Here is a 144,179-nt window from a genome sequence, read left to right as displayed (position 1 = left end):
TGTGTGTGTGTGTGTGTGTGTGTGTGTGTGTGTGTGTGTGTGTGTGTGTGTGTGTGTGTGTGTGTGTGTGTGTGTGTGTGTGTGTGTGTGTGTGTGTGTGTGTGTGTTTAGCCATCGTGATTTATGTGAAGTAAAGCGAAAAAGAAAAGGTAGGCATACTCATTCACCCACATGCATGATACTGGCCTACTGTTGACTGATGTCATGTATACAGTATATAGTGTGGGTATATATCATCAAAAATGTAGCCCTACAACCCCTGACATAATCGGAATGCATAATATATGTCAGGTATATATCATCTAGAATGTGTATTAGAGATTGTTCTCCAAGCGTTGAAACAAAAACAGCCTATCTGTATTGCGGCCAAGCATTTCAGCACCATGGACAGCGGTTTTTCAAACGAGCTTCAACCAATACACTGCTGAATTCTTAGGCTATGCATGATAGCCTAGGCCTAAAGATAAGTCTACTCTCACGTTTATGTTTGTTACAGAAAGAAATATATTATTATCATTGTATACGTTTATATTGATGTGGTGTATGTGTGTGTGTGTTCACTCTCGTTTGCTAGCGCGGGGACACATTCGGTAAGGGAAACTAGACTGAACCACGGAGATTTGATTATCAAACAAAGCAGCTAATTTATCTGAAAAATCGTTGATGGAGTCTGCGGTGACTGAGGGTGGGATATATTCCTTGAGACGTGCCTCAGTTACCTCAGGAATAGCAAATGTGAAATTAGTGAGAATGTGTGTATGAACGTGGAAGGCCAATTAGCGCGCGAGAGAGAGAGAGAGGGAATGGAAGGGAAGGGGGCGAGCAAATCAGCTGTTTCCTCGCGCCATGGCGCATCTGCCGGTGGAGCCGCGAGGACACTGGCACCTGCTGTCGTTTATCTCTCTCGCTCTCTATCTCCCTCCTCCCCTCTCTCCCCTCATCTACTGCTCTCTCTCTCTCTCTCTCTCTCTCTCTCTCTCTCTCTCTCTCTCTCTCTCTCTCTCTCTCTCTCTCTCTCTCTCTCTTCCTCTCATTCCCTCTCTATCCACTTCAAAATAAATAAAGTTGAAGATATGACAGGTGAATAACATACATTTCTTACGGGCTGCCACGAAAATTAAAAAGTGTTAATTTGACTATTAACCACCATCTGTTTTTTTACATGTGGATTATTCACTAAAATGCTTTTTACAAAATAAAATACATAATGATAGCCTAACATTTGAATACAAATGTAAGCTACATTATATCTTTATAACGTCATAGTCCAGTCCATCTAATTAAACTGCAGACCATGGCTTTCTGTTCTTACTTCCTCTGTTAATATCAAGGATGCCTTTCATCTGCGCGTTTGTAATCCACGCTTCTCTAAGTGACCTCTTTCTTCTCCTCTTCCCCTGCCTCCCTCCCTCCACCTCGGCTGGGCAGTGAGAGCTAGCCGCCTGGCTGGGTGGCTGCTGGGCTGGTTGAAGCCCGATCGATTCTCCCAGCAAGAGGTTATCTATACGCGGTATTTTAATGTCAGGGAGTCAGCTAAATTGATAGTGATAAATATTTGCCGGAAGATTAGGTGAGGGGAGTGTGTCGGTGGTGCTCTATCTCAGACCTGTAACCTCGGCAGAGCCGTCTCTCTCTGTGGCGGATTAGCCCCATCCATCCAGTGTCACTGCCTGTCTTGTTGAGAAAATCAGTGAGTAAACACGGCTGACAGAGAGGGGGGGCGCCGCTGATTACTCATACAAATAGACTGCAAACTCCACCCGGACGCACCTGCCTTCCTGCCCCTTCTGAGATGCGTTTTTTCTCCCTCTTTCCCCTTCCTCTCTCCGCTCCTCCTTTTTTTCCAGTGTTGACAGCGCCCGCTGTCTCCAAGGGTCCCCCCTGTCCTGCTGTTACCACTTTGTCCGCCATCAATCACTCCGCCATTGTGTCCTAGATGTTATATAGAGTCACTTAATATCTCTTCCTTCATCTCTATTCACTCCCAGAATGATTCTCCACAAGGGCCAGCGATACGGTCTGGACTGGGCGGGGAGGAATAGAGTCTGCAGCAGACACCCCAAAAAACAGAGAGAGAGAGAGACTCAGAAACAGTCGTTTCAGATATTTGACAAGACGTACATGTATATGCACTTTATTGCGACGTTATTGCGACGTAAAGGCATATCGGTGTTTTGAATAAACAGGGAGAATATAACCCATGCCTTGACTTTATGCTTTGATATAAGATATCCTATAGCAAGTGATTAGCAGAGACATGTGATGTTGGTAATAAACATTAAGGAGATTATTACAATCATTACAGATCAAATTATTCCTATATTAGTATCAAAGTGGATTTATAATTGCTATACCAAACAACGCGAGACGAGTCAAAGGTGAGCCGCGGTGACAAATAGGCCGTTATATTTGAATAGATCTGGAACATTTCGAACAAATAATAAATTGACCTTCTAATGAAAAGAGTCATTTCTTAACCTACGCAACCACTTCAATCATTATGAATGAATTTCAGTTTATTAGAACTTAGTAATTTTTTAATTAGAAATTACTTACCGACTATGGTTGTGAATTAAATACCTCATGCACGTGCATGAATTTAAATGTCCATATGCTGTGAAAGGATAATTAATACTCCTACTGTTTGATAAGTTTTGAGTTCTTAATTAGGCGGCTACTATACATTTGGCCTAGTATGCCTTGACTCAGTCGAATCCAAACTCCTGTTTATTTGGTTATACAGGCCTGCCTACATGTCAAACTTTAGTATTAATATCAAACTCCTGTTTATTTGGTTATACAGGCCTACACGTCAAACTTTAGGATTAATATCACATTAGGCTATACTTTGATTGTTGTTGTTGTTTTTTTCCAATAACTTACCTATTTCAAAAAATGGATATGGAATATGTCCCACGGTAAATGTTGTCCTTTATTAACAGTCTACCCTCTGAGCCTCTTTTTAGTAACCTCTGCGTAAAAATGGAGACATCACCTCTCCAATCCTATTTATGAAGGTTCTCTGACAAATAGGCCTCCGCGCTATGCTTGGGTGGCACCTTCATTCCGCCCTGGGCTTGTTTACATAGAACCAGGACCATTCCACTGGATTAAACAAATCACTACCCGAGGGGGACATCCATAACCCGCTAACGGGTCACCAGCCAGACAGTTATAAATGCTGGTGTCTGCTGCTGGTTAGGTGGGATAGATGTCCGTGTCCAAAGATGACCTTCCCGGGCGCACAACACCGGTCCTTTCAGGTAAAGAGAGAGGGGGGTGACATGATAGAGGGATGTATGTTCTGTTGCCTCTTGTTTCTTCGTTCAGTATCAGGTCTGCTTTTATTTTGAACAAAGAGCCAAATATGTAGAAAAACGCAGTTTCAAAGTTAAATCCACGCAGCCCAAGTTAGAGGAGAAACTATTTAGTTATAAAAGGAAATGTGGGCCATCATCTTTAATCGGCTTTCACGATAGTTAGATGGGAGGTTTTATCACACCAAAAATCATAGCAGGGATAGGCTAATTTTCCGCAAATAGAGAGGCGGAGGAAAGAGATCAGGAAAATATTGTATGGAATCTTGAACCGATTTATTTCATCATTCCGCATTAGAGACTTATGAATTGTTCAAAATTGATAACAAGCACTCAATTCACTTCGTTATGTAGGCTAAGTTAAATTAGACTTCGATAATAAAACACCGCAGTGTCATTCAGTGGCTCCTTGAATAAAATGTAATTTGGGGGAGAATTTGTTGTATCTGTCACAAATATCCCCAATTAGCTTCAGTAATTATTTGATAGTTTCTGCAATTAAGGCTTAAACGGGTGAATTTGGAACTGTGCGGGACCGTAATTGGCCTAAATGTGATATTTTGCATATTTGCATAATGAGGAAAGTGGTAGAAAATTGTGTTCATTCATTTGTGAAAAATCCTATGAATTTTATGAATTTGAAAGGTCTGTTCCCGTAGCCTGTGACTTTGGCTAAATGATCCCTGAGGAGTCAACTGGAAAGTAGGCGCAGGCACGTCGCCAAGTGTGGAGGAGAAGAAGGAGAGGGGGAAGAGAAGAGAGGAGAAGTGCAAAGAGTGGAACATGACATTTTCAACTCGGGATCAAGAGGGAAATGCACGCTTACCGTGCAGCTATGTTATACGGCGGACCTTTTCTCCCGTCAAGCCAAGGCTGTCTTGTCAGGTGGAACTTTCCAAATAGTAGGGCCTATTGATTTTAGGTTTCATGATTTTATTTATATTTTAGATACGCGGACTCATGCAATTCTCTGCGTTGGAATGCACGTTTTTGGGGTTCATGTATCAATACATGTTTATAGTGTGATATAAAAATAAACTAGTCAATATGAACATTCTAACATGCTCTCTCGCAGCGCAAAGGACTGTTATTTTGTATCACCCCAAAAAACTCGTGGATCTCTTTCGATTGAATGTTGTGTTTTTAGTCCTGGCTACATTTCTGGAGGGTTAATGTGCCAGAAGGCAGGTAGGCTATAGACCGTTATACGGTTATAAGGTGCAGAGCAGACACACTGCCACTTACAATGCAGTTAAAGTTGTTTCAAAATCCCATACCGTCACCTCTTCAATGCCATGGTCTAAATGGTCTTTAGGAACCTCAATTAGCTATGAACATAGTGCGATGAATGACACTGTAGTGAATGAGGCCATAGGAGGCGAAGTGAGGTGTGGGTAATTGGTAATAAAGAATCTAATGTCAGTAATTTGCAAAATCACTGTATTTTTCGTTCAACTAAATCCTAAATTACAGTGCTATTAACCTTGCCTGCAAATACTCTCCCACTCTATGCAAGAATGACTGATACTTGTAGCAATGCACACATTCTTTACCTCTAACTGTGGGATTTTGAACTTAGAGGGAGTATTTGTATCTCATGTTTAGTTGACAACAAGCAAATTAGAGCAAACTTACACTGAGTTTAGAGCACCCTGCTATTTTTGTAGACTATTTTAAAGGGAGAGCTGTAAGGAAAACATGTATTATTCAAATACTACATTGCCTCATCTTTCAGCAAGAGCCCAAACACCTGATATACGCCGGGATATACAAACATACCAATTAGGCTGCATGTTTTGATATGTGATAAGGCCTAACAAATCGTACAAATAGATGTATATATTATCTTTATCATTTAATGACATATCAGGACACCTGTTTATTCTGGATTGTGAAGTGTGTCCATGCACACACAACATAGCAGAAGTGTTGAGATCAAACAGTCATATATATATACAGTATTCAGTGATGGGGAGTACTGAACTACATGTAGTTCAACTTGTAATTGAACTACATTTTGCAGTAGCTTGGTGGTATGTAGAGGTGTAGCTACATTACGGGTTTAGTAAAAATACAATAAAATATGGGTGAAGTAGGCAAAAATGTCCTTTCTTGTTCGGCATCAGACCTGCCGAATTCTCACTTGAAACATCGTTTTTGTTTTTATTAATAGGCTAAATTACACATTCTGTTAACATCAGACTCCAGAGGGATTTGTTCTTGCATTTTGTAGTCTATGACATTTCAGATTTAGATACACTATGATCATTTATCACGTAGTAGTTTGGATGTAGTGAACTACTTTTTCAAAGTAACTTTAGTTAAGTGAACTATATTTTTCTTAAGAGTAGCTTTAAATGTAGCTTAACTTCTTCCAGTGTGAAGTAATTGGTAGCTTGGTAAACTATATTTTCAGAGTAGCTTCCACAACACTGACAGTATTATATATCCAGAAAGCACTCCAGATGTACACTCACATGGCAATGTAACATGTTTGTTTTAGTCAAATTGTGGGAGGTATCTTATTTTGCATAATCGGCAGAAACTCAAGAATACAGCTTTTGATTGAATGTGTCGGTTATGTGGCAAAACAAAGCATTGTTTGATCGTTCCATTATATTACAAAAGCTCTCCAGTCTCATAATTCCGTTTATAATTAGTATTTAGTTGTGTTTTTGTTTTGAAGATGGTCCACATGAATCAGAATTGGACATGTTATTAAAACAGTGTCTGTTGTTGATGTGATGGGACTACCACCAGGGGAGAAGCAGCCAAACACACACTACTGGCTTAATGTAAAGAGTTAGAGAGGGACTAGATTGCAGTAACACACACACACACTTCCATCTCTCTTTCCTATACAGGCCCTCTACCACTCCCCAGCAGCCCATAAAGCCGGTAGATGATAATGATGCTGCCATGGACAGTAATGATCCAGCCATTTCATGGGGTATTACTCTATAATGATGATAGCCCTGCACATTTGCATCCCGTCCTGCCTGCTTCCTTTGGCTGCTGGGAAGGGAAGCACCTCTGTCTTACCTGGCAGCCTGGGGGATTTATAGTGCTGAGGACATGAAAACTCTGTCCTGGAGTAATACAAGTACAGTCAACCACCTACATTTATTACAGCACTCTCAAACCCAAAACGCAAACAGAGCAGCCGTGTGTGTGTCTGCATGAAGACAAAGCAGAGAGGAGTTGAAAGGATAGATGTCGATGAAGACATACACAGAAACTCACCAATGACAGGCCATAAGAGATGACTGGGGGGTGGGTCTGGGTGGTGGGTAAGTAAAAGGGAGGGGTGAGGGAGGAAGAAGGAGGGAGGGATAGAGGAAGGGGGGGGGGGGGGGTTGTTGTAAAAATGTACCTCCACAAAGACACAAAAACACTACGCAGCAATAAATGTGTTCTGTGCCAGATACATTTTCTCTACAAACAAAAACACACACCACAACACAAAGACAACACACACCACAACACAAAGACAACACACACAATCACAAGCAACAAGAACACAGAAAAGCATGAACCCTGTGCGTATTTTACTCTGGGAGTTAATGGGAATGAAATACCTTGGTGGATGAGTGCAGATGTGTTTGATACAAATAGTCATTTTCCTATTTGCTGCCTCATTGAGCATGATGAATGATGGGAGTCAGGGAGGCGGCGTGATAGATGGCAGCACCTTGGCTCCATTGCATGGCCTATTGATTCTCCTTCTTTATTACTCCTACAACCCAGCTGGCTGCTCTGCCCTCCCTGTCTCCCTCCCTCCCTCCCTACACTCCCTCTCTACACCCTGTCTCCCTCTTTACACTCCCTGTATCCCTCCCTCCCTACGCTCCCTCTCTACACCCTGTCTCCCTCTCTACACTCCCTGTCTCCCTCCCTACACTCCCCCTCTACATTCCCTCTCTCCCTCTCTCCCTACACTCCCTGACTCCCTCTACCCCTACACTCCCTGTCTCCCTCTCTCCCTACACTCCCTGTCTCCCTCCCTCCTTACACTCCCTCCCTACACTCCCTGTCTCACTGACTCCCTCTACCCCTACACTCCCTGTCTCCCTCCCTCCCTACACTCCCTCCCTACACTCCCTGTCTCACTCTCTACACTCCCTGGCTCCCTCCCTTCCTACACTCCGTGTCTCCCTACACTCCCTCTCTACACTCCCTCTCTCCATACACTCCCTGTCTCCCTCTCTCCCTACACTCCTTGTCTTTATGTCTACACTCCCTGTCACCCTCTCTCCCTACACTCCCTGTCTCCCTCTCTCCCTACACTCTCTGTCTTCCTCTCTACACTCTCTGTCTTGCTCTCTATACTCCCTGTCTCCCTCTCTCCCTACACTCCCTGACTCCCTCTACCCCTACACTCATTGTCTCCCCCTCTCCCTCCCACCCTACACTCACTGTCTCCCCCTCTCCCTCCCACCCTACACTCCCTCTCTCCCTACACTCACTGTCTCCCTCTCTCCCTCCCCCTATACCGCCTCTCTCTCTTTCTCCCTACACTCACTTTCTCCCTCTCTCCCTACACTCCCTGGCTCCCTCCCTACACTACCTGGCTCCCTCCCTCCATATACTCCCTCTCTCCCTCCCTCCCTACACTCCCTGTCTCCCTCCACTCCCTGTCTCCCTCCCTACACTCCCTGGCTCCCTCTCTGTCTACACTTCCTCTCTCCCTACACACTCCCTCTCTGTCTATACTTCCTCTCCCCCTCTCCCTCCCTACACTCCCTGGCTCGCTCTCTCCCACCCTCTACTCCCTCCCTCCCTGTTACCCTCCACTCCCTCCTCTCTCCCTCTCCACTCCCTCACTTTTCTCTTTTCCAGTGGGAAGGAGGAGAAAAAAAGGGGGGGGGGGGGTCATCCTCCTGCTTCAGGTCCCTCATACAGGAAGAGGTGTGTGTGTGTGTGGAAATTCATTTTCTGATTAGCACACAGGCTCAGGCCCAGCCAGCCAGCCAGCCAGCCAGCCGGTCTCTAATAGGGTTGTGTCTATTAGAAGCCTGGTTAGTTAGTTAAAGGAGCCTCTCAGAGTGCCAGGACAGAGACAGGAAGTGACGGTGCTAGGGACAGGATATGGTGCAGTAGAAGGAACACAGAAGAGACATCACAGTGATTAGATTTTGTAGTTAACACTGTTTTAGAGCAACGTCAGATGACAAGATAAATACTTATTTTTCAAGACAACAAAAATATGGGGATTTAATATACATATTTGACATCATGACTGCAACAGTTGCCTACTTTCTAAAAATACAAATCCCCACGAGAGGCAAGCAAATGAGAGTCAAACAACTGTCCAGCAAGTCTAGTTTTCATCCCAAAACAGACACAGTTGTCTCTGTCATAAGGCTATTCTGCAATGTGTGTGATTGACAGGGCTGTGTGCAGTGGTCCGTGTCCGTCCACTTGTCTCGCTCCAGATCTGAGACACACACATACTTGGCCAGGACAGAGTGACATGTTGTCATCTCTGGCCCAGTGGGGTTTTTATACATACAGAAGAGTTGTCACTGTTCTGTCTGAGTGTGACCAATGACTGTATAGACTGAGTCAAAGTATGAGTCAACGAAGGATTTCAGAGGTCATGTCATAAATAGACATAAACATCTAGACGTACACTAAGACTCTCAGGCCTCGACTACTTAAGTTTGTAAGAAATAAAAAAAATGTCACAATTAATTAATAATGAACAAATCATATTAATGGTAGTCATTATTCCAAAACCTTCTGTGAATTAGTCCTATTCAGGAATGACTACATTTTGAGTCCTTTTACATACCCGCTCTTTCCCTACCCGGCTTGGGGTCAAACAATGAAAATCCAATTCCTGAGCTGAAAAACAATACTCATTGAAAATAATGGGCAATCTCTGCAGCTGATGAATTGCATTTCGGTTCATTTCCTAAATGGGCTGAGTTGAAATAGAAGTGATCCAACCTGTAATATGCATACACACATTACCCTGAGAGGTAAGGCCCCTGCTGATACACACATTACCCTGAGAGGTAAAGCCCCTGCTGATACACACACACATGTATGCATACACGCACACACACACACCTCCATCTCCCGGCCCGTGTGTGTGTGTGTGTGTGTGTGCACTAGCTGCTCAGCAGACTAAATTACAGATGTTTCAGTGGATTGGAGTAACGGGACATAATGAAGCAACGCTGCGCTCCGAGAGGTAATTACCCAGAAGCACCCTCTCCCTGCACCCGCCTGCCAGCCCCAACGAGGTGAGCGAGAGAAGATGAATAGCCCAAGTACAAAACCACTGACCCCTCAAAAGTTTCATTTACCATCTCCCCTCCCCCCCTGCCTCCCCCTGCCTCCCCCCTGTCTCCCCCGGTCCTCCCCCTGTCTCCCCCCTGCCTCCCCCTGCCTCCCCCCTGTCTCCCCCGGTCTTCCCCCTGGTTCTGGGCTGGTTTGGAAGAGGTAATCATCTAGGGACTGTTTTGGTGGCTTGATGAATGATGTGTGTGGTTTTGGCGCTCGTACACACACACAGCTATTTATCTGCTGCTGGTCCGAATGCAGCCAAGCAGCTCCGGGAGGTGTGGAGCATGCTGGGACTTATTGAGTCACCAGGACCAGCAGAGCGGAGAGACAGACCAGGGAGGAGTGGAGATGGGGAGGGGAAGGAGAGAGGAGAGGGAGGGATGGATGGAGGACAAACTGGTGGTCCATGGAGGAGAGGACAGGGGGAGAGGAGAGGGAGGGATGGATGGAGGACAAACTGGTGGTCCATGGAGGAGGAGGAGAGGAGAGAGGAGAGGGAGGGATGGATGGAGGACAAACTGGTGGTCCATGGAGGAGGAGGAGAGGAGAGAGGAGAGAGGAGAGGGAGGGATGGAGGACAAACTGGTGGTCCATGGAGGAGGAGGAGAGGAGAGAGGAGAGGGAGGGATGGATGGAGGACAAACTGGTGGTCCATGGAGGAGAGGACAGGGGGAGAGGAGAGAGGAGAGGGATGGATGGAGGACAAACTGGTGGTCCATGGAGGAGAGAACAGGGGGAGAGGAGAGGGAGGGATGGAGGACAAACTGGTGGTCCATGGAGGAGAGGAGAGGAGAGAGGAGAGGGAGGGATGGATGGAGGACAAACTGGTGGTCCATGGAGGAGAGGACAGGGGGAGAGGAGAGAGGAGAGGGAGGGATGGATGGATGGAGGACAAACTGGTGGTCCATGGAGGAGGAGGAGAGGAGAGAGGAGAGGGAAGGATGGATGGAGGACAAACTGGTGGTCCATTGAGGAGAGGACAGGGGGAGAGGAGAGGGAGGGATGGATGGAGGACAAACTGGTGGTCCATGGAGGAGGAGGAGAGGAGAGAGGAGAGGGAGGGATGGATGGAGGACAAACTGGTGGTCCATGGAGGAGGAGGAGAGGAGAGAGGAGAGAGGAGAGGGAGGGATGGAGGACAAACTGGTGGTCCATGGAGGAGGAGGAGAGGAGAGAGGAGAGAGGGATGGAGGACAAACTGGTGGTCCATGGAGGAGGAGGAGAGGAGAGAGGAGAGGGAGGGATGGATGGAGGACAAACTGGTGGTCCATGGAGGAGGAGGAGAGGAGAGAGGAGAGGGAGGGATGGATGGAGGACAAACTGGTGGTCCATGGAGGAGAGGACAGGGGGAGAGGAGAGAGGAGAGGGAGGGATGGATGGAGGACAAACTGGTGGTCCATGGAGGAGAGGACAGGGGGAGAGGAGAGAGGAGAGGGATGGATGGAGGACAAACTGGTGGTCCATGGAGGAGAGGAGAGGAGAGAGGAGAGGGAGGGATGGAGGACAAACTGGTGGTCCATGGAGGAGGAGGAGAGGAGAGAGGAGAGAGGAGAGGGAGGGATGGATGGAGGACAAACTGGTGGTCCATGGAGGAGGAGGAGAGGAGAGAGGAGAGGGAGGGATGGATGGAGGACAAACTGGTGGTCCATGGAGGAGAGGACAGGGGGAGAGGAGAGAGGAGAGGGAGGGATGGATGGAGGACAAACTGGTGGTCCATGGAGGAGAGGACAGGGGGAGAGGAGAGAGGAGAGGGATGGATGGAGGACAAACTGGTGGTCCATGGAGGAGAGGAGAGGAGAGAGGAGAGGGAGGGATGGAGGACAAACTGGTGGTCCATGGAGGAGAGGACAGGGGGAGAGGAGAGAGGAGAGGGATGGATGGATGGAGGACAAACTGGTGGTCAATGGAGGAGGAGGAGAGGAGAGAGGAGAGAGGAGAGGGATGGATGGATGGAGGACAAACTGGTGGTCCATGGAGGAGGAGAGAGGAGAGGGATGGATGGATGGAGGACAAACTGGTGGTCCATGGAGGAGAGGACAGGGGGAGAGGTGAGAGGAGAGGGAGGGATGGATGGAGGACAAACTGGTGGTCCATGGAGGAGGAGGAGAGGAGAGAGGAGAGAGGAGAGGGAGGAATGGATGGAGGACAAACTGGTGGTCCATGGAGGAGAGGACAGGGAGGAGGAGGAGAGGGGAGAGGGATGGATGGATGGAGGACAAACTGGTGGTCCATGGAGGAGGAGGAGAGGAGAGAGGAGAGGGAGGGATGGATGGAGGACAAACTGGTGGTCCATGGAGGAGGAGGAGAGGAGAGAGGAGAGGGATGGATGGATGGAGGACAAACTGGTGGTCCATGGAGGAGAGGACAGGGGGAGAGGAGAGGGAGGGATGGACGGAGGACAAACTGGTGGTCCATGGAGGAGGAGGAGAGGGGAGAGGAGAGGGAGGGATGGATGGAGGACAAACTGGTGGTCCATGGAGGAGGAGGAGAGGAGAGAGGAGAGGGAGGGATGGATGGAGGACAAACTGGTAGTCCATGGAGGAGAGGACAGGGGGAGAGGAGAGGGAGGGATGGATGGAGGACAAACTGGTGGTCAATGGAGGAGGAGAGGAGAGAGGAGAGAGGAGAGGGAGGGATGGAGGACAAACTGGTGGTCCATGGAGGAGGAGGAGAGGAGAGAGGAGAGGGAGGGATGGATGGAGGACAAACTGGTGGTCCATGGAGGAGAGGACAGGGGGAGAGGAGAGAGGAGAGGGATGGAGGACAAACTGGTGGTCCATGGAGGAGAGGACAGGGGGAGAGGAGAGGGAGGGATGGAGGACAAACTGGTGGTCCATGGAGGAGAGGAGAGGAGAGAGGAGAGAGGAGAGGGAGGGATGGATGGAGGACAAACTGGTGGTCCATGGAGGAGAGGACAGGGGGAGAGGAGAGAGGAGAGGGAGGGATGGATGGATGGAGGACAAACTGGTGGTCCATGGAGGAGGAGGAGAGGAGAGAGGAGAGGGAAGGATGGATGGAGGACAAACTGGTGGTCCATGGAGGAGAGGAGAGGGGGAGAGGAGAGAGGGTGACGGAGGGATGGATGGAGGACAAATTGGTGGTCCATGGAGGAGGAGGAGAGGGGAGAGGAGAGGGAGGGATGGATGGAGGACAAACTGGTGGTCCATGGAGGAGAGGACAGGGGGAGAGGAGAGGGAGGGATGGATGGAGGACAAACTGGTGGTCCATGGAGGAGGAGGAGAGGAGAGAGGAGAGGGAGGGATGGATGGAGGACAAACTGGTGGTCCATGGAGGAGAGGACAGGGGGAGAGGAGAGAGGAGAGGGAGGGATGGATGGAGGACAAACTGGTGGTCCATGGAGGAGGAGGAAAGGAGAGATGAGAGGGAGGGATGGATGGAGGACAAACTGGTGGTCCATGGAGGAGGAGGAGAGGAGAGAGGAGAGAGGAGAGGGAGGAATGGATGGAGGACAAACTGGTGGTCCATGGAGGAGAGGACAGGGAGGAGGAGGAGAGGGGAGAGGGATGGATGGAGGACAAACTGGTGGTCCATGGAGGAGAGGACAGGGGGAGAGGAGAGAGGAAAGGGAGGGATGGATGGAGGACAAACTGGTGGTCCATGGAGGAGAGGACAGGGGGAGAGGAGAGAGGAGAGGGAGGGATGGATGGACGACAAACTGGTGGTCCATGGAGGAGGAGGAGAGGAGAGAGGAGAGGGAGGGATGGATGGAGGACAAACTGGTGGTCCATGGAGGAGGAGGAGAGGAGAGAGGAGAGGGAGGGATGGATGGAGGACAAACTGGTGGCCCATGGAGGAGAGGACAGGGGGAGAGGAGAGAGGAGAGGGAGGGATGGATGGAGGACAAACTGGTTGTCCATGGAGGAGAGGACAGGGGGAGAGAGGAGAGGAGAGGGAGGGATGGATGGAGGACAAACTGGTGGTCCATGGAGGAGAGGACAGGGGGAGAGGAGAGAGGAGAGGGAGGGATGGATGGAGGACAAACTGGTTGTCCATGGAGGAGAGGACAGGGGGAGAGAGGAGAGGAGAGGGAGGGATGGATGGAGGACAAACTGGTGGTCCATGAAGGAGGAGGAGAGGAGAGAGGAGAGGGAGGGATGGATGGAGGACAAACTGGTGGTCCATGGAGGAGAGGAGAGGAGAGAGGAGAGGGAGGGATGGATGGAGGACAAACTGGTGGTCAATGGAGGAGGAGGAGAGGAGAGAGGAGAGAGGAGAGGGAGGGATGGATGGAGGACAAACTGGTGGTCCATGGAGGAGAGGACAGGGGGAGAGGAGAGAGGAGAGGGATGGATGGATGGAGGACAAACTGGTGGTCAATGGAGGAGGAGGAGAGGAGAGAGGAGAGAGGAGAGGGAGGGATGGATGGAGGACAAACTGGTGGTCCATGGAGGAGAGGACAGGGGGAGAGGAGAGAGGAGAGGGATGGATGGATGGAGGACAAACTGGTGGTCAATGGAGGAGGAGGAGAGGAGAGAGGAGAGAGGAGAGGGATGGATGGATGGAGGACAAACTGGTGGTCCATGGAGGAGGAGAGAGGAGAGGGATGGATGGATGGAGGACAAACTGGTGGTCCATGGAGGAGAGGACAGGGGGAGAGGAGAGAGGAGAGGGAGGGATGGATGGAGGACAAACTGGTGGTCCATGGAGGAGAGGACAGGGGGAGAGGAGAGGGAGAGATGGATGGAGGAAAAACTGGTGGTCCATGGAGGAAGAGGAGAGGAGAGAGGAGAGGGAGGGATGGATGGAGGACAAACTGGTGGTCCATTGAGGAGGAGGAGAGGAGAGAGGAGAGGGAGGGATGGATGGAGGACAAACTGGTGGTCCATGGAGGAGGAAGAGAGGAGAGAGGAGAGAGGAGAGGGAGGGATGGAGGACAAACTGGTGGTCCATGGAGGAGGAGGAGAGGGGAGAGGAGAGGGAGGGATGGAGGACAAACTGGTGGTCCATGGAGGAGGAGGAGAGGAGAGAGGAGAGGGAGGGATGGAGGACAAACTGGTGGTCCATGGAGGAGAGGAGAGGAGAGAGGAGAGGGAGGGATGGAGGACAAACTGGTGGTCCATGGAGGAGGAGGAGAGGAGAGAGGAGAGAGGAGAGGGAGGGATGGATGGAGGACAAACTGGTGGTCCATGGAGGAGAGGACAGGGGGAGAGGAGAGAGGAGAGGGATGGATGGATGGAGGACAAACTGGTGGTCCATGGAGGAGAGGACAGGGGGAGAGGAGAGATGAGAGGGATGGATGGATGGAGGACAAACTGGTGGTCCATGGAGGAGGAGGAGAGGAGAGAGGAGAGGGAGGGATGGATGGAGGACAAACTGGTGGTCCATGGAGGAGAGGACAGCGGGAGAGGAGAGGGAGGGATGGATGGAGGACAAACTGGTGGTCAATGGAGGAGGAGGAGAGGAGAGAGGAGAGGGAGGGATGGAGGACAAACTGGTGGTCCATGGAGGAGGAGGAGAGGAGAGAGGAGAGGGAGGGATGGATGGAGGACAAACTGGTGGTCCATGGAGGAGGAGGAGAGGAGAGAGGAGAGGGAGGGATGGATGGAGGACAAACTGGTGGTCCATGGAGGAGGAGGAGAGGAGAGAGGAGAGGGATGGATGGATGGAGGACAAACTGGTGGTCCATGGAGGAGGAGGAGAGGGGAGAGGAGAGGGAGGGATGGATGGAGGACAAACTGGTGGTCAATGGAGGAGGAGGAGAGGAGAGAGGAGAGAGGAGAGGGAGGGATGGATGGAGGACAAACTGGTGGTCAATGGAGGAGAGGACAGGGGGAGAGGAGAGGGAGGGATGGATGGAGGACAAACTGGTGGTCCATGGAGGAGAGGACAGGGGGAGAGGAGAGGGAGGGATGGATGGAGGACAAACTGGTGGTCCATGGAGGAGGAGGAGAGGAGAGAGGAGAGGGAGGGATGGAGGACAAACTGGTGGTCCATGGAGGAGGAGGAGAGGAGAGAGGAGAGGGAGGGATGGATGGAGGACAAACTGGTGGTCCATGGAGGAGGAGGAGAGGAGAGAGGAGAGAGGAGAGGGAGGGATGGAGGACAAACTGGTGGTCCATGGAGGAGGAGGAGAGGAGAGAGGAGAGAGGAGAGGGAGGGATGGAGGACAAACTGGTGGTACATGGAGGAGGGGGAGAGGAGAGAGGAGAGAGGAGAGGGAGGGATGGATGGAGGCCAAACTGGTGGTCCATGGAGGAGAGGACAGGGGGAGAGGAGAGAGGAGATGGAGGGATGGATGGAGGACAAACTGGTGGTCCATGGAGGAGGAGGAGAGGAGAGAGGAGAAGGAGGGATGGATGGAGGACAGACTGGTGGTCCATGGAGGAGAGGACAGGGGGAGAGGAGAGAGGAGAGGGAGGGATGGATGGAGGACAAACTGGTGGTCCATGGAGGAGAGGACAGGGGGAGAGGAGAGAGGAGAGGGAGGGATGGATGGAGGACAAACTGGTGGTCCATGGAGGAGGAGGAGAGGGGAGAGGAGAGGGAGGGATGGATGGAGGACAAACTGGTGGTCCATGGAGGAGGAGGAGAGGAGAGAGGAGAGGGAGGGATGGATGGAGGACAAACTGGTGGTCCATGGAGGAGAGGACAGGGGGAGAGGAGAGAGGAGAGGGAGGGATGGATGGAGGACAAACTGGTGGTCCATGGAGGAGAGGACAGGGGGAGAGGAGAGAGGAGAGGGAGGGATGGATGGAGGACAAACTGGTTGTCCATGGAGGAGGAAGAGAGGAGAGAGGAGAGGGAGGGATGGATGGAGGACAAACTGGTGGTCCATGGAGGAGGAGGAGAGGAGAGAGGAGAGGGAGGGATGGATGGAGGACAAACTGGTGGTCCATTGAGGAGAGGACAGGGGGAGAGGAGAGAGGAGAGGGAGGGATGGATGGAGGACAAACTGGTTGTCCATGGAGGAGAGGACAGGGGGAGAGAGGAGAGGAGAGGGAGGGATGGATGGAGGACAAACTGGTGGTCCATGAAGGAGGAGGAGAGGAGAGAGGAGAGGGAGGGATGGATGGAGGACAAACTGGTGGTCCATGGAGGAGAGGAGAGGAGAGAGGAGAGGGAGGGATGGAGGACAAACTGGTGGTCCATGGAGGAGGAGGAGAGGAGAGAGGAGAGAGGAGAGGGAGGGATGGATGGAGGACAAACTGGTGGTCCATGGAGGAGAGGACAGGGGGAGAGGAGAGAGGAGAGGGATGGATGGATGGAGGACAAACTGGTGGTCAATGGAGGAGGAGGAGAGGAGAGAGGAGAGAGGAGAGGGATGGATGGATGGAGGACAAACTGGTGGTCCATGGAGGAGGAGAGAGGAGAGGGATGGATGGATGGAGGACAAACTGGTGGTCCATGGAGGAGAGGACAGGGGGAGAGGAGAGAGGAGAGGGAGGGATGGATGGAGGACAAACTGGTGGTCCATGGAGGAGAGGACAGGGGGAGAGGAGAGGGAGGGATGGATGGAGGAAAAACTGGTGGTCCATGGAGGAAGAGGAGAGGAGAGAGGAGAGGGAGGGATGGATGGAGGACAAACTGGTGGTCCATGGAGGAGGAGGAGAGGAGAGAGGAGAGGGAGGGATGGATGGAGGACAAACTGGTGGTCCATGGAGGAGGAAGAGAGGAGAGAGGAGAGAGGAGAGGGAGGGATGGAGGACAAACTGGTGGTCCATGGAGGAGGAGGAGAGGGGAGAGGAGAGGGAGGGATGGAGGACAAACTGGTGGTCCATGGAGGAGGAGGAGAGGAGAGAGGAGAGGGAGGGATGGAGGACAAACTGGTGGTCCATGGAGGAGGAGGAGAGGAGAGAGGAGAGAGGAGAGGGAGGGATGGATGGAGGACAAACTGGTGGTCCATGGAGGAGAGGACAGGGGGAGAGGAGAGGGATGGATGGAGGACAAACTGGTGGTCCATGGAGGAGGAGGAGAGGAGAGAGGAGAGGGAGGGATGGAGGACAAACTGGTGGTCCATGGAGGAGGAGAGAGGAGAGAGGAGAGGGAGGGATGGATGGAGGACAAACTGGTGGTCCATGGAGGAGAGGACAGGGGGAGAGGAGAGAGGGTGACGGAGGGATGGATGGAGGACAAACTGGTGGTCCATGGAGGAGAGGACAGGGGGAGAGGAGAGAGGAGAGGGAGGGATGGATGGAGGACAAACTGGTGGTCCATGGAGGAGAGGACAGGGGGAGAGGAGAGAGGAGAGGGAGGGATGGATGGAGGACAAACTGGTGGTCCATGGAGGAGGAGGAGAGGAGAGAGGAGAAGGAGGGATGGATGGAGGACAGACTGGTGGTCCATGGAGGAGAGGACAGGGGGAGAGGAGAGAGGAGAGGGAGGGATGGATGGAGGACAAACTGGTGGTCCATGGAGGAGAGGACAGGGGGAGAGGAGAGAGGAGAGGGAGGGATGGATGGAGGACAAACTGGTGGTCCATGGAGGAGGAGGAGAGGGGAGAGGAGAGGGAGGGATGGATGGAGGACAAACTGGTGGTCCATGGAGGAGGAGGAGAGGAGAGAGGAGAGGGAGGGATGGATGGAGGACAAACTGGTGGTCCATGGAGGAGAGGACAGGGGGAGAGGAGAGAGGAGAGGGAGGGATGGATGGACGACAAACTGGTGGTCCATGGAGGAGGAGGAGAGGAGAGAGGAGAGGGAGGGATGGATGGAGGACAAACTGGTGGTCCATGGAGGAGGAGGAGAGGAGAGAGGAGAGGGAGGGATGGATGGAGGACAAACTGGTGGTCCAGTGAGGAGAGGACAGGGGGAGAGGAGAGAGGAGAGGGAGGGATGGATGGAGGACAAACTGGTTGTCCATGGAGGAGAGGACAGGGGGAGAGAGGAGAGGAGAGGGAGGGATGGATGGAGGACAAACTGGTGGTCCATGAAGGAGGAGGAGAGGAGAGAGGAGAGGGAGGGATGGATGGAGGACAAACTGGTGGTCCATGAAGGAGGAGGAGAGGAGAGAGGAGAGGGAGGGATGGATGGAGGACAAACTGGTGGTCCATGGAGGAGAGGAGAGGAGAGAGGAGAGGGAGGGATGGAGGACAAACTGGTTGTCCATGGAGGAGAGGACAGGGGGAGAGAGGAGAGGAGAGGGAGGGATGGATGGAGGACAAACTGGTGGTCCATGAAGGAGGAGGAGAGGAGAGAGGAGAGGGAGGGATGGATGGAGGACAAACTGGTGGTCCATGGAGGAGAGGAGAGGAGAGAGGTGAGGGAGGGATGGAGGACAAACTGGTGGTCCATGGAGGAGGAGGAGAGGAGAGAGGAGAGAGGAGAGGGAGGGATGGATGGAGGACAAACTGGTGGTCCATGGAGGAGAGGACAGGGGGAGAGGAGAGAGGAGAGGGATGGATGGATGGAGGACAAACTGGTGGTCAATGGAGGAGGAGGAGAGGAGAGAGGAGAGAGGAGAGGGATGGATGGATGGAGGACAAACTGGTGGTCCATGGAGGAGGAGAGAGGAGAGGGATGGATGGATGGAGGACAAACTGGTGGTCCATGGAGGAGAGGACAGGGGGAGAGGAGAGAGGAGAGGGAGGGATGGATGGAGGACAAACTGGTGGTCCATGGAGGAGAGGACAGGGGGAGAGGAGAGGGAGGGATGGATGGAGGAAAAACTGGTGGTCCATGGAGGAAGAGGAGAGGAGAGAGGAGAGGGAGGGATGGATGGAGGACAAACTGGTGGTCCATGGAGGAGGAGGAGAGGAGAGAGGAGAGGGAGGGATGGATGGAGGACAAACTGGTGGTCCATGGAGGAGGAAGAGAGGAGAGAGGAGAGAGGAGAGGGAGGGATGGAGGACAAACTGGTGGTCCATGGAGGAGGAGGAGAGGGGAGAGGAGAGGGAGGGATGGAGGACAAACTGGTGGTCCATGGAGGAGGAGGAGAGGAGAGAGGAGAGGGAGGGATGGAGGACAAACTGGTGGTCCATGGAGGAGGAGGAGAGGAGAGAGGAGAGAGGAGAGGGAGGGATGGATGGAGGACAAACTGGTGGTCCATGGAGGAGAGGACAGGGGGAGAGGAGAGGGATGGATGGAGGACAAACTGGTGGTCCATGGAGGAGGAGGAGAGGAGAGAGGAGAGGGAGGGATGGAGGACAAACTGGTGGTCCATGGAGGAGGAGAGAGGAGAGAGGAGAGGGAGGGATGGATGGAGGACAAACTGGTGGTCCATGGAGGAGAGGACAGGGGGAGAGGAGAGAGGGTGACGGAGGGATGGATGGAGGACAAACTGGTGGTCCATGGAGGAGAGGACAGGGGGAGAGGAGAGAGGAGAGGGAGGGATGGATGGAGGACAAACTGGTGGTCCATGGAGGAGAGGACAGGGGGAGAGGAGAGAGGGTGACGGAGGGATGGATGGAGGACAGAGTGGTTGGCCACTGAACGTAGGAGCCGATCAATTCTCTCCCCCACTCTATCAGTCATGTCCTCTCACTCTGTCCGTTTCTGCTGATGACACACTTTCTCTGGCCAGCCACTCATTTCCAGGCTAGGAGGGAGGGGAGGGGAAGGTGTGTGTGTGCGTCTGCTCTTGAGTGCATGCATGTGCATGCCTTTATGCATGTGTTAGTGTGTGTGTGCGTGTTGTCCAAGGAGACTGCATGCCTTGTCGTTGGTTCTGTCAAAGTCTCCCCTCCCAGAAGAGATTGGGCCAGGAGCTGAGATCAGCCCAGATCCCAGTTAAGGCCCCCACAGGTAAGAAGGCCTATCCAGCCTCTCTCCTCTTCTCTCCCAGGCGTGCCAGCCAAGGTGGCAGCAGCCTCCAGGTTTCAGGACTCTGTCAATGCATAATGCATTAGAGGCCTCTCCTCTCTGCTGTCTGACAGGCCCTCTGCCTCCCTGCTCACTCCAACAGCCTACACACTAATCAAAGACGACACATCCGAATGTCCAGACACACACACACAGAAATGTACTAATCAAAAAGTGTATTTCCTAGAGGCCGACTCCCAGGAGAAATCCAGCTGGAAGAAATTGGAATAATTTATTAGCTTACAAGTTTTCGTTGACAGTTAGCCCGGGGCTATTTATCTCAGTAATAGAGAACGGCTCCAATGTGGCAAAATTGACCAAATCAAACAGCTTTGATCAGAAAATGAATCTGGCAAGGCTGTCTGTCTTCAGGCATCCCCCGAGGCCCGGAGAGGAACAAACAAAAGTGAAATAGGGAAGAAGGAGAGAGAGTGAGAGAGAGATTTAACAAGTGGACGGAGAAAGAGAGTGAGAGAGAGATTTAACAAGTGGACGGAGAAAGAGAGTGAATGATAAGTTCACATTGGAAGTGAAATCTCTTAGTATGACTTATTAAATCCACAAAGGGTTTGGTAATATTTAAAATGGAGGACAATGCTGAGGAATTGATGTGACAACATCAAACTAACTGGCAGAGTTTACACTCGCTCTCTCTTCATTGAGTTTGATTTGACAGAAATTGTCCTGCTTTTTCACATTACCACAAGTGGATAACTAATACATTTTGTCATCTGCAAAAACAGTTGTGAAATAGAATAACCAAAAATAACCGTCTAACTGAAAATGCAACAGAAAGGGTTTTACACATAACTCTCTGTAGAGCTCTGTCACAGCTGGTGTGGTGGAGGAAACGCTGTGATGGTGTTTTTCTGTCACATCCATTCTCATCTCATTCAATTAACACTCCAAATACAGTATGTTGAGACTATAGAGATGGAAAGAGAACTAATGATTGTATCCGTGCCATTATGGTGTACGTGACAGCATGGGCAGCGCCATTGAGGCTATCTCCATTTTGAAGTAGTACATTTTCTTCTTCTCGATTAGCTAATTTCTCCTGATGACCCGATTGGACATGAATCCAACAGGGTCACCAGGAGGGATCTGCCAATGAAGTTGGAGTTCCACCCAGTTGACTACATTAAAATGGTGGAAGCCCTCAATGGCGCTGCCCATGCTAAAACAGCATTTTGGCCACTAGAGGCCTCTATCATTCTCTATGGTTGAGACAGGAAAAGTGACATGATTACTAACTTACAGCTGCAGTTTACAAAAATAAATCTGGGTTGCTGGCTACTTGGCTAGATAATAATACATATAATTTATAAGCCACTTTTCCAGTTTGATTGATTTCCACTATCCAGTTTGATTGAACAGGCCCTTCAGTTCCACCACATATAACTTTTGATGGCAACCTGGGATTTTGTGCATTCACCATATGAGAATATAGTCTGACTTCTGTTCTGGAGATTTTTACGTTTCTTTTGGGATGTGAACCATGACACTGATCACATAGATATAACTGCCATGACAAGGCCTCACTTCTCTTTTCTTCTTTTTGTCTCCATGCCTCCTCTCTTTCAGCGACACAGAATCTGTTTATTCCTAGACTGACGGAGGGATCTGCAGGGTCGTCAGGCTGACACTGAGAGGGACGTAAACACGCCACAGCCATCTCAATTAACAAGCAGGACTCTGATCCACACTTCACATACACACGTCACACACATCATACATGTGATCTGCTTGTGTTAAAGGCATGTCAATCACACCGACTCATCTCAACATCTCCTACTGACACTTTTAGCAAGACACACACAAGTTTTTCTGTAATTTGTAAACCGATGATAGCCCGTCTTCACATTCTAAATAAACCCTCTCCTCTATTGACACAATGGGCGGGTTGCAGGAAAACTGTAATGAGAGCATTGACAGAGTAGATCTCCCTACCTGCACTGTAGACTGGCATTGGAGTTAACCTGTCCTCCCTCCTCTCCTCCACCCTTTTTCTCTCCATCTCATCCTCTTCCTCCCCCTTCCCTCCCCTCCCCTCCCTCCTCTCAACCTCTTCCCTCCTCTCCTTCCCCCTCCTCGTCTTCCTCCTCCCTCCACCCCATCTAATGAGTTTTTACCTGGCACAGCCTGCTGTAAACTCCATTTGGACCTGAGCCTACAATTACCTCCTCCGAGTCTCCAAAGTAACTGCGGCCGGCCTAATTAGTATGCATTATCAATTAAAAAATGTAATAGCTGGCAGATTGATTAGATCCTCTGTAGTGGAGGGGGCAGAAACTGTAGCGAAACACACAGTGCAAAATCATCTCTGGTCTCCCACACTATTTCACTCTTTCACTTAGAGACACACAGAGAAACACACAAAGGTAGAGGCAGGCTTGCACACACACTTACTCACGTGAGTGTATACACACACACACACACGCACAAATACCCACATGCATGCATTAAAAAACTATATTTACTTATATATACGCTTATGGTTCACACATACGCACACTTTTTTAAAACACATTCATTTGCACTTCATGCATATATATTCCAATATCTGAAAGGAGCAGGCTTGATAATATACTTTACAGAATAAAGGCCAATGGACAGGCAGTAAAATACATACACACTGGCTTAAGAGGCCTCATGTAGGTCTATTCAAGTCTGCACATTCAGGAAATATAGGCACTGCACAATTTCTGTAATTCAGAGGACTATTAATTGACTACAATTATTATTTAACAAACAAATAGGAAAATATTAAGTGGAAGGAGTAACTAGTATTGTGTGTATTGTGTATGCAAAGGTTTAATCAAATAATGAGTTGTGTTGTTATAGCTTGCTGCACAAATCCTGCAAAAATAGAACCCTGTTTCCTGGAAAGTAAGTGGAGCCATGGGAAGCGTTAGGCAAAGGAAACCAATTTGTCAGGGAAATGAATATCGCAGTTAAAGCAAGCATTCATTTTCTGGACATTGACGGCGCCATTAAATTGTGCTGTCTGACATAAAAGTCGCTGAATAGATAGGAATGTCTAAACTTTTCCCTCTCCTTCTCCCCATTTATCTTTTTCTAGACCTACTGGTTTTTTAAATAAATTGTTTACAAGGTAATCTGATTTTGCACACCCATCAATTACTGTTTATTCAAAATCTGTAATTTTGTGTTGTGGACAAATATTATATGTCCATGTTCAACTGTTCCATGAATTGGTCATTATTTAAAGGCTCAGCTCACATTAAATGTTTCTCCATGTTCAGTATGCATTACCAAAGGCTTGGCATGTAGATCGAGTTGCTATATCTGATAATGAGCAAATAAAAGAGTTATAGAATCAAGAAAATATAGTAGTTCCAGGTTGGAGGCCAAGTCCTGTTAACATCAGCACAACTAATACAAGTAAAATAATTCAGCCAAATGACTGAGCATAAGTCACATTACTGCAGACAAACCATGGATTTATTTTCAAAACATTAAAATAAGATGATTTATGACTACACATGAACAGATTTGAGTGAGCAACTTTGTCCGAATGCTTCTTCTTCCTTGAGCGCTGTCCAAGGTGCTGAAAATTAAGCCGCCCCCATTTTCCACGTGCTCAATGAATTCATGCACGATATTCAAACGTTTTCATCTATCTTAAATGATTGAATTAAGAATAGTTGCTAATTTACATAAATATCAATAACGACACATTACGTGAATTACCCCCCCTATTGGCCACAAACTTTGTACGCCTGAAAATATACTTTATTTTCATTAGGAAGCATGAAATGCGATCATTATTGCATTCATTAAGGCCACTATAAACAATTACCCAGGTTCGCCTTTCCTTATCATGTAATGGGTCATTGTGGTAATGGAAGAAACTTCACAGTATCATTTTTACACATGTCCACTAATGCAGAGGCCATTTTAGCGGAGTTGGGTTAGGCAGAGATGCAACAAATAGAATAAAAATCTGCCTTTTGGTGGGGCCTGTATCATTTATGTATAGCCAGGCCTATGGTGTATTTCTCTGGTATTTTCCTCACGCCAGCCGGTTCGGGCAGATCCATTACCTGGGTAGAGAAGCGACAAACGCCAGTTGTCCGGATAGTTCATAGCGCGGTAATACAGAGACAGGAATGGGCAGCAGATTCGGGGAAGCAGCGGAATTGAGGAGTCACATACAATGAGCGTCACACGGCAAGGGGACAGTGGCCGAGGGGAAGAGTGGCCCCCGCCACGTGCTCTTTGGTGACTGTCATCACGGTAACAACATTCTGAGGTGAGGGGACAGAGGTGGAGAGAGAGAGGAGAGAAAGTGTAGGCCAGGGGATCTATCTTAACAGCAATGACAAATCTGTAGTAGAGGTTTAGGAGTGTGTTTGTGCTGAGTGTGTTATATTACACCGAAGGAAACTGCACTTCTCTGCGGATTGCACAGTTTCACTGAAAAAGCGGGAAAAGCGGTGTGCATTAGTGCTGACCCATGATATTGGACTAACAGTATTTTGTTTGTAGGCATAGGCCTACATTTGGATGCATTATTTCAGGGCTCTATAGTCATTCCCCAATGATAACGTTCTATACCATTTTACTTTCCCCTTCATACCACTGGCCTGTGTGTGTTTGGGACTGATTTCACAAGATTGAAATTATGCAACCACTTCTTAGAAATAAATGTTAGTATGAATTAATAAATTACGTTAATAAATTACAATCTAAATGAATGGATTAATAAATAAACATCTAGATGAATAGCCTTTTTCTGAGAAATATGGCGGCAGAGAAGAGTGTGGAGGTAATTCAAAGCATCTGAACCTAATGCAGTATTCTGCCTTCTGTGGTGTTTTTCTAAAAACGGAACGCTGCTGGCCATTTGAAAGTTCAGTAAACCTAAAGTCAATATGACATTAACCTTCAACACGTATAGTCACAGTTTCTTACAAATGTAAGTATGATTAGTACTGCATTTTAAGTTTCAAGACAAGCCATCTGCTCCAAGGCAGAGTAGGCCCAGGCATAAAAGTGCATACACAACAGAACAGTTCGGCTCAGCTCACACACAGCTTGCTTCAACAGAACAGAGCATATGTCCCCGCAGTCGACGGTTACGTTGCCTATGAGCCTGCTTCAGCGTCAGTTTTCACTGGTGTGTATTTCGTTGTCCACGAGCTTAATTTTGATTTATCGTCCGTCCATAAATTAGAAAATATGTTTTAGAATTCCATCCTGCGGAAAAGCGGCGCGTGATGTCAGGGGATTGGGTGATATTTAAGATGTCAGAAAAACGTATTGGATTAGCGCGCTTTGTTCCCCGGCAACAGCAGGTGTTTAATCACGGTTGATGGCTGAGGCTAAATGCGTTAGGACAGCACAGGCCCAAAACTGGAGCTGCGTTCCACGGATCGCGATAAATCATATGGCCGAATGTTGCTGCTTACCTCGCCACCCCCCATCAACACCCCCATGCCTCCCTTCTCATCACACCGTGCATGGCAAGCGTCTTGGAACAACAGTAACCTATTTCAGAAGCGCGTTTATGATGTGATGTCGATGTGAAAATACCAATCCATTGAGAACCACGCACAGCCCAAAAGTCTATCCTATAATTCACACGGTGTTGCTTGCATTCACTAACCCTTTGTCCGCTCTGTTTAAATAAAGTGATACCAACAATGTACTATTAACATTGCAACCATTATCGAGGCCTGGGGTGATGACAACGGTGGAACAATTGTGGTGAATATAAGGCCTAATCTATTTTTTCGGCTAATCATGATTTATGTAACATAAATATATCTGGATAACTCGATTCAACTCACGAAATGTGGACTGAGGCACTCAAGCTCATTGTGTGAATGAACTAGTTTAGATTTGACACTTTAGCTCAGGCAGGAGTCTCAGCCTGCTCTGCTCCATCAGCGTGCTAGAAGTTTCTCATATATAGCCAGGCTCTCTCCCCATGCACCATCATCGTTATCATTATCACCTTCTAAAAAGTGATTACTTTGCCAATACACGCTTTCCCGTTTCACACTGATGTGTATTTACCCGGGTAGGTAGAAATGGATGAGACTTGGAGAGCTAGGCTGAGGGAGAGAAAGGGGAAAAGTGAGAGAGAGTGTGTGTGTGTGTGGGGGGGGGGGGGGGGGGGGGGCGTTTAGGAGAGCAAACATTTTCAAGGTCACCCGGTGAACTGGAACGAGCGTGAGGAGATGCATGGCGAAAATAGCGAGTTTTGACACGAGCGCGCGGTTTGATTAAAAGGCAAAGTAATGAGTTTAAACACACGCCACGAGCATGCCGCCAGAGTCCGTCGGATTTTTTCGCAAATTACTTAACGGTGCAGTGATGGAAATAAGATTGTACTGTTTGGTAATGGAAAAGAAAGCCCATATTCTTTTTCTGACATACACAAAATAAATTACACAAGCTAATAGTCATGGCGTACGTTTTTTCCCCTCTCCTCCCTGAATCCTTCTGGGGAATTCGAACGCTCCTTGCGGGTTCATTTTACATTGTTATCTCGGAACAATATTGGCTAAAATGAGGAAAACATCAAACACCTAATGTAACATTAACTGTTGTGACTGCTGAGAAAATAGCTGGTGTGGTTTTGCACAAAAAGCAAGTCAACCGTGGAAATAGGAGGCAGGAGCCTCGTTACAGAGCGCCTTTAAATATGCCTAATAGTGGAACCAGAACGCTGGGAACCTTCGTGAGTAGAACCCTCCGAGCAGAACAAAGGGGATTGCAAAACAAACTGCAGGATGATTTAATGCTGTGTGCGTGGGGGAAAAAAATCCGGACCACATTAGCCAGCAGAGAAACGTGCTAATCATGCATACCTGCAAGTGGGAACTCTGCCAAGCACGACCAAGCAAGAGCTCATGTCCATATAGCTTGCAAAATACACTATGGAAATGTATCCAGGTTTCTGATGTGTATGCTATGAAAAATAGGCTACCTGATAGACCAAAAGTCACTGAATAAGGCATCCAGGTTTACAAGCTGCAGAAGACAGACCAATGTCACTGGATATAAGCAGGTTTCCAATGATATGCCTATGCATATGAATATATACTGAACAAAAATATAGGCCCAACACCCAACAATTTTACTGAGTTATAGTTCATATAAGGAAATCATTCAATTGAAATAAATGTAACATGACTGGGCAGGGAGGCAGCCATGGATGGACCTGGGAGGGCATAGGCCCACCCATTTGGGAGCCAGGCCCACATACAGGGGAGCCAGGCCCAGCCAATCAAAAATATATTTTTGCTGGAAAAAGTCTTTATTACAGATATAAATACTCAGTTTCATCAGCTGTCCGGGTGGCTGGTCTCAGACGATCCCGCAGGTGAAGAAGCCGGATGTGGAGGTCCTGGGCTGGTGTGGTTGCAGGTGGTCTGAGGTTGTGAGGCCGGTTGGACTTACTGCAAAATTATCTTAAACGATATGGGGGGGGGGGGGGGGGGGGGGGCGCTTATGTTAGAAAAATTAACATTTAATTCTCTAGCAATAGCTCTGGTGGACATTTCTGCAGTTAGCATGACAATTGCACATGCCCTCAAAACTTGAGGCATCTGTGACATTGTGTTGTGTGAGAAAACTGCACATTTTAGAGTGGCCTTATTGTCCCCAGTACAAGGTGCACCTGTATAATGATCATGCTGTTTAATCAGCTTCTTGATATGACTGTCAGGTGGATGGATTAACTTGGCAAAGGAGAAATGTTTACTGACAGGGATGTAAACAAATTTGTGCACAAAATAATATTACAGGTGTCGGCTATTCTTTGTTTGACATCCGACCTCAAGTAAAACAAGAACAACCATTCAGTCCCCTCCTATCTACAGTATCTATCGTTTCTTATACTCCTCTCTTTTCTGTCTATCCTGGAACTACCTCTTCATTGAGGCTCTTAATTCGCCTCTAATTCTGCGTGTCACAACCGTGTTCCCCCCGCTGTCCCGCCAGCAACCCCCTGTCTCCCCGTTTTCAACCCTCTCTCTCTCCCGAGCTACTCAGCCCAATGACACAAGGCAAATTGCGTTTAATAAATTAGCTTAATGGATCCGGCGATCGGTTAGCGGCAGCGATGTTTCCTCTGGTTAAGCAAAACATTTATATCCTCCACATTCCCCCTTCTCTCTCTGTGAGAAGTGGAAACCGTGGAACCGGGCTTCCGGAGATGCACGTGCGAGCAATGAGGCCCAAAATAAAACCCTTCTTTGGGTGGTGCACGTTTTCACTTCACTGTTGGTTTGCAGGGATAGGCTTGCCCTTGTTCGATGCGTAACTGGCCGTCCATGGCAGTTACAGCATGATGATGGTAATCAGGCCTATAAAGCGTAATTGATTAAAGTTGGTTTGGATAAATGTTTTAATGCTGCTGTGCCAAAATAGTTCAGATTCATGCGTTTGGGAGCACAATTATTTTCATGGCGTGTGCCATTAGACTACATCTTCATCATCATCTGAGGAAGTTGTCACCTTTAAAAATCACACCCTCTTTAGCGAGATCATCCAACCCAGTTTAAATGGTGTGGTGCGCCTATGCTGTGGGTTAAATGTCAATGACGATATGACCCCCTCCTCCCCTCCTTTACGGCCTCTGCATGTGTGGTTGCGCAAAACAATCTCATCGGACATTATTGATGTTACAGATGTTATAGTAATCAAATTATCGGCGTGTGAAGGGCCTCATCGTCACTGTGTCGCCTGATGAATTACAGTAAAGGTCACAGACTGCTGCGACTTTATAGGAGCGATCTCCGGTTCACACAGCAACGCTCAGGCGAGCTCCTCCAGGGCCTCGCGCCGCTGACACGTTTCCGTTCAGGTTAACGGGTTTCTCACCCGAGGGGCAGAGGCAGGCAGGGTGCCCTAAATGGCTGTTGTATGGTCTGAACTTCAGAGATCTTCAACGTCAACTTTAATAAAGTTACACTGGATAACTCTGTTTCAATTATTCGCGGATGTAGCCTCCCTTTTTACAATTCTAAAGGTTTTAACTAGTATGGCTGAATGGAGTACAATGGGGAGCCAACTACCTGTAGCGGTGTAGGCCTCTACATGGGCTTATCCCAGAGGTCAGTAATGTGTCACATAAAACAGTCGCTATCCACTGACTTGTGGTGCTGAACATCATACAAGAGCCCCGATTTTGTCGCTGCCAGTGGTTCTGAAATGGTACCGAAAAGTTTTCGAAAAGTTTTAAAGGAAAACAACGCATTGCCTTTATTGATGATTCAATACACACAAATCTATGCAGTCGTTTCGGTTGGTTCGAGCTCTGAAGCGAACAATATTCTGAGCTGATTATCCAATTACGCTACTTTTAATAATTTGTTTAGATTGTTGAATTTAATTAAAGAACCTGTCATAACAGTGGCGGATCAGAGTTTGATCTGAAAGGACTTTTCCACATTAAGTGCTGTTTTTATCACCGTCTTTTAAAATAAATGTTTATGGAAAAAGTCGCTGTAATCATCTGAGCATCCAACTGCTTTTGATAGTCTCCTGACACCTGACATAGCCTCTAGGGAGGGATGTGTGGGACTTTCCGTAGAAGGCAGCCATTCATAGAATAGGCAACACATGGGTCTGTCTGTCTGTATATATACAAATCCTATTCTCAAAATCTAAATGTGGCGTCATCAAATAAGTGACCATTCAGATATGAATTCGTCGTTTTATCAAAAAGGCAACATTTGGTAGAATATCAGGTCACTGTTGAGGTGCACCAGTCCTCGAGTTGTGACACTGCTGTGGTTATTGTGTCGGGGGGAGGGAGGAGAGATGCAGGGAGGGAGGAGAGAAGCAGGGTGGGACGGAGACGGAGGCTTTGCCGCTGTCACTCTCGGCCACATTAATTCACACGCAATTAGATGTCAGAACGCGCAGGGCTTCTCTGTTTGATGATCGCCTTGGGCTGCGCGAGCCACTAATCAGGAGAGTAAACTCCGCTATATTTCAATTTGGGAGAGCGCTCTTCCGCTAAGGGGGGCCCTGGCACTGCGATAAATAAAACGCCCATTTACTCCACCGCCTCGTGGAGTCATCCAAACTGCACGCAGCGCCTCGCCATCACCAAGCCCCCTAATCATAGCCTACATTTAGGGAACCCACATAAATCACACAATTGGAAACGACATGATTAGGGATGCCGTATAACTACAGCCGATACACTGCCTGGCTGTTTCCGCTTTTCCTAGTCGTCGATTGGAAATAATATGAAATAATTTTCAATCAAAAACTAAATGACATTGACGATTAGTAACACATTTTCAAATAGAAGGCTAAAGCCTACTGTTTATTTTATAGTTGTCCATTTAGGCCTTGGAGTGATTTTGTCACAGGTCTAGTCTAGAATAGGAGAGCGTGAAGAGTGACAAGTTTACAACTATTAGGCGAGTAATCCCCGGTATTTAGACACATCTGTCTTTCACCACACGACACAGTCTCTACCGAAGTGCCTCGAACTCCTTTCAAATGTTAACCAGCCTGTTCCTGAGCTCGTTAAAGTATTAATTGTATAAATATAGTCCATTTTTATAAGCCCTATGGCTTCGCCGCCGCCCTTCCAATAGGTTACTTCTAACTCTCTAAACGGAGTGGATTTGAGTGAAGTACAGCACATAATCTCTATTCAAATATTTCCATATGACAACTGCTTACCGACCACTCCAATTAAAGGCCAGTCACTTTCTATTTGAGCCGTTCCATGGAGAGCCAGGCGGGTACGTGGAGAGAACAATACAACCCTTTAAAAAGCGTTTTATTTCTCAAAACTGCAGATCGACTGGACTGGCCCAAGAGCCGCCTCTGAGAACCTCTAAACCGCAGGCCAGGGACCTCAAGGGGATTAAGGGGTGGACATGGAGGTTTGGAGGGGTATCAAAACTGTCATTTTCTCTCTCTCTCCAAACAAAGTGGCAGTCTGTGCGGTGCTTGCATGCTCATCATCATGAAAATGAGATGCGCATTTAAATCTGAGAGCGCGAGCGAGTCCACCGCCTGTGGCCACTGCAGGAGTATACCTGCCCGCCCCACAAGGCCCGTGGGTTAATTAATTGGGCCTGAATGCGAACAAGCGCGAGGAGAAGCAGCCAGCAGCAGCGAGGGTTTGATACTCTACATCTGTGGTTTTTAGAAGAAACATTCAGTCCCCCTCCACACACCCCATCTACGCGCATGAGGGAGGATTTTAAATAGGAAATTAGCATTCAGATGAGAGCGCATGCATGGAGCGATGCACTCGGACGGGAGGCCTCTGAAAAGAGAGGGAGCAGGGATGAGGTATATTAATGACTCCACGCGCACTCCCGTGACATAATCTCCAAACGCCGTGCTAAAATGGGAGTTCTCCATCGACACGCTATTGGCATAGTCCCCCGCTGGATCGGTTCTAAATTCACACACACAAATAGACAATTTGTCAAACATTCTGATCTAGCGAGGTTGGTGTGTGGTTGTGCCTGGAATGGGATTTACACGGTTTGAGCTGGTTGTTCCCAATATAAATTACAGTAGGCTAATTGTTTGTTCTCAATACAAATTCTAGTAATCTCCTCACCATTCAGAGTCACTGACTCCAAATGTCAAATGCTCTGTCATATTGACCAACATTTATCTTTACACAATTAATATTGAATGGAAAAAATATGTATCCCTCATTTCTTGTCTTGTTGGACTTGGGCCTATATAATGATAAATTCACTCTATAAGACAACCAAAATTTGGTGAAACATGTTAAAACATTTAATGCAAACATGTGAAGCGTCCATGGATTGAGGAGACCTCACTGCTTTGCTGCTGCCAACCATGTTATGTACAGTCTTCTCAGTTCACAAAAATAAAATACACTGATTTAACATGGGCCCTAAAACAACACATTTCATTTGTGGAAACGTTTTTCATTTAAAAACAGACCATTTCCTTTTTCATTTGGTGCAAATGACAAAGTATTATTTACGTTTTGTATCCACTTTGCATCTTTTCATGCTTTTAGACAAACACATGTATCTCAGCTCAGAACCTTTTCAACCCTAATGGTCTGTCAATGAGACCCCTAATTTAAAAAGCTACGTGGCGGATCAACTCAAATAGATATTGCCTGGCTGTGTGTTCTCCTTTTCTCCACTATGACTTTTACAGTCGCGGCTGGAGAGGGAGGAAGAGGCAAATGCAAAGTGCTTGTATAGGCCAGGACGGGTACCAGCCCTGAGCACTCCACTCCGCTATGCTTTATTGTGTAGGCCCTGTGAAATACAGGTCTTCATTAGGGGCCTGCCTGGAGAGGAGGGCTGCCAGGGGCTTTGTGAGTGTGAATCATAGAGGTTTATGCGTCTTTTGTGTGGCTAATACTCCACTATTTCAGACTGAGTCTGTTTTAGTGCAAGCATTTATGGGCCCAAATTGCTACTGAATAGGACAGTCAAGCACTTTAACGCCACTCACCTTCCTCTCACCCCTTTTAACTTATTACCTTACATTAACACATTTTAACCTGTCAGGGGCCTCATGCCTAGCTCCTCACTACTTTCAAATAAATGATGATCACGGTAAATAAAGTGCTTGTGTAGGTGGGGCGCAAAATGTGTTTACCTCGGCTTGAATCAACACACTAAATCTTTTTATCCCCTCATCCTCGTTAATGAAGCCAATCTCCGTTTGGACTGCGTTGATCACTCTTTAATGCACTCCGCTGGTTTTTACAGCGCAATCAAACGCTAATTAAGAACTGGGGAGGGTGGAGTGGGTGGTTTCTTACAGAGAGCTATCATAAAGGCATTCTGTTTCCATTGTGCGTTCACTTGGAGAGCACAGAAGAGAGGAGAGGCAAAATGCACCTGGCTGCATGCCGCTCCTCAAATGACTTGGTTTGCTAACACTTTACATGAAAGTATACTTTATAAAGGGTTTATAAATCGATTATAAAATATAGAAAAAAGGTTTTGAAAACGTTGTAGTGGAAAGTTTTACTGCAAAAAAGTTCAAATGCAAGTACTTGGCAAATACACTTAAAGTAAATGTATATCTCATGAGACTGGGTTACTCTATCACTATGGACATTTCTATTAGTGTGTGCGCTCACAGGTACAAATGCACACATTCCACCCCCCATCTCAACAGAACATTTTCTTCCCCTACTTCAGTCTGCACACAGCAGATAGATACACATGTGAAGCCAGAAAAAAGTAAAGTGAAAAATCTAATGTACTGAAAGCCTGAATGTGTGCGTCATCCTAACGAAGACCTGATTGAACATTTCTGAGTGGGAAGATGTAGTTCATTAGTCTCCATGCTTCAGAGCAGCATTTAAAAGAAACTTCAGCGCAGAAAAAAATCTAATTACAATAAAGGAGAGTCACACAATAGCTGTGAAGCATCAATTTAAGCCTAATCACCACAATCACCATCCCCAGGGGTCCCCTGGTGACAGACAGAGATGGGTTTGGGGGAGAAGATTGTATTTGGGGTGGATATGACACTTTCCACTTCCCTCCAAAACATAGTATTCATCAAACCCTATTCTGTTCCACTTTATCTCACGAAATAATAAAATCAACGTTTAAGTATTATGGTTTGTAAATTGTCTCTGCATTGACTGAACATGTGAGTTTTTGTTTGCAAGTATTTATTTTGATTTGTTATCATATTGGAGGGTATTCAATGTGGAGAGACAATGTACTGCAAATACATTACTGTAATACATGTTTGAATGTACAGGTAAAATAAGTGGTGAGAGAGATAAGGAAAAACCTTGAAGTTGCTGAGGAATTAAGAGCAGGAGGTCTGACTGTGGAAGGAGTTTGGAATAGAGGCCCTGACTGTGAGGAAGGAGTCTGGATTAAAGGCCCTGACTGTGAGGAAGGAGTCTGGATTAAAGGCCCTGACTGTGAGGAAGGAGTCTGGATTAAATGCCCTGACTGTGAGGAAGGAGTCTGGATTAAAGGCCCTGACTGTGAGGAAGGAGTCTGGATTAAAGGCCCCGACTATGAGGAAGGAGTCTGGATTAAAGGCCCCGACTGTGAGGAAGGAGTCTGGATTAAAGGCCCCGACTGTGAGGAAGGAGTCTGGATTAAAGGCCCCGACTGTGAGGAAGGAGTCTGGATTAAAGGCCCTGACTGTGAGGAAGGAGTCTGGATTAAAGGCCCTGACTGTGAGGAAGGAGTTTGGATTAAAGACCCTGACTGTGAGGAAGGAGTCTGGATTAAAGGTCCTGACTGTGAGGAAGGAGTCTGGATTAAAGGTCCTGACTGTCTACAGTTCCTGTTAGTGTACGGATGAAGACCTAAAAGGTCGAAACGTCACCTTTCAGTTCAGGTATAGGCTTCATCTTTTTCTGATAATATAGCCCTATATTATACCGTATATTACTGATATTCAAAGGTGTGTTAGAGAGTGCAAGCTCGCTAGGGAAGGTGTCTTTGAAATGTAATGTGTGTGTATATGTCTGCACATCTGTGCACAGGGAGACACTGTGGTTAATGAGAAGTGCCTTATCTGCTCAGGTCAGACAGCAGTTTCCTTTAGTGTCTGTCTGGGACCCTCTCTATCCCTCCTTCTATCCCCCTTTCTACCCCATCCCTCCCTTTGGCAATAAGACAGGCGTGTCCTTAACTGGGACCTTCTTTTTCCCTCCCTCATGTCCCTCTCTCCTCTTCTCAGACAGACACCATGAAAAGTCCATATTAACAGGCCCATCATGTCGCCCTGAGAGAGCGAGCACGAAATCAAGCTGTCACCACAGAGGGGAGAGGGAGAGAAGGGGAGGAGGGAGAGAGGCAGGCCCCTCACCCCCAGCCCATTATAGTAGGTGCCAACCTGGGAGATGGATCACACATGCAGGGAGAGTAGACTAGTGGGTGTGTGTGTGTGCTTCTTAGTTTGTCTACATCAGCCTTTCTACAGTTTCTTATCCAGTCTAACATTCAGTCAAAGACATTGAATACAAGACCAAGAAGGCCCAGTTCAGTTGTTCTTCGTATTGTTTCCATTCACACAACTTAGCCGCTGCCTACATCAAATTAGGAAGATGACTGAACTTTGAGATAGATGTGGAGCTGTTGCCGTGGTGATGTGATGATCACATCAAGGAGGAGCAAAACAACCACCAACGTCTGGTATAATAAGCACTGTAATGTTTCTGTTCCTTTAATCAGTCAGATCAGGTAGCTAGTCAGATGAAAACCTTATCAACATAACTATCTAAGATATGTCTGCTATCATGCTTCAATTTTGCCAATCACCAAAAATAAACTTTTGTTTTATTGAGAGGAAAATAAATCAAATGAATATGAAATAATTAAGAACATTAAATTGCTACTTAGACTGCCTGTCTGTGTCCTGCTTGTGTTCTGTATTACAACGTCATTATAGTTACAACAGACAAAGACGTTTGTCCAACATGTTGATGATGTCGTTAACAGTAACTTTGACGTGCGACCCCATTTGGCAAAAAAATAAAATCACAACACCACCATGTAACAAAACATTATGTAATCAACGGCCAATGTTTACTTCTTTAATTGGAGCTATTACAAAATCAGCCTGACAGTACTTTTGACAGTATTCAATCTGATGGAAGTATGGTTGGAAGTAACTGAAATGCATCAGAAAGGTATTAGGATGTTCAGAAGATCATCAGGCAATCATTTTGTCTGTGTTGAGTAAAATCATTGATGATGTTCTTTTCCCCCTCTGATTTAGTGGCTGGTCTTGTCCACTCTGTTCTAATGAGTCTTGAACAGCTTGTGGTCATTGTAGAGGGAAACAGAAGACACATGTGTTCCTGAGAGTCTTATCTTCTCAGTGATGGGGTCATAATATGTTGTAGCTTAATAAACCATTCAAAAGATAGAGCCATATTTGTAGGAAGAAAACAGAAACCACTCTGTTTATTAGAACGGCATCTAGTGTCTACAATGAAATAAGTGTTTCATTTCAGAGTTTCACTCGCGGACCGTTGTACAACATGTTGATCGTCATGTCCTTTAAAGTAACAGCAGACTAAGAGGTTTGTACAACATACCTTTCACAATAAAGTAGCACATGCACAGAAGGTATGGTTGTTTAGCTATTGGGGAGAGGCATCCAGAGAATCAGGTCACTCAGCCACTCAGAATATTTAAATGAACATGCTATTGGTACCACCTTTGTTTGTTGTTATCGAATGATAATTGTCCGCTCTCACGTATTTCCTGATTTGTGTTGTAATGGAAAATGCCAATCTTGAGTAAAGTCTGATTTAGCATCAGGCCAGGACGTCTGTGTTGAGTAAAGTCTGATTTAGCATCAGGCCAGGACGTCTGTGTTGAGTAAAGTCTGATTTAGCATCAGACTAGGACGTCTGTGTTGAGCAAAGTCTGATTTAGCATCAGGCCAGGACGTCTGTGTTGAGTAAAGTCTGATTTAGCATCAGACTAGGACGTCTGTGTTGAGTAAAGTCTGATTTAGCAGCAGACCATTCCTTCTCTAAATGTGACATAAAAACATCAAGCCGGGAGTGTAAAAGCTCCAGATTTGTGTGTGTGGGTCAGACGGAGCTGTAAGTTACAGCTGCAGTAGGCCTTAACGGCTTGTGTCATAATGGCAGATAAAGCCGTTTCTATACACTGCCAGTTGCAGCTCTCGCTGTGTGTGTCTGAGAGAGGAAAATGGCAGAAAAAGTGGGTGTGAAAAAATATTTTGCGGTCTGTTGTAGTGATTGTCTATGGGCTGTCGGTGTGTGTGTGTGTGTGTGTGTGTGTGTGTGTGTGTGTGTGTGTGTGTGTGTGATGAACAGCTGGCAGGGGGAATAAGTGCGTAGGGAGAGGTGATGGATGATCTAACAGGTGTTCTCTATAGCCCTCAGAGACACCTCGCTTATGAGCTGGAAAACACAGCCAGACAAACCACAACACAAACACTGCACCCAACACACAAACACACTATACTCTAACACAGCCAGACACAAAACACAGCACCCTAACCCAACCCAACATTGCATCCTAGCCCAACACACACATAGCCAACGCACCGAAACCCAAGACCCAGTTAGTCACACTGCACCACAACCCTACCCACAAACACACTGGAAAACAACCCGGCACACTAACCAAACACACAAAGCACCACAATCAAGGGAGACTCATTCAAAACAACAGTCAACAACCATAGTTCACGTTACAGTTTTAATATATTCAGTTATTTTCACCAAAAGTGATACAGACCTCATTGAATGATGAACACATTTTTGGTTACCTGGTCTGGGGAGACACAGAGTCTCCGGTCTGGGGAGACACAGAGTCTCCGGTCTGGGGAGACACAGAGTCTCCGGTCTGGGGAGACACAGAGTCTCAGGTCTGGGGAGACACAGAGTCTCAGGTCTGGGGAGACACAGAGTCTCAGGTCTAGGGAGAAACAAGAGTCCTGTTGAAATGAACATTGATGCTAATTTCTGACAATAGACTGTCACAGTGTAAAAAAATATGATGAGGTGTGTGTATGAGTGTGTACCGTATGAGAGGATGTTTAAGCATGAGAGAAACCATATCAATCTCTTTGCCTGCATGTAAGTGTGTATTTGCGTGACAGAGAATGAAAGAGAGGAAGAAGAATTGAGATTGGGAGACAGAAATAAATGTTGTGTATGTGTGAGTGTATGTGTGTTTTTGCATGCATGTGTATGAGATCTCTCCAAGGTAGCTGTGCATTTCTCCCTGTGTTGGAGGACTAGGGCTAGGGGGCGCTGTAGACTCTAGGCCTGGGCCAGGGCCAGTTTAAGGTCTCGGAGCAGCATGGAGCCCATGACACTCTTTTCTGTGTTGATGGTGATCAGGGCTGTAGACGACTCCCTCAGCTCCACCGTCACCAGCACCACAGCTCCACTACTGGCCGCCTTACCAGCAAACCTACAGGGAACAGGAGATACAAGACTGGGTTACAGCACTAACAGGATACTGGGTTACAGGACTGACTGGATACAAGATACAGGGTTACAGGACTGACTGGATACAAGATGCAGGGTTACAGGACTGACTGGATACAAGATACAGGGTTACAGGACTGACTGGATACAAGATACAGGGTTACAGGACTGACTGGATACAAGATACAGGGTTACAGGACTGACTGGATACAAGATACAGGGTTACAGGACTGACTGGATACAAGATACAGGGTTACAGGACTGACTGGATACAAGATACAGGGTTACAGGACTGACTGAATACAAGATACAGGGTTACAGGACTGACTGGATACAAGATACAGGACTGACTGGATACAAGATACAGGGTTACAGGACTGACTGGATACAAGATACAGGGTTACAGGACTGACTGGATACAAGATACAGGACTGACTGGATACAAGATACAGGGTTACAGGACTGACTGGATACAAGATACAGGGTTACAGGACCTACTGGATACAAGATACAGGGTTACAGGACTGACTGGATACAGGGTTACAGGACTGACTGGATACAAGATACAGGGTTACAGGACTGACTGGATACAAGATACAGGGTTACAGGACTGACTGGATACAAGATACAGGGTTACAGGACTGACTGGATACAAGATACAGGGTTACAGGACTGACTGGATACAAGATACAGGACTGACTGGATACAAGATACAGGGTTACAGGACTGACTGAATACAAGATACAGGGTTACAGGACTGACTGGATACAAGATACAGGGTTACAGGACTGACTGGATACAAGATACAGGGTTACAAGACTGACTGGATACAAGATACAGGGTTACAGGACTGACTGGATACAAGATACAGGGTTACAGGACTGACTGGATACAAGATACAGGGTTACAGGACTGACTGGATACAAGATACAGGGTTACAGGACTGACTGGATACAAGATACAGGGTTACAGGACTGACTGGATACAAGATACAGGGTTACAGGACTGACTGGATACAAGATACAGGGTTACAGGACTGACTGGATACAAGATACAGGGTTACAGGACTGACTGGATACAAGATACAGGGTTACAGGACTGACTGGATACAAGATACAGGACTGACTGGATACAAGATACAGGGTTACAGGACTGACTGGATACAAGATACAGGGTTACAGGACTGACTGGATACAAGATACAGGACTGACTGGATACAAGATACAGGGTTACAGGACTGACTGGATACAAGATACAGGGTTACAGGACTGACTGGATACAAGATACAGGGTTACAGGACTGACTGGATATACAGTGGCAAGAAAAATTATGTGAACCCTTTGGAAATACCTGGATTTCTGCATAAAATGGTCATAAAATTTGATCTGATCTTCATCTAGGTCACAACAATACACAAACACAGTCTGCTTAAACTAATAACACACAAACAATTATACGTTTTCATGTCTTTATTGAACACAGTGTAAACATTCACAGTGCAGGGTGGAAAAAGTATGTGAACCCTTGGATTTAATAACTGGTTGACCCTCCTTTGGCAGCAATAACCTCAACCAAACGTTTTCTGTAGTTGTGGATCAAACCTGCACAACAGTCAGGAGGAATTTTGGACCATTCCTCTCTATAAAACTGTTTCAGCAATATTCTTGGGATGTCTGGTGTGAACTGCTCTTGAGGTCATGCCACAGCATCTAAAATCGGGTTGAGGTCAGGACTCTGACTGGGCCACTTCAGAAGGCGTATTTTCTTCTGTTGAAGCCATTCTGTTGTTGATTTACTTCAGCCTAACATTCTCCTGCAAAATGTCTTGATAAACTTGGGAATTCATTTTTCCGTCGATGATCGCAAGCTGTCCAGGCCGAGGCAGCTTTGATGTTGGTGTGTTGTGCATTTTTTATCCACACAGTGTTGTGTGTTCCTTCTAAACAACTCAGCTGTAGTTGAATCTATCCACAGAATATTTTGGCAGTAGCGCTGAAGAACATCCAGGTGCACTTTTGCAAACTTCAGACATGCAGCAATGTTTTTTTTTGGATAGCAGTGGCTTCTTCCGTGGTGTCCTCCCATGAACACCCATCTTGTTATTTTTTTTTACGTATCGTAGACTCGTCAACAGAGATGTTAGCATGTTCCAGAGATTTCCGTCTTTAGCTGACACTATAGAATTCTTCTTAACCTCACTGAGCATTCTGCACTGTGCTCTTGCATTCATCTTTGCAGAATGGCCACTTCTAAGGAGAGTAGCAACAGAGCTGAACTTTCTCCATTTATAGACATTTTGTCTTACCGTGGACTGATGAACATCAAGGCTTTTAGAGATACTTTTGTAAGTCAACAATTCTTATTCTTAGGTTCTGGGATCTCTTTTGTTTGAGGCATGGTTCACATCAGGCAATGCTTCTCGTGAATAGCAAACTCAAATTTTGTGAGTGTTTTTTATAGGGCTACGCAGCTGTAACCAACATCTCTAATCTCGTCTCATTGATTGGACTCCAGGTTGGCTGACTCCAATTAGCTTTTGGAGAAGTCATTAGCCAAGGGGTTCACATACTTTTTCCAACCTACACTGTGAATGTGTAAATTATGTATTCAATATAGACAAGAAAAACACAATTTTTTATTTTATTAGTTTAAGCACACTATGTTTGTCTATTGTTATGACTTAGATGAAGATCGGATCAAATTCGATGAGTTGTGAACAACTGTAGCATTTTGGCGTTATAATAAGGTTGGTAGCAACATGGAAATCGTTGTGGAAATCTGTTGCTGCTCAAGTCCACTACAAAATCCACAATGCAATGCTCTTTCTAGCTACACACAATAATACCAAAGACAATATCAGCATGTAACGGAGCTAAACTCCTCTCACTGTCAACTGCATTTATTTTCAGCAAACTTAACATACGTAAATATTTGTATGAGCATAACAATATTCAACAACTGAGACATAAACTGATCAAGTTCCACAGACATGTGACTAACAGAAACTGAATAAATGTGTCCCTCAACAAAGGGGGGGGGGCAAAAACAAAAGTAACAGTCAGTAGTCAGTATCTGGTGTGGCCACCAACTGCATTAAGTACTGCAGTGCATCTCCTCCTCATGGACTGCACCATATTAGCCAGTTCTTGCTGTGAGATGTTACCCCACTCTTCCACCAAGGAACCAGCAAGTTCCCAGACATTTCTGGGGGGAATGACCCTAACCCTTACCCTCCGATCCAACAGGTCCCAGATGTGCTCAATGGGATTGAGATCTGGGCTCTTCGCTGGCCATGGCAGAACACTGACATTCCTGTCTTGCAGGAAATCACGCATAGGACGAGCAGTATGGCTGGTGGAATTGTCATGCTGGAGGGTAATGTCAGTATGAGCCTGCAGGAAGGGTATCACATGAGGGAGGAGGATGTCTTCCCTGTAATGCACAGCGTTGCGATTGCCTACAATGACAACAAGCTCAGTCCGATGATCCTGTGACACACCGCCCAAAACCATGACGGACCCTCCACCTCAATCCCGCTCCAGAGTACAGGCCTCGGTGTAACGCTCATTCCTTTGACGATAAACACGAATCCGTCCATCACCCCTGGTGAAACAAAACCGCGACTCGTCAGTGAAGAGCACCTTTTGCCAGTCCTGTCTGGTCCAACGACGGTGGGTTTGTGCTCATAGGCGACGTTGTTGCCGGTGATGTCTGGTGAGGACCTGACTTACAACAGGCCTACAAGCCCTCAGTCCAGACTCTCTCAGCCTATTGCGGACAGTCTGAGCACTGATGGAGGGATTGTGAATTCCTGGTGTAACTCGGGCAGTTGTTGTTGCCATCTTGTACCTGTCCCGCAGGTGTGATGTTCAGATGTACCGATCTTGTGCAGGTGTTGTTACACGTGGTCTGCCACTGCGCGGACGATCAGCTGTCCGTCCTGTCTCCCTGTAGCGCCGTCTTAGGCGTCTCACAGTACGGACATTGCAATTTATTGCCCTGGCCACATCTGCAGTCCTCATGCCTACTTGCAGCATGCCTAAGGCACATTCACATAGATGAGCAGGGCATCTTTCTTTTGGTGTTTTTCGGAGTCAGTAGAAAGGCCTCTTTAGTGTCCTATGTTTTCATAACTGTGACCTTAATTGCCTACAGTCTGTAAGCTGTTAGTCTCTTAATGACCGTTCAACAGGTGCATGTTCATTAATTGTTTATAGTTCATTGAACAAGCATGAGAAACAGTGTTTAAACCCTTTACAATGAAGATCTGTGAAGTTATTTGGATTATTACGAATTATCTTTGAAAGACATTGTCCTGAAAAAGGGACTTTTTGTTGTTGTTGCTGAGTTTAGTTAGCTGTAAAATTGCCTAAACAAACTGTACTATCAATTTCGGAGTCTACAATCTCACCATGTTGGGACAGCAGGTAGCCTAGTGGTTAGAGCATTGGGCCAGTAACTGAAAGGTTGCTAGATTGAATCCCCGAGCTGACAAGGTAAAAATCGGCCGTTCTGCCCCTGAACAAGGCAGTTGCCCATGCTACGTCAATGGGCCGCGCGGTGCATTCTGGGCAATTCTGGGACAAGGAGCGCTCTCCTTCAAGGAGTGAATGTGAGTCTATTGGGTGCTAGCTAAAAAACCCAACATTAGCATGAATTTAATCAACAAGAAGTACAACATTATAAATATTTTAGTAGTATCGTATAGCTTTGGAATTGTGACATAATGTACTTTAGAGGAAAATAGACACATTTCTCGACATATACACTGACTTTGAGAAGGGATTGCGTGGCGATTAGCTTAGCAATCACGTGACACAGCATGACAACGTGAACGCGATTGGTCGAAAGTCTGCTGGGTGGGGTGTTATATGTTCCTTATTTCACTGGATTCCCATCTCATTTCTATAATATCTCTGGCAACTGCACCATGCAATGCACCCTGGACTAAAGTGGAAGACAAACAGGAAAAATGTCCTAGACCATCCGTTAAGTTAGACATTTCTCGAGGTAGGAATATCGCAAAATTATGATCAATGGCTCATTCGAGAGAAGACATCCTTCCAAGTTATGACATCAGCCAGTATTGAAATCTGACATGAGACGTTTTTGCGATCTAAATGTCGTATTCCTATTAACTTCCAGTGTAGTGAGAGAGACTATCACGGTGCTACGTCATATTGGCCGGATTTCTGCCTGCGTGAACGGCAATAATTCAGATACACATGAAAACTGAAATTACCCGGGGAATCGAGAGAACATCACTCAGAGATGCACAAGAACAATATAACTTTAAAAATGGATGAACCTTTCCTTTAACACACACCAAGCAGGCCCTCATAAATCCTCCATTAATACAATTCCCAAACACTACAAATCATGTAATTACCCAGCATTAGTGAGGGGGTGTCAGAGAGAGGGAGAGACAGAGAGATAGCCAGTCTATTATCCAGCTGACTAAAAAGCCATTAAGGAGGAGACACACTCCTTTTGTCAATCAAACATTCACCCCCTTTCCCCAGAGAGAGCAATAGTGTGTGTGTGGGGGGACCCTCCCTCCCCCAGGAGAATTCTCAGCAGCCCGGTTTCCTAGGATACCAGCCCCACAGACAGGGGGACTAAAATGGGGCACACATGGTGCCCATTGAGGGTGCTAACAAGAGCCAGGCAGCGGGCCTGACCCGGGGTGACCCAACCCCTCTTTAGGGTGACAGGCCTGTGCTGGGCCCCCTTCTCCCTCTTCCCTGTCCCCTCTGGTGCCCCACGTGGCTGACAGGCTGACACCACCCAGCCATCTGCCTCCGTTTAGCACTACATCCCTGGGACAAAGGCCCCCCGTGGACCCCTGGTTAGGCCTGACAAATACCCCACAAAGACCCGCTCTTAGAACTGACAAGCAGCCCTCCCTCAGGCCTGACAATAACTCAGTGAAGAGGAGAGGAGCCCCCCACAGCAGATAGAGAAGGATCAGAGCATGTTAGGAACAGGCCTGCAGACAGGACCAGGGGCCACTGGGCTGGCTATGTCTCTGTCTCTGGGTATAGCTAAACACCACGACCACCATCCACCAACTAACACCCTATGGGATAGGGAGGAGGACACAGCTTATGGGATAGGGAGGAGGACACACATATGTGCACACACACACACAACAGTGTGTCTGGCTGTGCCTCTGGGGAGCAGCTAAATTACCATCAACAGAGGAGAGGGAGTTTATCAGGCAGCTCTCAGTCCTCTCAGACTTAATTAAAATATTAGCCACTTCAACAGGACACACTCCACTGAAAACACCACTAATCCCTCTCTCCTTCATTCTACCCTTCCACTCTCATTCTACCCCTCCACTCTTTCATTCTACCCCTCCACTCTTTCATTCTACCCCTCCACTCTTTCATTCTACCCCTCCACTCTTTCATTCTACCCCTCCACTCTTTCATTCTACCCCTCCACTCTTTCCTTTTATTTTCTCGTTTAGCAATTGTGTAGGCCTAAATGTCATTTTTCAAATATACCAATCTAACGACGCCAAACTAAAAGCGCCGGCTACCAAAAACAGAGCTTTAGATATGTTTTAAAAAACTGCACAAACAATCATTTTAAAAGCCCTACCCAGCCACTGTGTCCTGTGCTATAACCTCTTTCCACGTAAGCTGCCTGAGGTGTGTGGTCACTGTGGCTTAAGGATTTTAGGGATGGGGGGGTATCTCTCGCTCTCTCTTCAGGCCAGAAAACAGTATGTTTGATTTGTCAGTGGTTGGTGTGCTTTAAGTGTCTCTCTGTGGGTGTTACTTCGTGTACAGGTCTGTCTGGTTGGTGCATGGTGAAACATTGTATCCTATAGTTCTGAGCTGTAGGCATCTGGACAGGATTCTCCCTGGTTCTGATTTCACACCGAGGACTAGAGACGACACACTGAGGTGACCCCCCCCCCCCCACACACACACATCATGAAAAAAAACTAAACGTAACGGAGCACAGTGAAGTCCCGAGGAGCATCCATTTACAAACCAGACGTGAGCGCAACTACACACACACACAGTAGGGGTGATAGTGGTCCTAACCAGGTCATTGGTATGCCCATGCTCTCCCCAGGCAGGCGTGAGAGGGGCTAAACACTGGATTAATTGCAGCGTATGAAAAGAAAAGCAAACGATAACCCCCGGACTTAGAGAGGAGGGATTGGCATCGATCGGCAGACTGCTGCTAAGCATCACTCTCCAATTATGTGTGATTCTCCTCAGTGGAAAGAGCCTCTCCCTGATGCCATCTGCCTCCAGTACACCTCCAACACCCCGCCATGCAAACACTAAGTGGGCTTCACCTTTACATTCAACCTCAGGCTGGGTCAGGAAGAACAAGGATCAGTCTGCCACCCACCACAACCGACTGGCTGTACGAGAGACGTTACTGGATTGGATTTATGTAGAGCTTTTCCAGCATTTTACATTATATGAATACTCAACCAAAAATTCCCCCAAAACATTCAAGCAAACATTTGAAGTAAACATATGACTGGTCAGACATATAGCGGCTGCCTGGTAGACAACACTAACAGGCCCTGGCTGGTTAAAGCCATTAATGCAGCAGCATGCACCCAGCAACCCCACACTGAGCTGAGCTGAACTGGCCTTCACTGGCCATGTGGACAGATGAGTGTCCAAGACCAAGTGTCCTTCAGCAGGTTGGTCAGATCAGACCAGCTACAGCCAGATGGGTACTGCTATTAACCCCTATTAGAGAGCAGTACATTTCCCAGAACACCGCCATACGGACACTGAGTGACCACACTGCAGCCCATATGGACACTGATGACCACTAGAGAGAGGGAGATAGAGGTGTGTGTGTTGACCACTACACAACAGGGGAGATGAAGGGATAAAGAACACTTCACAAGGACAGTATACAGATGTGTTAACTAATGCTGAGTTGGGGATGGGGAAGAGAGAAGACTCACACTCAAACACAGACATTGTTAGCAGTGTTATTGGATATGTTCATAACCATTGCTACTACTGTTATTATTTGGTGGCACATTCAACAATAAAGCTCACAAACCCTCTAAAAACCGAATAATAAAAAATAAATAAAAGCGCTTTGGGCTGCAATTTGTTTGTATTATAGGTGATAATCAAATAATGATTTTTACGAGTAATAAAATTATGGGATAAAATACTGAACATCCTCGTTAATTTAAGACTAATAGGACAAAAAGTACATTTGTATTTAACTCCATTTCAGTCATCACCAAATGGAAATAAAATTGGATATATAAATATGTTATATTGAAGCAAAGTAAACATACAGCTTAAAATTCCCAAGGTGCACTTTTAAAAATGAAGGTCTCTAACCAACCAATGCATACAAATACGATCACATTTGCTTTCAAACGGAGTGAAAAATAGAGCAGATTTATTCTATTCCCCCTGTTTAGACACAAACAAGAACAGCTTTTTCTACATTTGCTTTTCTGCTTGATTTATTGCCAGCCTCCTTTCCATCAATCTATTGGGCTGTGTTGAGGTGGTTAGGTTTTCCTCCGTTAGTAAGGGCAGCTTGTAGAGTAGCAGTGCTGCACCCTGCTGGTGATGAACAGGACTGCATGGCTGAGAGGGAGAAGAGATGCACTATACACCCATGTACACACGCGCACAAACCAAAGATAACCCGATATGCAGCTAGCATTCTTCCTTAAATTATTCTAATAGCCACAATATCAAATGTAATATAGTATTGTGGCTAATACCACCACACAATATAAACGTGATACCATGTAAGATCATCACTTCAAGGCTGAACCCTGACCTCCAGGGAGAGCGCCTCATTTGTGTGCTGGTGCCCAGGCAGGAGAGGCCTGTCCCTAGGGAGGAGGAGAGGGGGTCCTAGTGGAGTTCACCTCCATCACAGTAACATTAATGCAGTGTGACCTCCACAATGAGCTCTCAGTGTGTGTCTCCCCTCACATCGATCCTTCCTGTGTGCATTTGTGTCAACACTGGTCTATGTGTGTGTGTGTGTGTGTGTGTGTGTGTGTGTGTGTGTGTGTGTGTATGTGTGTGAGAGAAAGAGTGTGCACTAGTTGTGCAGCATCAATATAACCCACCTATGAGATACCTCTTCGGTAATTTCAGATCTGAAGAAAACCGTGGACGGCTCCACCTAACGCAACTTCCAGTACACCTATCTGACTCCTTTAGATGTGCAGAAGGGGAGGCTGCTAGCCCAGGGGTCGTCTTTGGACCAGGTCCATGTCATCATTGCGAGACCAGAGGAGAGCGTGTCGTCATTAAAGGACAGTGAGGAGAGTGTAGCTTCCTCCCCAGCCGTCAGCCAGCCAGGCAGCAGAGAGAGATTGATAGCCCAGAGTCATTTGTCCTATTGGTTATTCTAAATGAAGTATGGGCTTATTGGAGGCAGGCCTCTCCCACCGGCTAACATTGATTTCCACTCACTCTCCTCCACTCCTCCTAGCTCCCTGTAACCTTGTGCTAGTGTCTCATTCCTCCTCTTTCTTTTTCCTTCTCTCCATCTCTCCCTTTCTCCCCCTTGGTTTTTCTATCCCCTTCTGTTTATCCCCCGTCCTCCCTCTCTCCCCCTAAGATCCCTTATTTTCAGACAGTTGGATAGACAGGGAGGGAGGTAGAGACAAAGTAAAAGAAGGACAAAGTGGGAGACAGATGGAAAGATAGGAGAGACAGAAAGAGGGACAAAGAGGAAGTGAAAGAGAGACAGGTGAGGAAACAGAGAGAGAGAGAGCAGGAGAGAGATAGATGGAGGGGTAATTATCCGTCAGGTGTGTGTGTGTGCGTGACGGAGAAGGAAGCTCATTAGCACACCCTGTGTACACCAATTACACAGCAAGACTTCACACACACCGTTCTCTAGGCATTCCCCTGGCAGATCCGTCTCAGGCAGGGACACACACAGATAGTCAAACACATACGTGCAAAGCAGAGCCGAAAACACACACACACACGAGTTTGTTTTACTATCGTTGTGGGGACCAAACAATTAATTCCCATTCAAAATGCCAATCGCTAACCTTAAATAGCCACACAAAAAACAAAAACACACACCTGTGGACGTTGTCTTGACTGGATGGAACCACTCCCAGGTTGGCCACGGTTGCCACTGGTCTGCTGATTGGTTGGCTGGTCATGTTCTCTGCTGCCATGGTGATGATTGCCGAGCTCTCGTTCATGCCCAGAAGTTTACCTGATTGGGTGAGGAACAGTTTAGTGAAATGAGGCACTCACATCACATCTAGAGGTTGCTTTGCAGGTGCGCGGCAGAATACTATTCATTGACTGCACTCAATACCCAGTGACACACAGCCAGCACACTCTCCTCATTCTGACAGATGACAGGAAATGAAAATAGTGCTTGAGAGCTTGACTGTGCGGAAGATGAAGAAAGAAAGTGCACCTAACATGCCAGAAATAGTTTTTAATGAGGACTGGAGTGAATGGCATAGGGAGGGATGGAGGCAGGTTAGAGTGAGTGGGGTGTGTGTGTGCGGGGGGGGACACTACTCCATTCAGGTCAAAATAACAAATCTGTTTAAAGGCCACCTAAAGAGAAGGAAAGTTGTTCAGTTGAAAGAATCTTCTTTAAATCTAGCCTTTGTCTCCTCTTCTCCCTGATTGATGTGAGGAGTAGAGATCAGAATACAAATCTAGTGAATGAAGATTCATTAATGAATTAACCAGACGAGGAAGGCATTAGTAGACACTTAGAGAAGAGTGGTGGCCTACATACCACATTCTCTCAACAGCTCTCCTTGGTGTGTGTATGTGAGAGTGTGTGTTTACAAGTTATTTCAGCCACTCTTGGAGGACCATTGAAGTTGAATGGAAAATGTATCTTTATTATGACGCATTTCTGCATTAAAGCCTCCATAAAAAGCAGGCCTGTATTATTGGCATCACTTATGAAGCCATTAACAACAAACTGCCTTTGTTGCTGCTTTGACTGGTCTGACTACAGCACACGGCTCAGTAGCACTTTTTTTTAACAGTGACTTATCCTAAACACCATGAAATACAGAGTGATTGGTCATGTTGATGATAATGTAGCTAATGTTTAGTCTGACTGTGTAAGATAATGATTATGATATTTTTTGTAGTTAACACTGTATGAAATCTCACCTTGCTCCTTGCGGAAGTCCAGTTCGGTCATGGTGATGGGCAGGAGGAGTTCCCCTATGGCAGGCTGGATGGACACACTGAAATGGTCCTCCTTCGTACTAATGGACAAACAGGACAACAGTGAGTGTTGAAGGGCCACAACTATGTTACTGTGTTATGTTTCTGTCTGTGTGTTTTATAGTACTGTAGTGTTTTGCAATATACCTAATAACAAAATCAAGCTACCGGTAATGCTAAAAAAATTGAAATTAGGGATGTATGTGAAATTTTCTCTGTTCTGATTGCCATACAAAACAAACTGGGTGATTGGCATTTTGGCACGGATTGATTTGCTCTGTACCCCAAAAAATTCTGATCAGCCTATTGATCAGCGAACGGTGCAGAGCAGAAAGGTGGTGGCATAGACTGCTGTTCTTTTCTGCTCTGGGAAGTCAGAGCAGAGTTCATTAATGAGGGGGATAATTGTTATCTCTGAAACAGGATCAATGGCGGGTGATGCCTCATCTGGGAGTCAGGTCAGAAAGGAGAGGAGGAAGAGGAGGGGTAGAGAAGAGATAACAGACCGGAAAGGGGGAGTTTTCTTCTACAGCTAGAAGAAAAGCAAGTTAGGGATAGGAGGAGGAGGAAGAAGAAGAGGAGGGAGAAGAGGAAGAGAGCCATAGCTGTTTCCGCCTCACTGTGTATAAAGACAGGGTATCTTACCACAGCTGGAAGTTGGCTGCTTGTGTTGAGTCGTTGAAGTCGATGCCCATGAAAACAGTCACTGAGGCCTCTGGCTCCAGACACTCTGAGAACAGAGAAGAGGAGGATGAGAGGAAGAGAGGAGTGAGTGAAAATGGCAGAGGGGGAGGGAGAGGGCAGAAGAAGAAAGGGAAGAGAGGAGAGGAAGAAAGGAGTGAGTGACCAGAACAGATAGCGAGGGAGTGGTCAAAGGAAGAAGAGAGAGATGGAAGAGGGAAGACAGGAGAGGAAGAGAGTGACAAGGGAGGGGGCAGAATGAGAGAGAGGAGGGCATTAGAGTGGAACAGACAGACAGGCATGCAGAAAGACACTACTTGTGTTTTCTACTTCACAAAGCCAGGCCACTGCGTGTGAGAAATCCATCTTTCAATCTCATCCTCCGCAACAATGAGACCAAAAAAGAATAGCCTATTTCCAAAACAACAGGTTTGTCAAAGAGAACATCAGGGTCTGAAGAGAGAGTGAAGGAGAGGAAAAGAGAGAGACAAAGGGAGGGAGGAGATGGCTATGTATAAAGTAGGACAAGAGATAGGGATGAGAGAGACGAGGAGGGAAGAGGGAGAGAAGGAGAAAGACATGGCGCAGAGAGATCTGTGAGGTAGAGAAAGTGAGAAGGATGAGGGAGAAAGAGGAGACAGATGGACAGAGTCATCCTCTATGCTCTCCTGAGCAGCCCTGTGTTTCTCTGTGGAGTGGAGGTGTTTTAGCGTGGAACTCCGTTTCACCCAGAGGAGAGGACCCTGGACACCAGAGGACAGACACTGAAAACAGAGACATCAAACACTCCTGCCTCAACACTCCTCTTCTCAACACTCCTCTTCTCAACACTCCTCTTCTCAACACTCCTGCCTCAAAGGTGCTTTATGTCACCCCTCTTTCTCTCTTCCCTTCCCCATCTCTAACTTCTTCCCTCGTTCATCTCACTCTTTTCTCCTCCTCATCCCCCTCTAAATGTTAGTTTTGAGATGAAGGTGGACTTTACTACAGTAGATGAATACATGTAGATACAGGTGTGGAAGCACCAGATATGTTGAAACACATTGTGAGCCATGCTACTGTAGGAACAGTGCTCCGTATCATTTATTTTTAAGACATTGAGATAGAGTTAGGTATTTCTTCCGCATTCACTTTCTTCTGCTCAATTTGAAAACCGACTCCACACACACACACACACGCTCCAAACTCAATCGATCCCAATTACCCAGTGTTTGGCAGCCTGAGTTCCTTCAATGCCCAATCAATCCACAGCCAATTGAAGCTTTTAACGTGCTTGAGCGCACACCACTTTTCTATTTTCATCTCTTATTTTGCTTTTCTTTGATGTCTGCAGGGAGAGTTGGCCCAGAGGTGTGTGTGTGTTATGAATGGAGATATTCTCTAATCAATATGGCCTCCCAGGGATTATGTGGATTAATACGCACACTCTCAGCTATAGAAGATTATAATAGAAAACAAGGTCTTTATGGTTTCCTATCATATAGGCTTATAGTCCTCCATAGTATAATGACCTACTAATACAGGGTCTGGAGTGACCAGCAGAGAACTTATTTTAAAATGTCACGGAACATAAGAGGCCTCATATAGAATTGTAAGAACGAGAGGTCATACCTGTATGTGCAAATGAATTTGTTTTACATTAAAATCATTAGGTCCTGGATGGCAGCGTAATGCAGGGTAGTTAAGGCCTTTCCCTCGAGATGACATAATACGTAACCTGGATGATGTTTCTCGCTCTCTCGGGAGAGGCTATAGGAGGACGGGCTCATTGTAATGGCGGGAACGGAATTAATGGAAGGAGTCAAACATGTGGTTTTCATATGTGTGATACCGCTCCATATATTCCATTCCAGCCATTACAATGAGCTTGTCCTATATACACAGTGTACAAAACATTAAAAACACAGTTGTCGTAATATTGAGTTACATCTACACTGATTGAAGTGGATTTGTGACATCAGTAAGGAATCATAGCTTTCATCTGGTCAGTCTCATTGAAAGAGCTGATGTTCTTAATGTTTTGTACACTCAGTGTTCACCCTCGATTTATTCCACATTTTGTGGGATTAAGATGGATATAAGTCATTTTTTGAATCAACGATCTACACAAAATGTCATGGCAAAGTCGAAGAAAAATTCTAACATTTGTAAAAGAATATCATGAAAAATAAAACACGTTGATTAGATGAATATTCAACACCGAGTCAATCAATAAATGTTAGAGTCACCGTTGGCAGCGATAACAACTGTAAGTCAAGAGCGTCGCCCGTGGATTGCCCGTGGATTGTGCAACATTTTCTCATTATTATTTTCAAAATTCTTCAAGCTCAGTCAAATCGGTTGATGATGACAACCATCTCAGAGATTTCAGATAAAAAATGTAACCCGGCCAGTCAGGACCATTCACTGTCTTCTTGGTAAGCAAGTAGTTTTTTTTTTGTTTTTGTTTTTAATTTTACCCCTTTTTCTCCCCAATTTCGTAGTATCCAATTGTTGTAGTAGCTACTATCTTGTCTCATCGCTACAACTCCCGTACGGGCTCGGGAGAGACGAAGGTTGAAAGTCATGCGTCCTCCGATACACAACCAACCAAGCCGCTGCTTCTTTAACACAGCGCACATCCAACCCGGAAGCCAGCCGCACCAATGCGCCGGAGGAAACACTGTGCACCTGGCCACCTTGGCTAGCGTACACTGCGCCCAGCCCGCCACAGGAGTCGCTTATGCGCGATGAGACAAGGACACCCTTACCGACCAAGCCCTCCCTAACCCGGGCGACGCTAGGCCAATTGTGCGTCGCCCCACGGACGCTGCAGTACAGCGCCCTTAACCACTGCGCCACCCGGGAGGCCCCTTCTCCAATGTAGTTTTGGCATTGTTTTTTAGGTTGTTGTCCTGCTGAAAGGTTCCTGGTGGAAAGCAGGCTTTCCTCTAAGATGCCTGTGCTTAGCTCCATTCCGAAAATGTTTTATCCTGAAAACTCCTGAGTCCTTAACGATTGATTACAAACATACCCATAACATAACGCAGCCACCACTATGCTTAAAAATGTAGAGAATGGTACTCAGTAATGTGTCGTATTGGATTTCCTCCAAACACAACACTTTGTATTCAGGACTAAAAGTGAATTGCTTTGCCACATTTTTTGCAGTATTACTTTAGTGACTTGTTGCAAACAGGATACATGTTTTGGAATATTTTTATTCTGTACAGGCTTCCTTGTTTTCACTCTGTCATTTAGGTTAGTATTGTGGATTAACTTCAATGTTGTGGATGCATCCTCAGTTTTCTCCTATCACAGCCTTTAAACGCTGTAACTGTTTTAAAGTCACCATTGGCCTCTTGGTGAAATCCCTGAACGGTTTCCTTCTTCTCCAGCAACTGACTCAGGAAAGACACCTGTATCTTTGTAGTGACTGGGTGTATTAATACACCATCCAAAGTGTAATTATTAACTTCACATGCTCAAAGGGGATTTTCCATGTCTGTTTTTATTATTTTTTACCAATCTACCAATAGGTGCCCTTCTTTGCGAGGCATTGGAAAACCTCCCTGGTCCTGGTGGTTGAATCTGTGTTTAAAAATTCACCGCTCGACTGAGGACCTTACAGATAATTGTATGTGTGGGGTACAGAGATGAGGTAGTCATAAAACAAATGGATGATAAAAAACTATTATTGCACACAGAGTGAGTCCATGCAACTTATTCTGTGACTTGTTAAGCAAATGTTTACTTGTGAACTTATATCAGCTTCTTGATATGCCACACCTGTCAGGTGGATGGATTATCTTGGCAAAGGAGAAATGCTCACTAACAGGGATGTAAACACATTTGTACACAATTTTAGAAAAATAAATTTTTGTGCGTATGGAACATTTCGGGGAATTTTATTTCAGCTCATGAAACCAACACTTTACACGTTGCGTTTATATTTTTGTTCAGTGCATATACACTACATGGCCAAAAGTATGTGCTCGTCGAACATCCCAAAATCATGGGCAATAATATGGAGTTAGTCCACCTTTGCTCCTCTGACAGCCTACACTCTTCTGGGAAGGCTTTCCACTATATGTTGGAACATTGGTGCAGGGACTTGCATCCATTCATCCATAAGAGCATTAGTGAGGTCAGGCACTGATGTTGTGTGATTAGGCCTGGCTCACAGTCGGCGTTCCAGTTCATCCCAAACAAATGTGTTCGATGCATTTGAGGTCAGGGCTCTGTGCAGGCCAGTCAAGTTCTTCCACACCAATCTCAACATTTCTGTATGGACCTCGCTTTGTGCACGGGGTCATTGTCATGCTGAAAACAGAAAGGGCCTTCCCCAAATTGTTCCCACAAAGTTGGAAGCACAGAATCGTCTAGAATGTCATTGTATGCTGTAGATTTAAGATTTCCCTTCACTGGAACTAAGGGTTCGAGCCAGAACCATGAAAAACAGTCCCAGACCATTAATCCTCCTTCACCAAACTTTACAGTTGGCACACAATTTTTACGCACTACGCGGTTCAACACTCGGCGGTCCCGTTCTATAAGCTTGTGTGGCCACCAACGCTGAGCTGCTGTTGCTCCTAGACGTTTCCACTTCACAATAACAGCACTTACAGTTGCCCGGGGCAGCTCTAGCAGGGAAGAAATTTGACGAACTGACTTGTTGGAAAGGTGGCATCCTATGACGGGGCCTATAGTATTGAAGCAGTGTATTATGTCATCTAACTCACCTATAGTATTGAAGCAGTGTATTATGTCATCTAACTCACCTATAGTATTGAAGCAGTGTATTATGTCATCTAACTCACCTATAGTATTGAAGCAGTGTATTATGTCATCTAACTCACCTATAGTATTGAAGCAGTGTATTATGTCATCTAACTCAGCTATAGTATTGAAGCAGTGTATTATGTCATCTAACTCACCTATAGTATTGAAGCAGTATATTATGTCATCTAACTCACCTATAGTATTGAAGCAGTGTATTATGTTATCTAACTCACCTATAGTATTGAAGCAGTGTATTATGTTATCTAACTCACCTATAGTATTGAAGCAGTGTATTATGTTATCTAACTCGCCTATAGTATTGAAGCAGTGTATTATGTCATCTAACTCACCTATAGTATTGAAGCAGTGTATTATGTTATCTAACTCACCTATAGTATTGAAGCAGTGTATTGTGTTATCTAACTCACCTATAGTATTGAAGCAGTGTATTATGTCATCTAACTCACCTATAGTATTGAAGCAGTGTATTATGCCATCTAACTCACCTATAGTATTGAAGCAGTGTATTATGTCATCTAACTCACCTATAGTATTGAAGCAGTGTATTATGTCATCTAACTCACCTATAGTATTGAAGCAGTGTATTATGTTATCTAACTCACCTATAGTATTAAAGCAGTGTATTATGTTATCTAACTCACCTATAGTATTGAAGCAGTGTATTATGTTATCTAACTCACCTATAGTATTGAAGCAGTGTATTATGCCATCTAACTCACCTATAGTATTGAAGCAGTGTATTATGTCATCTAACTCACCTATAGTATTGAAGCAGTGTATTATGTCATCTAACTCACCTATAGTATTGAAGCAGTGTATTATGTTATCTAACTCACCTATAGTATTGAAGCAGTGTATTATGCCATCTAACTCACCTATAGTATTGAAGCAGTGTATTATGTCATCTAACTCACCTATAGTATTGAAGCAGTGTATTATGTCATCTAACTCACTTATAGTATTGAAGCAGTGTATTATGTCATCTAACTCACCTATAGTATTGAAGCAGTGTATTATGTTATCTAACTCACCTATAGTATTGAAGCAGTGCATGTTGAGTCCTGTGGGGCTCCTGTCTCCAATGTGGATCTGTTCCAGAGGGTGGTCTGTGGTGTTGGTCAGGCTGATCTGGACTGAGACCATGGTGGGCTGGTAGAGACAGGGCTGTCTGGGGAACTGGTACTGGGCTGACAGACCTTTACCTGTCATACGGTGCAGCAGGCCATGGCTCTTCTCTGGGACAAACGCTGGACCGCTCACCTGGAGAGGAAAGGCGAGAGAGAGGGGACAGAGCTGAGTAAACAGGGACACACACAGAGTGGACCAATGAGAATATGAGAAGGTCTGAAGAACAGAATGTTGGTTGATAACATTGACAAATATGGTCTTTGTATGTTGTTTTGGTGACGTAGGTCCAGCTCTCTTCATTAAATATCTACTTAACATAGGCTACTCCACTTACGACTGCAGAATAACTGAGGTTTTGTTGACAACGTATGCCTAGCTCTGTTCATTAACCATCAACCCTTCTTCCTGGAAAAAGGCCCATTTCAGCCATGTCCTAGAAAAGTGCCATATAAACCCAATGTATTATTATTATTCCTATACAGTGTGTCCCCAATCAAGCAGGTTAGTAGTGAGTGGGTGGGCTAGTCTGACGCAGCTCCATGGCAGGCTGATGGACTGCTCTGGCTTAATGAATGGGAACACTAGAGGACTGCTCTGGGCCTAGCCTGCCATTCAGCTTTCTATTAACAGAGCTTTTACCTTTTCAATAGCAGGAACTGTAATTACCATAGCATAGAGAGGCAGGACAAAACACCCTGTCAGGAGAAGAGGGAGAAACTTACTGATAAATTCTGGGGGTTAAGGAGTGTTTTTCTTCTTTATTTTCCCCTAGCAACATTAGCATGGTCCCTCGTTCATTCTGTATTCTGTTCGTTCTTTCATTCATTCTATTTTCTGTGCATTCTTATTCTGATTAACCGGCCTGACTCTTTTGACTTGTTGATTTGACAGTGGCAATGGCGTCCTCTCGACTCAAGATAATCTAGTCTACGTATAGTGGTACAAGCCATCTACTTTACACAGACAAAGACAGATGCAAGCAATCACAATTAGGCTGCATGCAAAAAAACAAATATACGCAAGCTGGCTAGGTGGTTTCATAACACTTTGCATAGGCACAAAACTCCACTCCACTGCAATACCCCCATCAACAACTGTTACAAAATGATACTTTTAATGAAGATTGAAGCTACTAGGCCTAAATGGTGTTACACATCATTTTGAGTTATCGGATGCCCACATCATGTCTCATTCATGTGTGAAAAGGCAAATAAAATATATATATATATTTTTTACACTGTTTAGTGGCTCAATCTTCATTAACAGTAAAAGGCTACCTTGTTGACACCCAGCCATGCAGTGACAGAACTGTCTCAACATCAGGACAATCACAGTTATACAGTGACAGAACTGTCTCAACATCAGGACAATCACAGTTATACAGTGACAGAACTGTCTCAACATCAGGACAATCACAGCCATGCAGTGACAGAACTGTCTCAACATCAGGACAATCACAGTTATACAGTGACAGAACTGTCTCAACATCAGGACAATCACAGTTATACAGTGACAGAACTGTCTCAACATCAGGACAATCACAGCCATGCAGTGACAGAACTGTCTCAACATCAGGACAATCACAGCCATGCAGTGACAGAACTGTCTCAACATCAGGACAATCACAGCCAGACAGTGACAGAACTGTCTCAACATCAGGACAATCACAGCCATGCAGTGACAGAACTGTCTCAACATCAGGACAATCACAGCCATGCAGTGACATAACTGTCTCAACATCAGGACAATCACAGCCAGACAGTGACAGAACTGTCTCAACATCAGGACAATCACAGCCATGCAGTGACAGAACTGTCTCAACATCAGGACAATCACAGCCATGCAGTGACAGAACTGTCTCAACATCAGGACAATCACAGCCATGCAGTGACAGAACTGTCTCAACATCAGGACAATCACAGCCAGACAGTGACAGAACTGTCTCAACATCAGGACAATCACAGCCAGACAGTGACAGAACTGTCTCAACATCAGGACAATCACAGCCATGCAGTGACAGAACTGTCTCAACATCAGGACAATCACAGCCATGCAGTGACAGAACTGTCTCAACATCAGGACAGTCACAGCCATACAGTGACAGAACTGTCTCAACATCAGGACAATCACAGCCAGACAGTGACAGAACTGTCTCAACATCAGGACAATCACAGCCATGTAGTGACAGAACTGTCTCAACATCAGGACAATCACAGTTATACAGTGACAGAACTGTCTCAACATCAGGACAATCACAGCCATGCAGTGACAGAACTGTCTCAACATCAGGACAATCACAGTTATACAGTGACAGAACTGTCTCAACATCAGGACAATCACAGCCATGCAGTGACAGAACTGTCTCAACATCAGGACAATCACAGCCATACAGTGACAGAACTGTCTCAACATCAGGACAATCACAGTTATACAGTGACAGAACTGTCTCAACATCAGGACAATCACAGCCAGACAGTGACAGAACTGTCTCAACATCAGGACAATCACAGTTATACAGTGACAGAACAGTCTCAACATCAGGACAATCACAGCCAGACAGTGACAGAACTGTCTCAACATCCGGACAATCACAGCCATACAGTGACAGAACTGTCTCAACATCAGGACAATCACAGCCATACAGTGACAGAACTGTCTCAACATCAGGACAATCACAGCCATATAGTGACAGAACTGTCTCAACATCAGGACAATCACAGTTATACAGTGACAGAACTGTCTCAACATCAGGACAATCACAGTTATACAGTGACAGAACTGTCTCAACATCAGGACAATCACAGCCATGCAGTGACAGAACTGTCTCAACATCAGGACAATCACAGCCAGACAGTGACAGAACTGTCTCAACATCAGGACAATCACAGCCATGCAGTGACAGAACTGTCTCAACATCAGGACAATCACAGCCATGCAGTGACAGAACTGTCTCAACATCAGGACAATCACAGCCATGCAGTGACAGAACTGTCTCAACATCAGGACAATCACAGCCATGCAGTGACAGAACTGTCTCAACATCAGGACAATCACAGCCAGACAGTGACATAACTGTCTCAACATCAGGACAATCACAGCCAGACAGTGACAGAACTGTCTCAACATCAGGACAATCACAGCCATGCAGTGACAGAACTGTCTCAACATCAGGACAATCACAGCCATGCAGTGACAGAACTGTCTCAACATCAGGACAATCACAGCCATACAGTGACAGAACTGTCTCAACATCAGGACAATCACAGCCAGACAGTGACAGAACTGTCTCAACATCAGGACAATCACAGCCATGCAGTGACATAACTGTCTCAACATCAGGACAATCACAGCCAGACAGTGACAGAACTGTCTCAACATCAGGACAATCACAGCCATACAGTGACAGAACTGTCTCAACATCAGGACAATCACAGCCATACAGTGACAGAACTGTCTCAACATCAGGACAATCACAGCCATGCAGTGACAGAACTGTCTCAACATCAGGACAATCACAGCCATGTAGTGACAGAACTGTCTCAACATCAGGACAATCACAGTTATACAGTGACAGAACTGTCTCAACATCAGGACAATCACAGCCATGCAGTGACAGAACTGTCTCAACATCAGGACAATCACAGTTATACAGTGACAGAACTGTCTCAACATCAGGACAATCACAGCCATGCAGTGACAGAACTGTCTCAACATCAGGACAATCACAGCCATACAGTGACAGAACTGTCTCAACATCAGGACAATCACAGTTATACAGTGACAGAACTGTCTCAACATCAGGACAATCACAGCCAGACAGTGACAGAACTGTCTCAACATCCGGACAATCACAGCCATACAGTGACAGAACTGTCTCAACATCAGGACAATCACAGCCATACAGTGACAGAACTGTCTCAACATCAGGACAATCACAGCCATATAGTGACAGAACTGTCTCAACATCAGGACAATCACAGTTATACAGTGACAGAACTGTCTCAACATCAGGACAATCACAGTTATACAGTGACAGAACTGTCTCAACATCAGGACAATCACAGCCATGCAGTGACAGAACTGTCTCAACATCAGGACAATCACAGCCATGCAGTGACAGAACTGTCTCAACATCAGGACAATCACAGTTATACAGTGACAGAACTGTCTCAACATCAGGACAATCACAGCCAGACAGTGACAGAACTGTCTCAACATCAGGACAATCACAGCCATACAGTGCATTCGGAAAGTCCAGGCTCTAGCTGGGCCACTCAAGGACATGGAGACTTGTCCCAAAGCCACTCCTGCGCTGTCTTGGCTGTGTGCTTAGGGTTGTTGTCCTGTTGGAAAGTGAACCATCGCCCCAGTCTGAGGTCCTGAGCGCTCTGGAGGAGGTTTTCATCAAGGATCTCTGTACTTCACCATAGGATGGTGCCAGGTTTCCTCCAGATGTGACGCTTGGCATTCAGGCCAAAGACTTCAAACTAGATTTCATCAGACCAGAGAATCTTGTTTCTCATGGTCTGAGAGTCTTTAGGTGCCTTTTGGTAAACTCCAAGCGGGCTGTCATGTGCCTTTTACTGAAGAGTGGCTTCCGTCTGGCCACTCTACCATAAAGGCCTGATTGGTGGAGTGCTGCAGAGATGGTTGTCCTTCTGGAAGGTTCTCCCATCTCCACAGAGGAACTCCGGAGCTTTGTCAGAGTACCATCGGGTTCTTCGTCACCTCCCTGATCAAGGCCCTTCTCCCCCGATTGCTCATTTTGGTGTAACAAAATGTAGAAAAAGGGAAGGGGTCTGAATACTTTCAGAATGCACTGTATATTGCCCATATACTAAGTAGGCTACTAAGAAGGCTCCTCCCTGCCTCAGACCGATACATGGATATCAACCCTGTGTTAATGAGAGTAAAGTGAGAGCTAAAACAAGTAGTTAACACCTGATTCCTTCTGTTACACCTGCTGCTGTTGGTGCTATGCTTTTACCTTGACAAGCTGAGAGACGAGGGAGTGAGGGGGAGAGAGAGAGACGAGGGAGTGAGGGGGGTAGAGAGAGACGAGGGAGTGAGGGGGGTAGAGAGAGACGAGGGAGTGAGGGGGGTAGAGAGAGACGAGGGAGTGAGGGGGGTAGAGAGAGACGAGGGAGTGAGGGGGGTAGAGAGAGACGAGGGAGTGAGGGGGGTAGAGAGAGACGAGGGAGTGAGGGGGGAGAGAGAGATGAGGGAGTGAGAGAGACGAGGGAGTGAGGGGGGAGAGAGAGGGAAATTATAAAAAGAGGTGTGTGAAATCTCACAACAGTGTCAAAAACCTCACAGTCAACAAAGATAAAAATGGTCCAAGTAAACACGTGCGCAAAGGTGAGAGTCAAACGAGGGGACGAATATAACTCCTAATTTCTGACTTGTGATGATGTGATATAACATGGGAAAGAGTGTCTAAGTTGTTGACAGTAGATGGAGGTGGGTGGACATATTGCCAGTCTCTTTCAGATTATACTGATAGGAGAAGAGAAGTGTGTGAGACATTCTCAGGACTGTCATGGTGTGGTAGTGTGGAGAATCAGTTTGAAATACAACAGGGTGGAACTCAAAGTGCTGACAAAACAAGTTAGTAAACAGAAACAGACTGGCTAATCACATTCAAAAAGTCCAGTTGTTCCTCCTACAATGACACACAGTAGAGGAGAGCAGGTTATCCCCATCCTCCCCTGGTAATAGCCAGCTCAGACGTGTCGTGTACCCCCAGACAGGAAGGGGGTCAAACAAACATTTGTCACGGTGCGGCGCCCTCACACTCGCCCGTCACGCCAACGGGGGAAATTTATCGGGCCACTTTTGTTCGTGTCAGAGCAGTCGTTGTCGATAAAGCTGGCCGTAATGTCTGCCACGCCTTCACAGAGCAGATTTACCTTCCTGACAAGCACATCCTGCTCCCTCCGCACTCAAGGTCCTGTTTAACACCCCCGTGAGGAGGGAGGGATGGAGGCTAGGACAGGGTTTCAAACTGCTTATCATCACCAATTTGACACAGCAGACAGTAATGACCTAACACACACACACACCCTCGCCCAGCCTTCCGTCACTTGGCCTGTGAGGCAGGACGCATCCTCCAAACCCAAAGTGTAAATAACAGCAGGCTAGGGATGTAACCTTGCCTCCCGTGTCACACACACCCTTGGTGGATCTCTTTTTGTCTGGTCTCCTGGACTTGGGGGAAGGTGACAACGGGAGAGGAAGTTGATTGAGAGGCTCTATTATGTCTCAACTTAAAGGAAGCTACTGTGATGGATGACACACACTCCAGTCACCTTCAGAGCCCGGACACACACACCCACGCCGTGGGATGACACGCTCACCCCCTCCCAGCATCCTCTCTGGTAAATTACCTGAAAATCTCGCTGACATATTCAAAAGGGGCTAACCGTAACTTGGCACCTGGCGAGCATGTGAACGCATAACATGTCCAATTTAAGAGAACGAGTGTGTGTTAGGAGATGTATGGGGATGTATTGAAAATCCATTTCTGTTTTTGTGACATTGGCTGCTTGTTACTTCAGAAAGAGGATTTCATTATGTCGTGAGATTGTATGAGAGAGAGAGAGAGGTGTGTTTGACTTGATTTTAATTGTTCCCTCAGTCAGTCAGGAGATGACAATTAATTGAGTCAATCTATCAGAAGACCTTGACTAGAAGGAGTCAGCAAGATGTCACTGCAGTCACCTACAACCATATTAAGCCAACAGGAGTTAGTTAGCTCAAAGCACACAGACAGAGGTTGGCTCACCTGGGACCATTCATCACAAAATTAGATTTTTAAAAAGTGATTAATCTTGGTACTTTCAAAGAAACATGGAATGGGAGTGACCTTTCAAGCGTAAAAATGTGTTGTAACTCTATCTAGTCATGGTACACCAAGGCAAGGTGGCATCAGTTTAATTGAAGTCTTTGCATCAGGGGCTTGATTCAGACAGACAGACAACCACCCCTACCTGTGGTGGAAAAAGTACCCAAATGTCATACATAAGTAAACGTATAGATAACTTAATAGAAAGTTACTCAAGTAAAAGTCACCCAGTAAAATACTACTTCAGTAAAAGTCTAAAAGTATTTGGTTTTAAAAATACTTAAGTATCAAAAGTTATTGTAATTGCTAAAATATACTTAATATATATAACATTTTTAAAATGTCTTCTATTAAGGAAAGCAGACAGCACCATTTTCTTGTTTTACAAATGTATGGATAGCCAGGGGCACACTCCAACACTCAAGACATTATTTACAAATGATGCATTTGTGTTTAGTGAGTCCGCCAGAACATAGGCAGTAGGGATGACCACATGTTCTCTTGAAAATTGTGAAATTCACACACACACACACACACACACACACACACACACACACACACACACACACACACACACACACACCCCATCCCAATCAACCAATTGCATATTTCCTACAGGCATTTAAACCTATTTATACCCAGACAGAGTGTGTGTGTGTGTGAGAGAGAGTGAGTGGCAGGTAGGGGTGTGTGGAGGGCAGGTCTTCTATATTCCTGCCTCTCCCAGTCCACTGCTGATTCATAATTAGACCTGAACCCAGCACACCCACACTGGGAGAGGTCAGAGGGGGGGAGGCGCGGGGAGGTGCGGTCCGCCTGATGGGCACCAAATGAACAAATTATGATGGCCCCCTCCGGGCGTGATGGGGTCAAACGGCCCGTGCCCCGCCGCTGACAGTTCAATTTCCCCCCAACGCAGCCTCATTCGCCCAATGCTAATTATGAATGAAACGTTATCAGCCTTTGACAATTCCCCCCCTACACACTTACACACGGACAATGGAAGGAGGGTGTGTGTTTGGAGGGGTGGGATGGTTTAAAAGGCATTTGTGAGAGATCCTCTAATGTCAAAATGTTATTAGAGAGAGGGAGAATGAAAAGAGAGAGAAAGTAGGAAAGAAGAGAGGGAGAGAGAAAGGGAAAAATAGGGGGGAGAGGGAGATCGAGGAGAGGAGGGGTCAGAGACAGTGACCAGGGTTAATGTAAATGTCTTTGATAACCAGGCAGTAATTCTCTAAAAGGGCCGAAGCGCTCAGCTGAGACACACTCACCGCTTCTGTGGGCTGATTGGTGAGAAATAGAAATGACACCGGGGCAAGTGTGTGTCTGTGAAGGATATTGGTGTGTGTGTGTGTGTGTGTGTGAGAGAGAGACAGATAGGAAGTGAGTGGGTGAAACTATGTGTGTGTGTGGGTCTGCTCGCACGTCTTTGAAATAAGTAGCGAGAGGGTTGTGAGGTTATTTACCCCAGTCTATGAATCCTGATGGCCATCATGTATTTATGCATAGGATTGACTCTCAATCAGATGCTGATGTGCAAACAGCACCCTGTTTAATCTGCATTTCTATTGTCTATTACTGCCTGGCCTTAACCTATCAGTAAACACACCATTCTGCCTGAGACAGGCTGTCAATCACACACACACACACACACACACACACACACACACACACACACACACACACACACACACACACACACACACACACACACCACACACACAGGATAAGTGAAGACAGAAAAAAAAAGGATGAAAAGATTGTATACGTACGAGAGGGAACTTATTTGTCGGTAATGGGAACATTATGGGACGTTATAGTGATGTTATAGGGACATATCTACTCTCTATAGAATTAGCTCATATTGGTTGATTGGTCACACATGCTCCTCAGCTAAAGTAGTGCTGGTACAAGGCCAACAAACACATACATCTAACACCAAAGAGAAAAGGAGCCATTCATCTGGGAAAAGGTCAACCATAATGCATAGACACACTGTAGACTACAGACACACCAGGGAGAGAACTGACAGAGAGAGAGAGAACTGACAGAGAGAGAGAGAGAACTGACAGAGAGAGAGAGAGAGAGAGAGAGAGAGAGAGAGATATATGGAGGTTGGCACTGAGCGTTGTATGAACAGGGCACATGGAGAGAGGAAAACAGAAAGACTGTAAAACAGGAAATGCAATTGTATGAGTGGAGAGGGATATTATTTATAAATGTCCAAGAAGGAGGAAAGGGAGATTATTTATAAATACAATATCAGTCAAAAGTTTGGACACACCTACTCATTCAAGTGTTGTTCTTTATTTGACTATTTTCTACATTGGACTCTGTCACACTGACCATCGGGTTCTTCGTCACCTCCCTGACCAAGGCCCTTCTCCCCCGATTGCTCAGTTTGGCCGTGTCGCCAGCTCAGGAAGGGTCTTGGTGGTTCCAAACTTATTCCATTTAAGATTGATGGAGGCCACTGTGTTCTTGTGGACCTTCAACGCTGCAGCAATGTTTTGCTACCCTTCCCCAGATCTGTGCTTCGACACAATCCTGTCTCAGAGCTCTATGGACAATTCCTTTCAACTTCATGGCTTGGTTTTTGCTCTGACATGCACTGTCAACTGTGGGATCTTGTGTAGACAGGTGTGTGCCTTTCCAAATCATGTCCAATCAATTTAATTTTCCACAGGTGGACTCCAATCAAGTTGTAGATACATCTTAGGTATTATCAATGGAAACAGGGTGCACCTGAGCTCAATTTCGAGTCTCATAGCAGAGGGTCTGAATACTTATGTAAATACGTTTTTTTTGTGGTGTATTGTTTGTAGATTGATGAGGAAATTGTTTTATTTAATCAATTTTAGAATAAGGCTGTAATGTAATAAAATGTGGAAAAATTCAAGGGGTCTGAATACTTTCCGAAGGCACTGTAAATATGTCCAGGAAGGAGGAAAGGGGAGATGATTTATAAATATGTCCAGGAAGGAGGAAAGGGGAGATGATTTATAAATATGTCCAGGAAGGAGGAAAGGGGAGATGATTTATAAATATGTCCAGGAAGGAGGAAAGGGGAGATGATTTATAAATATGTCCAGGAAGGAGGAAAGGGGAGATGATTTATAAATATGTCCAGGAAGGAGGAAAGGGGAGATGATTTATAAATATGTCCAGGAAGGAGGAAAGGGGAGATGATTTATAAATATGTCCAGGAAGGAGGAAAGGGTCAACAGCCAACTCCAGGAGGAGATTCCAGCCACTGGAGAGTCTTTTAAAGACACTCGACTGTACAGTATGATCCAACACATTTACACCCCCCCCCCCCCAGGGAGGGATAAACAGACAGATCTCCACACACACTCTCACCTGGATGGTGGAGGAGACATTGGAGAGTGACAGGCCCTCCAGGTCTCCTAGCAGGCTAGGAGAGAGGACAGAAGACTTGTGCTGGGTCACTGGTGCAGGAGTGACTACAGGACACACACACAGAACACTTATGAGATGAATTCCAACTGGAAATCTTGTGGTATTTTTCCCAGCTACATACTGTTTTACAGACAGAAAACTCACAGTCACCCAGATCCAACAGAGACACCTCCTTCGTTGACTTCACCTCCACCTGGAGAAAAGACCAGCAGAATCCTACATGAGAAACATACTGTCCCTAGACTGACTTTGAACAGGTGCTGGATAAAATAATAATTAATGGTCGACCCTTAGGTCTGTATCAGATTGTCAAACATATTTATAGTAAAAACACTTGAGAGTACAGCACAGTATATCATAACGTAAGTTGTATTTTTTTAGCAAATGTTCCAACATGAATGGCAGATGAATGAAGGCTATAGATGAAAGAGAAAGAAGAACTAGTGGGAAAGAGAGAAAGATGACAGGCAGAATATTAAAGTAAAGTCTGTTTGTATTTGTGGGAATGTAGCCTACATACTACCCTATTTGACTGACAGTGTCTATACAATACAGTAACATGATATTCCTAAACACGTCTGCTATGTGCATAAAATTCTATTCTATTTCTCAGGCTGCTGTGTGTATATACATCTGGAGGGTCTGTATGATCTACATGGGCCAGCCATGAGACATGTCGTGTCACAACCGATAGATACACTCCATTGACTCTACCTCCTACCACTAGGCCAGGCTTGTCAAACGGCGACTCAGAATATTAGGACGTGCATCGTCACATATACAATACAACAGGCCCTCTCTGTCTCTCCATGCCCTCCTAACCAACCACAGCCCTGTTCACTTCTCATGAAGAACCATACAATTCCACTCTGCTTACTGCAGGATCCACAAATGGAGGAGAGTGTGTGAGAAGGCATAATAGTGAAAAACAATAATGTTAGAGGGCGTATCTTCTCAGATCGTCTCTGATAGATGCTTGGTGGCAAAGAAGAAAACCTTAACAGGCGGAGTGAGAGAGAGAGAAAAAGAGAAGAGAGAAAAGGGGAGAGAAAAGACGGAGAGATGCATAATGCATAGGTCGTAGGAGCAAAGTGTGTAAAAATGAAAATGTCAGTGCAGAAGAGAGGGGGAGAATCAGAGAGAGAGAGAGAGAGAGAGAGGGGGAGAATCAGAGAGAGAGAGAGAGAGGGGGGAGAATCAGAGAGAGAGAGGGGGGGGGGAGAATCAGAGAGAGAGAGAGGGGGAGAATCAGAGAGAGGGGGGGAGAATCAGAGAGAGAGAGAGAGAGGGGGGGGAGAATCAGAGAGAGAGAGAGAGGGGGAGAATCAGAGAGAGAGAGAGGGGGGGAGAATCAGAGAGAGAGAGGGGGAGAATCAGAGAGAGAGAGAGAGAGAGGGGGGAGAATCAGAGAGAGAGAGAGGGGGGGAGAATCAGAGAGAGGGGGGGAATCAGAGAGAGGGGGAGAATCAGAGAGAGAGAGAGAGGGGGGGGGATAATCAGAGAGAGAGAGAGGGGGGGGGGGAGAATCAGAGAGAGGGGGGGAGAATCAGAAAGAGAGAATCAGAGAGAGAGAGAGGGGGAGAGAATCAGAGAGAGAGGGGGATAATCAGAAAGAGAGAGGGGGAGAATCAGAGAGAATCATAAAGAGAGAGGGGGTGAATCAGAAAGAAAGAGGGGGAGAATCAGAGAGAGAGGGGGAGAATCAGAGAGAATCAGAAAGAGGGGGAGAATCAGAGAGAGAGGGGGATTCAGAAAGAGAGAGGGAGAATAAGAGAGAGAGGGGGAGAATCAGAAAGAGAAAGGTGGAGAATCAGAGAGAATCAGAGAGGGAGAATCAGAGAGAGAATCAGAAAGAGAGAGGGGGAGAATCAGAAAGAGAGAGGGGGAGAATCAGAGAGAGAGAGGGGGAGAATCAGAGAGAGAGAGGGGGAGAATCAGAGAGAGAGAGAGGGGGAGAATCAGAGAGAGAGGGGGAGAATCAGAGAGAGAATCAGAAAGAGGGGGAGAATCAGATAGAGGGGGAGAATCAGAGAGAGAGGGGGATTCAGAGAGAGGGGGAGAATCAGAGAAAGAGGGGGAGAATCAGAGAGAGAATCAGAAAGAGAGGGGGAGAATCAGAAAGAGAGAGGGGGAGAATCAGAAAGAGAGAGGGGGAGAATCAGAGAGAGAATCAGAAAGAGAGGGGGAGAATCAGAAAGAGAGAGGGGGAGAATCAGAGAGAGAGAGAGAGGGGGAGAATCAGAGAGAGAGAGAGAGAGGGGGAGAATCAGAGAGAGAGAGGGGGAGAATCAGAGAGAGAGAGAGAGAGAGAGAGAGAGAGAGAGAGAGAGAGAGAGAGAGAGAGAGAGAGAGAGAGAGAGAGAGGGAGAATCAGAAAGAGAGAGGGGCTGCGTTTCAAACGCATAAAAGACACACCCTCCCCCACTTACCCTACCTAGCCTTATGCCCTTGGAGGAATCCCCGTCACCATCTTGGCCATCAGTCCAAACGATTAGCCAAACAAGGGAACTTCGCAATGTAAGCCCCTCAGCCCTTATTTTTGATAGAGTTTGCGAGGGTACAATTATGTTCACTTCGGGGCCTGAAACACCCCATAATTCAATTTGCGATGGTTGCACATCCTCTAAGAAAAGTCAGCCAAAACCTCAACGTCAATATGGAGTCAACATACAAGTGTAAGTAAAAACTAATGTAAATAAGTTAGAAATTGTGCTACTAATGCACAAACACGTCTCATAAAATAGGACGTTTTTGTTTGGTTAGCTATTGGAAATTGTAGAAATAAATGTTTTTCCTTCTTCAGAAGTTCCAGCTAGGCAGGCAAACGTTAGTTAGCTAATTCATTTGCTAGCTTTCATACAGTAGGCGTATATTCATCATTATATAGTTAATATAAGTAGACATGCAATCATAATTGACTGTAGCGCATATAAAGCACCCACAAGCTACCGGTGGCTAAAAACACAATCATCGCGGGAGGATAGCCCTTTGAATTCAACAATTCAAAGACGGTCACAACTTGCAGACTTGTTTACGTGTTGCTGTGCGTTTTGTTGCCAACCTTACTTTGCTACCTGCCAACTTTACGGTTTTTACTCCTTAATTACCGTTTATATTTTCTGTTTTTTCCTCACTCAACTTTTTTTCATTCAACTTTTCCTCTCCGGACGCTTTATCTGGACGTGGTTCATCAGGACGCCCAACAGCCGAAGCTAAGTAGTAACATTAACATGATGCCTTCTAATTGCAGTCGCTGTACTCATAATATACAGGAGAACGATCGCCTTACGGCGAGGATAGCTGTGCTACAAGCCCAGCTTCACACGCAATCGTTAGGCAAGGGTTATTTCAGTGTAGGAAAGGATGAAACAGCGTCTGTGCCACCAGAAAGTACAGATAGTAACGTTAGTATAAATTCCCTCGCACAGTCCCCGCAGCCGGACAACTTTCTCACGGTTTCTGGAAGGAAATGCTGTAGGAATGCTCAACCGGTATCGCTCATTCAGCCGACAGAAACTCTCAACCGGTTGTCCCCATTAAGCAACGAGTCAGAGTCGTAGTCAGAGGCCGAGCCTTCTCTTGTCTCTACTCCTCCCGTTACGGGGTCTGAGACGCCGAAGCTTCCCTCCATTAGCTCTGTCTGACAAATTGAAAACCCTAGTCATTGGCAACTCCATTACCCGCAGTATTAGACTTAAAACGAATCATCCAGCGATCATACACTGTTTACCAGGGGGCAGGGCTACCGACGTTAAGGCTAATCTGAAGATGGTGCTGGTTAAAGCTAAAACTGGCGAGTGTAGAGATATTGTTATCCACATCGGCACCAACGATGTTAGGATGAAACAGTCAGAGGTCACCAAGCGCAACATAGGTTCAGCGTGTAAATCAGCTAGAAAGATGTGTCGGCATCGAGTAATTGTCTCTGGCCCCCTCCCAGTTAGGGGGAGTGATGAGCTCTACAACAGAGTCTCACAACTCAATCGCTGGTTGAAAACTGTTTTCTGCCCCTCCCAAAATATAGAATTTGAAGATAATTCACCCTCTTTCTGGGACTCACCCACAAACAGGACCAAGCTTGACCTGCTGAGGAGTGACGGACTCCATCCTAGCTGGAGGGGTGCTCTCATCTTATCTACCAACATAGACAGGGCTCTAACTCCTCTAGCTCCACAATGAAATAGGGTGCAGGTCTGTTAGCCAGCCTGCCAGCATAGTGGAGTCTGCCACTAGCACAGTCAGTGTAGTCAGCTCAGCTATCCCCATTGAGACCGTGTCTGTGCCTCGACCTAGGTTGGGCAAAACTAAACATGGCGGTGTTCGCCTTAGCAATCTCACTAAGATAAAGACCTCCATTCCTGTCATTATTGAAAGAGATCGTGATAGATCGTGAGATCCCTTACTTCAAAGGCAATTATAGTCAATGAACTAATCACTGATCATAATCTTGATGTGATTGGCCTGACTGAAACATGGCTTAATCCTGATGAATTTACTATGTTAACTGAGGCCTCACCTCCTGGCTACACTAGTGACCATATCCCCCATGCATCCCGCAAAGGCGGAGGTGTTACTAACATTTATGATAGCAAATTTCAATTTACATTTTTTATTTTTTTTTAAATGCTATTTTCGTCCTTTGAGCTTCTAGTCATGAAATCTATGCAGCCTACTCAATCACTTTTTATAGCTACTGTTTACAGGCCTCCTGGGCCATATACAGCGTTCCTCATCGAGTTCCCGGAATTCATATCGGACCTTGTAGTTATAGCAGATAATATTCACATTTTTGATGTCTTTAATATTCACATGGAAAAGTCCACATACCCACTCCAAAAGGCTTTCGGAGCCATCATCGACTCAGTGGGTTTTGTCCAACATGTCTCTGGACCTACTCACTGTCACAGTCATACTCGGGACCTAGTTTTGTCCCATGGAATAAATGTTGTGGATCTTAATGTTTTTCCTCATAATCCTGGACTATCGGACCACCATTTTATTACGTTTGCAATTGCAACAAATATTCTGCTCAGACCCCAACCAAGAAACATCAAAAGTCGTGCTATAAATTCACAGACAACACAAAGATTCCTTGATGTCCTTCCAGCCTCCCTCTGTCTACAAAAATCAGTTAACCACCTAACTGAGGAACTCAATTTAACCTTGCGCCCTAGATGCAGTTGCACCCCTAAAACCAATTCTCATAAGAAACAAGCTCCCTGGTATACAGAAAATACCCGAGCTCTGAAGCAAGCTTCCAGAAAATTGGAACGGAAATGGCGCCACACCAAACTGGAAGTCTTCTGACTAGCTTGGAAAGACAGTACCGTGCAGTATCGAATAGCCCTCACTGCTGCTCGATCATCCTATTTTTCCAACTTAATTGAGGAAAATAAGAACAATCCGAAATTCCTTTATGATACTGTCGCAAAGCTAACTAAAAACAGCATTCCTCAAGAGAGGATGGCTTTCACTTCAGCAGTAATAAATTCATGAACTTCTTTGAGGAAAAGATCATGATTATTAGAAAGCAAATTATGGACTCCTCTTTAAATCTGCGTATTCCTTCAAAGCTCAGTTGTCCTGAGTCTGCACAACTCTGCCAGGACCTAGGATCAAGAGAGACACTCAAGTGTTTTAGTACTATATCTCTTGACACAATGATGAAAATAATCATGGCCTCTAAACCTTCAAGCTGCATACTGGACCCTATTCCAACTAAACTGCTGAAAGAGCTGCTTCCTGTGCTTGGCCCTCCTATGTTGAACATAATAAATGGCTCTCTATCCACCGGTTGTGTACCAAACTCACTAAAAGTGGCAGTAATAAAGCCTCTCTTGAAAAAGCCAAACCTTGACCCAGAAAATATAAAAAACTATCGGCCTATATCAAATCTTCCATTCCTCTCAAAAATTGTAGAAAAGGCTGTTGCACAGCAACTCACTGCCTTCTTGAAGACAAACAGTGTATACAAAATGCTTCAGTCTGGTTTTAGACCCCTTCATAGCACTGAGACTGCACTTGTGAAGGTGGCACATTACCTTTTAATGGCATCAGACCGAGGCTTTGCATCTGTCCTCGTGCTCCTAGACCTTAGTGCTGCTTTTGATACCATCGATCACCACATTCTTTTGGAGAGATTGGAAACCCAAATTGGTCTACACGGACAAGTTCTGGCCTGGTTTAGATCTTATCTGTCTGAAAGATATCAGTTTGTCTCTGTGAATGGTTTGTCCTCTGACAAATCAACTGTAAATTTCGGTGTTCCTCAAGGTTCCGTTTTAGGACCACTATTGTTTTCACTATATATTTTACCTCTTGGGGATGTCATTCAAAAACATAATGTTAACTTTCACTGCTATGCGGATGACACACAGCTGTACATTTCAATGAAACATGGTGAAGCCCCAAAATTGCCCTAGCTAGAAGCCTGTGTTTCAGACATAAGGAAGTGGATGGCTGCAAACGTTCTACTTTTAAACTCGGACAAAACAGAGATGCTTGTTCTAGGTCCCAAGAAACAAAGAGATCTTCTGTTGAATCTGACAATTAATCTTAATGGTTGTACAGTCGTCTCAAATAAAACTGTAAAGGACCGCGGCGTTACTCTGGACCCTGATCTCTCTTTTGACGAACATATCAAGACTGTTTCAAGGGCAGCTTTTTTCCATCTACGTAACATTGCAAAAGTCAGATACTTTCTGTCCAAAAATGATGCAGAAAAATGTACCCATGCTTTTGTTACTTCTAGGTTAGACTACTGCAATGCTCTACTTTCCGGCTACCCGGATAAAGCACTAAATAAACTTCAGTTAGTGCTAAATAAAAAAATGTATCATATTACTCCAGTGCTAGCCTCCCTACATTGGCTTCCTGTCAAGGCAAGGGCTGATTTCAAGGTTTTACTGCTAACCTACAAAGCATTACATGGGCTTGCGCCTACCTATCTTTCCGATTTGGTCCGGCCGTACATACCTACACGTACGCTACGGTCACAAGACGCGGGCCTCCTAATTGTCCCTAGAATTTCTAAGCAAACAGCTGGAGGCAGGGCTTTCTCCTATAGAGCTTCATTTTTATGGAATGGTCTGCCTATCCATGTGAGAGACGCAAACTCGGTCTCAACCTTTAAGTCTTTACTGAAGACTCAACTCTTCTGTGGGTCATATGATTTAGTGTAGTCTGGCCCAGGAGTGGGAAGGTGAACGGAAAGGCACTGGAGCAACGAACCGCCCTTGCGGTCTCTTCCTGGCCGGTTCCCCTCTTTCCACTGGGATTCTCTGCCTCTAACCCTATTACAGGGGCTGAGTCACTGGCTTACTGGTGCTCTTTTATGCCGTCCCTAGGACGGGTGCGTCACTTGAGTGGGTTGAGTCACTGATGTGATCTTCCTGTCTGGGTTGGCGCCCCCCCTGGGTTGTGCCGTGGTGGAGCTCTTTGTGGGCTATACTCAGCCTTGTCTCAGGATGGTAAGTTGGTGTTTGAAAATATCCCTCTAGTGGTGTGGGGGCTGTGCTTTGGCAAAGTGGGTGGGGTTATATCCTTCCTGTTTGGCCCTGTAAGGGGGGTATCATCGGATGGTATCATCGGATGGGGCCACAGTGTCTCCTGACCCCTCCTGTCTCAGCCTCCAGTATTTATGCTGCTGTAGTTTGTGTCGGGGTGCTAGGGTCAGTTTGTTATATCTGGAGTACTTCTCCTGTCTTATCCGGTGTCCTGTGTGAATTTAAGTATGCTCTCTCTAATTCTCTCTTTCTTTCTCTCTCTCTCTCTCTCGGAGGACCTGAGCCCTAGGACCATGCCTCAGGACTACCTGCCATGATGACTCCTTGCTGTCCCCAGTCCACCTGGCTGTGCTGCTGCTCCAGTTTCAACTGTTCTGCCTGTGATTATTATAATTTTTTGACCATGCTGGTAATTTATGAACATTTGAACATCTTGGCCATGTTCTGTTATAATCTCCACCCGGCACAGCCAGAAGAGGACTGGCCACCCCTCATAGCCTGGTTCCTCTCTAGGTTTTTTCCTAGGTTTTGGACTTTCTAGGGAGTTTTTCCTAGCCACTGTGCTTCTACACCTGCATTGCTTGCTGTTTGGGGTTTTAGGCTGGGTTTCTGTACAGCACTTTGAGATATCAGCTGATGTACGATGTATAAATACATTTGATTTGATGTACTTCCGGGCAAGGGCAGTCCATTTAAAAATAATTCCTTCCTCCCTTGCCCTGCAAGTGTAAACTCGTCAGACGTCATCAGAAGTCTGACGAAGGGAATCGGGGCAAGAAGGGAATCAGAGAGAGAGAGAGAGAAAGAGGGAATCAGAGAGAGAGGGAATCAGAGAGAGAGAGAGGGAATCAGAAAGAGGGCGGGAGAATCAGAAAGAGGGAGGGAGAATCAGAAAGAGGGAGAATCAGAAAGAGGGAGAATCAGAAAGAGGGAGAATCAGAAAGAGGGCAGGAGAATCAGAAAGAGGGCGGGAGAATCAGAAAGAGGGAGGGAAGGATGAGGTGAGAGAAAAAGCAAGAATAAACAAATAAGCAGACCAAATCATATCCCGCTGTGTAAAATGTGATTTCTCTGCCTCCAGTAGCTCTTCAAAAGACACTGTTCACACTCACTAACACACTGTATTCTGTTGTACCATGATGAACAGAGGGTTGGTTCAAACTCTCTTATTTACGGTGTGGAGAACAGCTCAGATTGGACACAGGTCAACAGACCTTCATCTGTTCAGAGTCAGACCACGGCCTCAATTCAATCAACTGCAGATTAAGGAACACTCGAGAGTTAACGCTAGCTGTCTCTTAGATGTTAAGCATGCTAGAACGGACACACCTAGCAAGTGGTTGTCTCACCTTGGGTTTGGCTTTAGACTTGGTCTCCTTCTTGTGTTCGGTGCCTGAGTCAGAGTCTGTGTGGGTGTCAGAGTCTGATTCTGAATCAGAATCAGAGGAGCTCTCTTCTGCAGACGAACTGTTGACTTCTTTAGCAATGTTCCCATTCTCATCCGAATCACTGACACAGGAACACGCACACACATAAACGAACACACGTTGAGGAGAGAGAACACAAAAGGTTGTAAGAGTTCAACCTCCAAATCACATTCCAACACTTTTCAATCTGTAACTGATAAAGGAGTGTTTAAAGATGATTTCACATGAGGAAATATAAGGAATAGGGCACCTTTAACATATCTTAAACTGAAGACTGTAATACATTAACTCGTGTTTCCTATAACCAAAACATGACTAAGTTTCAATACGAAGGGGAAAGTGTTACGCATCTATACATTCAAACACTTTCCATTCTGCACCACGTAGTGCAGTCTGCTGGAGCTCACACTCAAACTCTGTCAGAACAACCTAGATCAATCTGTTTTGGTTCGCCCACTTAATTTAATATCGCTTTGGCTAAAAAGTTATCCTCCTCCCTCCCTCCATCTCCCTCTCTCTTCAATTTGTCCTGATAATGAGTGTTTACTGGGGCTGCCTGGGATTTTCAGCTGTTAAATTAACGAGGAGAATTGTGACGGTAACTGGCTTTTTAACTTGGCCGATGATGAGAAGCCAGTATTAATTTGGCCTACAGATTTCATTTGTTTCGAACAGGAAAAAGCGATATAAATCAGAGTGGGCCTGATTAAGCCCTGCCTGGAATGACTGGGCTGTAATGAGGGCATTATGCTGGGTTTGTTGTGGAAGCACTGGGGTGAGCTGGGATAATTACTGTGTGTGTCGGTGTGTGTGTTTGCGAGAGAGAGAGATTGTGTGTGTGTGTGTGTGTGTGTGTGTGAAATCACTGGGGTGAGCTGCTCTAATTACACTCTAATGGAGGGAACAAGGTCAGCTGCCGGCCTGTCATACAGCGCGAGCAGGTAGGGTGTGTGTGTGTGCGAAAGAAAGAAAGAAAGCTGGTGTGAGTGAAATAGAACGTGTCAGGGACAAAATTTGCCAGTGTGTAACCGTGTGCGTGTGTGTGTATTCAGCAGTAATGACTCAGATCTCATTCATTGGTACCACCAGGCAGCTAAATGACCAATCCACAGTCATTATCTATCAGCCATGTAAATCTGGACCACTGCTGATGGAGCTCACAATAACTACATTCTAACTGCTCTGAACGTGTGTGTACAGTAGGTGTCATCGTATGTCTTCAACATGACCAGAGAGAATGTGTGTGTGAGAGAGAGAGAGAGAGAGAGAAACAGATGGAGAATGACATTGATGCCACAAAGCACTGATCACGTTGCTGACTATGACCATGACTTCAGACAGCTGCACTGTTGTATGAGCGAACACACACACACACACACACACACACACACACACAAACACACACACACACAAACACCTTGCCTAATTATCACGCTCAGCCTTCGATAAAACAGGTAAGACCTCAATAGATAAATTCAGCAAGAAGAGAAATGATAGACAAACAATACATATAGGTTCCAAACCAAGGACCTAGTCAGGGGAGTGGGCATGTTCCATGATAGTGTGGTACCTGTCTTTGGCTGTTGGTTTGACTGTCTTCTTCTGTAGTGGGGTCTTAGTTTTCCTCTCCTTCTTTTCAGAGTCAGATTCACTGGAACTCTTCTCTGATTGGCTGGAGGACTTGTCTGACTCCTCACTGCTCTGACTGCTGTTCTTCTGGACATGGCTCTCTGCATCGCTGCCTGACTCAGGACACACACGTTCATTTTGTAAGATGTGCAGTCTTACAAACAAAATGGATTGGACTGGCAATGCAAACACTCACAAGAGAACTTTATGTTACACATGTGGACACACACCTTCACTACTACTACTACCATCCTCACTGCTACTGCTCCCTGATCCCTTCTCCTCCTCCTCCTCTCCAGAGTCAGAGTAGAACTTGTCATCTGATGACTTGGCAGGCTTGGATTTCCCAGTCTTCCCTAGAGATGGAGCCCACTCCTTCACCTGGCAACGGAACAGGAAGTGACATCAGAGGAAGTGAGGTACAGTAGAGGAAGTAAAGTAAGAGAAGGGAGGAGAGTTGGGAGAACTGCAAACATATTGAAACGTAGCAAAAATGGATTTGTAGTTTGGGTGACAGAGTTGACCATGACCACCCTTGGTGTGGGGCCGGGGTGAGGTGAGCAGTAGAAGGAAAGATAGAATGATGGATCTTTACCGGCTCAATTACCTCCACATTCCTCACTGATTGGTCAGGAGCCACGGCGGGCCAATCAGAGAGCTCCAGGTAGCCACTGGCTTTGGTGTTGATGGTGTGGGACAGGGTTCCCAACTGGTAACGATCGCGGTCTGACAGAGAGAGGTAGAGAGAGGTAGAGGGGGACACAGGGGAGAGGAGAAGAGAAAACGATGGGGAGAGGGCAAGATAGAGGGAGGAGAAAGAAAAGAAAGAGGGATGGGGAAAGAGAGGAGAAAACGTGTCAAAGGAGAAACATTGGAGTTAGGGAGAGAGCAAGAGAAAATAAGGAAACAATGATTAACATTGGAGGGGGGAGAAGGGTTGAGAGGCAGGGGTCTCAATGTCACAGCAGTGCTCTCTCAATATGCAGGACAGAGAGTAAATGGCCTTAAACACTCTGAAATGTCACTGTATAAACACATACACAACTCTGTTTAATAAAGGGTCCAGGAGACCACAGGAGCACATACACGGCAGCGGGCAAACAGATTAAAAGGATTCTCCCCCCCTAATGGTGAATATAGGAGGTGTAATCAGTCAAAGTGCCTGGGGAGGTCTGCCTTCAAAACAGGCTTTCTCTAACTAAAAAGATGGAGAGAAAAAAGAGCCGTTAAAGTGTGAATATTAAGAATGACAGGAGCGGTTAACGTTTTCCATAAACATCTAGCAGACGCAGAGACCACCGCAGAATAATAATGTTTAGGAGGCTGCTTCTGTCTCTTATCTGGATTAAAGTCAAGTGTGTGTGTGTATGTGTGTGTTCTCTGCATCTCAGAAAGGTTAGTATTAGCCAGGTAATTCATCCATCTCATTTGAGTCAGAGAGAGAGCCCTGACCCCAATGCCATTCAGAGAGACCCATACAATTTCCTATCTAGTGCGCTATTTAAAAGGTACCTTTGTAGGCAGACTCGAGGACAGGTGCTGGTTTGGGCGCCAGCAGAATGCGGTGGGCGTACTTGCTGAGCGCTCCGTTCTTGTCATTGGGCACAATGAGCTGGCGGATGAATCGCGTGCGGTCTCTGATGTCATAGTTCTGGTCATATTTCCCCAGGTTCAGAATGTACTGGGTCAACAGCTTAGTCTGGATGGAAGAAAGGAGGGAGAGTGGGGGGATGGAGGGAAGGGAGAGAAAGATATAGGGGACAGGGCAGGAAAAAGAGCAGGGGAAAGATGGAGGGATATGGGAAGATATTCAAGGAGATGGGAAGAAAACACACACACAAAAAAACACACAGCTCTGGGGCATCACACTAAATGTTCCCTCTGCTCCTCACTAGCTGTATGAGTGACAACCTCTCCCTGTACCAGGTGGGTTTATGGTCTGAGACGGGAAGTGCTTTCCTTACACTAACATATATTATTTAGAGAGGAATAAAAACAAGAGTTACTACCTGAACGGAAACATTACACCTCTCTCTCCACCCCCTCTCTGAAACATTACCAGGGGATACCGGTGTAATAATGTGCTCATTTGAGGCGGCGGCGGCAGCAGCAGCGTCTGCAGTGTGGTCATAATCCGAGCTTGGCAGCCATATTGCTTCCCATCTGATAGAATGGGCCTTCAGTTCTCATACGAGGGGAGGCAGGGAGATGGAAGAATGCGCTACATTGAAGCCTGCTCTTAACAAAGCATTTAGCTCTGAGGTTATGGTATAGGACTTCTGTTAGGCCCAGCAGGCTGAACCAAACCAGAATACTTAGGAAAGACACTGGCGAAACTATATTAGCAGCTAGTGCCTAAGTAGCCAAATAACTAGAATAACTGGAAGTCATCATAAGCGGAATTGACATGGTAATAACAGCTTAATAACATCTTATAGGCTACTGCACAGTTTAGCGTAGACTAGGTATGTAGGTATGTTTTACCTGTTTGGAGTTGGTGAGGTAGAGTTTGGCAGCCAGGTTGACAGTCTGGAGCTTAACGATGTCCTCCTCGGAGGTGAAGCTCTTGGCCATCTTGCGGAGGACGTCAGGGGCGATCTTAGGGACCCTCTCACAATACTCTCCCATTAGCCACAGGATGCTGGCCCGCGCCATCGGCACCTGGAGACACAGAGGGGTTAGTCCTCACTGTACTCTCCCATCAGCCACAGGATGCTGGCCCGCGCCATCAGCACCTTCGGCACGGGTTACTCTATGTTAAGATTGTGCACACAATTAAATGTTCCAACTCACACAAGCTCAGTCTCATGAAATACACACTCGGACACATACACACAAATGTTCAAATAGTGGTAGACGTACAGTGATGTTGTCAAAGAGTTGGGCCATGTGTTTGATGATATCACTGTGCTGGGTGGGCTGGATCTGGAGCAGCTTCCTGATCACCACCACACTCTCCGCGACCACCGTCTCTGTAATGACTTCATACGGTTACATTTAAAACAATACCTACAAGAGGATTTCACACACATCAAACTTTGGAAAGACGCTGGACAAAGAACCAATCAGTCGATCAATCAATAAACCAATGGACTGGATCCCTCCCCCATACCGTCTCTGTTGGAGAGCAGCAGCACCAGTCCATTGAGGCAGGTGTCTGTGACCTCAGAGATGTTGGTGGCACACCTGCCTATGGCCTGGATGGTACCGGCAGCAAACTGCTTGTCCTGGCTCTTCACATAGGTCTGGAAAAACCAAAGCACAAGTTGGAGCCACTCACTGTAAAAGGCAATAAATACATGTGCCAGAGATGGGTAAAGGGTTTGAATGAGAGCGAGAAAGAAAGGAAAAGAAAGGAAAAGAGAGCGAGAAAGAAAGAAAAAGAAAGAGAAAAAAATAGAACGAGGAGAGAAAAACTTACCTGGAACTCTCTAAGGATAGTGGAGATGTTGGCTTCGTTGGCCAGGCTGGTCAAGATCTCCAGCTGGGGAGTCGAGACAGATCTGATCACACACCTGAACTCATCTCACAGTTTACTTTTACATTAACTAGGTCATCATGAGGGCGCTTACCTTGAGTGATTTGATGTGAGTGGCATCTGTAGATCTCACATAAAAACTCTTCATGTAAGGTTCAAACATGCCCTAGTGAGACAACACCAAAACATACAGTTCAGAACATACAGTGTGCCAATACATGTATGCACGCTAAACTACAACTAAAAGGACCTACTACTACAGATGTAGGATCTTAATTTGACCTATATAGTCACATCAAAATAATCCTGCAGCAACAGGATTTTAACGTTTAATCCATAATGTTGCTTGATTGGTGGTTAGGCTATTAGCTGGCCATATGTAGGTTACATGAAAAGTGCAATACTGTTAATATACAGTACAGTAATTGAGCTCAGGTGCATGCTGTTTCCCTTGATCATCCTTGAGATGTTTTTAGAACTTGATTGGATTCCACCTGTTTTAAATTCAGTAGATTGGACATGATTTGGAAAGGCACACCTGTCTATATAAAGTCCCACAGTTGACAGTGCATGTCAGAGCAAAAACCAAGCCATGAAGTCGAAGGTATTGTTCGTAGAGCTCCGAGACAGGATTGTGTTGAGGTACAGATCTGGGGAAGGGTACCAAAAAATGTATGCAGCATTGAATGTCCCAAACAAACACAGTGGCCTCCATCATTCCTAAATGGAAGAAGTTTGGTACCACCAAGACTCTCCCTAGAGCTGGCCTCCTGGCCAAACTGAGCAATCGGGGGAGAAAGGCCTTGGTCAGGGAGGTGACCAAGAACCCGATGGTCACTCTGACAAACCTGGCACCATCGCTACGGTGAAGCATGGTGGTGGCAGCATTATGCTGTGGGAATGTTTTTCAGAAGCAGGGACTGGGAGACTAGTCAGGATTGTGGGAAAGATGAACGGAGCAAAGTACAGAGAGATAATTGATGAAAACCTGCTCCAGAGCACTCAGGACCTCAGACTGGGGTGAAGGTTCACCCTCCAACAGGACAACAACCCTAAGCATACAGCCAAGACAACGCAGGAGTGGCTTCGGCACAAGTCTCTGAATGTTATTGAGAGGCCTAGCCAAAGCCCGGGCTTGATCGAACATCTCTGGAGAGACCTGAAAATAGCTGTGCAGCGACTCTCCCCATCCAACCTGACAGAGCTTGAGAGGATCTGCAGAGAAGAATGGAAGAAACTCCCCAAATACAGGTGTGCCAAGCTTGTTGCGTTATACACAAGAAGACTAGAGGCTGTAATCACTGCCAAAGGTGCTTCAAAAAAGTACTGAGTAAAGGGTCTGAATACATATGTAAATGTGTTAGTTCAGTTTTTATTTCATACATTTCTAAAAAAACAGTTTTTCCTTTGTCATTATGGGGTATTGTTTGAAGATATATGAGGGGGGGGGGAAACTATTTAATCCATTCTAGAATAAGGCTGTAACATAACAAATTCTGGATCGGAATTCTTTCCGAACGCACTGTAACCGTATGTTTTCAGTGAATTTATCTAAATCAACATCTGTAAGGGTGTCTGTCCTGACTAGGGATTTTAATGGTTAACCTTTAGTCAGTTAGCCACTGAAAATACATTTGACCAGTCATGCTTGGTATTTTGGTATTTATTAGGATCCCCATTAGCTGTTGCGAAAGCAGCAGCTACTCATCCTGGGGTCCACACAAAACATGACATAATACACAACATTAATAGACATGAACAGCTCAAGGACAGAATTGAATCAATTTAAAATTAGCACACGTATGCTACATGTCAATACATACAAACTATCTAGATCAAATAGGGGAGAGGCGTTGTGCCATGAGGTGTTGCTTTATCTGTTTTTTTAAACCATGTTTGCTGTTCATTTGAGAAAAATGAAATGGAAGGGAGTTCCATGCAATAATAGCTATATAATACTGTATGCTTTCTTGAATTTGTTCTGGATTTTTGGGACTGTGAAAAGAGCCCTGGTGGCATGTGTGGTTAGGTAAGTGTGTGTGTCAGAGCTGTGTGTAAGTTGACTATGCAAACCATTTGGGATTTTCAACACAATGTTTCTTATGAAAATAAGTGATGCAGCCAGTCTCTCCTCAACAGTCGGTTCATTTTCATCATTTTGTGGAATTAAATTGTCAGAATTTAACAAAATCATCAGTCAAAACAGGAACAGTGTCTGGGTCAATCGGAATTATTATTTTGCAGACATTTGTAATGTAAGGTGGGTTTATAGAGTCAGAAAGTAGCTTTCTCATGTCAACTGTATGGCCAAAGATTTGTATAACTAAACCGATATGGCTGTCTCGGCTGAGCCGCAAGCAAGCCAGAGACTCGTTGCTAGGCAACTCACAGATGCAGGCTGCAGGCAGCAGTGGGAGAGAGAGGAGCAGCATGAAGCAGCCAACAACAGCAGCTAAGCTGGCAACCAAAAAAGTTTCATAGTCTTTCTCTCCTATCCTACTGGTTTTCATATCAACTTTCCTTCGTTGTCCAGAAGCCAAAGGCACAATCCTAGTCATATTAACAACCCAGCCTAGTTGTTGCATATTTACATTTGCTCTCTTTCTAAGTTTCGAACCGAGATGTTAATCTCTGTCACATGAAATGGATTGCATCAGGTGTCTTTTAGAACACCGTCTTCCTGCTAATTGCATATATTGAAAATTATCTATTCCATTCTCTACTTCACTACAGTAGTTGCATGTTCAATAATTAGAGGACAGGCTTGCTAGTGTCACAAGTTTTTTTAAACTCTTAATGAAAAATGGCTGTTCCTTCCATGCATAGTATTTTTTGTTGGTCAAGTCATTTTACTGTTTGGAATAAATATAACTGTTTGCTAACTGGTTAATGGGGGTTGGTTTGTCAGCAACAAAATGGAACAAGATTTGCATCCCTAGTCCTTACCTTTCTCTGGATGGACATGGTGGCAATGTTCTGTAACACAATGTATTGCACCTCTCTAAGAGGGAGAGAGAGGAAATATTAAGCCATCGTAAATCCTCAGGAACATTTTTTGGGGAAAAAATGGATAGAGATTACCTGTGGCTTCTGAGCAGTCTGACCAGAGATTTGGTGACGATGCTGACCTCGTTTTTAGGAGCCAGGTGCCAGTACAGCTGGGCTACAGACATCACCACCTGACAGACCGAGGACAACAGACAACAGACACATCCAACATGGCCGCTTAGCAACACCTCAAATACAGACAGTGTTTTTCCAGTCATACTGTTCCCACTCTTCTTATTTAGGATGAGTCTCTCTTCACTCAGGACACAAAGCACTTTAAAGCTCCATATATCAAACAGCGAAGTAAGTAAAGTGCCATGTGTTTTAAAATGAGACGTGCCATTTAGAAGGTAACAGATAGCCGGAGTAAGGACTGAGGAGTCACATTTGGAAGAAGTGACGGTAAGTGTCGGTAAGATAGAGGGCCGCAGTGTGTTTTCTCTGGTAAGGACATAACATGTCACATTGTAATCAACACACTCATTTGGGACCATTTTTCCTCCTGCTCTTACACTGCCACACAGACCTTGAGTCTCCTGGGTGATGGAGCTCTGCTCACAATGTGTGTGTGTGTTACATGATGGGTGTGTTCCTGTGTAGCAGCGGCAGAATCAGTGGTGGCACGGCGTAGCCTTGGTTCCAGAGACAGCATTGAGGAAGGAGTGAGAACTGAACCACACACTCAGACGCCTTCATCAAGGCTGCCTATATCCCTCACAGCAGGTTGAAGAGCAGACACACCACTTACTTTTATGTATGTGTATATTTCTATGTGTGTGCGTGTGTGTGTGTGTGTGTGTGTGTGTGGTGTTTGACTCACGGCAGTGTTTCTGCTCTGTAGTAGAGGCTTGGTGTTCCTGAGCAGCAGTCTGTGGTCAGGGTCCATCATGTAGGGCTTGGCCTCCGTCTCATCTCTAGTCTTTTCCTCATCAGACTCATAGAACGCCCTCTCATTGTGCTCATCAAACACACCTTCCTGAAACACACACACATTACACATTTCATTTCACTCTGTTATTCACAGCACACGCACAACCACCATAAAGGTCAATCTGATAGCACATCAGCCACATCTTCACCACCAGGTGTCAACTCATCATATTCAAAGCCAGATGCACACACACATCTAGGAGGTTGCTTGAAGATGAGCTGGACACCTGTACAACAGGTAACGAAACTTTGCACACTGTGCTCACAAAATATCACTCGTTTTTTTACTGTGCTAATTGCACATTTTTTGCCTTTCAACCTTGGTAAAGTTGTAACAATTAACAGCTACTGAGGACACGTTGTGTGTAGGGGTTCCCTTTCAAATCCTCATGTTCACACAATAACTGCAACGCTGGGTGAAAAATAACTGAATATAGACTTACATTACCAACACATACAGTGCCTTGCGAAAGTATTCGGCCCCCTTGAACTTTGCGACCTTTTGCCACATTTCAGGCTTCAAACATAAAGATATAAAACTGTATTTTTTTGTGAAGAATCAACAACAAGTGGGACACAATCATGAAGTGGAACGACATTTATTGGATATTTCAAACTTTTTTAACAAATCAAAAACTGAAAAATTGGGCGTGCAAAATTATTCAGCCCCTTTACTTTCAGTGCAGCAAACTCTCTCCAGAAGTTCAGTGAGGATCTCTGAATGATCCAATGTTGACCTAAATGACTAATGATGATAAATACAATCTACATGTGTGTAATCAAGTCTCCGTATAAATGCACCTGCACTGTGATAGTCTCAGAGGTCCGTTAAAAGCGCAGAGAGCATCATGAAGAACAAGGAACACACCAGGCAGGTCCGAGATACTGTTGTGAAGAAGTTTAAAGCCGGATTTGGATGCAAAAAGATTTCCCAAGCTTTAAACATCCCAAGGAGCACTGTGCAAGCGATAATATTGAAATGGAAGGAGTATCAGACCACTGCAAATCTACCAAGACCTGGCCGTCCCTCTAAACTTTCAGCTCATACAAGGAGAAGACTGATCAGAGATGCAGCCAAGAGGCCCATGATCACTCTGGATGAACTGCAGAGATCTACAGCTGAGGTGGGAGACTCTGTCCATAGGACAACAATCAGTCGTATATTGCACAAATCTGGCCTTTATGGAAGAGTGGCAAGAAGAAAGCCATTTCTTAAAGATATCCATAAAAAGTGTCGTTTAAAGTTTGCCACAAGACACCTGGGAGACACACCAAACATGTGGAAGAAGGTGCTCTGGTCAGATGAAACCAAAATTGAACTTTTTGGAAACAATGCAAAATGTTGTTGTATGTTTGGCGTAAAAGCAACACAGCTGAACACACCATCCCCACTGTCAAACATGGTGGTGGCAGCATCATGGTTTGGGCCTGCTTTTCTTCAGCAGGGACAGGGAAGATGGTTAAAATTGATGGGAAGATGGATGGAGCCAAATACAGGACCATTCTGGAAGAAAACCTGATGGAGTCTGCAAAAGACCTGAGACTGGGACGGAGATTTGTCTTCCAACAAGACAATGATCCAAAACATAAAGCAAAATCTACAATGGAATGGTTCAAAAATAAACATATCCAGGTGTTAGAATGGCCAAGTCAAAGTCCAGACCTGAATCCAATCGAGAATCTGTGGAAAGAACTGAAAACTGCTGTTCACAAATGCTCTCCATCCAACCTCACTGAGCTCGAGCTGTTTTGCAAGGAGGAATGGGAAAAAAATTCAGTCTCTCGATGTGCAAAACTGATAGAGACATACCCCAAGCGACTTACAGCTGTAATCGCAGCAAAAGGTGGCGCTACAAAGTATTAACTTAAGGGGGCTGAATAATTTTGCACGCCCAATTTTTCAGTTTTTGATTTGTTAAAAAAGTTTGAAATATCCAATAAATGTCGTTCCACTTCATGATTGTGTCCCACTTGTTGTTGATTCTTCACAAAAAAATACAGTTTTATTACTTTATGTTTGAAGCCTGAAATGTGGCAAAAGGTCGCAAAGTTCAAGGGGGCCGAATACTTTCGCAAGGCACTGTACTTACTGACAAATGTCACCCAGTAGACAAAATGTCACCCAGTAGACAAAATGTCACCCAGTAGACAAAATGTCACCCAGTAGACAAAATGTCACCCAGTAGACAAAATGTCTCCCAGTAGACAAAATGTCTCCCAGTAGACAAAATGTCTCCCAGTAGACAAAATGTCACCCAGTAGACAAAATGTCACCCAGTAGACAAAATGTCACCCAGTAGACAAAATGTCACCCAGTAGACAAATGTCACCCAGTAGACAAATGTCACCCAGTAGACAAATGTCTCCCAGTAGACAAAATGTCTCCCAGTAGACAAATGTCTCCCAGTAGACAAATGTCTAACTTTGTGATTTATTTACTGTAGGTTATATTTGACTCATCATATTGAAGAAATGATTTCTTTATTACTTAAGTGATGATGATGTCTATTGGTAGTTTACCTGAGACATGTCCTTGTTGGCTTTAAAGAGACATTCAAGACAAGCCATTATTTAAAGGGACAATCTGCAGTTGCGACATACATTTTTGGACTTAATTATTTGTACCCATTTATTCTTGAAGAATATAACTTATAAATGCCTCATGAGCTTAGTTCAACTGTCGTGGAATGCAAAATATAAGCCTGTTACTCCAATATAAGCTCACTCCAAAATATAAGCCTGTTACTCCAATATATAAGCTCACTCCAAAATATAAGCCTGTTACTCCAATATATAAGCTCACTCCAAAATATAAGCCTGTTACTCCAATATATAAGCTCACTCCAAAATATAAGCCTGTTACTCCAATATATAAGCTCACTCCAAAATATACGCCTGTTACTCCAATATATAAACTCACTCCAAAATATAAGCCTGTTACTCCAATATATAAGCTCACTCCAAAATATAAGCCTGTTACTCCAATATATAAGCTCACTCCAAAATATACGCCTGTTACTCCAATATATAAGCTCACTCCAAAATATACGCCTGTTACTCCAATATATAAGCTCACTCCAAAATATAAGCCTGTTACTCCAATATATAAGCTCACTCCAAAATATAAGCCTGTTACTCCAATATATAAGCTCACTCCAAAATATAAGCCTGTTACTCCAATATATAAGCTCACTCCAAAATATAAGCCTGTTACTCCAGTATATAAACTCACATATCATGGATTGTCAGTCCTTGCATACATAGCAGTCAATGAATTTGAGAGTGGTTACATTTCTCCAGCCCCATCGCTCAGCTTTTTACAGAAACAGGGAAACCGCTTTGTTACTGTTTTAACTGCTGAGTTCCACTTTAAATGATCACACCACATCTCACACTGTTCTTGTACAATCTTAGAAACCATGTTTCCCCTTTGCTTCCTCTCCCCTTCCCTCCATCTCTCACCTCTTTCCAGGGGTTGGTGAACTGTGTCCTGGCGTAGCGTGTCAACATGGAGATGATGACCACCTGACCCCACTCCTCCACGTCCACTAGCAGGTTACAGAGTTTACGGTAGTTCTTATGGATCAGGTCAATACGGTCCGGACACACCTCCTCAAAGGCCATCACAACGCTGCCTGCTACCAACTAGAGGGCAGGAGGAGAGAGAGGTGTGTTACTGTAGGGCTGGAGCAAAAGCCTCATTAACTCCAGAATCGGCGTTGGAGACCATGCTCTAGCCTGGGCACATCATAAGCCACCTTGGTTAGAAAGACTACTTCATGATCTAACAGAAATAATTAGGGTGTGTTAGATTATAATAAACAAAAACTCAGGCACCACACAGGAGAATAACTGGGTAGAAAATGACAGCATTTTAAGTCTAAACTAATCTAACTTCTCATTGCCATGGGCTCCCGAGTGGCACAGTGGTCTAAGGCAGTGCTAGAGGCGTCACTAGATAACCTGGTTCGATTCCAGGCTGTATCACAAACCCGGCTGTGATTGGGAGTCCCATATGGCGGCGCACAATTGGCCCAGCATTGTTGTAAATAAGAATTTGTTCTTAACTGACTTGCCTAGTTAAATAAAAATAAATCAAATAAATCCATCACTAACATAACATTTCTCATAATTATTATTTCAGCTCATAACTAATTGAATGTTCTATTCATGAGACAAGAGAAAGGGGGAAGCGGGAGGATGGAAGGAGAGAGGAAGGGGAGGGGGGCAATCAAGTACATTTTATTGGGAGAAAAAAAATCCATTTGTCTGGTCCATGTTCTATCCCTATAGTGCTGCTGGCTGGCTGACTTGCTGGCTGGCTGGCTGGCTGGCTGACTCGCTGGCTGACTGGCTGGCTGATTGACATGGCTATGTATTAATATGCAAACAGTTCCAACACAGAGAGACGAGGGGGAGAAGGAAGGAGATAGGGAGCAGAATTCGGTCTCTCTCATTACAACAGACGGGACCCTGGTGGCCACTGCAGAAACCCTGTACATTTACCCATCAGCCTCGCCATGCAGCTGTGTTGATTGTGTATGTGTTTGTGTGTGTGTTTGAGCCCCTCTTACAACTGGGTAGCTAGAAAGCAAAGTGTTAATCATTCAACAATCTGGACAGCTTTAGAGAGAGTAGGCTGCTACATGACTTTTAAAACTTTATACAATGGGTGTGTCTAACCCTGGATGCTGATTGGTTAAAATCGCATTCCAGGTATTGTCTATGCCACAAGTTACTACCGGCTAAAGCTATGATGTTGAAATGCCTATTTATGCTGTTACATCTCACTGCCCAATCCACTGTCTCATCAGCCCAACCAGAAATTGTATAAACTTGAACTCCATTGTAAAAAGCATGTAGATATTATTTCCCATTTCTTTTAGACTAGCAATTGGTTTTCAATAACAGAGATGTGTATAAACCCTGTCTGTCTCTCTGACATTGGCAACATTGTTTCAATATTGAAATTCTATCTCCAGCTGTCCCATAGTAATGAATGTGCAGGGGTCGGGAAGAGACAGGCAGGCAGATTTTCTCAGCCAGTCGAAATCATGAATTAGCATCATTTTATGGATATATACAAAGTCATTTCAATAGAAAACAGTTCAAATGAAACAAAATGCAGCTAGTTTGTAGTCTTTCCAGCTTCCGTTTGAAGTGATTGTGTTAGCTGTGTTGTTGGCTAGCTCCTCTGTCCTGAGGAGAGAGCACATTTTCTTTGCCAGGGGAAATCACACATCATTAGCTTATTGTTATGGATGTCTCCAAATAAATGTCACTAGAAAACAGCTTAAACAAAGGCAAATGCAGCTACTTTGCTGTTATTCTGGCTGCACTGTGAGTTAGCCTTAGTTGACAAGTTAGCAAGCCAGGGATAAGAACATTTAAAACTAACGACTGGGTCACGTCTCTGACAACCGAACTGATAGAACGAACGAACGAACGATCAGCCAACCGACTTGGCTAGCAACCCTAGATTTGTGTTAGGACTATATATTGTGGAAAGATGAAATAGTATGAATCAATTCATAAAAATAATTTGAATATGTTGGTAACCCATTCGTGCCGGCCCTCAAGTTCATCTCGGACCTAACACCCATGACAATATATCCTCCAAAACCCAGCTTCCTGGGCATTATCACTTAAATAGAAAGGTGTGTGAGATAAAATGCATGTTTGGGAGCAGCCTAACTTTGCAACCACAAGTACGTTTTTCAACCAAAAACAAGCTGTTGTGTACAAAAACAACCATATGGACGAAATGAATCAAAACAGAGGCAAGGAACGTAACATTGTTTAAGCACTCAGTTTAGCAAGCAATTAGGAAATCCACAGGCAATAAGAAAACTCATAAGCAGAGTTTAACAGAGCTTGTGGTTTATAATTGGAAAGCGGCCTAATTGGGTAGTGTGTGGTTTTTAATTGTTTTGCACAGTGTGCTTGGTCTCAGAACTAACAGATGCTGGATGTAAAGTTCCAGCTCTGCAAACTTCATCTAGTTTAGAGACCTCCTGTTGGAGTAAAGTACTGTCAGGACTTGAACAGGAACTTTGCGAGTGTAAGTGTGTGTGTGTGTGTGTGTGTATCAGTGGATACACTGATGTTCCTAGTATCCCAGGCCTGTTGTGCTCCCTCCCCCTCTCTCAACTACCCCCATTAGACAGAGCACCAAGGTAAACTACATGCACCATCAACAAAACTGACACCCCAATCTATGGAGCTGGCACCCATCCTCCCTCTCCCCTTCACCCTCCCTCCTTCCTTGCCCCTTCTTCGCCCTCCCTCCCTCATCCACCAACATATTATCTACACTGCGTGACAAGCCAGTAATGGAAAAATCACACTAAGCAAATGGTTCCTCTAATAATACATTTCCTATAAAATTATGAAGGACCCAAACCGTTTCCTTGCATCCATTTTGTCATGAATTCGAATTAGGGTGCCAGGGAGGTGCCAGGGAGGTGCCAGGGAGGCGGCGAGTGCTGGGTCATCACACCAGAGACGACGCCTTGATTGATGGCATGGCGCAGGGTCGGTGGGCCTACCCTCCTTGCATTCTCTCTCTCCTCCCTCGCCTTTTCTCTTAAATGAATGGGTATCCCACCTAGCCCCTAATCATACCACACACACATCTCTGTTCTCATTTCAATTTTGCAGGGGGTGGAGCAGGGGGAAGCAGGGGGGTGGGATGGGAGGGATCGATCATTTATCTTGTAATGGCTGGATAATAGATCCATCACAGTAAAACAGCTGCACAACCTCCTGTGTTGTTTCTCTCGCAACAGCCCTTCTCTTCTCATTCTCTGTTTATACCATCCCCTCTTTAACCAGGGGTGTCACACACACATTTAGCCTAAAGGGGCCATCACTGTTCAGACCAACGTCAGGAAGGCCACTTATTGGCTCAATAACTAAAAGTGTATTATATTTTTTACACCTATACAGATTTATACTACTTACATCAAAATACCCCATTGTCTTCACCTCAGCTTTATACATTCCCTCACTAGGCTAATCACACCATGTAAAGGAGTCTAGTTACGGCAGATCTGAAATTCTAAATCTGAGCGTGAATGGAAATATCAGCTTAGGTGTTTACTTTCCTCTAGGGAAAAACGGCTTAGTCTGCAAAGAGCATTTTGTGACACACACATCAAATGCACTTGAAATACTGCTGTGGGATCAACAGTCATAAAGCAGGTAATGTAAGACGCATGTCAAATATATCCAGAAGTGATTGTTAGGACACTCCTAAGAGTGAATAAATCCAAATAGGCTTACACTTTGAATTAAAGACCAAAGGCAATACGATAGAGCACCAACAAAAAGCAAAGAGACTAAACCGACAATAAATATGATATAAAAGCTCTGAAATTATTATAACAATCCTAACACAAAGATACCCCTGAAAATACATTAGCATTCCTCTTTTTTTAATCACAGCACTAGAACTTCTGTGACTGTGCCCTCTATCTCTCTCTGTCCCCCAGCCAGCCAGCCAGCCAGCCAGCCAGCCAGCCAGCCAGCCAGCCTCAGTGAGAATGTGTTACAATGGGGAGAAATCATCTATCTTCGTTAGTGAATGAAGCCAAATATGCTATGCATCTGGTCCTGGGCTCTCCAGCCCCCACTGGCCTTAGTGCTACGGATTTGTTTATATAATGAGAAATGTATGCAATGAATACATAATTGAGAGGGGGAAGAGCGTGTATGGCCTGTATGTGGTCCTCTGTAGCTCAGTTGGTAGAGCATGGTGCTTACAACGCCATACAACCCAATAGTGGGTTTAATTCCTGGAACCACCCATATGTAAAACATGTATGCCCACATGATTAAGTCGCTAAAATGTTTTAAATGTACAGGGCATTTATATGCTAACTTCAGCACGTACACAATTGACATTTAAACAGCCTTGATAAGAGCATTTAGCTATATATTTATGGTGACTTTCTGAAGAAAATGCTCTATCTATTATCCTAATAGGGGAAGGAGATGCTGTATTTGTGATGGGCTGGGCTGCTTTAAACACTGGAGTTGGAGAATGCCATTCAAGCTAATGTAGAAAAAATAACTTAACCGTAGAAAGCAAATTAAGGTGACACCAGCATCAGTGGGAGAATGCCTTTCTAAATGGGAAGTTACCTGGGAGAGTCTAAGGATGTGGGTTTAAGTGGGTGCTAACAAAGCATGGCATTGGTGAATGAGCTAAGCTGAGGGGAACGATGGCTAAAGATTGGGGGGGACTGTTCTGTTGGACTGGAGCACCCTCTGGTGGCTGGATGGAATTACTGCACCTAGTGGTAGTAGTGACATCATAGATTTGGTTTCAATTAATTAAGAGGCACTGACTGTTGAACAGATATGATATCAAATAGAAGACACCCCATCTGATTTCAGACTGAATACAATATATTTAATCCATGCTTATTGCAATGCTGCTTTGTTCATTGCAGGTTTTTGTGAATGGAGACGTTCATTTTGGTTGCTATTTTAGTTTTAGTCTAAAAATAAATTTGAGTCATATTATCCTTTGTTAGTTATTATCAGTCGACTAAAACTCGGGACAATTTTTGTCTAGTTTTAGTCACAGCCATTTTAGTCACAATGGTCAGGGCATTTTTTCTATTAAACAATTAATATTTAGGCTAACTTTAGGATACCTCTAACTTCCATCATGTGGACATTCATGCAGCGTTGTCCAACTAGGCCTACTATCTCCTGGTATACCTTAGCTGGCAACATTGATATTGCGGAAGATTGCAGTTATAATTAACAATATAGGCTATAAAATCCTTGGCTACAGGTTAAACAATTTACAGCTCTGATTTTCTCCCCATCGTAACCGTCAAGGGGGGTGAGTAAGCATTTGAGCTTTACAAAAATGCCAGAAGTATTACTGTACTACTGTAGTACTACTAAACGAATATAATTTGTTTTTCCCCATAGGAAAAAAGCAACCACAACTCGCATTTGTGGACTGTGGCTTGAGAGCAGCAACACAGAGGAATGAATAATAGATCTTCTGATGTGATCAAAGCAAAATGACCTTACATGAAAGTAAGAGTAAACATTGTTTTTAGTTGAAGTTAGTTACAAGTCAAATGTCCTGGCATCGAATCAGTTCAAAAGATTGACGAGTGACGGAAGTGACCGACTGAGAGAGCAGGGCATATCAGCTCAATCAGACTGTAACTGAAAGATGTCAATTCTGCCAATGAGAGGATTGCATGAAATATTCTTCATGTATGCATGCTCGTGATTGGACAAAACAGATGAAAAGGAGCTTCATGTCAAATTAAATGTCAATTAATCTCACGTGGAATTCTCGTCACATTTTTGAAGACGAAAATAAAAAGTAATTTGTCTTTCTTTTTTCCCCCTAGGGCATCTCGTCAACTTTATTTATTTATCGAGTTTCAGATATGAGAACAGAAAAACAGTCATGGAGACGGTGCAAAACCTTCAACTGAATGAGCCCATGCCTTGATGTGTGGATACGCTCAATACTGTGTTGCCATATATCATCGGGTAGCTCACCACCCATGTCTTGCTCCCATGCAGATTTTGTATTTGCCAAGGAGGTGGATTAAATGTTCTGTATTATGTTGTATAATCTGGAGATTGTGCCCTTCTGGACACTGGACACTTAGTAGGCTCCAGTGGAAATGAAGGGAAATGTTTCTTGGCAAAGCTGCGAGTTTGCAGGTATCTGAAAGTGGGTATTGGGAATATTATGGTCAACCCTCAAGAGTATCGAATGAGATGGATGTGGGTCACAAAAAAACACCAGACCATTCCTATGCCACAACTCGAATGCCGTGTCAATCTGTGATTCTGGGAAGAGATGATTAGATGTTCATGGGGAGAAGTCACTTGCTTGTTTAAGGCTAAAGTGATTTCGGAATTGGGACCAGACTTTAAGGGAGTTCTTGACTATGGGATTCAAAACATGGGTGCCAATGTTCATGGGTATCGAGGAGCACAAGAGCGAGACAGGAGAAGTTGGAAGGCTTGACAGTAACTCAATGATGGCCCAAGTTGGACCATCCATGTTTTCAAATGTAGAAACCCAATAAACACATTTAGATATACCACCTTATGAAATCCTGCTTAATGCGCCCCAGGAGTGTTTTTAAGTTGTTTAAACAGAGCCTTGAATGAGCGTGTGACCTTTATCCCCAAATTAGTAAAGACCTGAAGCTCCACCTTAAATGGGAAATCGGCATACCCAATTCCTTCTGCTAACTGATTAATGGAGTGCAGTGGAAACTTACATAATTAGTCATGCCATCCCGTGTTTTACTGCTTAAAGAATAGTCTCTTGTTATATGCTAGTGTTTTTCTAACCTGATACAAACTTGTCTTGGTGTGACTTGGTCATAAGACTAGGCTTACAGCTAAGAAACATTTGGGTGCAACCGTAGTATGTGAAATCCCGTGGGTTTACCATCTAAAGAAAGTCACATGTATGGAACCTTGCAGAAAGGAGTACAATATAGTGTTTGTTGTTGTGAATAGACAGTTGAGCCCTCGGGCTATCAACCTTGTGCTATCTTAAATTTACACAGACAACAAATGACCTTTTCCACACTATCTGCTGATCTTTCTGTATACAGAAAGGGGTTGCATGTATTTTCTCTATAAAAGCATTGAACCAGCACTGTTCGTTGAGCTTTCAACTATGCACCTGATGCTCTACCTTGACTCACAATTTTTGCTAATCTCATGATAAAGTGTTGTTTGAAAGAATCTAGTCTCTTCCCTTTGATTAGATATTCCACAATAAATTGGGGACAGCGGTGGGATGCTAACTTCGCTTGCCGATTGCTCCCAGGAGACCGAGGTTAAACTGCGCGCAGGGGCTTTGTTAAACGTGGCTCAGGTTACCACACTCCAACTACTAAAACGGAGCAGAGGGGGACCTTCCAGGAGTGTCAGTGAGTGGATACGTCATTCCGGACAGATAAGATAAATTCAGAGTGAGACTGATTTTTTTTTAAACATCGAAAATCCTGTTCTAAGAACAGGTTGTGCACATTATGTTGTTTGTTGTTGTAGAAAAGACACCCCTAGTTGTAGCAGAGTTATTTCTGAATAGGGAAAGTCCTAGAAGTAATTCTAGGGCGAACATCCTGTTGAAGCAGGGTAACCCTGTAGGAGTAGGGGACATCTCCGATTGGGATCTTTTTGTTGAAGCAGAAGTATTCTGGTTAGAGACAGGGGTTGTGTTTCTCTGCTGAAGCAGAAAAGCAGCCATGGGATGATATGACACGGTTACGAGTTATGTGATTCCAGGGCACAATCCTGAGATAGAAAACATATTCCTGCTAAAAAAATGCAACAAAAATTTAAAGAAAAATAACAGGAAAATAATAATAAATATATATATATATATACACACACACGCTGCTCAAAAAAATAAAGGGAACACTTAAACAATACAATGTAACTCCAAGTCAATCACACCTCTGTGAAATCAAACTGTCCACTTAGGAAGCAACACTGATTGACAATAAATTTCACATGCTGTTGTGCAAAACAGGTGGAAATTATAGGCAATTAGCAAGACACCCCCAATAAAGGAGTGGTTCTGCAGGTGGTGACCACAGACCACTTCTCAGTTCCTATGCTTCCTGGCTGATGTTTTGGTCACTTTTATAAAGATATATGAATGAGTGATGGTACAGAGCGGCATAGGCAAGATACAGTAGATGGTATTGAGTGCAGTATATACATATGAGATGAGTATGTAAACAAAGTGGCATAGTTAAAGTGGCTAGTGATACATGTATTACATAAAGATGCAGTAGATGACATAGAGTACAGTATATACGTATACATATGAGATGAATAATGTAGGGTATGTAAACATTATATTAGGTAGCATTGTTTAAAGTGGCTAGTGATATATTTTACATCAGTTCCCATCAATTCCCATTATTAAAGTGACTGGAGTTGAGTCATTGTGTTGGCAGCAGCCACTCAATGTTAGTGGTGGCTGTTTAACAGTCTGATGGCCTTGTGATAGAAGCTGTTTTTCAGTCTCTCGGTCCCAGCTTTGATGCACCTGTACTGACCTCACCTTTTGGATGATAGCGGGGTGAACAGGCAGTGGCTTGGGTGGTTGTTGTCCTTGATGATCTTTATGGCCTTCCTGTGACATCGGGTGGTGTAGGTGTCCTGGAGGGCAGGTAGTTTGCCCCCGGTGATGCGTTGTGCAGACCTCACTACCCTCTGGAGAGCCTTACGGTTGTGGGCGGAGCAGTTGCCGTACCAGGCGGTGATACAGCCCGACAGGATGCTCTCGATTGTGCATCTGTAGAAGTTTGTGAGTGCTTTTGGTGACAAGCCGAATTTCTTCAGCCTCCTGAGGTTGAAGAGGCGCTGCTGCGCCTTCTTCACGATGCTGTCTGTGTGGGTGGACCAATTCAGTTTGTCTGTGATGTGTACGCCGAGGAACTTAAAACTTGCTACCCTCTCCACTACTGTTCCATCGATGTGGATAGGGGGGTGTTCAATCTGCTGTTTCCTGAAGTCCACAATCATCTCCTTAGTTTTGTTGACGTTGAGTGTGAGGTTATTTTCCTGACACCACACTCCGAGGGCCCTCACCTCCTCCCTGTAGGCCGTCTCATCGTTGTTGGTAATCAAGCCTACCACTGTTGTGTCGTCCGCAAACTTGATGATTGAGTTGGAGGCGTGCGTGGCCACGCAGTCGTGGGTGAACAGGGAGTACAGGAGAGGGCTCAGAACGCACCCTTGTGGGGCCCCAGTGTTGAGGATCAGCGGGGTGGAGATGTTGTTGCCTACCCTCACCACCTGGGGGCGGCCCGTCAGGAAGTCCAGTACCCAGTTGCACAGGGCAGGGCTTGATGACGAGCTTGGAGGGCACTATGGCGTTAAATGCCGAGCTGTAGTCGATGAACAGCATTCTCACATAGGTATTCCTCTTGTCCAGATGGGTTAGGGCAGTGTGCAGTGTGGTTGAGATTGCATCGTCTGTGGACCTATTTGGGCGGTAAGCAAATTGGAGTGGGTCTAGGGTGTCAGGTAGGGTGGAGGTGATATGGTCCTTGACTAGTCTCTCAAAGCACTTCATGATGACGGAAGTGAGTGGTGGTGGCCCTCTTGAAGGTAGTCGTTTAGCTCAGTTACCTTAGCTTTCTTGGGAACAGGAACAATGGTGGCCCTCTTGAAGCATGTGGGAACAACAGACTGGGATAGGGATTGATTGAATATGTCCTTAAACACACCAGCCAGCTGGTCTGCGCATGCTCTGAGGGCGCGGCTGGGGATGCCGTCTGGGCCTGCAGCCTTGCGAGGGTTGACACGTTTAAATGTTTTCCTCACGTCGGCTGCAGTGAAGGAGAGTCCGCATGTTTTAGTTGCGGGCCGTGTCAGTGGCACTGTATTGTCCTCAAAGCGAGCAAAAAAGTTATTTAGTCTGCCTGGGAGCAAGACAACCTGGTCCGTGACGGGGCTGGTTTTCTTTTTGTAATCCGTGATTGACTGTAGACCCTGCCACATACCTCGTGTCTGAGCCGTTGAATTGAGATTCTACTTTGTCTCTATACTGACGCTTAGCTTGTTTGATTGCCTTGCGGAGGGAATAGTTACACTGTTTGTATTCGGTCATGTTTCCGATCACCTTGCCCTGATTAAAAGCAGTGGTTCGCGCTTTCAGTTTCACACGAATGCTGCCATCAATCCACGGTTTCTGGTTTGGGAATGTTTTAATCGTTGCTATGGGAACGACATCTTCAACACACATTCTAATGAACTCGCTCACCGAATCAGCGTATTCGTCAATGTTGTTGTCTGACGCAATACGAAACATATCCCAGTCCACGTGATGGAAGCAGTCTTGGAGTGTGGAATCAGATTGGTCGGACCAGCGTTGAACAGACCTCAGCGCGGGAGCTTCTTGTTTTAGTTCCTGTCTGTAAGCAGGGATCAACAAATTGGAGTCGTGGTCAGCTTTTCCGAAAGGAGAGCGGGGCAGGGCCTTATATGCGTCGCGGAAGTTAGAATAGCAATGAATAGCAATGATCCAAGGTTTTTAACCAGGTAGGCTAGTTGAGAACAAGTTCTCATTCGCAACTGCGACCTGGCCAAGATAAAGTGTAGCAATTCGACACATACAACACAGAGTTATACATGGAATAAACAAAACATACAGTCAATAATACAGTAGAACAAAAGAAAACAAAAAGTCTATATACAGTGAGTGCAAATGAGGTAAGTTAAGGAAATAAATAGGCCACGGTGGCGAAGTAATTACAATATAGCAATTAAACACTGGAACGGTAGATCGGCAGAAGATGAATGTGCAGGCAGAGATACTGGGGTGCAAAGGAGCAAAATAAATAAATAAATAAATACCAGTATGGGGATGAGGTAGGTAGATAGATGGCTGTTTACAGATAGGCTATGTACAGGTGCAGTGATCTGTAAACTGCTCTGACAGCTGGTGCTTAAAGCTAGTGAGGGAGATATGAGTCTCCAGCTTCAGAGATTTTTGCAATTCGTTCCAGTCATGGGCAGCAGAGAACTGGAAGGAAAGACGACCAAAGGAGGAATTGGCTTTGGGGGTGACCAGTGAGATATACCTGCTGGAGCGTGTGCTACAAGTGGGTGCTGCTATGGTGACCAGTGAGCTGAGATAAGGCGGGGCTTTACCTAGCAGAGACTTGTAGATAACCTGTAGCCAGTGGGTTTGGTGACGAGTATGAAACGAGGGCCAACCAACGAGAGCGTACAGGTCGCAATGGTGGGTAGTGTATGGGGCTTTGGTGACAAAACGGATGGCACTTTGATAGACTGCATCCAGTTTGTTGAGTAGAGTGTTGGAGGCTATTTTTTAGATGACATCAACGAAGTCGAGGATCGGTAGGATGGTCAGTTTTACGAGGGTATGTTTGGAAGCATGAGTGAAGGATGCTTTGTTGCGATATAGGAAGCTGATTCTAGATTTAATTTTGGATTGGAGATGCTTAATGTGAGTCTGGAAGGAGAGTTTACAGTCTAACCAGACACCCAGGTATTTGTAGTTGTCCACGTATTCTAAGTCAGAGCCGTCCAGAATAGTGATGCTGGACGGGCGTGCAGGTGCGGGCAGTGATCGATTGAAAAGCATGCATTTAGTTTTACTTGTATTTAAGAGCAGTTGGAGGCCACGGAAGGAGAGTTGTATGGCATTGAAGCTCGTCTGGAGGTTAGTTAACAGTGTCCAAGGAGGGGCCAGAAGTATACAGAATGGTGTCGTCTACTTAGAGGTGAATCAGAGAATCACCAGCAGCAAGAGCAACATCATTGATGTATACAGAAAAGAGAGTCGGCCCGAGAATTTAACCCTGTGGCACACCCATAGAGACTGTCAGAGGTCCGGACAACAGGCCCCCCGATTTGACACACTGAACTCTATCAGAGAAGTAGATGGTAAACCAGGCGAGGCAATTATTTGCCAATAAGAATGTTGTGATTGACAGAGTCGAAAGCCTTGGCAAGGTCGATGAATACGGCTGCACAGTAATGTCTCTTATCGATGGCGGTTATGAAGTCGTTTAGAACCTTGAGCGTGGCTGAGGTGCACCCATGACCAGCTCTGAAACCAGATTGCATAGCGGAGAAGGTATGGTGGGATTCGAAATAGTCAGTCATCTGTTTGTTAACTTGGCTTTCGACGACCTTAGAAAGACAGGGTAGGATAGATATAGGTCTGTAGCAGTTTGGGTCTAGAGTGTCTCCCCCTTTGAAGAGGGTGATGACCCTTGGCAGCTTTCCAATCTTTGGGAATCTCAGATGATACGAAAGAGAGGTTGAACAGGCTAGTAATAGGGGTTGCAACAATTTCGGCAGATCATTTTAGAAAGAGAGGGTCCAGATTGTCTAGCCCGGCTGATTAGTAGGGATCCAGATTTTGCAGCTCTTTCAGAACATCAGCTATCTGGATTTGGGTAAAGGAGAAATGGTGGGGGCTTTGGCGGGTTGCTGTGGAAAGTGCCGGGCAGTTGACCGGGGAAGGGGTAGCCATGTGGAAAGCATGGCCAGCCGTAGAGAAATGCTTATTGAAATTCTCAATTATAGTGGATTTATCAGTGGTGACAGTGTTTCCTAGCCTCAGAGCAGTGGGCAGCTGGGAGGAGGTGCTCTTATTCTCCATGGACTTTACAGTGACCCAGAACTTTTTTGAATTAGTACTACAGGATGCAAATTTCTGTTTGAAAAAGCTAGCCCTAGCTTTCCTAACTGCCTGTGTATATTTGTTGCCAACTTCCCTGAAAAGTTGCATGTCACGGGGGCTATTCGATGCTAATGCAGAACGCCACAGGATGTTTTTATGCTGGTCAAGGGCAGACAGGTCTGGAGTGAACCAAGGACTATATCTGTTCCTAGTTCTACATTTTTTGATAGGGGCATGCTTATTTAAGATGGTGAGGAAGGCACTTTTAAAGAATAGCCAGGCATCATCTACTGACGGGATGAGGTCAATGTCATTCCAGGATACCCTAGCCAGGTCGATTAGAAAGAACTGCTCGCAGAAGTGTTTCAGGGAGCGTTTGACAGTGATGAGGGGTGGTCATTTGGTCGCAGACCCATTACGGATGCAGGCAATGAGGCAGTGATCGCTGAGATCTTGATTGAAAACAGCATAGGTGTATTAGTTAGGATGACATCTATGAGGGTGCCCGTGTTTACTGATTTGGGGTTGTACCTGGTAGGTTCATTGATAATTTGTGTGAGATTGAGGGCATCAAGCTTAGTTTGTAGGATGGCCAGGGTGTTAAGCATGTCCCAGTTTAGGTCACCTAGTAGCACGAGCTCAGAAGATAGATGGGGGGCAATCAATTCACATATGGTATCGAGGGCACAGCTGGGGGCAGAGGGAGGTCTATAGCAAGCAGCAAGTAGAAGGTCAAATTGTTTGGGTACAGACCTGGATAGTAGGACAGAACTCTGCAGGCTATCTTTGCAGTAGATTGCAACATCGCCCCCTTTGGCAGTTCTATCTTGGCGGAAAACGTTATAGTTAGCAATGGAGATTTCAGGGTTTTTGGTGATTTTCCTAAGCCAGGATTCAGACACGGCTAAGACATCTGGGTTGGCAGAGTGTGCTAAAGCAGTGAGTAAAACAAACTTAGGGAGTAAGCTTCTAATGTTAACATGCATGAAACCAATGCTTTTATGTTTACAGAAGTCAACAAATGAGAGCACCTGGGGGGTGGGAGTGGAGCTAGGCACTGCAGGACCTGGATTAACCTCTACATCACCAGAGGAACAGAGGAGAAGTAGGATAAGGGTACGGCTAAAGACTATACGAACTGGTCGTCTAGCACGTTTAGAACAGAGAGTAAAAGGAGCAGGTTTCTGGGCACGATAGCATAGATTCAAGGCATAGTGTACAGACAAAGGTAAGGTAGGATGTGAGTACATTGGAGGTAAACCTAGGCATTGAGTAATGAAGAGAGAGAGAGTCTCTAGAGATGTTTAAACCAGGTGATGCCATCGCATATGTAGGAGGTGGAACAACATGGTTGGTTAAGGCATATTGAGCAGTAAGACAGTAATCACTAACCAGGACAGTAATGGACAAGGCATATTGACATTAGAGAGAGGCATGCGTAGCCAAGTGAACATATGGGTCCAGTGAGTGATTGAGCTGGCTGGGGACACGGCGATTCAGACAGTTAGCAGGCTAACAAGCTTACAGGTAGTAGGCCGGGGCTAAACAAGCTAGCAGCTAGTAGACCGGGGCAAGCTAGCAGTTAGCAGGCCGGGTTAGCAAGTGAGTGTATTGACGAGAGATTTATATTATGAACGGACGATGGACCCTATCAGCCAAACTGGCTGCACTGTGTGATCGAATAAAGGAACACATTCTCCAGTAGTAAATTGGCAGATGTTCCAGTATTGGTTCTAATACAAGGTATCAAAACCTTTACCAATTAAAAGGCAAAAAATACCATAACTACTCTCCAGAGAGGTGGGTATCACTACCTTAGAAAATTGTTAAATTGGCATATATTAGAGCAGTGAGTGAGTAAATCTAGAACACTCTGGCCACAGTCAGGAAGAGGAAACCTATAGCAAAGCCATAGAGGTACTAAAAGAAGAGCAAGAGCATTCAACCAATTTGGCTAGAATATGGTGAGAAGAAATCTAAATTACGGATCAAATTGAGCCGCATTTCCCTGCTGACGGAAAATTCCACTATAATAAAGAATTCAGATGCTATTGTGAGTTGGCACAATGACATTAAATGAAAGTCTAAGGCTCAATACATCAGCGTTTTGATGTCACCGTTCTATCGGCAGAGGAGAAAACAATCGCTAGAACCAACAGTAGTAATATTTGTACTCAGCATAACCGCTCTATTTGTGAAGTAAATTGAGTATGTAGTATGCTGATTTGTCATAAATACAAATTCATTGCTTTAACTAATTATGACAAATGTAAAGAAAATGTTATAAGGTAATGACTTTTCAAATCAAGTTGCGTTATACGTTATGTTGGCTGACAAATTTGTTGGTTACGCTATCCTTATGAACCGCATAGCATATCATTGCATCGAACTTGCTAGTAGATTAACTATATGCTATCCAACTACCCAACGTTTATTGACTTGATTATTCACATCATTCTCAGCTTAGCTAAATGGTATAGTCGTTGTGCATTCTCAATGGACATTATTAGATATGGTGCTTTGTAAATTCCCTCTGGCTATTTGTTCGGATGTGAGAACACTCTTTTCTGAATGTACTAGAGCGCAGAATAACTGATGAATGTACGAATGGTCAACACCGGTTGAATATGGCCGGTGTCAGTAAACATCAAGGAAAGAATGTAATTAAATTGTTGCCAGCAGCACAGTTAGTCACCAATGCATTGGATAACATGACAAAAGCCTAACCAGCTCTGCTAGGGTGAGTAAATGGTCAAAGCGAGGATGTGTTCTCTTATTATGCAAGTATAAACACCATGGGACCAAACAGCCATCATACCGCTCAGGAAGGAGACGCATTCTGTCTCCTAGAGATGAACGTACTTTGGTGCGAAAAGTGCAAATCAATCCCAGAACAGCAGCAAAGGACCTTGTGAAGATGCTGGAGAAAACTGGTACAAAAGTATCTATATCCACAGTAAAACAAGTCTTATATCGACAGAAGCTGATGAAAGGCAGCTCAGCAAGGAAGATGCCACTGCTCCAAAACCTCCATAAAAAAGCCAGACTACGGTTTGCAACTGCACATGAGGACAAAGATTGTACTTTTTGGAGAAATGTCCTCTGGTCTGATGAAACAAAAATAGAACTGTTTTGCCATAAGGACCATCGTTATGTTTGGAGGAAAAAGGGGGAGGCTTGCAAGCCGAAGAACACCATCCCAACCATGAAGCACAGGGGTGGCAGCATCGTGTTGTTGTGGTGCTTTGCAGCAGGAGGGACTGCACTTCACAAAATAGATGGCATCATGAGGTAGGAAAATCATGTGGATATATTGAAGTAACATCTCAAGACATCAGTCAGGAAGTTAAAGCTTGGTCGCAAATGGGCCTTCCAAATGGACAATGACCCCAAGCATACATCCAAAGTTGTGGCAAAATCGACAACAACAAAGTCAAGGTATTGGAGTTGCCATCACAAAGCCCGGACCTCAATCCTATAGAAAATTTGTGGGTAGAACTGAAAAAGCGTGTGCGAGCAAGAAGGCCTACAAACCTTACTCAGCTCTGTCAAAAGGAATAGGCCAAAATTCACCCAACTTATTGTGGGAAGCTTGTGGAAGGCTACCCAAAACGTTTAACCCAAGTTAAACAATTTAAACGCAATGCTAACAAATACTAATTGAGTGAATGTAAACTTCTGACCCACTTGGAACGTGATGAAAGAAATAAAAGCTGAAATAAATCATTCTCCCTACTATTATTTTGACATTTCACATTCTTAAAGTGGTGATCCTAACAACCTAAGACAGGGAATTTGTATTATGATTAAATGTCAGGAATTGTGAACGTATTGAAACATATTTGGCTAAGGTGTATGTAGACTTCCAACTTCAACTGTATATTCTCATTAAGCATGTAGTATAGAGAAAATTAGTATGGGTATTTGAACACAGCTTGGGTATGTGAGTATATTGATAGAAAATGTAAGTCTGCTTTGATGGCAGGTTGAAACCTGCCATCAAATATTGCGGGGATCGCAGAAAAATACCAAAGCGTAGCTTCTGGGGAAATTAGTAAATCGAAAAGTGAGTGTAGGGCAATATTTGTTACATTTATGACAGGAAAGTATAGGGAATACACTTACCCTAACCAATTAATCTATAAACGCTTATGGGATTTTCCCAGTCTGGTTAATACATTTAAATATATTTTTTTATTTTCTCCACCGTAAGAGTTAGGGAGAATTAACACGGAATGTAGACATAACTTGTAACGACGTAAAAAAACAAATGAGGGTTTCCATCAAATTAAAAATCATTGCGGAGTAAATGTGATTTCATTATGTCGCAAAGGAAAATATAATCTGCTTTTATTGACCTTGCCAGATCCGTTTTCAAATCAATGAATGTTGATTTAACTTGTTGACTGCTAAATCCCCTTTGCAGATGTGAAATATTTGCAATGAAACACTTGGATTAACTTTCAGGCTATTTTCTGGGAAAATTGTGTCATTATTATGTGCCAGATGTTAAGACTACAAACCATTATAATAGGGTTATTTGCGGGATATACTGGTCATTTCAATAGCATTGGGTCTATGTTACTGACTGAATGGAAGTTGTGGGGCAGAAAGAGGCTCAAGTATTGTGAACTATTTAAACTCCCATCGAAATGTATATTTGTCCTAAGGAATTGGCGGGTGTATTTTGGGGATTTGGCAAATCACATGTTCATCTTCTAATTTCTGTGAAGCAGAAATGGAATATCCTATAGAGGTTGGTATTAAAAATAGAGTAATATTGTCTGGGTAGACAAATTAAAACAATGCCTTGTAATAATGTGAATGGAAATATGTTACTGGTTTTTGGATAGTCTGGATAGCCATGTTTAAGTCCGCGGGTGAAAGCGTGTCATACTCGCTGGGCTATATCAAGCTGTAAGGGACACAGTTGGAAAATTGAAGCAGAGGTCTGAATAGTTAAATCGGAAACGTTCTTTGACAGTTTCTGTTTTTTGTTGCTCAGTTTTGTAGTTTAGGTAACACCATTGAATTTGAGCAGGAAGGTAATGTCATTTAAAACAATAATCTGTTTCCATTACATGGAACAGTGGCAAGTATCTAAAGTCAATGTTTTAGTACTGAACATTTAGCTGATGAATATTGAGCTGATGGTGCCAACTTTTTGAAGGTCCTAGATTTGTTAAAATAGGTTTTATATCGACTAAATTAATGCAACAGGTTAGACTGATATAATTACCAGAAAGGGGCTCTGGGATTGTTTACTTTAGAAGGTGTCTATTCCTCATAATGGGACACTATATTATCTGATATTGTTTGAGTAGGAATCTTTCTTCCAGGACTGATGGAAGTCCACTACAGTATATATGTTAAGGGGAGCTCCCACATTAAATAAGGCCTGGGAAATGTTGTTTGTTTTTACCCTACATCATGAATGTTTGTTCATGTTTCAATACCATGTCTGATTTATAGTGTGGGATTATTTTATTTGGTTTCAGTGGGTTTTTCATGGGTTTGAGCCGAGGTATCTTGAAAGGGGTACACAAATGGAATTTTCAGAAGTTTTATTTTCTGAGTTTTAATTGAACATGTATTCTTTTGATAAGGAATGTACTGAATAAACTGCAACCTGGGCTATGAAATGTTTGACTGTTTTTAAATCATTAATCTAATACAGAAAGAAACACTTATTTGAAGGGTTTGAATGACCTCTGACCTCTGTCCTAACTTTCTAGTGTGGTTTGATCGCCCTCACTGGAAAGCCGAGAGATGGTTTGTTGATGATTTAAGGTAATTTGTAATACTGATTTGAAGGTCATTTATAATACTGATAATTATGGAGAAGTTTCTAATTAATAGTTATATGTGTAATTCGGACCACGAGAAGGATAGAACTGTCTCTGGTCTATTTTTATATTCCTTGAATCAAGTTGTGGGTACAATTTTTGTCTTTATGGAGTTATTATGGGTAGTAAATCTAATTAGATTTTGTTATTTTAATTTGTTTTCATTCTTAACCAGTAGTGTTGTTTTTTTCGTGTCAAAATGGGGAAATTTGAGGTTTTTGGATTACGTTTACACACCTTGAGTGATATGTCAGGATGTATTGAGTGATATATGAAGGAGTGTATTGTTGCGTTGTTTGTTCTGTTTGGATAAATCTCACCAGATTGGGTCTGCTGGATGATCTAGATAATTTCCTGATCCTATGACTCTGCGATGAGGTTGACAGTGTGATAAGGGGAGTATAACCAATTTGGAAAAATTGTTTCAACAGAATGTGTTGTTATTCTCTGAAATTTGTATTAATAATAAGTAATAATTTGTCATATAGTAGATAATTTGTCTAGATTTCCTGAAGCAGATATGAACTGAACTCCACACCACAAACGGTGTGGACCTCAAAACCCCCTCTAACCGGCTGAAGAACTGGAGTTCAATAAGGCCTTGTCCTGCACCACATCTATCCGAGCCAGCAACCAGCATCCAGTTGACGTAATTAACAGTCTTTTCTCTCAGGAGTGCAACAGAAGTCCACGTGGAGTGAGCATGGAGAGAAATCCTTTCCAAAACTACTCATATTGCTGGTATACTGGTTGGCAAACGGACAAGACATAGTAAGAGTTGTGGTGGGGTTCAGGTTAGAAATTGAAATTGGGACATTGTCATGGGCCATCTACTTTTAACTATGAAGCTATCTGAAGAAGAAAAATGAAGAAATGCCAGAAGATTGAATGCGGGGGGGGGGGGGGGGGACTGTGCCTGTATTTGATTTAGACTTGTCTAAAATTGATATTTTGGGATTATCAAATTCATTTTCTATAGGATTGAGGTCAGGGATTTGTGATGGCAACTCCAGTACCTTGGACCAAAGTTGGAGTGAAATATTTGGTCGACCCATCCTCTCTTTAGTTTATCATGGTTGCTGGACTGGAGATTGGTCTCTTGGAGAAAAACAATGTCCAGACTTAAGATAAGCACACACTCGGCTATGCATGACCACATGGTTAATTCCTTTTAAATTCCAGGTGATAAAGCAAGTGGAGCCTAGAGTATGTGAATTACAGTGCCTTGCGAAAGTATTCGGCCCCCTTGAACTTTGCGACCTTTTGCCACATTTCAGGCTTCAAACATAAAGATATAAAACTGTATTTTTTTGTGAAGAATCAACAACAAGTGGGACACAATCATGAAGTGGAACGACATTTATTGGATATTTCAAACTTTTTTAACAAATCAAAAACTGAAAAATTGGGCGTGCAAAATTATTCAGCCCCTTTACTTTCAGTGCAGCAAACTCTCTCCAGAAGTTCAGTGAGGGTCTCTGAATGATCCAATGTTGACCTAAATGACTAATGATGATAAATACAATCCACCTGTGTGTAATCAAGTCTCCGTATAAATGCACCTGCACTGTGATAGTCTCAGAGGTCCGTTAAAAGCGCAGAGAGCATCATGAAGAACAAGGAACACACCAGGCAGGTCCGAGATACTGTTGTGAAGAAGTTTAAAGCCGGATTTGGATACAAAAAGATTTCCCAAGCTTTAAACATCCCAAGGAGCACTGTGCAAGCGATAATATTGAAATGGAAGGAGTATCAGACCACTGCAAATCTACCAAGACCTGGCCGTCCCTCTAAAAACTTTCAGCTCATACAAGGAGAAGACTGATCAGAGATGCAGCCAAGAGGCCCATGATCACTCTGGATGAACTGCAGAGATCTACAGCTGAGGTGGGAGACTCTGTCCATAGGACAACAATCAGTCGTATATTGCACAAATCTGGCCTTTATGGAAGAGTGGCAAGAAGAAAGCCATTTCTTAAAGATATCCTTAAAAAGTGTCGTTTAAAGTTTGCCACAAGCCACCTGGGAGACACACCAAACATGTGGAAGAAGGTGCTCTGGTCAGATGAAACCAAAATTGAACTTTTTGGCAACAATGCAAGACGTTATGTTTGGCGTAAAAGCAACACAGCTCATCACTCTGAACACACCATCCCCACTGTCAAACATGGTGGTGGCAGCATCATTGTTTGGGCCTGCTTTTCTTCAGCAGGGACAGGGAAGATGGTTAAAATTGATGGGAAGATGGATGGAGCCAAATACAGGACCATTCTGGAAGAAAACCTGATGGAGTCTGCAAAAGACCTGAGACTGGGACGGAGATTTGTCTTCCAACAAGACAATGATCCAAAACATAAAGCAAAATCTACAATGGAATGGTTCAAAAATAAACATATCCAGGTGTTAGAATGGCCAAGTCAAAGTCCAGACCTGAATCCAATCGAGAATCTGTGGAAAGAACTGAAAACTGCTGTTCACAAATGCTCTCCATCCAACCTCACTGAGCTCAATCTGTTTTGCAAGGAGGAATGGGAAAAAATGTCAGTCTCTCGATGTGCAAAACTGATAGAGACATACCCCAAGCGACTTACAGCTGTAATCGCAGCAAAAGGTGGCGCTACAAAGTATTAACTTAAGGGGGCTGAATAATTTTGCACGCCCAATTTTTCAGTTTTTGATTTGTTAAAAAAGTTTGAAATATCCAATAAATGTCGTTCCACTTCATGATTGTGTCCCACTTGTTGTTGATTCTTCACAAAAAAATACAGTTTTATATCTTTATGTTTGAAGCCTGAAATGTGGCAAAAGGTCGCAAAGTTCCGAATACTTTCGCAAGGCACTGTAGGCATAGTCATTGTAATTAGAAATGAATGTTTGTATACTCACATGGCCAGTGTGCTGAAAGGTCAGAATAATAAAATATAAAGGAAAAAAAACTGCTAAAAACAACAAAATACGCAGAAGAAAACCTTGGACGCCTCTGCTGGCCTTCCCCCTGTTGGAAGGCTGCATCTACCTCTCCTAGGCTAGAGCAATACTACCATGTTAAACTGAATCTCAGTAGAGCTCTATCCAGGGACAACATAATACTTTTATACATAGGGAAGGGGATTCTGGAGGGAACCACCTCAGTTCTCTAATGTATCTTATGCAATATGCATATTTGAAGGATAAGAAAGAATATATATTATACAAAAAAAAAGGTATGTCTGTCCACCCCCCGTCCTGCGGTATTAATTACCATCTGTACAACTTGCAGTCCCGTGCCAGTAGCCACTAAGCAACAAAGGGGACCAACCACTCAAATAGTACAAAATAATACACGTGGTCCTTTAAGAGTATAAAATTGTAGGTATTAAACATGCTCACAGTATGTCAGTAGGGTATCCTATTAAGGCATGGAAAAGACAGCTCAGCGCCTAGCCTAATTAGTAACACCCCATCTAGCATCAAGGCTGTCTAGCCACAGCTAGTTGGTAAAAGCTAATTGTGCCATTTATTGTAAAAAATTTTACAAAAAATATATTTTTATTTCACCTTTATTTAACCAGGTAGGATAGTTGAGAACAAGTTCTCATTTACAACTGTGACCTGGCAGATAAAGCTAAGCAGTTTGACACATACAACAACACAGTTACATATGGAATAAACAAACATACAGTCTATAATACTGTATATAGACTTTTTCTACTGTATGTGCAAATGAGGTAAGGGAGTTAAAGGCAATAAATAAATAAAAATATATATATAATTATTTCACCTTTATTTAACCAGGTAGGCTAGTTGAGAACAAGTTCTCATTTACAACTGCGACCTGGCCAAGATAAAGCATAGCAGTGTGAACAGACAACAACACAAGAGTTACACATGGAGTAGACAATAAACAAGTCAATAACACAGTAGAAAAAAAGGAAAAAAAATAGGCCATGGTGGCGAAGTAATTACAATATATCAATTAAACACTGGTGTGATAGATTTGCAGAAGATGAATGTGCAAGTAGAGATACTGGGGTGCAAAAGAGCAAGATAAATAAATATATACAGTATAGGGAATGAAGTAGTTGGATGGGCTATTTGCAGATGGGCTACGTACAGGTGCAGTGATCTGTGAGCTGCTCTGACAGCTGGAGCTTAAAGCTAGTGAGGGAGATATGAGTCTCCAACTTCAGTGATTTTTGCAGTTCGTTCCAGTCATTGGCAGCAGAGAACATTAAGGAAAGGCTGCCAAAGGAGGAATTGGCTTTGGGGGTGACCAGTGAGATATACCTGCTGGAGCGCATGCTACAGGTGTGTGTTGCTATGGTGACCAGTGAGCTGAGATAAGGCGGGGCTTTACCTAGCAAAGACTTGTAGATGACCTGGAGCCAGTGGGTTTGGCGACGAGTATGAAGCGAGGGCCAGCCAACGAGAACGTACAGGTCGCAGTGGTGGGTAGTATATGGGGCTTTGGTGACAAAACAGATGGCACTGTGATAGACTGCATCCAATTTGTTGAGTAGAGTGTTGGAGGCTATTTTGTAGATGACACCACCAAAGTCGAGGATCGGTACAATGGTCAGTTTTACAAGGGTATGTTTGGCAGCATGAGTGAAGGATGCTTTGTTTTGCGACATAGGAAGCTGATTCTAGATTTAATTTTGGATTGGAGATGCTTAATGTGAGTCTAGAAGGAGTTTTTACAGTCTAGCCAGACACCTAGGGATTTGTAGTTGTCCACATAAGTCAGAACCGTCCAGAGTAGTGATGCTGCATGGGTGGACAGCGATCGGTTGAAGAGCATGCATTTAGTAATACTTGTATTTGACTGCCAGGCGAGGCAGTAATTTGAGAAACCAAGGGTGTTGAGTCTGCCGATAAGAATGTGGTGATTGACAGAGCCGAGAGCCTTGGCCAGGTTGATGAATACGGCTGCACAGTAATGTCTCTTATCGATGGCGGTTATGATATCGTTTAGGACCTTGAGCGTGGCTGAAGTACACCCATGACCAGCTCTGAAACCAGATTGCATAGCGGTGAAGGTACAGTGGGATTCGAAATGGTTGGTAATCTGTTAACTTGGCTTTCGAAGAACTTAGAAAGGCAGGGTAGGATAGATATAGGTCTGTAGCAGTTTGGGTCTAGAGTGTATCCCGCTTTGAAGAGGGTGATGATCGTGGCAGCTTTCCAATCTTTGGGAATCTCAGATGATACGAAAGAGGTTGAATGGGCTAGTAATAGGGGTTGCAACAATTTTGGCAGATCATTTTAGAAAGAGAGGGTCCAGATTGTCTAGCCCGGCTGATTTGTAGGGGTCCAGATTTCGCAGCTCTTTCAGAACATCAGCTATCCGGATTTGGGTGAAGGAGAAATGGGGGATGCTTGGGCGAGTTGCTGTGGGGGATGCAGGGCCTGTTGACCGGGGTAGGGGTAGCCAGGTGGAAAGCACGGCCAGACGTAGAAAAACGCTTATTGAAATTCTCAATTACAGTGGCTTTATCGGTGGTGACAATGTTTCCTAGCCTCAGTGGGCAGCTGGGAGGAGGTACTCTTATTCTCCATGGACTTTACAGTGTCCCAGAACTTTTTTGAGTTTGTGCTACAGGATGCAAATTTCTGTTTGAAAAAGCTAGCCCTAGCTTTCCTAACTGCCTGTGTATATTGGTTCCTAACTTCCCTGAAAAGTTGCATATCACAGGGGCTATTCGATGCTAATGCAGAACGCCACAGGATGTTTTTGTGCTGGTCAAGGGCAGTCAGGTCTGGAGTGAACCAAGGGCTATATCTGTTCCTGGTTCTAAAATTTTTTAATGTGGCATGCTCATTTAAGATGGTGAGGAAGGCACTTTTAATGAATAACCAGGCATCCTCTACTGACGGGATGAGATCAATATCTTTCCAGGATACCCGGGCCAGGTCGATAAGAAAGGCCTGCTCGCTGAAGTGTTTTAGGGAGTGTTTGACAGTGATGAGGGGTGGTCATTTGACCGCAGACTCATTGCGGATACAGGCAATGAGGCAGTGATCGCTGAGATCTTGATTGAAATCAGCATAGGTGTATTTGGAGGGCAAGTTGGTCAGGATGACATCTATGAGGGTGCCCGTGTTTACTGATTTGGGGTTGTACCGGGTAGGTTCATTGATAATTTGTGTGAGATTGAGGGCATCAAGCTTAGATTGTAGGATGGCCGGGGTGTTACGCATGTCCCAGTTTAGGTCACCTAGTGGCACGAGCTCTGAAGGTAGATGGGGGGCAATCAATTCACATATGGTGTCCAGGGCACAGCTGGGGGCAGAGGGTGGTCTATAGCAAGCAGCAACGGTGAAAGACTTGTTTCTGGAAAGGTGGATTTTTAAAAGTAGAAGCTCAAATTGTTTGGGTACAGACCTGGATTGTAAGACAGAACTCTGCAGGCTAACTCCGCCCCCTTTGGCAGTTCTATCTTGTCGGAAAATGTTATAGTTAGGGATGGAAATTTCTGGGTTTTTGGTGGTCTTCCTAATCCAGGATTCAGATACGGCTAGGACATCCGGGTTGGCAGAGTGTGCTAAAGCAGTGAATAAAACAAACTTAGAGAGGAGGCTTCTAACGTTAACATGCATGAAACCAAAACTTTTACGGTTACAGAAGTCAACAAATGAGAGCACCTGGGGTGGAGCTAGGCACTGCAGGGCCTGGATTAACCTCTACATCACCAGAGGAACAGAGGAGGAGTAGGACAAGGGTACGGCTAGAGGCTATAAGAACTGGTCGTCTAGTATGTTCGGAACAGAGAGTAAAAGGAGCAGGTTTCTGGGGGCGATAGAATATATTCAAGGCATAATGTACAGACAAAGGTGTGGTAGGATGTGAATACATTGGAGATAAACTTAGGCATTGTGTGATGAGAGAGATATTGTCTCTAGAAACATTTAAACCAGCTGATGTCACTGCATGTTTGGGAGGTGGAACTAAAGGGTTGGCTAAGGCATATTGAGCAGGGCTAGAGGCTCTACAGTGAAATAAGACAATAATCACTAACCAGAACAGCAAATAAAATACTATATTGTTCTTGTGAGAACATGTCACCCTATACATACCATCATTGTTCATAACATTAAGTTACTGGAAAAATAATTGTAATTTTTTGGCAGCAGGGTGGACATTTATTTGATATATTTTTTTGTTCCCAATTTCATGGAATCCAATTGGTAGTTACAGTCTTGTCCGTACCAGAGTTGCAGCGATGGGACTCGGGAGAGGCGAAGGTCGAGCGCCGCACGTCCACCGTAACACGACCCAGCCAAGCCGCGCGGCTTCTTGACATAATGCCCGCTTAACCCAGAAGCCAGCCGCACCAATGCGTCAGAGGAAACCCTGTACACTTGGCGACCGTGTCAGCGTGCATGCGCCTGGCCCGACAAAGGAGTTGCTAGAGCGCGATGTGACTCGTGGCCATTGTTGTTTCGACATTTTACGATGAAAAGGACAAAACAGTTCAGAAAAAAATAGGCTAATTAGTGAATTGGATTTGATCCTAATTAAATGTTACAAAATTAACACGGTAGCGAGTGTTGGTCAAGTATTAACAGTAAATTGTTCGCCCTGGACAGGAGCACAGAGAAAACGCGTCTACACATTTTTATCGTCATAGTTTTAGCCAGGAAAAATATATTGTTGACAGTATTTTACATCATCGCTATTGTTGACAAGATTAACACTGTATGGAGAGCATGTTGTCTACTGAGGTCTTGTAAGAGGTCTCCTGTGGGTAATTATATATGATCTGGTACTGTAAACTGGTTCTACTCACTGTGCTTTTGTCCTTCAGCAGTTTCTCAATGACTTCTATCAGGAGCTCCTTCTGATCCTGGTCCAGGCTGAGGAGCAGGAGGAAAGCTTTGATACAACTCCAAGGTCCAAACACACACACAGAAAAACACTCACGCGTGCACAAACACACCCACCCACACCCTACCTGTAGAGTTTCTGGATGGCGTGGGCGGATGTTTTCCTGACGTAAGGGGACATGTCGGAGGCAGCCTCCTTGATGGCCAGCATCATGATGGGAACGATGATTGGGACTCTGATACTGGACAGAACCCTGAGAGCACTGGCTCTGATCAGCTGGTTAGGGTCCTGGCAGAGGGAGAGAGAGCCGGTATTAGTATTATCTACACCTTGAGACAGAGGAAAGTAAAATAGAAAGAAAGGAATGGAGAAAGAAATCATGTGGTGAGAGATACTGACGACATGATACAGCACTACACAAAAACGACATCACACCCACCCACACAGGTAGGAAGTGAAGCATGGTATGGAGCTAGCAGGGGTTGAAATCAGGGGTTGAAAGTAGTTTTCCAGCTATGGTGTATGATGAAGGGGTGGCCTCTAAAAACACCATTGTTGGCCTGTGACCTCACATAGAGACAGACAGACTCTTTAACGGCTCAATACTTCTCCACAACACACACCTTTAAACACATGCATACACACACCAAACATGACACTTTCATCTAAGAGTACAGGTGCGTGGGAATTCAAATGGTAGAACCCTCAGCATCAAAGCCCGGTGCGCACGCGCACACACACTACCTTGAGGGCCCTCTGAAAGGTGCTGATGGACAGTAGAGCCAGGTCCTGCTGCTCCTCTGCATACCTCACCAGGTACACATACACCAACTTCTTCAGCTGGAAAACACACATACTTTGAATTAGTCATTAATACACCCTTATTTTTAGACAGATCCTAAATCCATTCATTAGCTTTCCGGTTGAGCACAGACCGTCCACATTACAGAATGTGTAGGTAACACTATTCTTTGACAGTGGAGAGAACAGTGCTTTGGCTAGATGTCAGATGTACGTCTTGGTTTAGTTGTTTTAAAGGGGGAAAGCAGAGGATGAAAGTGTTCCTGTTTGATATTATAACAGTCTAGATCCATGTTGTTTCAGGGAGAGCAGAGAATGAGCAAAACTATCTTTTGTTTGAATTCAGAAAGTTTCAGTAGTGTTATCGCTTCCTCCCTCTCTCTCCCATCTCCTCCTCCTCCCCTCCCTTGCTTGCTTACTTCTCCCTTCACACGTAGGAGACTGAGCTAATATTTGTCCAGTGTCCGACTGGGGGTTAAAGGTTGGCCCTTTCATGATTCACCAGTGTTATTCGGTGTGTGTACGGGGAGGTTCAGCTGTGGTGAAACAGTTCTCAATCACTGCAGTAATTAGTGGGTGAATTAACAGCATTAATGACTAAGAGGGGACATAACCCATCTTGCCTAGTTTTAAGGGATGTTGACAACATCATCTTATTGACAACATCAGAGAAAATAGATGTTCAAAACTAGGAATACTAATCAAATAAGCTAGTGATTGAATATCCATTATTAGATCAGTCATCATACAGTCTAGCCCCTCCTCCCCCCATACTACCCTCGTTTTCCCACTCATACACACACCTCCAGGATGTCTAGTATCAGGATGTTGTTTCTAGAACTAGTTGAAGAAAACAAAGCATCCTGATATTAAATCACATTATTTCTTCAATACTCTGTGTCCTGTGCTGCTTTCTGATTAGAGACAATCAATAACACACAGCACTACACAGGCCTGCAGAGGAGAGAACAAGCAGGGGGGGGGGGGGGGGGGGATGCAGAGGCCCAGAGAGAGATCTACCACTACCCTAGCCCTAGCAGCTGGTGTGTGTGAGGGGGGAGAGAGAGGACGTGACCATGGGCTCTCCTCTGCCAATTAATCCCACCAACCTGCTCCAGTTCCCTACCATTGGCTGCGCTGTCACACACACACCCTTTCGTACTGCCTGTTTATTCTCCTGATCAATATTACCAGGAGTGGGGAACTCATCTGGCCGGGCAGTGGTTCTGTGGTCTCATACTTGCAGTGGTGAGATGTCCTCTGTGTTCTTTTAGATAGAGCCTTCTAAATGTTTTCAACCATGTTGTGCAAATAGAATGGATGCTCAGTGTATGTGTGTGTGGATGATGCCCTACCTCTATATTCTTACTAGCCACGTTCTTCACCACTGCTGGGAACAGCTCAGAGGCATTCTTCCCCTTTGCGATCAGCTGTAGACAGAAAATCACTTACATGTTTCACCACAGTATTCAATTTGCTGTAGTATGATATGTACAATAAAATAGTAATGTACTGCATCTATTTATACTTTTTTCAAAGGAGGATTTTAAAAAAAAATTCAGTAAATGAATTGAGACTATAAAACTGAAGTACACTTGAACTGAGTTTGCAGTGCACTTAGCTGATGTGCACTTATCAGGCTTGGAATGTGTGTATAGGTTCTACTACTCACCCCAACAACCCTCTTCATGGCCTCCAGTTTAAGCGACTCCTTGTTGCTCTCAAGCATCTCTTTAAGGTCTTCATTCCTGGAGGGGGAGAAAGAGATTAGAAAATGTACAATACGCTATTTAATATTATCACACGGCTTATTTAATTAGCAGATGCGCTTTTGTACACCAGACAACTCTCACTGATGTAGCCAGGATTTTTTTTTTTTACCTTTATTTAACTAAGCAAGTCAGTTAAGAACAAATTCTTATTTTCAATGACGGCCTAGGAAGTGGGTTAACTGCCTGTTCAACAACAGATTTGTACCTTGTCAGCTCGGGGGTTTGAACTTGCAACCTTCCGGTTACTAGTCCAACGCTCTAACCACTAGGCTACCCTGTCACAACGATTAATGAATTTCATTAACTTAAGAATGGAAAACTGTGGTGCACAGAGTTTGACTTGGAAATTGTGTTTGCGTAGTCAACTTAGACACACACTTACCCCAACAGACATGCCACCAGGGGTCTTTTCACAGTCCCCAGGTCCAGAACAAATTCAAGGAAACATACAGTATTATGAAGAGCCATGATTGCATGGAACTCCCATCTTATATAGCGCAAGTGAACAGCAAACCTGGGTTGTTGTTTTTTTTATGAATAAAGCAACACCTCACGGCACAACGCCCCGTGTGACTTACTTGTTGTGTATGTACTGACATGTATGTGTAACTGTTCATGTTTTTATATCTACGTAAATTGTAAAGTATTTTGTCTGTAATGTCTTTTTAGTCCCTAGTAAGACTAGATGTCGCCAATGGCGTCGGCTAATGTGGATCCTAATAAATCAAAACAAATAAATAAAATTGAACAAGATGAGGGAGAGAGGGGGATGGGTAGAGAGAATGAAAACCACAAAACACAACTTAACCATATTGGATGTTGTTACCAGGCGCAGAGAAAGCAATGTCAGGTCGTGAGTGACTCACAATGTCACAATCAACTAATCACTAATCAGCTAGTGATCAGGAAACGCTAGGCTATTTGGTAAACTTGAAGACACACATCACAAGCAAGTGCCAAGACTCACACTTCTGTACAGTACCCTTTGGTGTGTGTCTCATCGGGGCCTCCATTGGTGTGTGTGTGGGGTGTGAGGTGCTGCTCCTCCTGGCTGAGTTCAGTCTTTAAGGTGAGCTGGAGGTTCTCAGCAGACACCAGAGCTGTCCTCACAGCCCCTGCTGCCTCAGAACGCAGCACAGAGAAACCTCGGTGACCATTCATACTGCTTCAGCTTCTACAGGCCTGTCTGTTGCTCTCCTCTCGTCTCTCTGTCAGTCTTCCTCACTCTTCTTTCTCCACTTCTGTCAGTAGGTAAGAGGAGACACAGGATGCCCTTGCAGCTGGCTAAACCTCTGGCCCTCTCCCTGGCACAGACAGCTCCCCCTGGTCATCCAGTTATACTCTGTTCTGCTTTATTTCTGTCCTGTGACTCCAGGCGTTTCCTGCCTGTCATCTCGCTCTCCTGCTCTCTCTCTCTCTCTCTCACTGTCTCTCTCCCCCCAGCTCTCTCTCTCTCTTTCTCACTCTCTCTCTCTCCCCCCAGCTCTCTCTCTCTCTTTCTCACTCTCTCTCTCTCCCCCCAGCTCTCTCTCTCTCTCTTTCTCACTCTCTCTCTCCCCCCAGCTCTCTCTCTCTCTTTCTCACTCTCTCTCTCCCCCCAGCTCTCTCTTTCTCACTCTCTCTCTCCCCCCAGCTCTCTCTCTCTCTTTCTCACTCTCTCTCTCCCCCCAGCTCTCTCTTTCTCACTGTCTCGCTCTCCCCCCAGCTTTCTCTCTCTCGCTCCCCAGCTCTCCTTCTCTCTAGCTTTCTCTCCCTCTCTCCACCTCCAGCTCTCTCTCTCTCCCTAGCTCTCTCACCCCAGCTCTCTCTCTTTCTCCCCAGCTCTCTCTCCCCAGCTCTCTCACATCAGGCTACTAAACTATTGAGCACCATCTTAGCTCGATGTCGATAGAGGGAGTTGCAAGTTGAAGTTGCCCTCTTTGCAGACTACTAGTATGACTCAGTCTTCACTGTTTTAAATCCAATCTGGAGAAGGGATGAAGTTCCCTGTCTGACAGATCCTTGGCCCACCAGACAATGGCTTCTTCTTCCGCTTCTCCTCCTCTCCTCTGGACATAGATTAGTTCTCTGTCCGTGTGTAGCTGTAGGGTGGTAGCTCAGTTGGTTCTCTCTGCCAGAGTCAGTGCTTGTAGGGTGGTAGTTTAGTTCTCTGTGTCTCTGCCTGTGACTGTGGCCACTTCCCTCTAGGGGAAACGGGAAGGCCTTATCAGCCTCAGGGTAAACACACAGAAGCTTTCACCACCTCTGTCCACAGCACAATACACCACTTTACACCCACGCCTGCCTTGTGCCCTTCCAGGGAACTGCTGCCAGGGCTGGGCTAGATAAAGGCCCTGCCAGCCTCACACACTGCCAGGGGAACCACAGTTAGGACAACACCCAACAACTATACATGTCATTCTTCACATTTCAACCAGCCCAGTCTCTTTTCCTAGGTTTTTAATTCTGGGAAGCGATTCTACAAATCAACCAGCCCTGAGAAAGCTATGGTAATTCACTCACATAACGACCAGCAGGATAAGGGGCTGTAAACTGCTCCAATCAGCTGGTTTATTAGCTGCCGTTACATAGGCTACTATTGTCTGCCATTGATTTCAAAGTTTAACTAACTCTATGGACAAGGACTATTTTGAACAATTTACATAGAACATTTAACAAAAAAAAACATTTACTGGAAGAACTGTGCAGATGCAAAGTTTAGTAACAGAATTACAGTAAAATCTACCTCACTTTTTTTATGCGACCAAAAAAACTAAAATATCTGCTTTGAATTATGACTCAAAGATGTCTGCAGAAAGAATGGGGTTTCAGCTAGAAGTTTGAACGAATGTATTTTGATTATGGAATTACAGCAGGTGAAGTGGATTTACATTCGGTAATGGAATTACTGTAACGGAATTACATCATGGGTCCCTGTTCTGTACTATACAGAAATGCATAATTACGGATATGAATATCATTGTCTTCATGGTGATGTATTCCGAATAGGTATACAAAGGTAGAAAATAGGGAAGCAAATTTTGTTTGATTTTGCTGCAGACTAACTGTAAACAATTAACAGTAAATTAACAAAAAAATCTAAAAACAGTCAAATGTGACCGACTGACTCAAATCAGTCTTGGGTAGAAAATTTGAAGTGGTGTCTTTTTTTTATTTTATACATTGGATAAAAGTAGAGACTCAGAGCTACAAAATTGTATATCATACACTACAGTTGAGGAACAATGGGAAAGTAATTCTGCTTTGAAAGTTGATAAACTTGTAAACTCACTTTTGAGAAGATGGCCTTTTAATTTTTTGGTACTACTACTGGAGAGCCCTTCTTTGTCTACACCCTTTCAGCATTGTTTGCACCCTCTTAAACTGTAGACCCTCCCATCTCTTTAACAGCAGCAGTCAAGCACCCAAGCTAACTTTCTAGCTACTTCCATACATAAATATGAGAACAGCTCACTGAACATTTCCTGCCCAAGCAGAGCTGGTTAGGCTGCTATGTTATCCAGAGCGTTGGTGATTGCAACTGTGCTGTCAGATTGTCCGATCATAAATTTGGAGCATTCAGGGCGCACACTGGACGCTCTGGCCGATGAGTAGGGTTGATCTGAATGGACTGACCTCACAACGGCAGTCAAGCACCCAAGTTAACTGGCTAACATTGGCTAGCTACTTCCAGACAAATGAGAGAACCCCCATTTTACTCGCCCAAGCAGAGCTGGTAAGGCTGTTTTCATGTTATCCAGAGCGTTGGTGTCTAATTGTGCTGCTGGCAACAATTATATTACACATTTTTCCCGACGTTTACTAACACCAGCCATATTCAACGGGTGTTGAGCGTTCGTAAATTCATCAGTTATTCTGCGCTCTGGCACACTCAGATGTGAGTGTTCTGAAATTGGTGTAGATGGCCAGACTGAATTTACGAACGTATCCGAAATGGTTACTTGCATAGTGGAGTCTTCTGTTAGCTAGCTAGCTAAACAATGAACCATAATCCCAACTCATGACGTTACTACCCTGCATGAATATGCAGGTAGCTAACCAACCAGGTTCAATGTTAACTAGCTACCATTAGGCTATACCTAGCCAAGCAAATGGCTCAGATACCAGGAGTATCATGCACTAACTAACTATAAATGAAAATACTTTGTCAAAATTAGAAATGTGTAATATCTGAAAATGTAGCTAGCTAGACTACCTTACCCATGGTCTGAAATTGGAGTGGATAGCCAGAGAGAATTGACCAGCTAGTACGTCTATCAACAATTGTTGCAGTGACATTCTATTGAAATGGTTACTTGCATAGTGGAGTCTTCTGTTAAGACATGTAGCTAGCTAAAAAATTAACCATAACATTACTACCCTGCATGAATCTGCAGTTAGCTAACCAACCAGGTTCAATGTTAGCTAGCTAACATTAGGCTATAAGTAGCCAAGCAAATGGCTCTGAAATACAAATAATATGATCGTACAGGTAACATTAGCTAGCGAGCCAGCCAGCTAACGTTAGCTAGCTAACAGTACACTTTAAATTGAAATTAAAGCACGTTTGCCAAAATTAGAAATGTGTAATATCTGAAAATGTAGCTAGCTAGACTATCTTACCTGCATACATCATGGATGGACGCGTCTCCTGTCGGATGCCATGGTTGCCCTTAGTTTGAAGATGTGATCAAGAGACAGGCGTTTTCTCCATCTCCTTAGCTATCATACTCAAATTCCACTGATTTCAAAAATCGGTCCTCCAGAAAGTGGAGAGCAACACTTACGCAGTTTTACTACACGATACAATTATTTTTTATTAAAGCAGTCTTAGACAGGATTACCTAGACAAACAGAACAGCTCAAATAGACAGAGGCGTGCTATATGGCAGACACAATCCAAACTCATCTCTCGGCAAGTCCAGCCCACCCATTATCTCAGCCAATTACGGCTAGCAGGAAGGTTGCAGCCATTTTTTCTGTGGCTAAACCAACTAGGCTTGTATTTAACCATTTTATTCGTATTTACAGATGGCATACAAGTTTGCTATTAAGGTACATGAGTTTTCTGTGCTTTACTGTTTCCACTTTTCTGTACAGTACTCTACTGTTTTATCCAAACGTGTAAAACATAGACGTCCATGATTGGTTGACTTTTCAACGTCCATGGACTTCCGGTGCTCAGTGGGTGAGGGTGCTTGCTACAGTAAATGCAAAGAGGGTAGGTCACCCTCAATGTGAGCAAGACAAAGGAGCTTTTCGTGGACTACAGGAAAAGGCGGGACGAACAGGTCCCCATTAACATCGACGGGCTGTAATTAACATTGACAAGGCTGTAGTGGAGCGGGTCGAGAGTTTCAAGTTCCTTGGTGTCCACATCACCAACGAATTATCATGATCCAAACATACCAAGACAGTCGTGTAGAGGGCACGACAACACCTTTTCCCACTCAGGAGACTGAAAAGGTTTGTCATGGGTCCCCAGATCCTCAAAAGGTTCTACAGCTGCACCAGTGAGAGCATCCTGACCAGTTGCATCACCGCCTGGTATGGCAACTGCTCGGCATCTGTCCGTAAGGCGCAACAAAGGGTAGTGCGAACGGCCCAGTACATCACTGGACAATTTACATTGACACCCCATGCAGCTTCTCGCTGTTAGTTTGTTACCTATGGATAGTCACTTGGCCCCCACCTACATGTACAGGTTACCTCAACTAGCCTGTACCCCTGCACACTGACTCTGTACCGGTGCCCCCTGTATATAGCCTTGTATTGTAATTCTTATTGTGTTACTTTTTTATTTTAGCCTACTTGTTAAATATGTTCTTCTTCTTGAACTGCACTGTTGGTTAACAGCTTGTAAATAAGCATTTCACGGTAAAGTCTACACTTGTATTCGGCACATGTGGCAAATAATGTTTGATTTGATTTGTTAGGTGTCATGGTATGTGTCAGTAAGAGCCAGGAGATGACATTAACTGAAGAGAGGGAGGAGACAGCGCGGAAGGGAGAGCGAGAGGGAGACTTATCAGTCTTGCTTTGACCACCAGATGACAGAAAGTTGAGAAGAAGAAAAAACATAACAGTATGCCAGTGGAAAGGAGGACAGTAGCAGGTGACCTAACTGTGGTTTGTGACTACTATGATTAGCGATTTGGTAACAGAATTACAAGTTTTAATTACTTAATAATTCATAAACAAGCTTGACATCAGTAAAAACCCAAAACGAAATATAAGTGTTGATATTAGTTGGCATTGGTATTTGTGTTTCAATGTATTTCTAATACCCTTTAAGACTTTTTCTTTAATACTTCTAAAACCCCTTTTCCATCTGTTTGACCAGAAATTAAAGCCTTTGCTTATTCCAAATTTCTAGGACGGGAAGTTGTTGAAAAATGCACATATGCCTTAGGAAAAAAAAATTGGTGCAGAGGTCCTTTAAAATGGAAATGCCCGCCCCATTGACATAAACCAGGTCCTCATTAAATCCCTATAACATGGGAGACTGAACAACAATAAAATAATATGGCGTTTTAGGAAGCAGCTGATCACTTGAGGACAACCAGACAGTCAGTCACATGTTGCTGTGCTGTGATGCAGAGAAGCAGAGTAGACCATGAGGTAACAAGAGCCCAGGCTAATCAGGATAATCTACAGGAATGTGGCTTTGCCCCTGACTGTGTCACACGACAAACATTATTTAAAACCGCAAACTGACTAATTTTATTTCATTGGAGAAAGCCGACTCAGACAGGTCATCTATTAACTTCTTATATGGCTGGGGGCAGTATTGAGTATGGAGAAAGCCGACTCAGACAGGTCATCTATTAACTTCTTATATGGCTGGGGGCAGTATTGAGTAGCTTGGATGAATAAGGTGCCCAGATTAAACTGCCTGCTACTCAGTCCCAGAAGCTAAGATATGCATATTATCAGTATATTTGGATAGAAAACACTCTGACACTCTTCTAGAACTGTTTGAATGATGTCTCTAAGTATAACAGAACTTATATGGCAGGCAAAAACCTGAGAGAAAATCCAACCAGGAAGTGGGAAATTTGAGGTTTGTAGTTTTTCAACTCTTGGCCTATCAAATACACAGTGGGATATTGGTCATGTTGCACTTTCTAAGGCTTCCACTAGATGGCAACTGTCTTTAGAACCTTGTTTGATGCTTCTACTGTGAAGGGGGGGAATGGGAGCTGAATTAGTCAGGGCTCTGGCAGAGTGCCATGAGCTGGCCACGCTCGTTCACGTGAGAGCGAGCTCTGTTCCATTGCATTTCTACCATCAAAGGAATTCTCCGGTAAGAACATTATTGAAGATTTATGTTAAAAACATCCTAAAGATTGATTCTATACTTCGTTTGACATGTTTCTACGACCTGTAATATAACTTTTTGGACTTTTCGTCTGTACTTTCCGCTAGACTTGCACGCGCGTAGTGCGTTTGGATTTGTTTACCAAACGCGCTAACAAAAGAAGGTATTTGGGCATAAACGATGGACATTATCAAACAAAACAAACATTTATTGTGGAACTGGGAATCCTGGGAGTGCATTCTGATGAAGATCAAAGGTAAGTGAATATTTGGCGGATATCTGTTTGGGTTGTTTTGGTCTATTATAGCATGGTCTGCTTTTTCCGTAAAGTTTAAAAAAAAATCTGACACAGCGGTTGCATTAAGGAGAAGTTTATCTATAATTCCGTGCATAAGAGTTGTATCTTTTATCAATGTTTATTATGAGTATTTCTGTAAATTGATGTCTCTAAAATCACCAGATGTTTTGGAACTACTGAACGTAACGCGCCAATGTAAACAGATTATTTGTATATAAATATGAACTTTATCAAACAAAACATACATGTATTGTGTAACATGAAGTCCTATGAGTGTCATCTGATGAAGATCAAAGGTTAGTGATTCATTTTATCTATATTTCTGCTTTTGTGACTTTTTGTGAAAATTGCTGTTTTTCTGTGACTTGGCTCTTACCTAACATAATCGTTTGGTTTGCTTTAGCTGTAAAGCCTTTTTGAAATTGGACACTGTGGTGGGATTAACAAGAATTGTATCTTTAAAATGGTGTAAAAATACTTGTATGTTTGAGGAATTTTAATTATGGGATTTCTGTTGTTTTGAAGTTGGCGCCCTGCACTTTCACTGGCTATTGTCATATCGATCCCGTTAACGGGATCTCAGCCCAAAGAGGTTTTTAATATCTTTGAGCAAAAAGGTGCAAGAGAGGATTACGTTTACTGCCAATAAATGAATAACAAAGGCAAGCTAAAAAAAAGCCATAAAAACTGTGATTCACTGCTTTCTGATTTACCATTCAAGTCTGCCATCTAGTGTTATGGTAAAATCATTGCAAGATAGAGAACTACACAGAGCAACATTCTCAGAAATCAATCTTCCAGTAGTTCTTAAACTATTAAATGGGATAAAACCTTCACCTATCCTATGCTAACACCCATTCAATCAATACAGATATACGAGAGGTGTGGGGCTAATGTGTTGGTTTAATACAACAATGCTATCGGTCACTGACTTGAGTTTGGGAAGTTCCGGAAAAACCCCTCTTCATTTGAACAATATAATGTAAAGGGAATTAATGCCTGTGAAAGAGTGAGTTAATGTATGAATGCCTGACATAAGCCAAGGTTAGGTTTCTAGCTTGATAATCCTTTAGGACAGACTCCCTATTAGATCTCAGAGTAAAGCCTAGGTATCATGTGTCACAGTTTGTAGAGAAAGAGTGGAATCATTCACATCCAGGCATTTCCCCCCCAAGCCATGCAACCCAACCAAGGGTCATCTAGTCTCCATTACCAGACCTGGCCTACTGGCCCTGAACCACCAAACAGACCACCTGTCATGTGAGAGGAATTAAAGAATTCACTGAGGGCCACACCACATTGAACATTAGGCTGACAAGTCACTGCTTGATGGAAACTGAGATAGTTGAAGCTGTTCTACTGTCTGCGGCTAAACAGAGCAACAATAGGCTACATGGAACACTGAAGAACAGATAGTAGAGACATGCCAGACATACCAGTAGACATTCCATTCTATGATGGCATTTGCACAGCACAAACATTTTCAATGAAACCTTTATACTGGTACCTCTTAAAACTGCTAGAATGATTAGTCTACATAGGAAATAGGCCCAATTGTAGAGACAAACTAACAGTGGCTAATTCAGCTTCAAAGATACTCAGGTTGAATTACATTTCATAATGGCTGACTGTCTGTGAGACTTTGCGAGACAAAATAGCCTTGTCTGGAGCCAGCTGGGGAAAAGATTAGCCTACTGATAGTAAAATAATAACTGATCCCAACGCCCAGGGCATGGTTTGGGAAACACAGTTATCACTCTCAAATCATACAAATGAGTAACTAAACTATTGGGCTCATATTAAAGATCATAATGCATAAGATTAGGCTATACAAAACTGATCATAATTCAGCACACCTTCCCTGAGATCCTACGTGAATACAGGCCCTGATTTACAGTAAAGCCACATCATGACAACAGGGTGGCCAAACTGATGATGGACTGCCCTCTAGTGGTATCATCACTTGACGATGTGGTATTTTTTCTACAACTGAGGATAGCTATGTGCATAGCACAGCAAGCATTATTTTGATGTAGCTATTCATTTAGAATAATCTGACGCAGTACAGCTCTACAACATAAAACGACGTGATGGTGTGTAACGTAAAATGTGTGCTAGTATTAAAAAGGGTGATTATTTGTCATCTTTTTTTGTTTATGTCAACATGTCTTCCACGCAAACTGCATCTTTGATAAGTGCTGGCTATCAACAAAAGCGTTTTCAAGCCTGAAGCTACCATTAAATCTATTGCCAGCTAGACTAGCTAAAGATGCAACTGGGTTGGCAGCTGTATATCTAGCTAGCTACCACCACCAGCCACGTTAGCTAGCTAATTAAATTGCAAACATAGCTTACACAAGCAAGTTACTAAAATGCTTTCTAGCTAACTGGCTTACTTTTTAAAGTCGACGCTGAACAGGCCAAATCCAGCCCCAGCGTTGGAGGAGGTCGGGGTAGTCTCCTGCCCAACCTCCACCGCTGAATCAGTTCCTCCTTGATCGCTGTACGACAAATTGTTCGTCGACATACTCAACATTTGACGTTTCGCAAGTGTACAGAAATGTTTATTGTGAAAAGCTAAACTGTCGTAAAACAAAATTGCAGTCGTTGACAGTTTTATGATGCTAATTAGAAGGGGGAGCGATAAAAAAAAGTTTATCATGAACATGCAACTTTTTTCCCTCATCCATGCAGAACCGGAAGTATGAGTTGGATAAGTTTTAGTCACATGACAGGAGGGAATGATGAGGGAATGACCACCCCGTTACCACTGTAAATATGGTCGCAAGCCAATCAAATTAGCTGAGGGGCGTATTCAATGACGCGCGTGCGCGCTAAACGAAAGTGGGAGCATGCAGTATTTTTGTTGCCCGACTGTTGATGCCCCATTTAAGTTGAGAGCTTATGAGAACGTCTGTGATAGGGTTTTGTACATGCAGGAAGAGTCATGTATGCTTTTTTACATAATAATGTAGGCTAGGAAAAAATATAATGATATCAACATTATGTCAAATTGTCGATTGTAATAACCTATGGAACTCTCCTTGGAAGGAGTGAGGGAGTAGGTCTTTATAAACGTATTACTTGGTTCAGTGGTCTAAGGCACTGCATCTCAGTGCAAGAGGTGACACACAGTCCCTGGTTTGAATCCAGGCTGAATCACATCCAGCTATGATTGGGAGTCCCATAGGGCAGTGCCCAATGTCGTCCGGGTTTGGCTGGGGTAGGCCATCATTGTAAATAAGAATTAGTTACTTGCCTAGTTAAATAAAGGTGAAAATATATACATATATATATTACTAACCCAGAGCATGGTGTTACAGGCAGGCAGTCGCAGCTACACTGTGTGTCAGGTGGGCATTCCAACACTCTAACAAAGACACCAATAGATACTCAAGTGCTACACCACCAGGTGATGTGTATGTGTAATGACGTTAATACCACATTTCACATGTTCACAATAATTTGATTTTCAAATGCATGGGAAACTAAGTATTTAACACTAGAGTCTTTTACTCTGAGTCTTTCAGTTGTCTTTTAAAAACAATTTACATCACCATTCTTTTTTTTTCTTGTTCTGAGATAAAATTTGAAGCGGCTTGGAAGCTTTGCATGCCTCTGTGATCGACGAACACTTGGGGTAGTGTTCATTCTCAATGGTGGAAAAGCCACCAACTGTTCCTGAGCCGGGCTCTGAGTATGAAATTGGATTCTGCTCTTGGTGAACTGTTTCCTCTGTTACAGTCTCAGTCTGCAGAAGCTGCACCACAGAAGCACTTGGATAGCTAGAAAACAGCCTGTCATCACAACTGGTAACTAAATGGTTGTTCCTTCTATTCTGACAAGAATCCAATCAACATCTCTATGAAACATTTTATCATCTCCCAACATGACTTTGTAGGAGACAGGACCAGTCACTGAGTCTATGAATCCAGGAATCAATTTTTGCCCATGACTGAAATTTCTGGTCAGGACAGGGTCCGTGTCTCCAAAACTTCGGCCCTTGGTGAATTTGTCATTGTCCTCTTTCAGTCTGTTTTGTTTGGGTACAACTTTCATTTTCAGGTCTGGATAGACTAGGTACAATTTGGAGTGTAGTCTATACCTAATAACATCTCAGCAGGAGAAAGTCCTGTTGTGGATTGAGGAGTTATTCTGTAGCTACACAGAATACGTGATACCTTTGCTGCTATGCTCCCTTCTGCACTTTTCGTCATCATTTATTTGTTCGTCTGTACTGCGTGTTCCACCAGTCCATTTGGAGATGGATGATGTGGAGCAGATGTCACATGCACAATACTGTTGTTTCTGAACAATTCTTGTGTTTCTGTACTTACGAAACAGGTCGCATTGTCACTCACCACCATCTCAGGTATCCCTTGGTTACTAAAGCTTTATTGAAGGCCCTCTATAGTAGTGGTGGATGAAGCAGAACTAACAGGATACACATCCATCCATTTTGAATGTGCATTGGAACATTTTCCACATTAATGGCCTTGTGTAATCCATTTGCAATTTTTCCAAGGTTTTTCTGGAAACTCCCAAGGATGGAGTGGAGCTGTTGCCTTTATGTGTTCCTAACACGTGTTACATGTCTTGACTCAATTCTCCATCTCCTGATCTTTCATATGCAAGACCCCCAGGTGACTCTGATGTGCTGTAGGATATCCTGGCATGCTGGCTGTGGAAAATCACTTGTTCTCCCCACAAACACAACCATCCTTTATACTCGTCTCTGTTTTCCTGACACTGTGTGGTGTGAGTTCAGTTACTTCTGTTTGTTGTGGTCATCCCCTTACCACATATTCTCTAACTCTAGACTGCACTGGATCTTTACCTGTCCAGGTTCCCACTTGCTCTGCAGTCATGAGTGCTGTGTCTGTGTCCACCAACATCTGCACTCCTGAACTGTTATGATGGGCGTGTACGGCAGCGGAAGATGGCTCAAGGCATCTGCGTTGCCATGGTATGTTCCTGCCTTGAAAACGGTGACATACTCGTATGCCCGGAACATCACTACCCACCTCTGGATTCTCAGAGACACCATCTGTGGAACTGCCTTCGTTTCATTGAAAATTAACAGTAAAGGTTTATGATCTGTTCAAATGGTAAACTTCCTGCCATATACACTGTATGTATTTCTGGAACCTCTGAACCCCAAACATTACTGCAAACTCCTCTTTGTCTAATTGGGAATAGTTATTTTTTTCTGGGTTAAAAGTTCTCGACATAAACCTTATTGGTCTCTCAGTTCCATCCTGCATATGGTGTGACAGAACTGCTCCTACCCCGTAGGGTGACGCATCACACACGCGAATGAGGTCCTTCTCTCCATCGTAGTGAACCAACACATCTGATGACTGCATCAGTTTCTCTGATTTTGCAAGCGAAGCCTCCTGCTCTCGCCCCCACTGCCACTGTCTCTTTACACAGTAGTGTTTGAAGCGATGCTAACACTGTTGACAAGTTTGGCAAAACCCTGTTATAATAGTTTAGCAGTCCCAAGCAAGCTTTTAACTCAGTCACATTTGTAGGAGCAGGTGCGTTCTGGATTGCTTGGACCTTGTCATTGAGTAAATGGATACTCGTGGCGTCCACTTTTTGTCCTGGGAACACTGCCTCGTTCCTCATGAAGGTACACTTACTCCACTTGAGACTTAAGCCTGCACTTTCCAATCTCTGTAGTACCTCAGTCAGCGTGCACAGATGCTCCTGGTCAGCCCGCCTAGGATGTCATCCAAGTAAATGGCAACGTGGAATTCCTTGAAGTACACCCTCGTTGGTGCTCTGAAAATTAGCAGGACTACTGGAGACACCAAAAGGTAAATGTTTATACATAAACAACCCTTTGTGTGTGTTTACTTTACAATACTTATTAGATTCCTCATCCAGAGTGATCTGTTGATATGCATGGCTCATATCTAACTTTGTAAACCTCTGTCCACCAGACATATTTGCAAATAAATTGCCTGTTTTTGTAATAGGATAGTGCTCTAACTTGGATACTCTGTTAACAGTCAGTTTGTAATCCCCACAGATTCTCACAGTATTGGCAGGTTTCAAAACATGCACTATGGGAGCTGCCCATTCTGAGAATTTGACTGGTTCCATAATGTCCACTTTCAAGAGACGGTCAATCTCTGCCTCTACCTTTGACTTCATGGCATAAGGCACAGGTCTTGGTTTGTAAAACCTTGGTGTGTCCTCCTTGTCTACATATATTTTAGCTGGGCGGCCTTTCAATGTTCCAAGTTCCTCTTTGAACACATTCTCATGCTTTGTCAACACCTTTTTCCAATGTCCACTGTTGACCCTCATCAATCTGATTTACTGTTCCTCAGTTATTTTATTCAGCCCTGACCTAGCAGGTTTGGTCCGTTGCTTGATATGATTACTACAGGTAGCTGAGTCATTGTGTCTCTGTGCTGCACAGTTACATTAGATGCACCCAATGTGTCTAGTCTACTTGTGTATGTTTTGAGATGTAGAGAACAAATATTTAAGTCTGGAACTTTTGCACTGTCCCACAAATTTGAGTACTCTGATCTATTCATTATGATTACACTGCACCCTGTATCCACTTCAAACTTCAAATCTGATTAATTGACTTTATATTTTTATGTGCTAAACATGTGTATGTGGTCAATAACATTTTATTTTGATTTGATAGGAGCCACTTTTGGAATGTTCTCTGACATGCTGTTCATCTGTCAAGATCGTCGTAATCACATCAGACCAAAGCGCAGCGTGAAATTGGTTCGGCATCTTTTATTTGACGTGAACCGCACAAAACAATAAAGAACAAACGAAATGTGACGTTCTGGAGTGCTCACAGGCAACAACACAAAAACAAGATCCCACAAAACACAGTGGGGAAATGGCTGTCTAAATATGATCCCCTATCAGAGACAACGATAAACAGCTGCCTCTGATTGGGAACCATACCAGGCCAACATAGAACTAAACAACCTAGATAGGAACACCCCCCCTAGTCACACCCCGACCTAACCAAAATAGAGAATAAAAAAGGCTCTCTGTGGTCAGGGTGTGACAACATCAGCCAAACTCAACTGGCGGACCATTGTCTGGACCCAGACCATGGCCAATACGGACCCGGATAATGGCCAATACGGAGAACATCGCATTTTGTTATATAGAAGTCACTAAATTATTTTTAGACAGCTTTAAAAATTAAACCGAGTGCAGCGGCCTCTCTAACTCATCAACCTCTTTTTCGCTCTCTCTCGAAGCAACGCCTGCCTTTACTAGTGCCCAGTCTAATCCAATCGCATGGTTATATGCAAATATAACAGGCAGCATCTTACCCAATCACATCAATCCAAATTTCCTCTGCGGAACCTTGGGACAAGCAGGCAAAAAGAAACAGAAGGATTTGACCGCGGTTCAACTGTTAAATATCACAGATAAAAGGAGCTTAGTTACCAGTATCTTTGTTAATATGTCTGGTAAAAAATGTAAAAAAGTTCACGCTGAAAACGGTATATTCAAAGACGAGTGGACGGAACAGTATGTATTCAATCGCCCCGCAACTACTGCAGCACAAAACCAATGTGCTTGATATGCATCGAGTCCAATGTTAAGCGCCATTATGACACCAGGCATAGTAATTTCGACCAGACGTATATCCCCTGATCACAGAGGTGAGAACAAACAAGATTAACCAACTCAAATCCCAATATGAGAGGTCCTACAAAATCCTTGTCAATTCCCTGGCAGCCCAACAATGTGCAATAGAGTGTTCCCTGATGATAGCTTGGGTTTTGGGAAAACACACAAAAAAAAACATTTTCAGATGCTGAGATAGTAAAAAAAATGCATGTGTGAAGTTGCTGACACCTTCCTAGAAGTTAAAGAAAAAGATGAGCTCAGGAAAAAGATCAAACCGATCCCACAGATTCCAAAGCAATGAGTAGAACTGAAATATTAGCTGAAGATTTAACTTCACAACGTGATGAGGCCATTCAGAATGCAACATGCATAAGGAGAAAAGATGGTGCCGACAGACATGGCAGCTCTGCTTCTAGCTCCTAAGCAACTTTGCAGTATTATTATTTGTTTGTGTTATTTGTTATATTATTAGCCCAAAACGTTTTTTGTGTTATTACATACAGCTGGAAAGAACTTTTGGATACTGGAGCGGCGGTAAAACCAGCATTACGACCAGGAACACGACTTTCTACTGTATTTTAGTCAATGCCATTCCGACATTGCTTGTCCTAATATTTATATATTTCTTAATGCCATTATTTTACTTTTAGGTTTGTGTGCATTGTTGTGAATTGCTAGATATTACTGCACTGTTGGAGCTAGGAACACAAGCATTTCGCTACACCCGCAATAATTGCCCAGCTTCTGGTGATTGTCAGATTTTATAACGAAACAAAGAAGGAATTCTGTGAGGAACTGTTGGGCTTAACAAATCTAGAAGAAGACACACAGGGAGAGGATATCCATGAGGCCATCAAAGGGACTCTGACAAAAAGGGGGAGAGATCTGAAGTCAGTGGTCTCCACAGATGGAGCTCCATGATAGGAAAGGGAGGGGACTGGTTGCACTTTTGAAAGAGGACCACCCTGATCAGACATCATATCACTGCATCATCCATCAATCTGTCCTGTGTGCCAGTGGGGGAAAAGAGTATTCTGAAGTCATGACAACGATAATGAAAATGATCAACTTTTTGAGAGCAACATCATCCCTACAACCGCATGCTACGAGGCATTCTGAAAGAGGCCAATGCCAGTTTTGTTGAGATGGCTCAACAAAGGCAGGGTTTTGGGAATCTATTGGGCCATTCGGGCGGAAATCTAAGCTTTATTATCAGAGCAAAAGAGTGACAAGGCAACTCAGTTTTCAGAGTTTTTAGAAGATGAGGAGAAGATGGAAACAGTTGCATTTTTGACAAACATTACATCACATCTTAACCAACTGAATGTTTAGCTGCAGGGACGGAACAACACAGTGTGTTATATGATAACAGCAGTCCAGGCTTGTTGTAATTGGTATTTTATTAGGATCCCATTAGCTGTTGCAAAAAGCAGCAGCTACTCTTCCTTGAGTCCTCACAAAACATGAAACATGACATAATACAGAACATTAATAGACAAGAACAGCTCAAGGACAGAACTACATAAAATCAAAAATACAAAAGGCACACATAGCCTACATACTGTATCAGTACATACACACAAACTATCTAGATCAAATAGGGGAGAGGTGTTGTGCCATGAGGTGTTGCTTTATCTGTTTTTTTTGTAACCAGGATGACTGTTCACTTGAGCATTATGAGATGTAACGGAGTTCCATACAATAATGGCTCTATATAATAGTGTACGCTTTCTTGAACTTGTTCTGGATTTGGGGACTGTGAAAAGACCCCTGGTGGCATGTCTGGTGAGGTAAGTGTGTATGTCAGAACTGTGTGTAAGTTGACTATGCAAACAATTTTCTTATAAAAAGAAGAAGTGATGCAGTTAGACTCTCCTCAACTCTTAACCAAGAGAGACTGGCATGCATAGTATTTATATCAACAATTACATGATTACAATGAAGAGCAAGACATGCTCTGTTCTGGGCCAGCTGCAGCTTAACTATGTTATGGTGCGTGAATGAGGACCCAAAAGCGAATTAACAAAACAGAGTTACTTTAATGACGAAACACACGTAGGCTCAGATGGACAGGCAGATTCCGACAGGACAGGACAAGGTTAGATGAACAGGCAGATTCCGACAGGACAGGACAAGGTTGCAGCAAACACGACGATAGTCTGGTTCAGGCATGAGTAACACAAACGAGAATCCGACAAAGACAGGAACAAAAACAGAGAGAGATATAGAGGACTAATCAGAGGGAAAAAGGGAACAGGTGGGAAAAGGGGTGACGAGGTAGTTAGGAGGAGACAAGGAACAGCTGGGGGAAAGAGGGGGAGAAAAGGTAACCTAATAACGACCAGCAGAGGGAGACAGGGTGAAGGGAAAGGACAGAAACAAGACACAACATGACAATACATGACAGTACCCCCCCACTCACCGAGCGCCTCCTGGCGCACTCGAGGAGGAAACCTGGCGGCAACGGAGGAAATCATCGATCAGCGCACGGTCCAGCACGTCCCGAGAGGGAACCCAACTCCTCTCCTCAGGACCGTACCCCTCCCAATCTACTAGGTACTGATGACCACGGCCCCGAGGACGCATGTCCAAAATCCTACGGACCCTGTAGATAGGTGCGCCCTCGACAAGGATGGGGGGGGGGGGGGGGGGGAAGACGAGCGGGGGCGCGAAGAACGGGCTTGACACAGGAGACATGGAAGACCGGGTGGACGCGACGAAGATATCGCGGAAGAAGAAGTCGAACTGCGACAGGATTGATGATCTGGGAAATACGGAACGGACCAATGAACCGCGGGGTCAACTTGCGAGAAGCGGTCTTAAGGGGAAGGTTCTGAGTGGAGAGCCAAACTCTCTGACCGCGACAATATCTAGGACTCTTAGTTCTATGCTTATTAGCAGCCCTCACAGTCTGCGCCCTATAACGGCAAAGTGCAGACCTGACCCTCTTCCAGGTGCGCTCGCAACGTTGGACAAAAGCCTGAGCGGAGGGAACGCTGGACTCGGCGAACTGAGATGAGAACAGCGGAGGCTGGTACCCGAGGCTACTCTGAAAAGGAGATAGCCCGGTCGCAGACGAAGGAAGCGAGTTGTGGGCGTATTCTGCCCAGGGGAGCTGTTCTGACCAAGACGCAGGGTTGCGAAAAGAAAGACTGCGTAAGATGCGACCAATAGTCTGATTGGCCCGTTCTGCTTGACCGTTAGACTGGGGGTGAAAGCCGGAAGAGAGACTGACGGAAGCCCCAATCAAACGGCAAAACTCCCTCCAAAATTGAGACGTGAATTGCGGACCTCTGTCCGAAACGACGTCTGACGGAAGGCCATGAATTCTGAAAACATTCTCGATGATGATTTGTGCCGTCTCTTTAGCAGAAGGAAGCTTAGCAAGGGGAATAAAATGAGCCGCCTTAGAGAACCTGTCGACAACCGTAAGAATAACAGTCTTCCCCGCTGACGAAGGCAGTCCGGTGACAAAATCTAAGGCGATGTGAGACCACGGTCGAGAGGGAATGGGAAGCGGCCTGAGACGGCCGGCAGGAGGGGAGTTACCGGACTTAGTCTGCGCGCAGACCGAACAAGCAGCCACGAAGCGACGCGTGTCATGCTCCCGGGTGGGCCACCAAAAACGCTGGCGAATGGAAGCAAGCGTACCCCGAACGCCAGGGTGGCCGGCTAACTTGGCAGAGTGAGCCCACTGAAGAACGGCCAGACGAGTAGGAACGGGAACGAAAAGAAGGTTCCTGGGACAAGCGCGCGGCGACGGAGTTTGAGTGAGTGCTTGCTTTACCTGCCTCTCAATTCCCCAGACAGTCAACCCGACAACACGCCCCTCAGGGAGAATCCCCTCGGGGTCAGTGGAGGCTACTGAAGAACTGAAGAGACGAGATAAAGCATCAGGCTTGGTGTTCTTAGAGCCCGGACGATAAGAAATCACGAACTCGAAACGAGCGAAAAACAGCGCCCAGCGCGCCTGACGCGCATTAAGTCGTTTGGCAGAACGGATGTACTCAAGGTTCCTATGGTCAGTCCAAACGACAAAAGGAACGGTCGCCCCCTCCAACCACTGTCGCCATTCGCCTAGGGCTAAGCGGATGGCGAGCAGTTCGCGGTTTCCCACATCATAGTTACGTTCCGACGGCGACAGGCGATGAGAAAAATACGCGCAAGGGTGGACCTTGTCGTCAGAGAGGGAGCGCTGAGAAAGAATGGCTCCCACGCCCACCTCTGACGCGTCAACCTCGACCACGAACTGTCTAGAGACGTCAGGTGTAACAAGGATAGGAGCGGATGTAAAACGATTCTTGAGGAGATCAAAAGCTCCCTGGGCGGAAACGGACCACTTAAAGCACGTCTTGACAGAAGTAAGGGCTGTGAGAGGAGCTGCCACCTGACCGAAATTACGGATGAAACGACGATAGAAGTTCGCGAAGCCGAGAAAGCGCTGCAGCTCGACGCGTGACTTAGGGACGGGCCAATCAATGACAGCCTGGACCTTAGCGGGATCCATCTTAATGCCTTCAGCGGAAATAACAGAACCGAGAAATGTGACGGAGGAGGCATGAAAAGTGCACTTCTCAGCCTTCACAAAAAGACAATTCTCTAAAAGGCGCTGGAGGACACGTCGAACGTGCTGAACATGAATCTGGAGTGACGGTGAAAAAATCAGGATATCGTCAAGGTAAACGAAAACAAAGATGTTCAGCATGTCTCTCAGGACATCATTGACTAATGCCTGAAAGACAGCTGGAGCGTTAGCGAGGCCGAAAGGAAGAACCCGGTATTCAAAGTGCCCTAACGGAGTGTTAAACGCCGTCTTCCACTCGTCCCCCTCCCTGATGCGCACGAGATGGTAAGCGTTACGAAGGTCCAACTTAGTGAAAAACCTGGCTCCCTGCAGGATCTCGAAGGCTGAAGACATAAGAGGAAGCGGATAACGATTCTTCACTGTTATGTCATTCAGCCCTCGATAATCTATGCAGGGGCGCAGGGACCCGTCCTTCTTCTTAACAAAAAAAAACCCCGCTCCGGCGGGAGAGGAGGAGGGGACTATGGTACCGGCGGCAAGAGCTACAGACAAATAATCTTCGAGAGCCTTACGTTCGGGAGCCGACAGAGAGTATAGTCTACCCCGGGGGGGAGTGGTTCCCGGAAGGAGATCAATACTACAATCATACGACCGGTGTGGAGAAAGAGAGGTGGCCCTGGACCGACTGAACACCGTGCGCAGATCGTGATATTCCTCCGGCACCCCTGTCAAATCACCAGGCTCCTCCTGTGAAGAAGAGACAGAGGAAACAGGAGGGATAGCAGACATTAAACATTTCACATGACAAGAGACGTTCCAGGAGAGGATAGAATTACTAGACCAATTAATAGAAGGATTATGACAAACTAGCCAGGGATGGCCCAAAACAACAGGTGTAAAAGGTGAACGAAAAATTAAAAAAGAAATGGTTTCGCTATGATTACCAGAGACAGTGAGGGTTAAAGGTAGCGTCTCACGCTGAATCCTGGGGAGAGGACTACCATCCAAGGCGAACAAGGCCGTGGGCTCCCTTAACTGTCTGAGAGGAATGTCATGTTCCCGAGCCCAGGTCTCGTCCATAAAACAGCCCTCCGCCCCAGAGTCTATTAAGGCACTGCAGGAAGCTGACGAACCGGTCCAGCGTAGATGGACCGACAAGGTAGTGCAGGATCTTGAAGGAGAGACAGGAGTAGTAGCGCTCACCAGTAGCCCTCCGCTTACTGATGAGCTCTGGCTTTTACTGGACATGAAGTGACAAAATGACCAGCAGAACCGCAATAGAGACAGAGGCGGTTGGTGATTCTCCGTTCCCTCTCCTTAGTCGAGATGTGGATACCTCCCAGCTGCATAGGCTCAGCACCCGAGCCGGCAGAGGAAGATGGTAGTGATGCGGAGAGGGGGGCAACGGAGAACGCGAGCTCCTTTCCACGAGCTCGGTGACGAAGATCAACCCGTCGCTCAATGCGAATAGCGAGTTCAATCAAGGAATCCACGCTGGAAGGAACCTCCCGGGAGAGAATCTCATCCTTTACCTCTGCGCGGAGACCCTCCAGAAAACGAGCGAGCAAAGCCGGCTCGTTCCAGCCACTGGAGGCAGCAAGAGTGCGAAACTCAATAGAGTAGTCTGTTATGGATCGATTACCTTGACATAGGGAAGACAGGGCCCTGGAAGCCTCCTCCCCAAAAACAGATCGATCAAAAACCCGTATCATCTCCTCCTTAAAGTCCTGATACTGGTTAGTACACTCAGCCCTTGCCTCCCAGATTGCCGTGCCCCACTCACGAGCCCGTCCAGTAAGGAGAGATATGACGTAGGCGACACGAGCAGTGCTCCTGGAGTAAGTGTTGGGCTGGAGAGAAAACACAATATCACACTGGGTGAGGAACGAGCGGCATTCAGTGGGCTCCCCAGAGTAACACGGCGGGTTATTGATTCTGGGCTCCGGAGATTCGAAAGCCCTGGAAGTGGCCAGTGGATCGAGGCGGAGATGGTGAACCTGTTCTGTGAGGTTGGAGACTTGGGTGGCCAGGGTCTCAACGGCATGTCGAGCAGCAGACAATTCCTGCTCGTGTCTGCCTAGCATCGCTCCCTGGATCTCGACGGCAGAGTGGAGAGGATCCGAAGTCGCTGGGTCCATTCTTGGTCGGATTCTTCTGTTATGGTGCGTGAATGAGGACCCAAAAGCGAATTAACAAAACAGAGTTACTTTAATGACGAAACACACGTAGGCTCAGAAGGACAGGCAGATTCCGACAGGACAGGACAAGGTTAGATGAACAGGCAGATTCCGACAGGACAGGACAAGGTTGCAGCAAACACGACGATAGTCTGGTTCAGGCATGAGTAACACAAACGAGAATCCGACAAAGACAGGAACAAAAACAGAGAGAGATATAGAGGACTAATCAGAGGGAAAAAGGGAACAGGTGGGAAAAGGGGTGACGAGGTAGTTAGGAGGAGACAAGGAACAGCTGGGGGAAAGAGGGGGAGAAAAGGTAACCTAATAACGACCAGCAGAGGGAGACAGGGTGAAGGGAAAGGACAGAAACAAGACACAACATGACAATACATGACAAACTAGGTATTTCCTTGCAGCACTTGACCACGACTGGACAATAATCAAGATAAGACAAAACTAGAGCCTAGGGGACTTGCTTTCTGGAGTGTGGTGTCAAAAAGCAGATCATATCTTTATTACGGACAGACCTCTCCCCATCTTTACAACCATTGAATCTATATGTTTGACGATGACAGTTTACAATCTAATGTAACGCCAAGTAATTTAGTCTCCTCAAATAGTTCAACAGCTGCACAACTCACTACCAGATTCAGCTGAGGTCTAGAACTTAGAGAATTATTTGTACCAAATACAATGTTCTTAGTTTTAGAGATGTTCAGGATCAGTTTATTACTGGCCACCCATTCCAAAACAGACTGCTCTTTGTTAAGGGTTTCAGTGACTTTATTAGCTGTGGTTGCTGATAGGTGTATGGTTGAATCATCAGCATACATGGACACACATGCTTTGTTTAATGCCAGTGGCAGGTCATTGATAAAAATAGAAAGAGTAGAGGGCCTAGAGAGCTACCCTGCGGTACACCACACTTGACATTAGAGAAGCCTCCATAAAATAAAACCCTTTGAGTTCTATTAGATAGATAGTTCTGAATCCACGATATGGCAGAGGTTGAAAAGCCATACACACATACATTTTTTCAACAACAGGTTATGGTAAAAAATATCAAAGGCTGCACTGAAATCTAACAGTACAGCTCCCACAATCTTCTTATTATCAATTTATTTTAACCAATCTTCAGTCATTTGTGTCAGTGTTAGAGTGCCCTTCTCTATAAACATGCTGCAAGTCTGTTGTTAATTTGTTTACAGAGAAATAGCATTGTATTTGGTCAAACTTGGCTCTCTCATCCCTTCCAGGGTTCTGGGAGGGAGGGTGGACAATGAGCCTGTCAGCGTATGTAAGCAATGTCCCCACGCTCTCTGGCAGCTTTCATGGCTGGGATAAGTTCTTTCCTCTTCTGGCGCACAGTTTCAGGATAGTCCTCGTTGAGGAAGATACAGTGCCTTGCAAAAGTATTTATCCTGTAACAACCTGTAATTTAAATAGATTTTTATTTGGATTTCATGTAATGGACATACACAAAATAGTCCAAATTGGTGAAGTGAAATGAAAAAAATAACTTGTTTTAAAAAATTTAAAGAATTACAAATTGAAAATTGGTGCGTGTATTCACCCCCTTTGCTATGAAGCCCCCAAATAAGATCTGGTGCAACCAATTACCTTCAGAAGTCACATAATTAGTTAAATAGAGTCCACCTGTGTGTAATCTAAGTGTCACATGATCTCAGTATATATACACCTGTTCTGAAAGGCCCCAGAGTCTGCAACACCACTAAGTATGGGGCACCACCAAGTAAGTGGCACCATGAAGACCAATGAGCTCTCCAAACAGGTCAGGGACAAAGTTGTGGAGAAGTACAGGGTTATAAAAAAAATATCAGAAACTTTGAACATCCCACATAGCACCATTAAATCCGTTCTTAAAAAATTGAAAGAATATGGCACCACAACAAACATGCCAAGAGAGGGCCGCCTACCAAAACTCACAGACCAGACAAGGAGGGCATTAATCAGAGAGCCAATAAAGAGACCAAAGGTAACCCTGAAGGAGCTGCAAAGCTCCACAGCGGAGATTGTAGTATCTGTCCATAGGGCCACTTTAAGCCGTACACTCCACAGAGCTGGGCTTTACAGAAGAGTGGCCAGAATAAAGCCATTGCTTAAAGAAGAAAATGAGCAAACACGTTTGGTGTACACCAAAAGGCATGTGGGAGACTCCCCAAACATATGGAAGAAGGTACTCTGGTCAGATGAAACAAAAATGGAGCTTTTTGGCCATCAATGAAAATGCTGTGTCTGGCGTAAACCCAACACCTCTCATCACCCCGAAAACATCTTCTAAAATGAAGCATGGTGGTAGCAGTATCATGCTGTGCTGAAGTTTTTCATCGGCAGGGACTGGGAAACTGGTCAGAATTGAAGGAATGATGGATGGAGCTTAATACAGGAAAATTATTGAGGGAAACCTGTTTCAGTCTTCCAGAGATTTGAGACTAGGACGGAGGTTCACCTTCCAGCAGGACAATGACCCTAAGCATACTGTTAAGTAACACTCAAGTGGTTTAACTTTTTATGGCTGCAGGGGCAGTATTGAGTAGCTTGGATGAAAGGTGCCCATATCAAACGGCCTGCTCCTCAGTCATAGTTGCTAATATTTGCATATTATTAGTAGTATTGGATAGAAAACACTCTGACGTTTCTAAAACTGTTTGAATGATGTCTGTGAGTATAACAGAACTCATATTGGCATGCAAAATCCTGAGATGAAATCAAAACAGGAAGTCACAAATCTGAGCTTGTATGTATTCACCAGAGTCCCCAATGAAATCCCCTTGAGATATGAATGATGTTGCACTGCCTAGGGGTTCCACTAGATGTCAACCATCAATAGAAATTATAACGAGGCTTCTATGTTGTTGTGGGAGTGAATGAGAGCAGAATATATCAGATGTCCATCAAGCAGCCATTTTATGATCGCGCTTTTTCCTCATGGTAGTCACTTGCTCACGAAGACAAGAAGGAATACTCCGGTTGGAACTTTATTGAAGCTATATGTTAAAAACATCCTAATGATTGATTCTGTACTTTGTTTGAAATGTTTCTTCTACCGGTAATATCACTTTTTGAAGTTTTTGTCGGATATAACGCTGACCAGAATTAGCGTTTGGATATATATACCAAACGCGCTAACAAAAGAAGATATTTGGACATAAATAACGGACATTTTCGAACAAAACAAACATTTATTGTGGACCTGGGATTCCTGGAGTGCTTTCTGATGTAGATCATCAAAGGTAAGGGAATATTTATCATGTAATTTCTTGTTTATGTTGATGCCATCTTTGCGGCTGTGGTGTTTTTACTTTTGAGCGCCGTCTCAGATTATTGCATGCGTTTCTTTTTCCGTAAAGTTTTTTTGAAATCTGACACAGCGGTTGCATTAAGGAGAGGTATATCTATAATTCCATGTGTATAACTTGTATTATCATCTACATTTATGATGAGTATTTCTGTTGAATGATGTGGCTATGCAAAATCACTTGATGTTTTTGGAACTAGTGAATCTAACGCGCCAATGTAAACTCAGATTTTTTTTATATAAATCTAAACTTTATCAAACAAAACATGCATGTATTGTGTAACAGGAAGTCCTATGAGTGTCATCTGATGAAGATAATTCAAGGTTAGTGATTCATTTTATCTTTATTTTTGGTTTTTGTGAATGCTATATTTTGCTGGAAAATGGCTGTGCTTATTGTGGTTTGTGGAGACCTAACATAAATGTTTGTAGTGCTTTCGCTGAAAAGCCTATTTGAAATCATACACTTTGGTGGGATTAACAACGAGAATAGCTTTAAAATTATATAAGACATGTATGTTTTAGGAATTGTAATTTCTGTGGTTTGAATTTGGCGCCCTCTATTTTCACTGGTAGTTGTCATATCGATCCCGGTATCGGGATTGCAGCCACAACAGGTTTTAAGGGGAAACATTTAAATGTCTTGGAATGGCCTAGTCAAAGCCAGACCTCAATCCAATTGATAATCTGTGGTATGACTTAAATATTGCTGTCCACCAGCAGAACCCATCCAACTTGAAGGAGCTGGAGCAGTTTTGCCTTGAAGAATGAGCAAAAATCCCAGTGGCTACATGTGTGCCAAGCTTATAGAGACTTACCCCAAGAGACTTGCAGCTGTAATTGCTGCAAAAGGTGGCTCTACAAAGTATTGACTTTGGGGTGGTGAATAGTTATGCAGGCTTCTGTTTTTTTTGTCGTATTTCTTATTTTTTGCATCTTCAAAGTGTTAGGCATGTTGTGTAAATTAAATGATACAACCCCAAAATCAATTTTAATTTCAGGTTGTAAGGTAACAAAATAGGGAAAATGCCAAGGGAGTTGAATACTTTCGCAAGTGTCACGTTCTGACCTTTTATTTCCTTTGTTTTGTCGTTATTTAGTATGGTCAGGGCGTGAGTTGGGGTGGGCAGTCTGTTTGTTTTTTTCTATAATTTGGGGATTTGTATGTTTCGGCCTAGTATGGTTCTCAATCAGAGGCAGGTGTCATTAGTTGTCTCTGATTGAGAATCATACTTAGGTAGCCTGGGTTTCACGGTTTGTTTGTGGGTGATTGTCTATGTTAGTTGCTTGTGTCAGCACAGTTCTCATTATAGCTTCACGGTCGTTATTCGTTTATTGTTTTTGTATAGTTTGTATTCAGTGTTCAGTGCTTTCTTTAATTAATAAATCATCATGAACACATACCACGCTGCATTTTGGTCCGCTCCTTACGACGATCGTGACAGAATCACCCACCACAACAGGACCAAGCGGCGTGGTGACAGGCAGCGGCAGCAGGAGCAGCGCAAGGAGGACTGGACATGGGAGGACGTTTTGGACGGCAAGGGTTGCTACACTTGGAAGGAGATCCTGTCGGGAAAGGATCACCGCCCATGGGAACAGGTGGAGGCAGCTAGGAGAGCAGAGGCAGCCGGAGAGAGGAACCGGCGATACGAGGGAACACGGCTGGCAAGGAAGCCCGAGAGGCAGCCCCAAAAATTTATTTGGGGGCACACAGGAAGTATGGTGAAGCCAGGTAGGAGACCTGCGCCAACTTCCTGTGCTTACCGGAGGGCAAGAGAGACCGGGCAGGCACCGTGTTATGCGGTGGAGCGCACGGTGTCCCCAGTGTGGGTGCATAGCCCGGTGCGGTACATACCAGCTCCTCGTATCGGCCGGGCTAGAGTGGGCATCGAGCCAGGTGCCATGAAGCCGGCTCTACGCATCTGGTCTCCAGTGCGTCTCCTTGGGCCGGCATACATGGCACCAGCCTTATGCATGGTGTCCCCGGTTCGCCAGCACAGCCCAGTGCGGGCTATTCCACCTCGCCGCACTGGCAGGGCGACCGGGAGCATTCAACCAGGTAAGGTTGGGCAGGCTCGGTGCTCAAGAGCTCCAGTGTGCCTGCACGGTCCGGTCTATCCAGAACCACCTCCAAGCACCAGCCCTCTGGTGGCAG

At 44.9% G+C, this 144,179-nt stretch overlaps 1 protein-coding gene across 4 annotated transcripts; it reads right to left on the bottom strand.

Annotated features, from left to right (window-relative positions):
- Window positions 1-37,534: 37,534 nt before the first annotated feature.
- On the bottom strand, window positions 37,535-127,077 carry LOC139408526 (AP-3 complex subunit beta-1-like). 4 transcript variants are annotated; one of them, XM_071152518.1, is made up of 27 exons: window positions 126,765-127,077; window positions 116,671-116,746; window positions 116,354-116,428; window positions 114,942-115,037; window positions 114,325-114,485; window positions 114,160-114,226; window positions 87,821-88,003; window positions 84,249-84,404; window positions 83,462-83,559; window positions 83,327-83,381; window positions 80,475-80,546; window positions 80,324-80,386; window positions 80,015-80,147; window positions 79,765-79,874; window positions 79,387-79,563; window positions 78,415-78,601; window positions 77,498-77,628; window positions 77,133-77,283; window positions 76,844-77,015; window positions 75,196-75,355; window positions 66,486-66,534; window positions 66,282-66,385; window positions 55,981-56,209; window positions 50,132-50,216; window positions 49,430-49,527; window positions 48,359-48,497; window positions 37,535-38,268 (listed from the first exon to the last, which is right to left on the bottom strand). In XM_071152518.1, the coding sequence occupies exons 1-27, from the start codon at window positions 127,052-127,054 to the stop codon at window positions 38,115-38,117; spliced, it is 3,471 nt and encodes a 1,156-aa protein (XP_071008619.1). In that variant the 5' UTR covers window positions 127,055-127,077; the 3' UTR covers window positions 37,535-38,114. The 4 variants fall into 4 exon arrangements, with proteins under 4 accessions (XP_071008619.1, XP_071008620.1, XP_071008616.1 ...); XM_071152519.1 differs by having other exon boundaries at window positions 77,510-77,628; window positions 126,765-127,073; XM_071152515.1 differs by lacking the exon at window positions 126,765-127,077 and adding an exon at window positions 117,738-118,529.
- Between the last annotated feature and the right edge of the window lie 17,102 nt (window positions 127,078-144,179).

This window comes from Oncorhynchus clarkii, chromosome 5 (genome assembly GCF_045791955.1).
Source record: "Oncorhynchus clarkii lewisi isolate Uvic-CL-2024 chromosome 5, UVic_Ocla_1.0, whole genome shotgun sequence".
Lineage (NCBI taxonomy): Eukaryota > Metazoa > Chordata > Actinopteri > Salmoniformes > Salmonidae > Oncorhynchus > Oncorhynchus clarkii.
This window is presented reverse-complemented; position numbering and strand designations above follow the sequence as displayed.

Bases quoted from the DNA above. Each gene is read 5' to 3' on its own strand.
- LOC139408526 (XM_071152518.1), bottom strand. From the start codon at position 127,054: ATGAGGGAAAAAAGTTGCATGTTCATGATAAACTTTTTTTTATCGCTC. The intron at 83,382-83,461 runs GTAATCTCTATC...TCTCCCTCTTAG, and splicing joins AGACTGCTCAGAAGCCACAG to AGAGGTGCAATACATTGTGT. The intron at 75,356-76,843 runs GTACCACACTAT...TTCCTGTGTCAG, and splicing joins AAACCAACAGCCAAAGACAG to TGATTCGGATGAGAATGGGA.